This window comes from Pinus tabuliformis, chromosome J (genome assembly GCF_031772625.1).
Source record: "Pinus tabuliformis cultivar Carrire ecotype Pingquan chromosome J, CPIR1, whole genome shotgun sequence".
Lineage (NCBI taxonomy): Eukaryota > Viridiplantae > Streptophyta > Pinopsida > Pinales > Pinaceae > Pinus > Pinus tabuliformis.
The window spans coordinates 63418959-63563137 of NC_142295.1; the positions used below are offsets into that span (position 1 = coordinate 63418959).

Sequence of the window (144179 nt, forward strand, 5' to 3'; positions counted from 1 at the left end):
GTCCTGAACTTGGATGGCTCTTTCACCAAGCCCTTCAAGATGTCTCTTGAGTTTGTACTGCTGTTGGGTCTGGTGAAGGGTGTATCCATCGTGATCACCGACTGCGACAAGTGATACATCTCCTGAAATTCCTTCACCCTGAAGGTAGCAAGCTTTGTTCCAATAACACTGCTCAACACCATTGTCTCTAGATTAGTATGCGAAACAATCTAGTGGATCATGTTCGCGCACGAAAACACGAGATACCTGCATGCAATCCAGTACAAGCCAGACTTGTGAATGTTGATATAGACGTTATGGTCTTCCAGATTCTCCTCAAATATGCCCAATAAGGTGTCATTGATGTCTTGCCATTTCATTTTGATCTCCTTGTCTATGAACAACTTAGTGTCTTCATAGATAGGTAAGCTCATAGACAGTTGCTCAATTGCATTTCTAATTTCACTCTCGACGATGTCCTTTGACCCTGCTCTTTTGGAGGCCATTGTACCTACATTGCTGAGAGACAGACAACCACCTGCGATACTTGGAGACATAGCAACACTCATGGAAAGTAGTTTGTCATTTGAAACCAAAACAACTTGAGGACTGACACGCAACACACCTGGGTGACTGACTCAGAAGATTGCACAATTTTCACCGGGAGGCTGGGAGACTGACTGCCAAAACTATGCAAAGCATAGTCCGGACTGTCAGCAGATTGATTGATTGCTGAAACTATGCAATGCATAGTCCAGTTTGGCCTGATGAGGGCTAGCAAGGCACTGCCTCTCAGAATTGTGTAGAGCAAACCTAGAGGCCAGTGTTGGGCCAAATTTGCGCAATTTCTGGGAGGAAGGCAGAGCCTTCACTCTCAAAAATGCGCATTGCAAGCTGGACAAGGCAAGGTCCGAGCCAAGGTAGCCTAGACCCGCTGACGGGCGACTAAAATCATGAAAAGTCTGAATGCATGGTGAATCCGAGAGCAAACAAGAGTGAATGATCATGCATGCAAATCGTGAGTGCAGGATTCAAAAAACAGGAAAACAACAAAGTGTGTGAAGCAAGTAGCTGCAACGACAACCATCAGTGAAGAAACAATGTCATGCATACGACAATAGTGAAATGCAATGAAAAGCTTGAAACAATGCTTCTACAAGCTAACATGAATTAAAACGAGAGCATGCATTCATTGAAACCAAGCAAACAACACTCACACAAACTGAAATACAAAAAGCGACAGAAAAGTAGCAAAAGATATGAAAAGTGGACTTACCTGAAAACATCTAAATTGTGTGTGTCAAATGCTCCTAGATGTGATGTGGGATGTTAGAGCTCCAAGATCGATATGAGGAATGAGCTCTGAAGAGTCGAATAAATAAGTTTGATAAGATCGAGGCTTATGACACACATGACACAAATCTAGGAAAAGCGACACTTGGCGGGAGGTTTCTAAAACGACTTTGCATGTAACCTCCAGCTGCTAAAAATGGATCCCTAATTTTTTTTTGAACTGAAGCCCTGGCTGTGAGTCAGAATTGCACAATTTTTGAGAGCAAGCCCAGTGATGGGCTGCATTACACAATTTCCAGAGGGAAGGTTGCCTAGCTGTTCTGTACATTTCTGGAGAGCAGCAGGCAGCCCAGATGGATTACGCAATTTTTGAGAGGAAGGTTGGTTCCCCTACAGAATTGTGCAATTTTCCAGGTGAACACAACAGCCAAAAAATGACCAATGTTCTAGAATGTTAGCCTGCGGGTGGAAGGAAAACAAGTGAGCAAACACAAGCTAATAAACTATAGAAACTCAACTGAAGCATATGTACTTGGACAGTGCGATACATGCTGCTATGGATGGTTAGTAGGGAGGCTCCAAAACGAAGCTAAGGCAAAATTTTGGAGGGTGGTTGTAGCTGCTACAACAATGCATAAGAGCATCAACATTAAGTGGCCATATACTAGTCCTCCTAGATCAAACCTTGATATTAGAAGGTGTGAGAGCCCTTTTAAATGATTTACTTGCAAGATCAGCTAGCTCAAATATCTTTACTTCCACCCCTGGATTCTTTGCATTCAACAAAGCTCGCTTGACCATGAAATAGTACTTGAAAGGCCCAAACACGCTGACATCAAGGGGTTGCAATCTGTGAGTGGTATGAGTTGAAAATGTTAACAGGTCAATGCCCAAATTGTTGGCCTCCTCAATTGTCTGCACAACCATGTGGCTTCCATGTCCATCTAAAATCAGTAGGTGTTTTTTTTTAGGTGAAACACCACCTGGAAAAGATGCAACAAAGAGACAAAGCCAATTCAGGAATAGTTCCTTTGTCATCCAGGCATGGGGATGTGCAATCATGCATGCACCTAGTTCACAATTATGTATATAGTTTTTTAGTTGTGTTTTACCTTTGAATAGATAAAATCCTGGGATTGAAGAACCAATTGCATTGACACAACAAAGAATAGTGATCCACTCCCTGCTCTTAGGCAAAATCTTAGGCACATTTTTGCTCCCTCTCTTAGCAATTACCCGCATACCACAATTCCTTCCTGCCTATAAGCATGTTTCATCACAGTGCCATATATGGTCTGGGGCATATGAGTGTTGCTCAAATGTAGTAGAAAGAGTGTTGTAGGACTTGGACACAATTGTAGGGTGTAGATTTAAAGCCCTGTCTCTGTCAAGGCCCTCAGTTGTACATAGCACAAGGTATGGATGCCTTTTTTTAAACCCACTCCACCATGATTTACCAGGAAACTTGTCTTTAAAGGGGTTTTTCCTCCCCTGACAGATTTGAGCTAATGTGGATTTAAGTTGTATAAGCTCTAACCCATGTCCCAATTGGGCCATCTCCTTACACCACTCAACCACCTCGTCCTCCTCCTCTTCAGTCATAACTGTAACAGGCCCTCTACACTTTGTATTAGTCAACCCATTTATCCAATAATGTATGTTAGAGGTAACAATACCATGTTTTTTTGCAAAGTACAGATTGAATGTCCCTTAAACTCAATGTCATCAATTGCAACTAGCATGTCTTGCTTTGTCCAACCTCTGATGGCACTGATTTTCTTTGTTGAACTTGCACCTTGCACTGTGGTTGAAGGTGGCTCTATGGTTGATGGTGGGATAGCATGATCTACCACCACAGTGTCCTTTTCAACGACATTACTGGGCGCATTGGGAGCATTCACATCACCCCCCCCTTCCTCATTTGATGAACTGGATCGCAGTTGGGCCCCCCTCGCCCCTCACCTCCTCCTGTTCCTTGTATAATCTACAATAGAAACTCTTGGCATGGCTGCAACAACCTGCAGAGTTACCACAAAATTCTGATTTTAAAAAATTGTATTAGAAAACAAGGTAATTCATTGGCCTTTGCAATCAATGAGAAACAACAATCAATGCTTTATCTATATATTGTAACTGAATACATCTTGGATATGAAACTCATAATTGGAAGGGTTTTCACACATAAAATTTTCATACTACAATAGGCTTAGAAGAATTAAATTCACAGAAAGAAACAAGAAATCTAGAAAGAAACAATGAGGATTCACACATAAAATCACATAAAAATTCTTTCTAGATTTCTCTTGCAAGGTTGTGGGTTTTATTTGATTGTTTTGTCTAGGCTGTGCGGATCTTCTAAGGTTTGTTGCATGTTATTGATGATTGGAGTGTATTTTTTCAATCACTTGTAAGCTTACTTCTCCTCAACAGTGACCTATTGTAGACTGTAAAAAAATATCAGGTATGAAGCATTGCTATTATAGTAGTTTGATATTGAATTGCAGGGGTCAAATTTGAGGTTACAGTGGCATTGACCCTTTTTTGCATTTTAACTTATTTATTGATTCTTAGAAGATTTTTATGAGTTATCGGGAAGAGCCATTCCTTTTTATTTTTGTAACATCTTCGACATAACATATTTTCTTCAACCCAACTATTTTTCCAGTGTCCTCAAATCATTGTTCTTGGCATTCATTTTATTCCTAGTTGGTAAAAATATGAGTTATCAGGAAGAGCTCTTCCTTTTCTTTTTGTAAGAGATTTGACATAACACAATTTATTCAACCCAACTAGCTTTATGTGTCCTCAAATCATTGTTCTTGGCATTCATTTTGTTCTTAGCATTCATTTTATTCCTAGTTGGTAAATATATGAGTTATAAGGAAGAGCTATTCCTTTTTAGTTTTTTAACAACTTTGACATAACACAGTTTATTCAACCCAACTAGCTTTCTGTGTCCTCAAATCATTGTTCTTGGCATTCATTTTATTCCTAGTTGGTAAAAACATGAGTTATCAGGAAGAGCTATTCCTTTTTCTTTTTGTAACAACTTTGACATAACACAATTTCTTCAACACAACTAGCATTCTGTGTCCTCAAATCATTGTTCTTGGCATTCATTTTTTTCCTAGTTGGTAAAAATATAATTTATCAGGAAGAGTGTTTCCTTTCTCTTTTTGTAACAACTTTGACATAACACAATTTCTTCAACACAACTAGCTTTATGTGTCCTCAAATCATTGTTCTTGGCATTCATTTTATTCCTAGTTGGTAAAAATATGAGTTATCAGGAAGAGCTATTCCTTTTTCTTTTTGTAACAACTTTGACATAACACAATTTCTTCAACACAACTAGCTTTTTGTGTCCTCAAATCATTGTTCTTGGCATTCATTTTATTCCTAGTTGGTAAAAATATGAGTTATCAGGAAGAGCTATAGAGAGTAAGGGTTCTTAGTTGTAGTCTCTTTATGTAGTTATTCCCTTTCAAATTCTAAAAGTCTAAGGGTTTAGTTCTAGTTCTTTTTGTTCTTTCAAGTCAAAGCCTAAGTCAAAGCCTGAGTCCTACTCTATCCTAATTATTATAACTAAACTATATAAAATATATCTTGACATCTAATTCCTTCTTTCACTTATCTTATAAAAATCATACTATCTAATTATAGTTCCTCTAAATACTAACATAAATACAAGAAGATAGCTCCTTTCTATTCAGGATAAGATCTTTCCTTACAAATACATACCCTATAAACTAAAAAGCTCCTAGATTTTATATAAAGAGTAAGTAACAAATTGGTGTCGGTTATATTTGACTTTCCTTTTCAGCTTTAAACCATGACTAACTTTCACAATCTCACAAGGATCACTGGTAACTCCCCTCTGATGATACAATGATAAAATTAGTGTAGGTCACAACTTTCAACATAAACACCTTTAGCCTTATATATTTGTCTATACATATCTGTTCAGAATCTACACTTTCTTTCTCAACTCAGAACCCATACAACTTGTTACATTTAATTCATATGATATATGATTTCCAGACATTGTAAAGACAAGTTTATGCAGGACCTTGACAGACCTTAATGGAGATAATATAGCATGTTCTCACAGCTTTTACAATTTCGGTTTTCCACACCTAATGGTGCGCTATATGCCTTCAATGTTTCCCCCTTATATGCAGAAGCTCAACAAAGTCCATAAATCAATTGAATGGAACCGTGATCTGTCAGTTTCTGGTCCAAATTATCCAACCTATCCAGTTTCAATTCTTCCCTAATTGGAATAGCTAGTATTTTTAAATCATAGGCCTTTAGTGTTGCCTCTCCTCTATAAGTTTACTCTACCTCCTTAGGTGCATCCCTTCTTGCATTTCCAGGCCCCCTTGCTAGGTTCTCCCTTCTCAAATTTGGTGCATTCAATCTTTGTCATAGCTCATATTTATTTGTCACAGCCGCCATGAATTTATCAGACACCATTCTGAACTGGCTAGGGCATAGGTTAAAGGGATGGTCATCATTTAAGTACACTTCCTCCTCCTACACTTCTTCTTCCTCCCCCACCATGAGCAGACTAGTGGAATCAAGGGAAATAAAGTCATCTGTTATCTCTACGTTAACATCGTGATTAAATAGCATTTTAATGTCTATGGGCCAGTTTGTAGGCTCTTAAACACTTTGCTCATAATATAAATCATAATGAAATAAATGATTATCTGTTGCATCTCAATTGTCTAATTCCTTGTAGTTCTGCTCCTGCAATCTTGTAGTTATCTCATCTTAATTTGATATTGTAATAATTAAAAGAGAAATTCTAAATCAGTGGGTCTGTTATTCATTTAGAAATGCTTCTCTAACTAGACAGTGAATCTACCTCACATCAAAATTTACTCTTTGAATTCATAAAGTTCCAAGTCCATTCCCTTCAGGACGTCACATATCTCCTCCAAGTTGCTTCATTTCCTTCAAAGAATAAACATCATCCTGCACTCTGGGATGCATCATCTTCAGGATTATAAATTTATATGTTTCCTTCTTTAGTAAATCTCCCTAATTTCAGAACCATCATGATGTCAGAAACCAAGTCCCTTATTTCCTTGTAAGAATCAACACATTCTTGCACCCCTTAGAAGCACTATCTTCAGGATCTTATGTTTCCTTCTTTTATTTACTATTTATTACCCATCTCAAGGATCATATGTTTCCTTCTTTGCTTCATCACCCTTTCGCTACATGACTGTGAAAGGATATTCTTTGCTATTATAGTAGTATGATATTGAATTGGTTTCTAAATCATCAGGTCTATTATTCATATAGAGGTTCTTCTCTAATCAGATCTTGTGATTTGTTTAATAAGTGATATTGGCTATAATGGCTTTAATTTACCCTTGTTTCTCAACAAAAATAACATTATTCAACAAAAGCAAACTTGTATGTCTCCAACAGATGATGAAAAGGATGAATGTAACACTATGTTTGTATGTCTCCAGTAGCCGATGAATGTTTGTATGTCTCTAGCAGCTGATGAATAGAATGAATGTGACAGTGTCTGAACACTCTGATTGTATGTCTCCAACAGTTGATGACTACAATGAATGTTTGAAATCAAAATCAGTAAGAGTTGATGTTTTATAGTTTTTTGATATAGAATTTAATTGGTAAGGAAGATTGGCATGGATTTCCATCTCCCAAATTCAAATGTGTGGTCTCGATTGATTTGTACATGATTAAATGGCTGATGATTTTTCATGGTTGATCCTTGTGCTTTCCTGTGTTTAATTCCTAAATTGAAAAGACTGGTGTGTTTAGTACTTGAATTGAAAGGGTTGGTGTCATTTATTGCATCATCTGAACTAATTCCTCAATTGAATGTTGTCATTGATTGTCTTCAACAGGTTGAGAGGTTAAACACACATGTACATATGGCTGACACACATTTCACCTATTCTTGTGCAGGTATTACTGAGCAATGGGATGTGTTGCTCCAGTGGAAATCAGTGGGTGACTGTTTGATGGGATAGGTGTACTCTTGAATAGAATTCAATGGAATGTTTTGTAGTGCATTTTGACTTATTTGGTAATTCAGAGCTGGAGGTACTTGGGACATTATGTCTTGTCAACTTGTGATGTTAAGGTTTGGTGTTTGACACTTGTTGGCCCAATCAATATATGGGCCCATTTTGGACATAATTATATAACTTATATAACTTAATATAAACTATTTATGTGCATCTTTTTTTATGGTTTATGATGATTTTTTGATGGATGTGTGGGACCAATACTATAATTAGTATTGGTCCATGCTGTAGGGACCAACCCTATAATTTTTTATTTTTTATTTAAATACTAAAAATATAACCATAAGAAAATAGCATTGGGACTCAAAAATTATTAAGCATTATATAAAACTTTCCTGGATTTCACTTTATTGAACATATCATATAATTTACATGTTATTAACTAAAACCATAATGAAGTCATACAAAAGAATATTATAACAACATAGGTATCATTCACCAGGAGATGAGATTCAAACTTGACTTGCCACTATTTGCCCTCCTTTGTTGTCGGTCGCCTCCGAGTGTGAACGACGACGTGCTTAATCTGAATGCAATGACCCACTGGTTGACCTCCCCACCTACTCCTTGGGTACTCTCCTTACCCGCGGACCCCCGAGCTGCAATGGGGTTGTACAATGGAGGAATGTATTAGCTGGTAGAGGAGAGCAGTCCTTGGCTCAAGAGTCCCCTCTCTAAAGTCCTATACCTCACCAAACCCACTATAGCTCATAGTCACTACTGTGACATAGTCTAATCCATCCAACAATAGGGTAAGAAAAAGTCCCTTATCCCATGGCCTGCCCCTTATTTTATAGGAGTCCTCATAGGTGACACTTGGCATTTCATGCATAATTTATTATTTTTTATAATTCAATAGTTTGATTATTCACTCACCCGTGTGTCACTCTCTCATCAAGGGTCTCCAAAATTATTTACTTAAATTTTAATTTAAAACTAATATTTTTCCTCACCTCAACAAGATTCCTATTTATTCTCCTAGTTGTCTCTTGATCCCCCTTTTTACTCCTTCGTTTGTGTTCCTTACTAAAGTCAATTGATAAGTCAAGATTGTATCCCCTATCTACTCCCTAATTCAACTCAAGTTATCTATACCCATGTGCCACTCTCTCATCAAGGGTCTCCAAAATTATTTACTTCAATTTTAATTTAAAACTAATATTTTTCCTCACCTCAACAATATTCCTATTTCTTCTCCTAGTTGTCTCTTGATCCTCCATTTTACTCCTTAATTTGTGTTCATTACTAAAGTCAATTGATAAGTCAAGGTTTGATCCCCTATCTACTCCCTAATTTAACTCATCTCCTAGATGGATATTCTTATGTTGGTTGTTGCCAAATGGAGGTTCTCTAAATTTCTCTAAAATTTAATTTATTAACCTTATTTTAATTCACCATCCTCTTCTCTTAATTAGGTTTAACTATTTTAGGATTAATATTTATCTTTACATTTATGTCCCTCTTCCCCTTTTTACCTAATTAAACTACATTATCTACCCAATATTTTCCAACATGGGAAAGGTAGAGTTTTTAAGGTAAAATATTTTATTTCTTCCTATGATCCTCTTAACCCAAGTTTTATTCTTGATTTAATTACCTCGGTTTCTAACATCCTTTACCCTTGATGTGAATTTACCTGGTTTTCATATCTTGATTATATTTATTAATTTATTACTTTTAATGATTCCAAGGGTACCAAGTTTGGTCGTGCCTTTCAAGAACTTCCCTTGAAGTTCCAAGGGTGTCACACCTAACTATTTATTTGTAATGCCAAGGGTGCCAAGTTGGTCGTTCCCTTCAAGAAATTCCCTTGAAGTTCCAAGGGTGCCACGCCACTTGCCCTTCAAACATTCAGTGGCTACGAGGGGAAAGTATAGGTGCAACGACAGAGACCACTATCATCTCTTATGTTGTCTGCTATAGTGAGACTAATGGTGTTGGGGATCAAGGAATCTGCCTTGATGCGCACCCCCCAGTAAAATCCTCATGAGCGACCCAACTTTGGGACTTGCCCTCATGACATCGTGATCTTCAAGGTGAAGGTGTTTCAACCTTTCCAGCCCAAGTCACGACGAGAGTGCTAGTGGGTGAGATCAGGGACACTGTCCCACCCATCCCATGCAGTTCCATCCAATTGTACAAACCCATCACCCATATGTGAGTCATTCAACCAAGAAACTAATATGTTCCTGCAACCACTAACATATCATCAGAATATAGATAAACATATATAACAGGGTTTAAAATTGACTTAGAATTTCAAAGATAAAATAATATAAATTTTCATCAAACCAGGTGTCGTCAACTCGTCATATGCGAGTGCCTCTGGTGGTTTCCTGCCATACTCAATAATCATCAGTAACAAGGTTTCTCAGTTTTAGTCATTGTCATAATAGCATCATCACCATCACCTACCCATTCGCATCATTGTTCACTGTGAACCAGAACAAATGCAAGTAGGTAACATAGGAGACACACCCATCATGGCTATCATCATCATAACATCAATGGAAACATACATATCCATCAAAGCTATCAACATCGTAACATCAATAGAAACATACCTATCCATCAAAGCTATCATCATCATGATATCAATAGAGAGCATACATATCCTTTACTGCCATCATCATCATAAATTCAATAGAGACCAAACATAACCATTTATGCTACAATCATCATAATATCAATAGAGAACATGCATAACCATTAATGCTACAATCATCATAATACCAATAGATAACATACATAACCATTAATGCTATCTTCATCATAATATCAATGGAGAACATACATAAACATCACAACCACTAATAATAGATTCATGTGCCTGGATCCTCAACCTGAGGTCCTCAAAGAATAATGTGTGGCCCTTAGGGCTAAATAAATTTTAATGTCATATCACGGTCAGTCAACTAGAGCGGGGCACTTCATACTTGACACATAAGAAGATTTAAAGTGCCAAAAATATGCTCCCAAAAAAAAGGTGTATTCTGAATCTCCACTTTTCAAAATCGGGTGATTTTTTGCTACCTCAAAAAACGGGTACTAGTTAATTTTCTCATTTGATCGGTAACTATGTTTGATGTGGAAATTCAAATTTTCTCAATTTAATCAAGGCAAAATCAAATTGAGAATTTCTTGTTGCATTTTTCAACACAACATCTCTTCTAGATGAGCATTTTTTCACTATATCCTAAGCCACTCCTTGGTATGGTGACACCTCTTTGTGAACCCGAAAATTCAAGCCCTTTGACTCACATATGTAATACCCATACATATTGGCACCCCAACATTATCTTTTTCGAATTGCTTTCGAAACTAATTTGCATTCATTAAAACATATTTCCGATGATACAAAAAACCAAACGTAACATCATCATTGAAATATCTCTAAAGTCTACTGCTCCAAATACATCCAACATGCCCATAACATGCTGCAAAATACATACACAACTAGTGGGGGGCATCACTCCTCTAGATACCCAATTAGTTCCCCCCCCATAATCATCTACTAGGGGGGAATATTTCATGCTTTGGGGCATGATGGCCCCTCTAGCCGATTTACCAATTGATGACTACCGACAGTCAACCTAGGCCTTAATGGTTTAGGCAAGGTAGGTTATCCTCTCTATCATTGGGCAGTATGCCTATTTACCTCTCATATGAGCTATTTACAAATTTCATATAGTTGATGATCAGTACCATATATTGAAATATTCCAAGAAGAATTAAAACACTTATCTTTGGCCCTTTTCACCCTATTGAACTATTCTCAACTTTGATACTTCATTGGGAAGTCATTTTTTTCCATGAAACATTAAAGCCCCTTATTTTCAAATCGAATTTCTACATATTTACTTCCGTTACTTAGACACCATATTTTCCTTATACCTATTGAATTGTGTGTTGAAATTCCTTGTGAGTAAATCACTTTTACTCATGTACACGAGTTTCCCTTGGAGCTATCCTCTGTCGCATTTAGCATAGAGAAACATTTCCACGTTCATTGCATTTTCCTTCCATTCAAAGGAGCTAACCTTAGGGACCCCCACACTTGGTAGATGGACTAGCACATCGATCTCTTGAATATCCCATCTATCAAGTGTTAGAGCCTTCCTCGCATGGGCACCCCAACATCATAACCCCCATTTCATTTTGGTTCCCATGCCATTCAATCCCCTTTGGATTGGGAGTTTGGTTTGTCTTCATATCAAAGCCAACAACACATGCATTTATCATCATTATGTTGACAACACATGTCCCCTTGGACGCCCTACATTTAGTACCTCTTGGATTCATCCAAGAGGGCCTCATACTCCCATTATACTTTGTTCAATTAGTGGCAACATCATCTTGTCACTTTTGTTCAAAGAATACAAAAGATGAGTCACCATTATGTCCCATTGAGTCTATTCAGTACCACAACGAGTCCTATTATAGTATGTCAACCCCTCCGTGATTCGTACCTATCCTATATTGATAATATTTGAGCTCAAGATGTCCCATTGGTTTACTAATGTGTTTTTGAAATGTCTTTTCCTAGTAATTGATCATTCCCTATGGAATGATTTCAATCACTACTACGTCAACCTTTCATGTCATGCTCTGAACAAGGGGAGTCATAAGTCCACTCTTCATACCATTCTACCTACACTGGCTTCAGTCTCTATCAGTCACATTATACTTTCTAACGTGTGCCCTTATTGAGGATTCATCATTGCGTTGACTTTGGTGAGGATTCCTCTATTGAATTTAGCACATATATTCTAACGTATTGGTCTAAGAGGATAGTGTACCTTTGTGACAAGAGCCAACTTGTATTGGGCTTATGCTTACCATGCAACTATTTTTATTTCTTTATTTCAATTTAAAAAATTTATGGGCTGAGTGAGGGATAAAGGTTCCAAGGGACTGAGGGAGGTCAATTACTTGGGAAATTTAGCTTAATTGTTGAAGGAAGAAATTGTATTATTGGGACAACCATTGAAGGATGGTTGTTGAGATTTAATGAACTGGTATGATGTTTTTAATGGTTTAAAAACTACAAGCAAGGAACATAGCCCATACTTGTTGGAACCACATAGGACAGAACAAAGGACAAAAATTAATGACAACAAACAATGGGTAGAAGAGAAAAGAATTTGCATAGGAAGGGAGGAGATTGATTTGCACAAAACAAGAAGATAGAGAACGCAGGGGTTGAAGAGCAGCAGCAAAGCATGCAGACAAAATGCACACGCACATAGTTGTAGGAAGTTGTATTGAACAAAAAAAAGGGACACTTGTACAAAGACAAGGAGAGTTCGAGTAGGAATAACACATAGGCACAACAAATACGCATAGGAGGAATTGCTATACTTCCAACAACATACAATTCTATGAGCTACAATAGTGCAGAGAAGTAGCTAATACACCAAAAGGAAGGTAAAAAAAATGTGCATGAGCTTAACAAGCAGAGAGTGACACATGACAACAGTGTGGAGGACATTGATTTCATTCACCACTCTCATAAGACAATTATACTTTCGATTGATCAGTAAGAGAAAATAGGCTTCCTTCAGGTGAGGCTAATTCTCAGGATACCATGGGGGGCTAGGGGCCAGAGAGGGCCTCCTCTACATTCCCTTGACAACCTGGGGTAGAGGCTTAGGCCTTGGATTCATTATTAAGGAAGCTTTGGAGTCTCCATTGTTTACATCTCATTTGGCTTTGACAATGATTTATGGAGTCCCTTCATTGGGTGGAATCATTGTGTGGAATGTTGCCATGGTGGAGGTAAAGCCTTTGGATTCCCTGGAGTGTGTGAGTGGTTAATGGATAGTTGAAGGGTGGAGGCAACATACCTTTAGATTCCATGTGCATTGCTTGATTGCTAAGTAGCTGGTGGGTGGAGGTAGGAGGACCTATGGAGTCCCTATTTCAGCTGGCAATGGAGTTTATTCCCTTAAGCAAGATCATCTTAGTCCCTAGAATCTAGCTTGGGGGTGAAAGCTACTGTTATGAAACCAATTCAAGAAAAGATAGAAAAGATAGATCAACGCCTTAGAATTCAGCCTCTTCGAGGGGGCAACCTCCTTTACATTACATAAATGAACAATTCTTGGATGATACAAATGAAAAGACCTCCTTTCTATATATAGGAGTCTAAGGGGTTATAACATAATGAGAGCCGACATAACAATAATAATGTAAGGGCATAATAATAACAATAGTGGGCTTCTATGGGGCACAATAGTAACAATATGGGCACTACATGGGTACATCAATATAATAAGTGGGTTATACTAATAACAATAAGGGGTTACACTAGTAGTATAGGGGCCTAACAGCTACAAGTAGATTGGTAGTAGCTTGTCTATGTTTGGGTGGAGAGTTGTAGTATCAAACTTCGTTACCCATCTTCAACACATATCCAAGATAAGTATTCTTATGTATACAATTCTATAAATTTAGTTTCATTGTGAAAGCATGGTTGTTAAATGGTTTCTTGACAAGTCTTGGTTTACTTGTGTACATATGCTAAATTGTTGCTTATAATCCATATGAGGATTCATTTTATGTGAATGAGTGTTTTCATTAGGTTAATGGCCTTACACTAATACCTTGTTGTAGGGATTTGTTTAACTATGATAGTGTTGGAGTTCAACTACTTAAAGTGATTGTACAACAATGATTGTACATGTATGATATGCAATCTTGTTGAATGTATGTTGCATTGTTGAACAAGTTAGCATGGTGTTAGTGTGTTTATTATCTTACAGGACTAAAGGGAACGAGGCTTGTTTCCATCCCTGTGATTACGTGTGTTATGTGAATATACATTTTTATATGTGCATGAGTTGGAAATATGGTTCATTATCACCAACTGAGAGGACTAATTGAGCCTAAGAGAGAAGGTTTCTATTTTGTTTATGAGTTGTTACAACTCTCTTTGTTTTTGAGAAAGAATTGCTCTTGAAAGTGTCCTTGTTTCGACATCATTCTATTGAATAATTGTTTGCCACACCATGGATAAATGACCTTGAAATCCATTGTCAAAAGAGTGTTGGAACCAACCCTCGAAGAGCCTAAGAAAACCCAGATAAATCGTGGAAAAACAAAGTTTCTAGAATGTTGGAAAAAACTATAAAACAACTAAATTTAAGAACTCTTGACCCATAGGTTGGAGGTTGGGAGGTCGACTAGGTAGGTCGGACCTCAAAGGGTCTCTACCCATCCTGTGGTAGGCCAACCAGACTATGTTGTTGCAGAGCTCTGGAGGTCGGTTGGGTCGGTTGGGTCGGGAGGTCGTGGTCGGCCCAAAACTTTTATAGGACCCAAAGGAGGTCGAGCGTCAGGGGTCAGACCCAGGCTTGGAACACATTCATGAGTTGCAAAGCAGAACCTACCCTAACTAATTTGCTTAGCCACATGCCATGTGGGCCATTGTGTGGCTTGCCACATGGAGGCTAAGGTGATGTGGCAAGGTGAAAAGGGCTTATCTTTAAGAGGCCATAACTCTCAATCCATAAGTCAGACTGTGGGAAACTTTATATCGTTGGAATTGTCTCAATGAGATAGACGCAATGATGTTTTCTATTTGAAGTTTTAAGGAAGTTGGAAAAAGTAAAAAAATTTAGGTCTCATTCCTATAATTGTACCCTGGGAGTTGGACTTGTGTAGTGACTATCTCCTTCTAACTCTAGTTGGGTTATGGGGTTAGGAGGGTGTATTATAGTATGGTATTAGAGCATTGCAGTTCAACACTTGGACTGGATCAACTCTATTATGAGCAAGTTAACATCAAGGTTCTCGCAAGGCATTTCACGATGATTTTAGAAAATTAACGAAACTTATATTTAGGTGTTAAAAGTTGGTTTGGAATTAATTTATTGTGATTTCACATGCAACATAACTTTTATGATTAATAAGATTTTATTATTGATTAATGAACTAACTACTTGTGCTGACTGATATATATGTGTGTGTGTGGTGACTATGCATGCGAATGGGATAACATTGGTAGCTTGATTTGATTAATATTGATGTGCTAACATGGCTTGTTTTTCTACAACTAGGCTACTATGGTAGCTCCATGGGAGCAAGCTCATGGTCATGATTATGGTTATTTCATTATATTATTATGCATCTAACAGTTGTGCGTGAATGAAAACACATCACAAGCAACAAAAAATTAGAGGATGGAGATAGGAATGGTTCAGTATAATTCTGACAGGTCACAACATGGAAGAGGAAGGAATGGATGAGGAAGAAAGATCAATGGCGAATAGGGGAGGAGCCAACTCTCTTGACTGGTTGGATATCTTGAGGAGACTGAAGGTCGAGATAAGAAGCTTCAAGGGTAACAATGAGAAGTTGGTGAAGGCCCAAGAGAGGCAAATTGAGGTGAATGCAGTTATACTACAAAGCCTCTCAGACCTACAAAGGCAGAAGTAGCATGAGCTAGGGGCTAGCTATAGAGACAAGTTATCCATTTGGAATAAGAAGAGAAGACAAATGGGGTAGATGGTAGTAGGTCCAAGAAGAGGCACAGAAGGAAAAGTGAAGATATTGTGAAGGAAAATGCACCATTAAGCACCCCAAAAGGAAGAACCAACACCCATGGGCATCATTATGGTAGACATTCTAACTCAGCTACCAGGGGGCATCATTGTCATTATCATCATACTCATTGCCATCATTCTCATCATTATCATCATCAGATAAATAGGGAAAGAGACTCTAGGCCCAAAGAATTCAAGAAGACTAAGCCACCTACATTTGATGGGGAGGTGAAGGAATAAGAAGATGCAGAATCCTGGTTTCTTGGGATGAAGAAGTTCTTCAGAATTCATGATTATTCTGAGAACATGAAGGCAAATATAGCCACATATAGTCTCCTAGTTGTCTCTTGATCCTCCATTTTACTCCTTAATTTGTGTTCATTACTAAAGTCAATTGATAAGTCAAGGTTTGATCCCCTATCTACTCCCTAATTTAACTCATCTCTTAGATGGATATTCTTATGTTGGTTGTTGCCAAATGGAGGTTCTCTAAATTTCTCTAAAATTTAATTTATTAACCTTATTTTAATTCACCATCCTCTTCTCTTAATTAGGTTTAACTATTTTAGGATTAATATTTATCTTTACATTTATGTCCCTCTTCCCCTTTTTAGCTAATTAAACTACATTATCTACCCAATATTTTCCAACATGGGAAAGGTAGAAGTTTTTAAGGTAAAATATTTTATTTCTTCCTATGATCCTCTTAACCCAAGTTTTATTCTTGATTTAGTTACGTCGGTTTCTAACATCATTTACCCTTGATGTGAATTTACCTGGTTTTCATATCTTGATTATATTTATTAATTTATTACTTTTAATGATTCCAAGGGTGCCAAGTTTGGTCGTGCCCTTCAAGAACTTCCCTTGAATTTCCAAGGGTGTCACGCCTAACTATTTATTTGTGATGCCAAGGGTGCCAAGTTGGTCGTTCCCTTCAAGAAATTCCCTTGAAGTTCCAAGGGTGCCACGCCACTTGCCCTTCAAACATTCAGTGGCTATGAGGGGAAAGTATAGGTGCAACGACAGAGACCACTATAATCTCTTATGTTGTCTGCTATAGTGAGACTAATGGTGTTGGGGATCAAGGAATCTGCCTTGATGCGCACCCCCCAGTAAAATCTTCATGAGCGACCCAACTTTGGGACTTGCCCTCATGACATCGTGATCTTCAAGGTAAAGGTGTTTCAACCTTTCCAGCCCAAGCCACGACGAGAGTGCTGGTGGGTGAGATCAAGGCACTGTCCCACCCCTCCCATGCAGTTCCATCCAATTGTACAACCCCATCACCCATATGTGAGTCATTCGGCCAAGAAACTAATCTGTTCCTGCAACCACTAACATATCATCAGAATATAGATAAACATATATAACAGGGTTTAAAATTGACTTAGAATTTCAAAGATAAAATAATATAAATTTTCATCAAACTAGGTGTCGTCAACTCGTCATATGCGAGTGCCTCTGGTGGTTTCCTGCCATACTCAATAATCATCAGTAACAAGGTTTCTTAGTGTTAGTCATTGTCATAATAGCATCATCACCATCACCTACCCATTCGCATCATTGTTCATTGTGAACCAGAACAAATGCAAGTAGGTAACATAGGAGACACACCCATCATGGCTATCATCATCATAACATTAATGGAAACATACATATCCATCAAAGCTATCAACATCGTAACATCAATAGAAACATACCTATCCATCAAAGCTATCATCATCATGATATCAATAGAGAGCATACATATCCTTTACTGCCATCATCATCATAAATTCAATAGAGACCAAACATAACCATTTATGCTACAATCATCATAATATCAATAGAGAACATGCATAACCATTAATGCTACAATCATCATAATACTAGTAGATAACATACATAACCATTAATGCTATCTTCATCATAATATCAATGGGGAACATACATAAACATCACAACCACTAATAATAGATTCATGTGCCCGGATCCTCAACCTGAGGTCCTCAAAGAATAATGTGTGGCCCTTAGGGCTAAATAAATTTTAATGTCATATCATTGTCAGTCAACTAGAGCGGGGCACTACACCTGCACAACAATAGAAGTCTCTCCCCTAACATTTAAAAAAAATGTTCATACTTGACACATAAGAAAATTTAAAGTGCCAAAAATATGCTCCCAAAAAAAGGTGTATAATGAATCTCCACTTTTCAAAATCGGGTGATTTTTTGCTACCTCAAAAAAACGGGTACTAGTTAATTTTCTCATTTGATCGGTAACTATGTTTGACGTGGAAATTCAAATTTTCTCAATTTAATCAAGTCAAAATCAAATTGAGAATTTCTTGTTGCATTTTTCAACACAACATCTCTTCTAGATGAGCATTTTTTCACTATATCCTAAGCCACTCCTTGGTATGGTGACACCTCTTTGTGAACCCGAAAATTCAAGCCCTTTGACTCACATATGTAATACCCATACATATTGGCACCCCAACATTATCTTTTTCGAATTGCTTTCGAAACTAATTTGCATTCATTAAAACATATTTCCGATGATACAAAAAACCAAACTTAACATCATCATTGAAATATCTCTAAAGTCTACTACTCCAAATACATCCATCATGCCCATAACATGCTACAAAATACATACACAACTAGTGGGGGGCATCACTCCTCTAGATACCCAATTAGTTCCCCCCCATAATCATCTACTAGGGGGGAATATTTCATGCTTTGGGGCATGATGGCCCCTCTAGCCGATTTACCAATTGATGACTACCGACAGTCGACCTAGGCCTTAATGGTTTAGGCAAGGTAGGTTATCCTCTCTATCATTGGGAAATATGCCTATCTGCCTCTCAAATGAGCTATTTACACATTTCATATAGTTGATGATCAGTACCATATATTGAAATATTCCAAGAAGAATTAAAACACTTATCTTTGGCCCTTTTCGCCCTATTGAACTATTCTCAACTTTGATACTTCATTGGGAAGTCATTTTTTTCCATGAAACATTAAAGCCCCTTATTTTCAAATCAAATTTCTACATATTTATTTCCGTTACTTAGACACCATATTTTCCTTATACCTATTGAATTGTGTGTTGAAATTCCTTGTGAGTAAACCACTTTTACTCATGTACACGAGTTTACCTTGGAGCTATCCTCTGTCGCATTTAGCATAGAGAAACATTTCCACGTTCATTGCATTTTCCTTCCATTCAAAGGAGCTAACCTTAGGGACCCCCACACTTGGTAGATGGACTAGCACATCGATCTCTTGAATATGCCATCTATCAAGTGTTAGAGCCTTCCTCGCATGGGCACCCCAACATCATAACCCCTATTGCATTTTGGTTCCCATGCCATTCAATCCCCTTTGGATTGGGAGTTTGGTTTGTCTTCATATCAAAGCCAACAACACATGCATTTATCATCATTATGTTGACAACACATGTCCCCTTGGACTCCCTACGCCTCATACTCCTATTATACTTTGTTCAATTAGTGGCAACATCATCTTGTCATTTTTGTTCAAAGAATACAAAATATGAGTCACCATTATGTCCCATTGAGTCTATTCAGTACCACGACGAGTCCTATTATAGTATGTCAATCCCTCCGTGATTCGTACCTATCCTATATTGATAATATTTGAGCTCAAGATGTCCCATTGGTTTACTAATGTGTTTTTGAAATGTCTTTTCCTAGTAATTGATCGTTCCCTATGGAATGATTTCAATCACTACTACGTCAACCTTGCATGTCATGCTCTGAACAAGGGGAGTCATAAGTCCACTCTTCATACCATTCTACCTGCACTGGCTTTAGTCTCTATCAGTCACATTATACTTTCTAACTTGTGCCCTTATTGAGGATTCATCATTGCGTTGACTTTGGCGAGAATTCCTCTATTGGATTTAGCACATATATTCTAAGGTATTGGTCTAAGACGATAGTGTACCTTTGTGACAAGAGCCAACTTGTATTGGGCTTATGCTTACCATGCAACTATTTTTATTTCTTTATTTCAATTTAAAAAATTTATGGGCTGAGTGAGGGATAGAGGTTCCAAGGGACTGAGGGAGGTCAATTACTTGGGAAATTTAGCTTAATTGTTGAAGGAAGAAATTGGATTGTTGGGACAACCATTGAAGGATGGTTGTTGAGATTTAATGAAATGGTATGATGTTTTTAATGGTTTAAAAACTACAAGCAAGGAACATAGCCCATACTTGTTGGAACCACATAGGACAGAACAAAGGACAAAAATTAATGACAACAAACAATGGGTAGAAGAGAAAAGAATTTGCATAGGAAGGGAGGAGATTGATTTGCACAAAACAAGAAGATAGAGAACACAGGGGTTGAAGAGCAGCACCAAAGCATGCAGATAGAATGCACACGCACATAGTTGTAGGAAGTTGTATTGAAAAAAAAAGGGGACACTTGTACAAAGACAAGGAGAGTTCGAGTAGGAATAACACGTAGGCACGACAAATACGCATAGGAGGAATTGCTACACTTCCAACAACATACAATTCTATGAGCTACAATAGTGCAGAGAAGTAGCTAATACACCAAAAGGAAGGTAAAAAAAGTGTGCATGAGCTTAACAAGCAGAGAGTGACACATGACAACAATGTGGAGGACATTGATTTCATTCACCACTCTCATAAGACAATTATACTTTCGATTGATCAATAAGAGAAAATAGGTTTCCTTCAGGTGAGGCTGATTCTCAGGATACCATGGGGGGCTAGAGGGCAGAGAGGGCCTCCTCTACATTCCCTTGACAACCTGGGGTAGAGACTTAGTCCTTGGATTCCTTATTAAGGAAGCTTTGGAGTCTCCATTGTTTACATCTCATTTGTATTTGACAATGATTTATGGAGTCCCTTCATTGGGTGGAATCGTTGTGTGGAATGTTGCCATGATGGAGGTAAAGCCTTTGGATTCCCTGGAGTGTGTGAGTGGTTAATGGATAGTTGAAGGGTGGAGGCAACATACCTTTAGATTCCATGTGCATTGCTTGATTGCTAAGTAGCTGGTGGGTGGAGGTAGGAGGACCTATGGAGTCCCTATTTCAGCTGGCAATGGAGTTTATTCCCTTGAGCAAGACCATCTTAGTCCCTAGAATCTAGCTTGGGGGTGAAAGCTACAAGTAGCTTGTCTATGTTTGGGTGGAGAGTTGTAGTATCGAACTTCGTTGCCCATCTTCAACATATATCCAAGATAAGTATTCTTATGTATACAATTCTATAAATTTAGTTTCATTGTGAATGCATGGTTGTTAAATGGTTGCTTGACAAGTCTTGATTTACTACAGTACATATGCTAAATTGTTGCTTATAATCCATATGAGGATGCATTTTATGTGAATGAGTGTTTTCATCAGGTTAATGGCCTTACACTAATACCTTGTTGTAGGGATTTGTTTAACTATGATAGTGTTGGAGTTCAACTACTTAAAGTGATTTTATAACAATGATTGTACATGTATGATATGCAATCTTGTTGAATGTATCTTGCATTGTTGAACAAGTTAGCATGGTGTTAGTGTGTTTATTATCTTACAGGACTAAAGGGAACGAGGCTTGTTTCCATCCCTGTGATTATGTGTGTTATGTGAATATACATTTTTATATGTGCATGAGTTGGAAATGTGGTTCATTATCACCCAACTGAGAGGACTAATTGAGCCTAAGGGAGAAGGTTTCTATTTTGTTTATGAGTTGTTACAACTCTCTGTGTTTTTGAGAAAGAATTGCTCTTGAAAGTGTCCTTGTTTCGACATCATTCTATTGAATAATTGTTTGCCACACCATGCATAAATGACCTTGAAATCCATTGTCAAAAGAGTGTTGGAACCAACCCTCGAAGAGCCTAAGAAAACCTAGATAAATCGTCGAAAAACAAAGTTTCTAGAATGTTGGAAAAAACTATAAAACAACTAAATTTAAGAACTCTTGACCCATAGGTTGGAGGTTGGGAGGTCGACTAGGCAGGTCGGACCTCGAAGGGTCTCTACCCATCCTGTGGCAGGCCAACCAGACTACGTTGTTGCAGAGGTTTGGAGGTCAGTTGGGTCGGTTGGGTCGGGAGGTCATGGTCGGCCCAAAACTTTTATAGGACCCAAAGGAGGTCGAGCGTTAGGGGTCAGACCCAGGCTTGGAACACATTCATGAGTTGCAAAGTAGAACCTACCCTGACTAATTTTCTTAGCCACATGCCATGTGGGCCATTGTGTGGCTTGCCACGTGGAGGCTAAGGTGACGTGGCAAGGTGAAAAGGGCTTATCTTTAAGAGGCCATAACGCTCAATCCATAAGTCAGAATGTGGAGAACTTTATATCGTTGGAATTGTCTCAATGAGATAGACACAATGATGTTTTCTATTTGAAGTTTTAAGGAAGTTGGAAAAAGTAAAAAAAATTAGGTCTCATTCCTATAATTGTACCTTGGGAGTTGGACTTGTGTAGTGACTACCTCCTTCTAACTCTAGTTGGGTTATGGGGTTAGGAGGGTGTATTATAGTATGGTATTAGAGCATCGCAGTTCAACACTTGGACTGGATCAACTCTATTATGAGAAAGTTAACATCAAGGTTCCCGCAAGGAATTTCACGATGATTTTAGAAAATTAACGAAACTTATATTTAGGTGTTAAAAGTTGGTTTGGAATTAATTTATTGTGATTTCACATGCAACATAGCTTTTATGATTAATAAGAGTTTATTATTGATTAATGAACTAACTACTTGTGCTGACTGATATATATGTGTGTGTGTGGTGACTATGCATGCAGATGGGATAACATTGGTAGCTTGATTTGATTAATATTGATGTGCTAACATGGCTTGTTTTTCTACAACTAGGCTACTATGGTAGCTCCATGGGAGCAAGCTCATGGTCATGATTATGTTTATTTCATTATATTATTATGCATCTAACAGTTGTGTGTGAATGAAAACACATCACAAGCAACAAAAAATTAGAGGATGGAGATAGGAATGGTTCAGTACAATTCGGACAGGTCACAACATGGAAGAGGAAGGAATGGATGAGGAAGAAAGATCAGTGGGGAATATGGGAGGAGCCAACTCTCTTGACTGGTTGGATATCTTGAGGAGATTGAAGGTCGAGATAAGAAGCTTCAAGGGTAACAATGAGAAGTTGGTGAAGGCCTAAGAGAGGCAAATTGAGGTGAATGCAGTTATACTACAAAGCCTCTCAGACCTACAGAGGCAGAAGTAGCATGAGCTAGGGGCTAGCTATAGAGACAAGTTATCCCTTTGGAATAATAAGAGAAGACAAATGGGGTAGATGGTAGTAGGTCCAAGAAGAGGCACAGAAGGGAAAGTGAAGATATTGTGAAGGTAAATGCACCATTAAGCACCCCAAAAGGAAGAACCAACACTCATGGGCATCATTATGGTAGACATTCTAACTCAGCTACCAGGGGGCATCATTATCATTATCATCATACTCATTGCCATCATTCTCATCATTATCATCATCAGATAAATAGGGAAAGAGACTATAGGCCCAAATAATTCAAGAAGGCTAAGCCACCTACATTTGATTGGGAGGTGAAGGAATAAGAAGATGCAGAAGCCTGGTTTCTTGGGATGAAGAAGTTCTTCAGAATTCATGATTATTCTGAGAACATGAAGGCAAAGATAGCCACATATAGTCTCAAGGGAAGAGAAAACATATGGTGGAAGGATTTGAAGAATTCCATAGGCATCACAAAAGAAAGATGGAGCTGAAATGAGTTTGAAGACTCTTCAGAGATAATTACTTATCAGATAGATTTTATGACAACAAGGCAAAGTGTTTTTGTGAATTGAAGATGGGATAATTGTCATATGAAGAGTATATTACTAGATTCCTTGAGTTGCTAAGATATGTGCCATATCTCAAGGATAAGAAGGCAAAATTTCATTGCCTTATTAGTGGGCTACCCATGTCATTCAAAGACTACATCGAGTTTTATGAGCCTCAAAAGTTGGACAATGCAATGAAGAAATTGAAGCATTGTTATGAGCAGGCAATTGGAAATTAAAAGGCAATGAGAAATACAAGAAGAAATGGCTAAAAAAAGTTGTTGATAGAAAGGAAAATGCAACCTCAACGCATGAAGGTCGATTTCAACAAAAAATTGGTCAAGGGGAGAAAGGTCATGTGCATCTACCTACAGGAGATCAATGCAGGTTTGAATAAAAAGAACCACTAAAGTGTTGGACGTCTGGTGAGAAGCCATGAGAACCACTGGAAAAGAGATTGACTACATCAGAAAATTGTTGGACCTCAGATTTACAACACATAGGAAGCTTAGGCAACGGGTGACGTAACAAAGAGCAAGCCCATAATTTATGTAGCGGTGGATAGTCGCCAGGCAGACCACCGAGCGCTCATCATTGAGATGGAAGTTAAGTTGTGCAACAAAGTTGTTTCCATTTTAATTGATCTAGGTTCTAACTACATTTATGTAAGTCGAGAACTTGTAGAAGAGTGCCAGTTAACCAAGGAAATGCATGTAGAACCATGGTTGGTTCAGTTGGAAACATGAACCAAAAGAAGAATTAATTATTGGGTGAAGTCATGTGCATTTGAGCTCAACAACATGCCAACATTCGCACATTTAAAATTAATGTCGTTGGGTGCATACAACATGCTATTGGGTATGGATTGGTTGTACGAGCACCACACTAAAGTGGACTACTTTGATAAAAAAGTTGAGTTCTTAGATGAACAGGGAGAAAGAAGAATTTTATAGGGCAAAAGAAACCCTACCTCAGTGAGGCTGATCACGACTACGCAAGCCAAGTGCAACAACATGAATGGATGCATGTTGTTTGCAGTGCAAATATCTAGTGATGAGAAAGCTAGCAACAATATCAAGAATGAGGAAGGTGAGCTACTTAAAATATATCTAGCTCTGCAACAGTATGAAAATGTGTTTCCAACAGAGGTTCGTAGATTACCTCCTCATGGAGAGGTATATTTCTCTATTGGGTTGATGCCTGGAGCAGCACCAACATCCAAGGCACCATATAGGATGAACACTCCTGAGTTGGTTGAGTTAAAATTGCAACTAAAGGAGATGCTAGATAAGGGCTACATAAGGCCAATTGTGTCTCCATGGGGAGCACCAGTGCTATTTGTGAAGAAGAAGGATGGCACCCTTAGACTATGTATTGATTACAGACAATTAAACAAGGTGACCATAAAGAATAGGTATACATTTCCACGGATTGATGATTTATTTGACCAATTGAGGAGAGAAACAATATTCTCCAAGATCACCTTTAGTTTAGGATACCATCAAGTGCACATCAAGGAGGAAGACATCCATAAGATCGCATTCTGACCAAGATACGAGCATTATGAGTTTGTAGTGGTACCCTTTTGGCTTAATGATGCCCCAGCTACATTCACGTGCTTAATGAACAATTTGTTGCATCTTTATTTGGACAAGTTTGTCATTGTTTTTTGTGACAATGTATCGGTGTACTTTGTTGTAGCTCAATTTTGCACATTCATATTTCTAAAAAAATTCCCAAACAAGCGCTCCAGCAAGAAATTAAATCCAGGGGAAAAGGATAATGATGGTTTTCAATATATATTGAATGGTTTTCATGGCTCTAGTGATGTTAGTTTGTTTCAAGATCATTGCCTACCATGATCCATGACAAATTGAATGTAGCATATGAAGAAAATGGTGGGTAAGTGGTTAAAAAACATCTTATTCAAGGTGCTTACAGGGAGGGCAACGTTCCCATTGGAACTTATGATATCACATGTCAAAATTTATGATTTTTGTTAAAAAAATGTTATAATTTGGCCAAAAATTGGCTTTTATAATGTTATTGGTACTCTCGGACAAAGACGACAGGTTATTGGTCATTGTTCTATATTAAAAATAAGATTTTAAAAGCCTTTTCATGCTCTCAAAGTTCAAGGTTATTTTTATAAAAAGTTATTGGATTGTATGAACAAACCCAATTTCCAAGTTTATAGCCACGATTGTCACTTTATACACCATCAAAATCCACCAAACACAATGACCCAATTTCCAAGTTTATAGCCACGATTGTCACTTTATACACAATCAAAATCCACCGAACCCAACACATCGAGCACCAAAGTCAAGGAGGAGGAGTCCACATGGAAGACACCCATACTACATTGCACAATGCATTGAAAGCTTTTATGGGCAATGAGGATTATAACGAAATAGACTATATAACCCTACACAAATGTGGGATTAATTGTTTGAGTGCAAATACTAATGAAAGAACTGTTTGAAACCAAAGATTCACGTTCAGTAGAAACCGCCCAAAGTTTCTCAAGGCTGCCATATGATTGAATTAAATTGACAACAGGACAATTTATTTGTAATGGCAAGAGATCAAAGTCATGAATGCTTGAATCGAGATTTAGTATGTTGCACGAAGATTGAAGTCCCACGTTGAAACCCAAAAGCCAGCGGAAGAATATTTTCGCCATTAAAGCAAACACCTCAGGCCCTTAGAGAAAACATGCCCGTATCACGCCCATCATGAACTTCATCCTTTCAATGAACATTCGGGGGTTGGGGGCATTACAAAAATTCCTCGCCCTCAAGGAGCTTTTCCTTTTTTCATGTCCATACATCATTCTCATACAAGAAACTATGCACCCGGCTCGACAATCGATAGACTATTTCAGGCAGATGCTCCCAACCTGACATATGGTAGCCACTGATGCAGTTGGGTGGTCGAGGGGTTTGGGTTAGGATGAAGGCTTTTTTTTCTTCAGTTGGTATTCTTATGGCGGGGCACATTAGGGGCCTGCCGGGGAGGATACATATTTTAAATGTATACTCCCCTTACAGGGATTGGGACATTTTTTGGCGCAACATATGTTCTTCTGGAATATTACATCTGATTTCTCTAATATTGGTGGGATATTTGAACTGCACTATTGGGTTGGATGAAGTATGGGGGCAGACCCGAAGTATTGATAGCATGGCTGAAATGTTAATAAATTTTCTTTGATCATAACCTGATTGATATATTCCCTCCAAAGATTGTGCCTACCTGGGATAACGGTAAGGATGGACTGGAATATGTTGCAAAGAGGCTGGACCGTTTTCTAATTCACAAACAAATGGTGGAGAAACTTGCCTTTGTTCAATCCTGTATTGTTAATAACTTTACATCGAACCATCACCCCATCATCCTAACATGGCATCATGGGGATATAAGATTTGGCATGCCATTTAAATTTAATCGGGTCTGGTTAGAAGACCCTGATTTTGAGGCCCTAATAAGAGCTCACTGGAAACGGGATAGAGTGGCCAATATATCTCCCATGGTTGATATTTTGAATAGAATCCGTGCCTTGAAGGACGTGGTTAAGGTATGGGAACTAGGAAGAAGTCACAACAGAAAAAGTAGCTGAATGATATTGCCACGGCCCTGGTGTCTCTTCAACATCACATGGTCTCACATTTCCCATCTATCACTATGCAGAATGAAATACGTGCACTAGAGCTTAAAAATAAGAAAATCTTGCATCAAATGGAAATGACTTGGAGACTTAAGAGCCGGGCTATATGGATCTGGGAGGGTGATAAGAACACTAAGTTTTTTCACCGCTATGCAAACCATAGAAGGAAGGTTAATACTATTTGGGAGATATCAGATGTTGATGGTAATTGCTTTCAGTCTCAACATGAGATTACTAATCTGGTGGTTACTCATTTTGAACAAGCCTATAGGCGCAGGGATCTTGAATGCGGGGAGGAGCAAGTTTGGGGGGTAAGTGAATACCCTTTGATGTTTGATGAGGAGGAAAACTTGGCACTTTACAAGGCTGTCTCGGTCGAAGAGATACATCAGGTGCTAAAATCGCTGAAGGGGGACAAAATCCCGGGTCCAGATGGCTGGACAATCGAACTTTTTGTCCATTTTTATGATATTTTCTAGGATGATCTTCTTAACATGGTGGAGGAGACAAGACAGCGGGGGTTTATTCACTCTCACATTAATTCTACATACATTGCTCTCATCCCTAAGAAGGTACCAACATGCACATTTTCTGACTTTCGCCCTATCTCACTCTGCAATCTTATATATAAGATTATCTCAAAGACAATTGCTTCCAGGATGAAGCACATATTATCGAAGTACATTTCCTCGGAACAATATGGTTTCTTACAGAACAAACAAATTCACGATGTTGTGGCTATCACACAAGAAAGCTTACACTCCATACATGTTAAAAAAATGAATGCAGTTGTTATGAAGGTCGATCTAAAAAAGGTATATGTCTGCTTAAATTGGGGATATCTTTGGATGGTCCTTCATAAGATTGGGATACAGACCAGTGGCGCGAAGTGGATAATGGCATGCGTTACTAATGTCAGGTATGCTGTTGTTGTTAATGGATATCCATCTCGTTTTTTTAGGGCGGGTAGGGGACTTAGACAGGGATGCTCACTTTCTCCCCTTTTATTTATTCTTGCTATGGACGGTCTAAGTCTACAAATTAAAAAAGATATGGCAGAGGGCCAATTTGATGCTTTGCACATAGGTAGACAAATTTCTATATCTCACAATTTTTTTGTTGATGATATTCTGATCATGGGAATGATCGATAGATTTAAATGGCTCACATTATCACATATCTTCAACAAATTTGGTCGGGCCACGGGCCTCATTATGAATGTTCTTAAATCTACAATTTTATATGGCACATGTAATATGAATGACATTGCATATATACAGAGAATTTTTGGGGTGGGCGCAGATTCACTGGCTGTGGGCATGAAATATCTGGGATATCGCTTAAAGCCTTGGAAATATAGGAAAAACGACTGGATATGGCTGGTCGATCGATTTCACAAGAAAATTAGGGGTTGGGAATTCAGGTGCCTCTCATTGGCAAGATGTATTACTCTCACTTAGTCGATGCTCAACCAGCTGGGAGTCTATTGGGCTCATTTATATTGACTTCCTCAGCTCATTATTAACTCTATAAACCGCATTATGGCCCAATATATTTGGTCTGGGGCTGCACAAAACTTTAAATACCACTTGGTCAAATTGGAAAACATTTCTAGACCAAAAAAACTGGGTAGATGGAGCGTTATAAACCTTCAGCGCTTTGGAAGGGCGTTGTTGTTGAAGTCTCTATGGCACAATTTATTTAAAGAGGGCATATGGGATAAAGTTATAAGATTCAAATACCTTAAGGATAAAGACTTTGTATACTGGATGTGCCGGGGGTCCATTGGCCTCCCAATGGGGTCAACTATATGGCTTAGTTTTAACAAGATCAAAAATATTTTTCTTCAAAATCTATGTTGGCAATTTGATACTAGACATCGGATTATGATAGGTGGGGATCAGATCCTTGGTATGTGCAGGGGATCATACATTTATGTAGACTTATTACATATTTTCAATTGCAGAGGTATTTTCTTCTGGAACCAAGTCATCTGGGAATGGCTTGGTTGCATACCTATTTGGAAGAGGGCCAATGAGCTGGGATTGTCTGGCCAATTGGCTCTTGAATGGGAACGCATTAGAATCATGATGAAATCCATTGGTATCTGTCATGATGGAAGAGGAGATCAGGTCACATGGGCTAGTAAGAAGACGATCAGGGAGATTAAGATAGCGAACACCTATTACAACCTCTACATGCAAGAGCTACATCTCACTGAGATATGTTGGTTCTACAAATTTTGGCACACGAAATTTCCCTCCAAGATCATCATGTTCCTTTGGCTGACATGGAAAAACAAAAACCTTACCTGGGACAACCTACAAAAGAGAAAGTGATAAGGGTTGGGGATCTGCTATCTATGTTGGAATGAAGGGGAAGATAAACAATCATTTATTTTTGAATTGTCTATGCTCGGCACGCATATGGCGACACTTTTTTGTTAATATGGGCATTCCATATTTTCAATATGTTAATATTTCTGATTGTTTAAATTTGTGGAGCGTACAATGTTCCACATGGAGGATGCTCCCTCTGGTTGTCTTCTGGGAGATTTGGAGGTGGCACAACCAACTTATTTTTGAAAATGTCAAGGTAAAAGAAGACAAGGTACTGGCTTGTATTACTCAATGGATCAATGTCGATAATGATAACAACAGAGTGCCCAAGGATAAGACTGTTAAGGGGGTTGGTCCATATACAGTTTACCTCGCGGGGTTTTTTGATGGGGCATCCCAAGGTAGGATGTGCAGATGTGGTTTTTGGATTAAGTTTTCAGAAGTGCAAGAGTACTGGGTACACTGGAATGTGGGAAGGGGCTCGAACATGAAATCTGAATCCATGGCTTTATGGGGCTTACTTTGGTTTGCAAATTACATGGACATACCTCACATACACATTTTTGGGGATTCCCGGATCATTATAGATCATATCCTGGGAAAAACAAGATTCAACAGAACACACTTCATGGCTGGCTATGTCTGATTGAAAAGCAATGGGCCATTTTTCAGGATTCCACTATACAACATATTGGACGGGACCATAACTAGAATGCAGATCAAATGTCCAAAATGGGTCTTCTGGATGCACCGAACGGAATGTACATTGAAATAAAGATGGGGACACTTACTATAGATGTTGGATGTCTCCTCTTGTCGGGGTAGTGAATACATCCTATAGTCTCAAAACAAAGACGGACGCTGCCAGAAGAGATACGTATACATCATATGTTTTTTCTTTCCTTTTTTGTATATGGTACATATATAAACTGAGCTACACTGTGCTTCAGTACATAGTTGATAATGATGGATACTCTCTCTTTTTTGTATACACATTAGTGCCACATAGTGTTGATGATTTGTATGATGAATATGGGGTTTTATGTATATGTATGCCAAATATAGATTATGGACACTTGCAGAAGTTGGCTACAAAAGCCCAATTCTCTGAATTATGTATTGTTTTTATATAATACAAAACAAATGTTTTTTTCTTGCTGAAAAAAGTTTGACGTAATATGCCAGCCTCTAAGTTATTCAACTTATGGTCTTCTATAATGCATTAGGAGGAATTCGGTGATCAAAGCCAAATTGATCCATGCCCATATTTTTCAGACAAAATTCCAATGAACAAAGAATGCATATTTGTTTAAATCACATTTACTGTGATGAAGAATGAAGAATACCAATAAACCAGCAATGAAGAGGGCTTCCTTCCACTTAGCGATGAAAGAAGAAAACATAAAAACAACAGTTTAACACTTTTCACGCGACATTAGAAAATTTCCAAGAAGAAGTAAGTGATGATTGTTAAAAAAGAATTACGCAGAGAGGCAGAGGGGTGTGAATTTTCGCAAGGGGTGTGACTTTCGCGCACCGCGGAGCTCGATTTCGAGCAGCTCTATGACTCTTCGTGAAGCTGATTTTGCGGACCTGGATTTTGCGCAGCTATTACACAGACTTAAAAATACAGAATTCACTCATGGAAAAAACAGAGAGTAAAACAAAGTAAGGTTGGAGCAACACTATAAAAACTTAGGATTGAATTCTAAATCATGAAAAATACATTCACATGAGACTGCGACTCATTCACCAAGTAAAACAAAGGTTTTACACTTCAGCGAAATAACACACATTAAAACACAGTAACTGTTGTTTTCATACACCCACCAAATTTTCCTCCACCATTTTCTCCTCAGAGACTCTCGCTCTCTTTCTCTCCAACTCTCTTACTTTCTAACCACTAAAAAATGACTTTTACATTCATATTTAACTCAACATACAATTTTATATTTAATACATGACAGAGAAAAATAATTAACATGATGTTGTTGTTGAGTGTGATTAGAATCGCGCAGGTGTTTGTGGGGTGTGGTCAATAGTCATTGAATGAATGCTTGCCCATATCTATTTACCAAAATATATTAAATTCTTTAAATTCCTTGTTGCGTTTTGGGATGGTTCGCACTTGGCTTCAGTCCTTCCATCTTCAAACAAAGACGCAAATTGCAAAAATACTTCGGACAAGTATGGTTGTTGTCAAGGTGTTTATTGCAGTGGTTGAGATTATTATTTCCAACACTCAAAAACTGTTTGGGAATTGTCGCCATTGACAATTCCCAAACAGTTTCTGAGATAAACAAAACTTTCACGTGCCAATGGCTTTGTGAAGATATCAGCGAATTGATCATGTGACTTGCAGTGCTACAACACAACTTCATCATTTTTAATCAAATCTCTAATAAAATGATTTTTAGCATCAATATGCTTGGTCCTTTTGTGGAAGACAGAATTCTTTGACAATGCAATTGTTGAGGTGTTGTCACAGAAAATAGTTGTCGCTCCCTCTTGGTCATGACGAAGATCCCTCAACATCCTTCTCATCCAAACTGCCTGACACGCTGTTGTTATTGCTGCGACATATTCAGCTTCTGCTGTTGACAGTGACACTATTGGCTGCTTCTTGGAGGTCCATGAAATGGCTCTGGAACCCGAATGAAAAACATATCCTGACGTGCTCTTTATGTCATCGACACATCTTGCCCAATCACTGTCAGTGTAACCAACTAGCCTAAAATCACTTCTTGTTGTGTACAAAACGCCATATTGTTTTGTCCCATTGACATACCTTAAAATTATTTTCGCTGCTTGCCAATGTGTCTCCTTAGGTGTCCCCATGAACCTTGACACCAAACTTACTACATACAATATATCCCGCCTAGTGGCAGTCAAATACATCACGCTGCCTATCATGATTTTGTATAATGTCGGATTGACATTGCTGTTGCAATCTTCTTTACTCAACTTCAACCCCATGACAGTTGGAGTTGGTGCGGGCTTGCTGTTTTGCATTTTAAACCTCTCCAAAATGTCTGCCACATACTTCGCTTGAGAGATAAAAATGTCATTTTCTGTTTGCTTCACTTCTATGCCAAAAAAATATCTTAACAATCCCAAGTCAGTCATTTCAAATTCACTCTTCATGAATTGTTTGAAATCAGCGATGAGGAAATCATCACTGCCTGTAAAATCAAATCATCTACATATAAGACAACAATAAGAATCTTACTATCTCTCTCTTTGATGTAGAGAGTGGGTTCACCGTCACATTTGTCGAAACCATTGTCCAACAAGTAGGCATATAAACTGTTGTACCACACATGCGGTGCTTGCTTCAACCCATAAAGAGCTTTCCTCAACTGATACACTTTGTCTTCTTGGCCTTCTACCTCATAACCAAGCGGTTGCGCAACATACACTTCTTCTTTTAGCACCCCATTTAAGAATGTTGATTTTACGTCCATTTGATACACTTTCCATTTATGTTGCGCGACAATCGCCACAACTGCGTGCACTGTCTCCATTCGCGCGACTGGCACGAACGTCTCCGCGTAATCTCTTCCATGCTACTGCTTGTATCCTTTGACAACTAGCCTTGCTTTGTGCCTTTCAATCTTTCCCTCAATGTTGCTTTTGGTCTTATAGACCCACTTTACTCCAATGACATGTTTTCATTTCGAAAGGCTCACTAACTCTTATGTGTCATTCCTTTCTATTGCTTCTATTTTTTCCTCCATTGCCGCAACCCACTTTTCTTCTTTGATTGCGTCTTCAAAATGGATTGGGTCATCTACATGACAAAACAAGGCAAAAAAGGAATTCAAACTAGTGCTACTATCAACTTCATCTTGCTCATAAATTTTATTTAAATTTCTGAATTTTGATCTTTTTGTGCTTGCTGAAGATGGGCTTGACATGTCACTTGGTATTGCGCTTTGCGGTGTGCTTGGAGAAGCACTTGTTTGGCTGCGCGAAGTTGTCCTATTATTTGTTGATGGTGTTGCTTGTTGCCTGCTTTGTTGCGCTTGAATATGTGTAGAAGGAGTCATTGTTAAGGAATTACTTGTTGTTGTTAATTCCTCTTTGTACTCATGTGGTATACATTCTTTGACATTGATTGTCTTTTCTAAACTTCCATCCCATGCTTCCTCTTCTATGAACTGCACATCTCTGCTGATTATGACCTTCTTGGTTGATGGATTGTAGAGCTTGTATGCTTTGAATTCATCACTATATCAAACAAATATACATTTCTCCCCCTTGATGTCCAACTTCTTCCTTAACTCATCCGAGGCATGTGCATAAGCCACACATCCAAAAACTCTCATGTGAGTGACATTATGTTTTCTTCCACTCCATGCTTCTTCAAGAACTATGTTCTGGATGCTCTTGGTTGGACATCTGTTCAAGATATATGCTTCACAAGCAACAACTTCAGCCCAATAATCATTTGGAAAATGTTTTGCCTTCAACGTACTCCTTGCCATCTCCATAATGGTCATATTCTTCCTTTCCGCCACACCATTTTGCTGAGGTGTATACCTTGTTGTAAATCTCTTGTGAATTCCATGCTCCTTGCAAAATCGAAGGAAGTCATTTGAGATGTATTCTCCACCTCTGTTAGTCCTGAGGACTTTGATGTAGTGTCCACTTTGCTTCTCAACAAGAGCTCTGTATTGGCGAAAGCGCTCAAACACTTCACTTTTCTATTTTAGGAGAAAAATCCATGTCTTCGTTGTGCAGTCATCTATGAAGGTCAATACATAGTGGCTGCCACCAATTGATGGTGTCTGCATTGGTTCACATAAATCTGAGTGGACAATCTCCAAAGGTGTCTTTGCCCTTTTTGACTTTCCTGCTGGAAACGTCTCTCTATGTTGCTTGCCCAAGATACATCCTTCACATAGGCTGTCTGGTTTTTTTATGAGTGGTAGTCCTTTCACCATGCCTTTCCTATGCAGCAAATTCAAACCTCCAAAGTTGAGATGACCAAATCTCAAATGCCATAACCAGTTTTCATCTTTTACCTCTGTTGAAAGGTTACTTGTGTGACAGCTGCCTCTTTTCTTTCATTCTCTTGTGAGTTCATTGGAGTTGTCCTTGTGCACCTTCTTTCTGCAAATATGATTTTAATTTTAGGGGAAACATTCTATTGTTTGTCATCTGAACCTTCGCTATCAGCTGTCTACTTGGAGGCCTATCCAAAATTGTGCATACATCATTCTTGAAGAAGACATTGTAGCCCTTTTGCATGAGATGTCCAATGCTTATGAGGTTATGCTTCAGACCAGGGACAGTAAACATTTGAGATGTACTTCTTCTCCCCTTTCTTTGTTAGGATATTAACTCTACCTTTTCCATGACAGAGACTTTGCTATCAGTCCCTAATGTCACTTCAAATTTCACACTTTCATCTAGATTGGAAAACATTTCTATGTTTCCTGACATGTGGTTGCTACACCCTGAATCTAGATACCATATATCACTTTGTTTTTCTTGTGCTACATTACAAGCTAAAAACATGCTATCATGGTTCTGATTTTCTTTTGTGAAATTTACACTTGGTTTGTTACTAATGTCATATTGCTTCTTTCTACATTCATTTGCATAATGACCATACTTCTTACAGTGATGACATTGAACTTGAGATTTATCATACCTCTGACCTTGTGTTTGATTTTGGCTTGGGCCTTGACTTGAATTTTGATTGTTGCCTCTTCCACTTGAGCTTGAAGGGCTGCTTCTTCCACCTCTGTGTGGGCTTCTTCCTCTTCCTCTAGCATATGATCTTGCTCTGCCTCTACCTTGACCAAATGAAACTTGTGTCTTGAAGGCATGCTCCAATGAGGAGCTTGTTGCTCTATTCAATCTATGTTCATGAGAAACCAATGATGCATTAAGCTCATTCACTAAGAACTGAGAGATCCTTTGTCTCCTCTATGGCCACAACAATGGGATCAAACCTTGCTGGTAAACTTGTCAAAACTTTCTCAACTATTCTTCTTTCCTCAAGTGTCTCACCATGAGACCTGATTTGAGTAACCAACCCACTTATATGTGTAAAAAACGAGTCTATATTCTCATACTCTTTCATACAAAGTGTTTCAAAATCTCTTCTCAACATTGGCAACTTTGTTGTCTTGACTTTTGCCATGCCTTGGTAGGCTGTCTGGAGGGTGTCCCATGCTTTCTTGGACTTCGTTGCCGCTGCAACCCTTGGGAAAATACTTTCATGAACTGCTTGAAAAATATAAAAAAAGGCTTTTGAATCTTTCTTCCTGTTGTCCCTTAACAAATCTTTTTCTTATTGAGATAAGACATTGTATGTGGCTGCATCTGCATCTACTAGTTCTTAAAAACCATTCTCCACCAAATCCCAAATGTCTTGAGAAGAAAACAGGGCCTTCATTGTAATAGCCCATTAATCATAATTTTTCCCAATAATCATAATTTTTCCCTGAGGTATTTGAGGATTAGTCAAGCTTGTACTTGAAAACAAAAAACAAACAAACAAACAAACTTTCTACCAATTCTTACTGCTAATAAAAACACTTGGTTTTACACTAACAGAGTTTAACCCACTCCCATACCATGTTAAAAAAAAATTAAGCGAAGACGCAGAGGGGTGTGACTTCTAGTAAAAACACTTGTTTTTACAGTAGCAGAGTTTAACCCACTCTGATACCATGCTATAAAAAAATTAGGCAGAGAGGCAAAGGGGTGTGACTTTTGGGGCAGCTGGGGATTAAGCGAAGAGGCAGAGGGGTGTGACTTCTAGTAAAAACACTTGTTTTTACAGTAGCAGAGTTTAACCCACTCTGATACCATGATATAAAAAAATTAGGCAGAGAGGCAAAGGGGTGTGACTTTTGGGGCAGCTGGGGGGAGGTAGATTTGTTTTTACAGTAGCAGAGTTTAACCCACTCTGATACCATGATATAAAAAAATTAGGCAGAGAGGCAAAGGGGTGTGACTTTTGGGGCAGCTCGGGGGAGGTAGATTTCAGGCAGGCGAAGCTCGATTTGGCCCAGCAGTGCTATGACTTTTGGCTAAGCTGATTTTGGGGACTTGGATTTCACTCAGCTATTACACAGACTTAAAAAACAAAGTAAAACAGAGAGTAAAACAAAGTAAGGTTGGAGCAACACTATAAAACTTAGGATTGAATTCTAAATCATGAAAAATACATTCACATGAGACTGCAGCTCATTCACCAAGTAAAACAAAGGTTTTACACTTCACCAAGTAAAACAAAGGTTTTACACTTCACCTAGAATAACACATAGTGAAACACAATAACTGTTGTTTTCATGCCCACCAAAATTTGCTCCACCATTTTCTGCTGAGAGACACTCACTCTCTTTCTCTCCAACTCTCTTACTTTCTAACCACTACAAAATGATTTTTACGTTCATATTTAATTCAACATAAAATTTTACATTTAATTCATGACAGCAAAATAATTAATATGATGTTGTTGTTGAGTGTGATTGGAATCGGCCAAGGTGTTTGTGGAGTGTGGGCAATAATCGCTGAATGAATACTTGCCCATATCTATTTACCAAAATATATTAAATGCTTTAAATTCCTTGTTGCGTTTCGGAATGGTTCAGGCATGGCTTCAGTCCTTCCATCTTCAAACAAAGACGCAATTTGCAAAAATACTTGTGACAAGTATGGCTGTTGTCAAAGTGTTTATTACATTGATTGGGATTATTATTTCCAACCGTGATAGATGATGAAAAAGCTCTTGGAAAATTCAAAGGCAGCCAAGTGCTCCACTCACGTTGGATGAAGCATGCCATTCAACATTGGATAATGCCAGTCGGTGCTGAGATGTTGGAACTATATCTGATACCCAAAAGGGTAATAACTATCTAACCTTTTCAGATGTGGACGTCTTTTGTCTCTCCCTTGGATATGGATTAGGAAGGGATTCAATGGATTATAGTAAGAAGCCTGACTTCGGTTTCACTATTTCACTATGTACTCTTCAATGCACTGTCTGTGACTGTTGTAGAGTATGTTTTATCAACTCATTCCTTGTTGGAAGTCACGGATACTGTTGTTATGATTGACAATGAAGTCATGATATTTACAGGTCTTCTAGCAACAACGAGAAGTCATTCCAAATCAGTAAAAAGACATTGTTACTGATTCTTGGACGCACAAATTTTTAGCTGACACTCTGGTCCTATTTAAATTCAGTTACACTTCTCACAATTAAAGAATGAAGTCTGTGGACTACGCTATAGTGAACTCGGTGCAACACAGAATGGTTTGACAACAATGGAAGCCATTAGAAAGCCAGTTAATTTCTTACAGCTCCTGCAAGAATCGACGATTTAGAATGTTTTATGTCCAGATCAACAAATTCCGACAGCGTAAAACACACAAAGTTTAAAAAGGAAGCCACCCGTCGGAATCGGAGAAAGGAGAAAACAGCCGAGACGACTGATATTCACTGTGAGGGGTTAAGTGGATTTTTCAAAACCGCGAGAGAACCTGTCACAAAGCAGTTTGTGGTTTCCTGAAACCACACGTGGTTTTTACCAACGTGTGCATAGCGACCGAACCTCGGACCTGCGTCCACGCAGCCTCCAGCTCATCTCTAGTGGAATATATGACAAATACTTGAGCCCCCACGCATTATCTTTTTGTTTTGAATCCATATGTATTTTTGCTTTAATTTTTAAACCGTGACACATATATATATATCAGACTTTTAAAATTAAAGCAAATATATATGTATATATAAAATATTACATTTATGATTGTAATGTTTATTTTATAAAAAGAGACAGTTTTATAACAGTAAAAAAAAGTCAGTTTTACAATTGACCGAAACAATTACACTAGGAAAAAAATAAATGGTGGTGATTTCGAGGAGGGACACGTAGTTTAATTCTTTCGGTTTCGAATTAAATTTAGTGGTAGGGTTTTGGTATATGACTTTAATGTGGTTTATTGTACCCCTCTGTATTGGTCTCGAGCTTGCAACCATGGGTTATCACTTTTGTCGAGGGTATTTGGAATTTATTTCTTCTTTGCTATGGTTTGGCTCTGTGGGTGCTCGGTGCTTTCGCCTGGTTCTTGCAATGGTTGGTAAGTATCGTGCCTTACTTGTCCCATATGGTGGTTTGTTGTGCTTCACTGGTTAACTATGGTTTGTTGGTGCTGTCTCTGTGGTGATTCACTGCTCTGGTTTTTGGAGGGTTTCAGATCATTTTCCACCCGCAAGTCTATTTGTCTCTGTCATTGGGCTCAAGCTTCGTTTCTGCCCCTGTTTGTGGTGATTTGTATGTTTGATGTTGGGTCTAGTGATGGTTCGGCTCTGCAAACACAGGTTCTTGCCTAGCTGCTGCACGAGACGGCTCGGCGAACTCGCTCTCAGGTAATTTTCTCGTTCCAATTTCAATTTCACCCTTCATTTTTGAGGTTCTAATGATCTAGCTCCTTGGTGAGTAGGCAGAACGCGTCCATGGCACTTCTGTTGGTAGAAACCCTCTGTTGTGGGTCTCAGCTCTCGTCCTCCATCGCAGAATCGATCCTCTCCTAGGTAAAACCTCGCTCCTCTTTCGGTTTGCTATTCACTGTACCACTATCATGCTCTGTGGTGGTGTGCAGACCCTTCCAGGGGAACACTGCTCCACGGCTTCGTCCTTGGGACTGTTCGCGGGCTTAGGGAAAACCTGGGTAGGGTCTTTCCGTGGCTGTAGCGGCTTCTTGCTTGCTTTGTTGCTTGTTCTATTTGTAATTGCTATGTTGCTTGCTCTGTCTGTAATCGGTTATACCCTTGGGGTTTTGGTTCCTTCATGTATGTATGTGGTCTCCGAGGTGTTCATGCCCTCGTTGTTTGATTAGGGTCTACCCTGTGGACTGTAATGTTTTTGGTTTGCATGGGTATGGAACCCTCCACGATTTCCAGGTTATAGATTATGTACAATGAACTTTGTTGAATGAAAAACGAAAATGAAATGTGTAGGAAATGCTTAAAGTACTGAATATAATAGTACTTGGTTTTTTTGTTGTTGAGGAAACAAGGAAAAATATATGCTGGTGTACCTCTGTTTGGTTCTCGGTTTTGAAATGCTTCCTGTTACAAAATTCTTGTCGATGCTTATTCGGATCTCTTGACAAATTGTTTCATTGTCTTGCTTTCATTTTGATGCCTGAAACATCTATGCACAGGGAATATCATAAAAGTTACTCTACTTCCTTAATGACAGATTTTTGAATTGTTTACTTCTATAGAGATTCAAATAATTGTAAATTACAACTTCTGGGCTCTCTCTCCTCTTTGGATAGCAGCCCCTCCATCCTCTCTGGTTTTTCATTTTCAATGCTTTATTTGCAGTTTCTTTACAGTTGAGGAATTGTTCCTCCTGTCTCCTCATCTTTAACTGCCACTTTTGACTGACCCAAGAGAAACCGTTGGGAACCATTGGGAAAGAGGGGAAGGAGTGGGAGCTCTTTGCAAGGCCAAGAATCCACTTCTGATCGACCAAATAGAAATAGTTGGAAAAGTAGCCGAGGAGTGGGAGCTCATTGTAAAGCCCAGAATGACGTGTTGTTATTTGCTCCACTTTCACTGATAGCTTTGCATTCCTGGATTCATTCTTCTCATAATCACGTGCATATCACAAGTTGGATTCATTCTTCTCATCATCACGTGCATAGGACAAGTATATGCACACCGCCATGTATCATTGTTGAACTGTCATTATGCAGCGTGTATGATGTTGACTTGTCAGTTACTTTTCAGTTGTTTAACAGTTTCTTCAAACAAGTCCCTAACTAATCCTATCTTGATCTGCTTGTCTAATTTTAAAAACTAGCAATGGCTGAGTCAGCCTTAATTTTAAATGAAACAAAAACTCAAAGTGTTTTCCTCTCTGTCCAGCAAAATAAAATAAAATAAAAACATTTCCCAGTTGTCGTCTTTTCACTCGGATGTTCCTGCATCAATAAAAGACCAGCAGAGAGGAGAAAAAATGTTCAGAGTTTGAGATTTAAAGAAAAATGTAATGATGGATTCTCTTAGAGACTTTATTAGTAATATGTCAGTTTGATTCTAAGCGTCGGTAATATGTCTATGTATTAACTATTTCAATTATGTTATTTTTCTTTTAGGTAAGTGTATGATGCAATTAGGTTTTTAAGTTTTAGATTTTGAACTTACTCGTAGGTACTCAAGTGTTTTTAATAGGCGCTCCATTTCCAAGAATTCATGCACTATTTTTTTTCACTATTTATTTTGCAGAATTAGAGCTTAGATTATTAAATGCCTGAGCCATAAAATTCTGCTCCTCTTCATCTTTCTTCTATTCCACTTTATAATTCAAGACTCTATAGTTTTCATTGAACTCGCCATGTTGGTTTTGAAAGATGGGTTTTTGAATTAGAACAATCATTGCATCTCTCATGATATCACTCTTCGTCCATATGTTTTAAAATCTTTATCAATTTTTATAGATGTCTTAGGCATAGGTTCCCTTGCCACCAGGAACTGTCTCCATGGAGACAACATACTCAAAGACTGAAGAAGAGCACAAGAAACACTTGGTTGTCATGCTACAGTGGTTGAGAGAGTACAAGCTTTATGCAAAGATTAGCTAGGGGGGAATTCTTCTGGTCACAGATACATTACTTAGGCACATTGTCTCCAAGGATGGGATATCAATTGATACAGAGAAGGTCAAGGCCATCATGGAGTAATCACGACCGAGGAATGTTAATGAGATCAGATCCTTCATCGGGTTGGAAAGCTACTGTAGGAGGTTCAATAGAAACTTCTCCAAGATAGGCCACCCTATCACATCCTTGCAGAATAAAGGAAATAAGTTTGAGTGGACAACTAAGTGTGCAACCAATTTTGAGCAGTTGAAGCAGTTGCTCACTAATGCACCAGTGTTGACAATTGCATATTCAAACATATAGTGTGTTATGATTCCCATAAATTAAATGAGCACGAGGTGAACTATGTGAATCATGATTTAGAGCTCGCTGCCATTATTAATGCATTAAAGAGGTGTAGGCATCACCTCCTTGGCAGGGTATTCACGCTCATGACAGATCATGATGGGTTAAAGTACCTGTTTGATCAACCTAAACTAAACAATATGCAAGCTAGGTGGTTAGTTACACTTAATGAGTTTGACTTTGAGATCAAGTACATCAAGGTTAAAGAGAGCAAGGTTGTTGATGCCCTCAGTGAAATGGCTTGTTTGAATCGATTGGTAACCATAAGTTCTTATGGTGTGGACCTAGTGGAGAGGTCAGGGCAATACAATGAGAGATATCAACAAGTGAAGGAAAAGATGCAACGAGATGGTGAAGGTGGAAAAGATGCAAAGTATCATCTCACGGATGATAGCTTGATTAGATTAAAGAATAGAATCTATGTGTCGAACAATGAGGAGTTGAAGAGTCTCATCATGAGAGAGTTTCATTCAAAGGCATATTCTGACCACCAAAAGATTCTCATGGCCATAAAGAAGTTTTATTTCTGGCCTAATATGAAAAAGGAAGTGGTTGATTTTGTTGCTAAATGCATATAGTGTCAACAGGTGAAGGTCGAATGCAAGCATCCAGTCAATTTAATGCAGCCCATTCCAATTTTGGAATGGAAGTGAGAGGTGTTCTCTATGGATTTCATTACAAGTTTTCCTAGAACCTGCAAGCAACATGATGTAGTTATGGTGGTCATTAACAAGTTGAGCAAGTTGGCTCATTTTGTAGCAGTCAAGTCCACCAACTCGACTAGTGAGGTTGCACAAATCTTCATAAAGGAGATTGTGAGGTTGCATGGAGTTCCCAAGAAGATTATTTCAAATAGAGATGCCAAGTTCACTTCCAAGTTTTTGAAGGAACTATTTGCGGGCTTGGGGACGAATTTGGCCTTTAGTACAAATTATCATCCACAAATGGATGGGAAAACAGAGAGGGTAAACCAAATTCCCAAAGACATGTTGAGGATGTATGTAATGCACCAACAAAAGAAGCGGGAAGAGTATCTTCCACTTGTAGAGTTTGCACATAATAATGGGTACCAAGAGTCCTTAAAGATGAGCCCATTTGACACATTGTATGGAAGGAGTTGTAATACTCCTATCAGCTGCAGTGATTTGGTGAATACAGTCATTATTGGACCTAATATGTTGAAAGAAATGGAGCAGCAAATGCAAGTCATTAGGAAAAATTTAAAGGTCGCACAACATAGGAAAAAGAGCTATGCAGATCAACATAGGGTGCATAAGGATCCAAGTTGGGGAACATTTTTACATGAGGGTTACACCCAAGAAAATCTCCTTGAATATTGGGTCATGTGCCAAGTTGGCACCACGGTTTGTGGACCTTCTGAGATACTTGAGTGGATAGGACCAATGTCCTATATGTTGACCTTACATCCATTAGTTAAAATCCATGATGTTTTTCATGTTTCTTTACTTAAAAGATATGTATGGGTATCTAATCATGTTATTGATTGGTTTGTGCTACAAGTGGAACCAAAGGGTGAGTTTTCTAGCCATAGTCATTTTGCATTCTAGACTGGAGGAGTCTCATGCTCTGGAATCGAGCCATAGAGCAAGTCAAAGTGCAGTGTAGGCACTTTGGGCTCGAGGAAGCCACTTCCGAAATGGTTGATACCATGAAGACAACTTATCCATTTTTGTTTGTTGGTTGAGGAAAATGTATATATGTATATGTAAATATTGTAAAGAGCTATAAATATAAAGCTCCATGAACAATATGTTCTTTTTTCCTTTTAGCATGTTTTTCTGTTGTACATGGATAGAGAACACTAGGGATGGTGTTCCCCTAAAGGGGAGGGGTTTGTAACAACCCAACGTGTATTGGGCTTGTGCTTGCCATGTAACTATTTTTATTTCTGTATTTGGATTTTAAAAATTTAAATGGGTTGAGTGAGGGACACAAGTTCCAAGGAACTAAGGGATGTTAATTGCTTGGGAAATTCAACTTACTTGTTGACGAAATAAATTGATTTGTTGGGACAACCATTGAAGGTTGGTTGCTGAGATTTAATGAACTAGTACAGTGTTTTTAATGGCACTAGTGCCATATATTTAAAAATTGCAAGCAAGAGATGCAACCCATACTTGTTGGAACCACACAAGATAGAATAAAGGACAAAAATTAATGACAACAAACAGTGCGTAGAAGAGAAAAGAATGTGCATATGAAGGGAGGAGAGTGACTTGCACACAACGAGAAGATAGAGAACCCAGGGGTCAAAGAGCAACAACAGAGTGTGGAGATAGAACGCACGCACATAGGGTGATAGGAAGTTGTGTTGAACAAAAGAGAGAGAGAGAGAGAGAGAGAGACTTGTACAAAGACAAGGAGAGTGCGAGCAAGCAGAGCATGTAGGCACAACACATACACATAGGAGGAATTGTTATACTTAAATCATCATACAAGATGTCTATGAGCTAAAGTATTGCAGAAAAGTAGCTAATACACCACAAGGAAGGCAAAAGAAGTGTGTCTGAGCTTAACAAGCAAACAGTGACACCTAAATTAGTGTGGAGGACATTGATTTTGTTGACCACTCTCAGAAGACAATTATACTTTCAGTTGAACAACAGAAGCAAATAGTTTTCCTTCAAGTGCAGCTAAGTCTTAAGATACCCTGGGGGTTGGATGGTGGAGAGGACCTTCTCTACATTCCCTTGACAACCTAGGGTAGAGTTTTAGGCCTTGGATTCCTGATTAAGGAAACTTTGGAGTCTCCATTGCTTGCTTCTCATTCGGTTTTGACACTGAGTTCTGGACTCCCTTCATTGGGTGGAACCATTGTGTGGCATGCTACCAGGGTGGAGGTAAATCCTCTGGATTCCCTAGAGTGTATGAGTGGTTATTGGATAGCTGAAGGGTGGAGGCAACGGGCCTCTAGATTCCCTGTGCATTGGTTGACTACTAAGTAGCTGGTGGGTGGAGGTAGGAGGACCTTTGGAGTTCCTGTTTAACCAATAGTGGAGTTTATTCCCTTGTGCAAGACCACCTCAGTCCCTAGAATATGGCTCGGGGGTGACAACTGCAAGTAGCTTGGTTGCAGCTCGTCTATGGTTGGATGAAGAGTTGTAGTCCCGAACTTAGTTTCTCATCTTCAACACAAATCCAAGATAAGTCTTCTTATGTATAACGTTGTATAAATTGTAGTTTCATTGTGAATGCATGGTTGTTGATTAGTTGTTTGACAAGTCTTCTTTTACTTGTGTACATATGCTGAATTGTTGGTTATAATCCATATTAGGATGCATTTGATGTGAATGAATGTTTTCATGAGGTTAATGGCCTTACAGTAATATCTTGTTTCAAGGATTTATTTAACTATGATAGTGCTAGAATTGCGCTACTTGAAATGACTGTACAAGAATGATTTGCAATCTTGTTGACTATATGTTGCATTGTTGAACAAGCTAGCATGGTGTTAGTGTGTTTATTGTCTTACAGGGCTAAAGGGAATGAGGCTTGTTGCCATCCCTGTGATTACATGTGTTATGTGAATATACATTTTTATATGTGCATGAGTTGGAAATCTGATTCGTTGTTACCCAACTGAGAGTAGTAATTGAGCCTAAGAGAGAAGGTTTCTATTTTGTTTATGAGTTGTTACAACTCTCTATGCTTTTGAGAAAGAATTTCTCTTGAAAGTGTCCTCGTTTCGACAATCATTCTATTGATTAATTTTTTGCCAAACAGTGCATAAATTACCTTGAAAACTGTTGTCAAAAGAGCGTTGGAACTAACTCTTGAAGAGCCTAAGAAAACCCAAAAAAATTGTGGAAAAACCAAGTTTCTGGAATGTTGTAAAAACAATGTAAAACAATTAAATTTAAGAATTTTGGGTCCCTTGGTCATAGGTCGAGAGGTCAGTCAGGCGAGTCGAACCTCAGCGGGTCTCCGCCCAACCTATGGCGGGCCGACTAGATTGTGTGGTAGCAGAGGTTAGGAGGTCAAGGTGGTTGGGGAGATCGGCCAAGTCGAGGTCGAGTTGGCCCCAACCCAAAATTTTTGTAGGACCCAAAGGAGGTTGGGTCGACCCCTAGGTCAGGGTTCGAGGGTTAGACCCGGGCTTAGAACAAATTCACAAGTTAGAGAAAAGGGTTGACCCCAATTGATTTTCTTAGTCGCTTGCCACATGGGCCACTGTGTGGCTTGCCACGTGGAGGCCAAGATGATGTGGTGAGGTGAAATGGGCCTATCTTTAAGAGGTCGTAACTCTCAATCCGTAAGTTAAATTGTGGAAAATTTTATATCGTTGGAATCATCTTGACAAGACGAACACAATGATGTCATCTATTTGAAGTTTTAAGGAAGTTGGAAAAAAATTCGAAATTTTTAGGTCTCGTTCCCATAACTATACCTTGGGAGTTGGACCTGGGTGGTGACTACTTCCTAACTCTAGTTGGGTTCTCAGGATAGGAAGGGGTGTTATAACCTTAGACTCATTTTCCTCAATGGTGGGTGCTTTAGATCAAGCATAGGGAGACATCATCGCTCTTTGAATTGGTTGTTTCTCATGTGCTTGACCTTAACTCATCATTGCACATTCGAGAGTCACACACTTGATGGTCTAGTGCTTCAAATAATTATACTAGATTCACTGACCATGTGTGAGTTGTCTTCAAACCTCAAGAGGGAATTTCTCTTTAGGGATTCCCCTGTATGCCTGGCCTTCAACAAGTCTTCATCGAACCTTAGATGTGGTTCCTTTGATTTAACTAGCTTGGTTCCATTGTTTATAGAGCACACTTTAGTGACTTGTTAGGGTGTTTCCACCCCCTCCTCAACAAGGGGGCATTTTTTCCTATATACCTAGATCAACAACTTTCATGATATCAATCCTGGCCTCTTTGTTCCAAGCACATATAAATGGGAATCTATATTTCAGTGTACTATATATTTTCTTTTGCTCATCCCCATTTTGTTGGGCGCATCTTTGTAATTTTTTTTCTAAGCTATAATGATGGGCATATGTATGCTTTCTTTGTCTCATTGAGATCATGTACGTCCCCTTTTAAGACTCTTGATTGATGAGTGGTAACATCCCAAGCAACCTCCTCCATGAGTGGTTTAGATACTTGTACCATCTCTCTCTCTTTCTAAGTGGTTGTCTCCATTCCCTGGTGAACACACAGCTATAATGTATTCCAGTCAAACAATGTGCTCCTAACCTCAAACATTGGGGGCAATTTATTATCACATAAAAAGCGATCACCTAGCCAAAATTGCTAGGATAATGAGATACACCATGTTAGAATGCGTCTACCACGTTAAAATTCACTTTCACGTTAAAAACCCATTAAAATAGCCTAAGGAACCACTTTTCCTAAATTATTTTTACAAATTTATTTGTTTACATTAAAATAACCCATAAATTGATTAATTTTATCTTATTGTCATCATTTTACCCATTTATGTGAAAATAATTAAGTTATTTTCGCCAATTTAATTCATTCACAAAAATAATTCAATAGACCAATTACTTATGAATCATTTTCATAAACTTGAGAAATCATTATTCTTGAATTAGTTACTCATAATAAAAGTAACTAATTACCTTTTTGACATTTTCCTTTCATATTTAATCAATTAAAAACAAAATAATTAAAAAAACAAAAACAAAGAGGGGTTAGAACTTGATTTGGTCCAATAATCATTTTTTTATCATTTGGACCATATCAAATCTAACGACTACTTTCTTATAAATATAATAAGTTTTCGTCATCACTTCACATGTTTCATCATTTACATTATCATTCGTTGCATTTTGAGTTCAATGATTTTTGAGTTCTCACACCATAGTTCTTTGCCAGCCACTAGAGAGGATAGTTTTTGCTTGTAGGTATTGGATGAACAAAGAACCCTCCTAAGGAGGAGGTCACATAACCATCTTTCCAACCAACTCGCAAGTGTAAACAAGTTTACTTATCCTTGGGTAACAATATTAATAAAACTCAGGTTCATTTTAGTTATTTGCTATTTTATTTATATCATTTTCAATATTTCTAATTCAGATTTAAGACAGACAAATTAATTCTTAGACTTAACCCTTATGTTTAATTAATCCACTCTTATTTTGATGTTGGCCTAGGAACAACCACTAAGGATTAGTTCTTGCTAACCCTTGCCTAGGAATTATGTCAATAATGAGGTGGTGGAGTTGGAAAGAATGGATGAGGTATTGTTGCCTTGATTAAGCATGAGATGAAACTATTTAGAGTAGTACCATGGATTAAGTGCAAGGATGAGACTTAAATGTTTAAATTATCAAAATTGAAACATCCCTTCATAATACAACTTCACATATAACCTAAATATCATCCATTAGATATTTAATGCACCTTTCTAATTTTCCTTGCTCGTGTTAATGATGACCTACTTAATTGATTGACTTACATATTTGTACACATTATAATTAGACAGTATGTTATAGTTCATATTAATAGAAGACGTTGGAGGCATTAACGTTGAAAAAATAATTCGCATCATAATTACAATTTCAATTCATCATATCATTTCTCACTTAGGTGATCTTCCATATATTGTGTTTAATTATCTAAAATAAAAATAAAATAATGTACAAATTTGAAATTGTAACCATTCACAAGAGTCTCTTTGGAAATATTAGAGTTATAGATGTTATTTTTCATTTTTTACAAAGATAGTCGTTTACCCAATACCCATTGTTTAAGTTCATCCTATCCACAAAATAATTTTAAGATGTGGCCACACTAATCCTTTTTCAAGATTGCTTCTCAAGATTGTCCATTAATTTGTGTAAACTTTCCCCCGTCCCTAGACCCTAAACTAAACAATTGCTTGAATAAGCATGTAATTTTTTTTAGTGATTGTTAGAATGTATTAGATCTAGAATTTGAAATTTGGAAACAAAGGGATATGAAATGTTTGAGGTTAATGAAAACATATTGTGAATCAATAGTTTGGTGTAATCAGAGTTTATAAATGACAGAAAACATATTGCATATATTATATTTGTATGTTCATTCACTAACATTTGTCATTGACTGGTTAAATAATATAATCTGTGAGATCAATGTGTGACTTAGATGAAATGGTTTTGAACTCATAGTATCAAACACACCCAATGTGGTGCACCTGACCCCATCTGCAAACACAAGCATATTGCTATCAAGCTTGAACCATAATGGAGATATTGACAATGCCCCACTTTCACTAATTAGGTAAAGCCCAGTAATGTGTAAGATATATTAATCTTGTATAAGATGATGGTAGTAATCCACTCTCAATAGGCAAGCTTGTTCAACCATTATGCAACCAAAATATCAACTTCCAAGATGCACCAAGAAGCTACATATTTAGACTGCATATGATAAAGCAAACCTCCTGGATCGTGATACAAATGCATCACATTTCAAATATTGTTAAAGTTTCATTTTTGTTCCAAACTTATTATTCTTAATTTTTTAGATGTGTTAACATTATATGGCATTGAAGCACAATACACAAATTTACAGAATAAGGAAAGGATACATAAAACCAACCAAACACTATTTTACACTTGTTATCAGAACCGGATTATCCATCAAACCAGTAGAGCCCAAAAAATTGAATCAAACTAGAAACACAAAACTAAACAAGCAAAACACTCGACCAAAAAAAACATAGATATTCATATTTTGAAAGAAAAAACAAATATATTCATGTGCATCCAAATGAATCCAAACCATTATCCACAAACATGCAAAGTTGCTCACATATATAACAAGTAAGAGTGCATATAAACAAAATAGAACCAAGTGCAATCCATCTCTAAACCAAGAATACATCAACAACAAAGCTCTAGATGACCTCTAGAGTCCAAAAAAAATCATGTTACAACAAATACTTGCATATCATCAAAATCATTGTCTATATTGGGATCCTCCTCATCAATACTACTCTCTGAGCATTAAAATAATATAGAAAAATCTTAACATGTCAAATCAAGATTTTGTTCGAGTGATGGGTACATTTTTACTAGGATCATGATAAAGGAGTTCAACAACTAGTGCCACCAACATCGAGGTACATAGAGGGCTTGGTGCTCTTCATTAAATACTACCTACATACCCTCATACATGACAAACTCCAATGGAAATGTTGCAATCCCCCCATCCTAAAATCCTGAAAACTAATAAGTTTGTTGTATTTTGAATGGAATCTAAAATCATACTTGTTTCCTATAAAATTCGACGAGGTTGGGACCAATCTCAAACATCTTAAGACAGTTGATGATAATGTTAAAAATTTAAGTAAAATGATGAAAATGAAAGATAAATAAGAATTTAACAATACCATTAAATGCATAGCCTTAGTAGGGCCCTATGGTTGAATACACTCCACATATATATACATAAACTTGAAATTAATAGCAAATAAAGGATGAGATTCAAGCCATTGTGAAAAAGCGACCTTACCCACCAAGATATTGGTGCTTGAATGGTTCAACCTATTGCCATTCAAAGCTACATATAAAACTTGTCCTCATGTTACAACAAATACCTGCATATCATCAAAATCACTGCCTATATTGGGATCCTCATCATTAATATTACTCTCTAAGCATTTAAATAATATAGAAAAATCTTAACATGTCAAATCAAGATTTTGATTGACTGATGGATACATTTTTACTAGGGTCATGATAAAGGAGTTCAACAACTAGTGCCACCAACATCGAGGTACATAGAGGGCTTGGTGCTCTTCATTAAATGCTACTTCCATACCCTCGTACATGATAGACTCCAATGGAATCATTGCAATCCCCCCAATCTTAAAAATCCTGAAAACTAATAAGTTTGTTATATTTTGAATGGAATCTAAAATTCTACTTTCTTCCTATGAAATCCAATGAGGTTGGAACCACTCTCAAACACCCTAAGATAGTCGATGATAATGTTAAAGCTTTAAATAAAATGATAAAATGAAAGATAAGAAAAATTTAACATTACCATTAAATAAATAGCCTTAGTAGGGCCCTGTGGTTGAATATTAGGCCACTCCACTCATATATTATTTCTTTTTTTTAAACAATTGTGTTCCAAGGGTCCTTTGTCACATTGTATGAAACCAGCTAATTTTGTTTAGTGAAAAAGGTTGGTTTAGTACCACACTAACCTTTTCCACTAAATGAAATTGGCTGGTTTGACCCAGTTTTTGCTCAAAACGAATGGACCGACCGGTTCAATCCAATCCAGTTTGGGCCTTATAACATTGTTTTACACTAAAAATACCAATCCTCATAGCAAGGAATTCATATTTACAAGTATCATTTTTTATATATATATAGTGTCCAGAGAATTGAAATTGTGTCAATTAGTTGAGTCCCCATCGTTAAAACACCTTTCTATTAAGAGGTCACAGGTTCAGTTCTCTTGACACTCTTGGCAACAAGCTTTATGGTTGAGCTGACAGGAAGTGATCATTTTGGGTGGACCTCCCTCATACAAATATTCCATGGACGTAGCAATTACCGGTATTTAACTCTGTGAACCCCACGCATATATATAACCCAAATAAACTTGAAATTCATAACAATAAAAGGGCAAGAGATTGAAGCAACTGGGAAAAAGAACCTTAACCCCCAAGATACCGGTGCTTGAATGGTTCAACCTATCGCCATTCAAAACTACATATAAAACCCAAAATTTCGTAGTCATATCTTTTTGCATTTCATAAGGAGGTTGAGACTAGGCTTGGCACATAGTTCACCAAACAGAGTAGAAAAGAGATCATGCAATTGGTCCATGGCAAAATAAACCATGCAAGCTAAGGCATAAGATATAATATCAGTAACATGATATCACTCAACGCTCAAATCAACTATTTGCCCCAATAAAGTACTCAACCCAACATACGGCAATCTTTCGGAAGCAAGCCTTCTCTGGATCTCGTGTGGTTTCTTCAGAAGCAGGTTCTGCACTGGAAGATAAATTCCCGTATTTTTCTAAATTCCGGCATGGACATATAGCTGCAAGACATGGGATACACCTTCAAGTTTGAATATAACCAAAACCGGCTAATATTAGATAATCCTAATGCTAGACGTCATCCCCACAACAACACAAAATTTGTTGACAGCTTGCAAACAAGAAAAAATGTAGAGAGGAAAACACATAAGTTATTCAACAACAAAAAAGAAAGACAGTTCAGGTTTAGCATCTTGCAAAAATATTTCGTTACTGTAAGGCGTTCGAAGCTCCATTCTTGGTTGACTTCTAAATACCTCATGGTCAGGGTTGAATATGTCATATACAATACAAGAAAGCACAAACAATCATGTGTGCAGTGAATTTTAAACTGTATACAGCCAACACAAGCAGATATAAGATCAAGCAGTGGCAAATCATTTGCAACACTGGAGGTTGATTGCATCATGACAACCAGTTGATCACATCTTGAGAGAGTGAGCCATCCAGAGGCTGACTACAATGAACATAAAAAGGCAACCATTCAGCACAATAAACCAGTTGTATCTGTGGTGTCAAACTGGTTATACTGTCACAATGGCAGACGCATCAGTGATAGAACAAAATGCAAAAGATGACAGGATAATGTTGAGTGGAAACGCCAGCATGAAGCAATGGGTCGTCAAGATTGACGAGTGATCGAGTCGGTCAATTTGACTGATGTTTGATGATTTCAAATTTCATATCAAGATGGCATGTTTCTTGTATTGCCTACACATTCCCTTGGAGGGGGGAAGTCAATTAGCCTGCTTACTGAAAAAGTAAGCAGGCTAATTGTTAATTGTCCTGTGAAAGTATGAAAGTGTCTAGTAGATTTTGAAAGCACGCCAAAGCAAATTCATATGCAGTTGCACTCACAGCTAGCATGAAACAAATCAAAACCGACTTTGGCATTTGTAGATTGGTGTCTCAACTTGAACAGGTAAAATCGATGCAGCAAAACCAAACCTGAAATGGGACAAAGTGCTTGCATTAGCTAAGTGCTAGGGAGGGAATGGAGAACTATATTTGCATGACAGCTTTGAACTGTGCAGGGAGATTGATTCTTTTGTTTGAGAGAATTACTTTCGTTTTCAAGAGCAAGCTAGTACAAATGTGCAAGGATCAGGTTGATTGTAAAAATATGTCATGGTAATCCCAAACTACTTGGGCCTGCACGGATCCATTGAAAAGGTCGTCAGGGGTTCTTGAAGAAGTATACTGGTAATTAAGGAACCAAAGTTAATAAAAATATTAATTCCCTATTGTGTAAGCTTTCACAGTTTCTTTTAGCTTTGGGATATAAACTGTGTTCATGTTTAATTTCTCCAAGTTAAGGTTAGGCGTGATAACCTCTCACCCTAGGCAGTTGATAAATTAAATATGAACATGATTATATCCCAAAACAGATGAACAATGTCAAATCTTGACATCACGATTGGTTTTAAAATGTCTTGTTTTATATGGCAACCTAGGTTCGGAACTCAATGATAGTTGGGAGGAGACAACTAAAATCCAGCCATGTTAAGGGTTGGCGTGGCCCATGCCAGGTGTGATCACCAGGTGATTTCGATGGGTTTTAGATGCCCCTGAGCCATGGTTTCTTAGACAACAGGCGAGTCCCACAAGTCACAAGACACACTAGCAAACAAAAACCAAAAACCAGATGAACAATCTTAATTTTCCTTTTATCTGATCCCTATTACAAGTTTTAAACGATATTTTCACTTTGTAGTATGTGCCCTTTCAAGTTGTTTTGGTTATTTTCCCTCTAAAAGCATAAGCATACTCGTAATTGAACAGTTAAGAAGGGTTCGGAGTGTGAGTCAAGACCTATGGCAGGTAATTCCAATCAAGAACATAAATATTAAAATCAACAAGGTCAAGCATAGTCGCAAAGTACAGACAAATTGTAGTTGCCAAATGAAGGATACTTTTATTGTTTTATGAATTAATAGCATTCATAGTGTGAATATATAATGTGCTCAATGCAAAGTAAAGCTCCTAAAATAAACTTGGGGTCCACTAAGCAAGCCAAACAAAATTTGACTTAGGGCATTTTGTCTACATACTACTACTAGTCAATGGTCAATGGTAATGCTCACGTTGCAGCTTCCAGATGATTGTGTACTATCAAATCTTGCCAGAAACATTTGAGCACAATGATTGGATTTATCTTTTATATCACTTCAGAAAGAAATACATCCTGCATTTATTGTATAAGTTATAATAGCATAACTATAAGCTTAATATCCATTTTTTTAATTGTTTTTAATGGCCTAGATTTTTATGAGAAAAGGTAGAACAGTTATTGTAAATAATTACAATTACAAAAATCTTAACTGATGAGCATCACTCCTTAGTGGTGCAGTTAAAGATGCCAGGTTTAATAAAGCCAGTTCTTCCCCATTGTCACTGTTTCACATGATCTGCTTAGCTCAACACACAAAGGATCAACCAATGTCGGAGATGTAGAAAAGCTTTGTTCTGAACAAAACTGTCCCTTGGTATCACTCACATCTGCCTGAGGAGCCATAGGCACTGCCCACTCTGGCTGTTGTCCATGTGAAATAAGTACAACTGTTTCAGTATCATGGCTACCAGGATTCTGTTCTGGGATATTCTCCAAGCATATAGATTCATTGTTTTGGGTTACAGGCTGGGCAGTAACATAATTCCAATCTTGGCATGCAACTGTGACTTCACTTTCAGTTTGTACCCAAGATTCAGCTCCAGGATGCAATGGTGGATATTCAATATCGCTGAACCAATCACAATTGAAATTCTGAAAGTCTAAAGAATAAGGACACTGCTCCATGGGCATTGATGTGATTAAATCTGAGGTTTGATGAACAACAGGCCATGGAACAAGGTTATCAACTGCATTAGAAACCCCTGCAGAAATGCTAAGCTGTGGGAATAATTGTAATTCCTGGTTTGGAGCAACAGAAGAAGATAACTGTACAGATGCACTAGGTTGAGTTGTAATCATATTTGTTAGTTCCGGTGTGCTGGAAGGTTCCATGTTATGATTTATAGTTGGATCCCTAGAAGAATCATTTTGATTTCTATTGCTTTCATCAGAATCACTGCCAAGCAGAAAATCACAGAGTTTAGTTAGGTGTTCATCAACTAGATGGCTCTGAGCACGACTAAGATCTCTGGGTAGCATATCATTGGTGTTCATTGCATGCATCTGAGAAGTTGCAAAAGTATCTGCAGTGTTCTCTCTCGTATTAGTTGACAACAATAAGTTTATAGCATCCCTCTTGTGCTGCAAACTATCTACAGGAGCCAACCGACTTCTACTTGATCTTTGGATCGAGGTTCCTTGCCTATGGACACCTAGACTTGATGCATTTCTTTGAACAGAACTTCCAAATCTACTTCCAGTCTGGCCAAATCTTCTATTTTGGCTAGACACGTAATTTATATAACGAGATGGGATTTCTATACTTGCAGTATGGTTTCCAGTGCTTCTTGAAGACAAAGACCTGCATTGATCTGGTCTTGTAGATAATGATGATTGTCTAGCATAAATGTTGAGATTTGAAGGAACAGGCAGAAGTGCACCTGTACCTGCTTGATTGCTTCTACTGACTGGAATTGAAGACCCGCGTGTTGCTAATGAGAGTATGGCATTGAAAGAGTTTGGTATAGCCATTGAGGGGGCTTTCCGCATCTTGTGGAAATTTCTTAATTTTGTCCACTTCTCTTCTTTGTCTGAAGAATGACAGTGATCATTACTGGCAGTCCCTTTGCCCCAAAGCAAACATGGAGCAGGTTTATCACATACATAACAGTGGCACTGCATCATCCAGTCACAGTAGAGATCAATCAAGATTTGCATTAACTTCAAACACAATGCCGAAAAACTAGAGCCTACATAGGCACAAGTTTACATTGTTTCCACTAATCCAAAAGTTTGACAACTTTAAGAAAAATCATAATAGGTTTAAACATTAAATTCAGAAACTTACCAGTGTGCAGTGCTTCTCATGGGGAGTACTGTTGAAAGGAAACATTACACAAAAATGTCGTGGATGAGGAAAGTCCCTACATGCTACCTGCAAAAGATTTCAAATTTAATACACAATAAAAGGATGAGTTAAAAATTACTATTTCCAGCTCAAACATCACAACGCAGTTCCCTTGATGGTAAAATATTTGGTTAAGAGTTCCTTCCGCATCAACTATCCTTATCCCAGAAGAGAAATTAATGGCTAACCATGATGAACATATCCGAAAATTTACAAAAGTTGTTCATAGGGAATGAGATTTTCAAGAAAAGCTGCAATGTTGGTAACACTAACAAAACACTTTTAGCAATTCCAATAGCTCAAAAGGATTTAAGTACAAGTAAGACACTTCTTGATAGTAGATACACACTTTTGCAGCCCTGTGAAAGCCTTAACTCTCTTTTCTTTGTGTGGGAAGGGGGATACTTATAGAATCCCTTTGCCTAAGCTGATATGCTATAAGGGGCATATCTATTCCATCAAAATCACCCATGACTTGCACCTGGCCTCATCCACACCCACTTGGGGGGTTTTGAACCTACATCTTGGTGTTAATACAAGCGTGATCACCTCACTGATTGCCACTAGACCACAGTGCTGTGGGAGGAAGTCTTAACACTTTTGGCAATTCCAACAGCTTAAAAGGATCTAAGTACAAGTAAGACACTTCTCGATACACTTCTGCAGCTGAACAGCCCTTGTGCTAAATCCAGTAGATCGAAGCATCATCACCTCTAGCCTGCCAAGTAATATTAGACTGATGCCTACAATTCTTCAATTGAGGTAACACATAAAGGGTAACACCACCACATACTAAGAAAAATAAAAGAAAGATCTTCCATTCAAGAAAGTTGACTGTTGGATATTTACAACAAAAAGAGGGTCTACTAAGCAGCTTAAAATGATAGAGATGATAAGACCATTTTTTAGAGAAAGAAAAGATCGCAACAGTTGCACAGTTCAAGTGCTCACTGATCAACACACTGGACATGTTTTTTCAAATATTGGAAAATCAAAAGACGAAAATCTAAAACAAGAAACTATTGAATTTCAATTCATTGTAAGTAGACCCACACTCTTACAAACCCTAGGTAACATAAAACTAATTAACCTATCAAAATAGCTCGAAGGAATGTTAGATATACAAAGTTACAAACATACCCATAACCAAAAATTATTACAGCAAAACTAACATTGCAGCAACCAATCACATCTGTCTATTAGCTCAAAGCAGAAATTACAGTAGCAATCTAGCTCACAGGAAAATCTAAATAACCATCCAAGTGGTCTGCCCTATCTCTTCATTAACGACTAGGAGACAACTAGGGTTAATTGCATGTAATCATCACAAGAAAAGTGCCTAGGTCGACTGTGCCAAATCCTTGACCATAACCACCTAGTGAAGTCTGCACAGCAAACATGAGTAAGTTTTCTACTAAGTAATAGGACATGGCACCGAAGGGTGCTATGTCCATATCCCACATGTCTGACACGTATTTGGCACGTCTTATTTTGACATGCTAGGACATATGTCCTAAACACATAACACGTGCCCTAGTTGTGTCCTACTTGTTTAACTATAAAAGATAGTTTTTACTGCTATTTTCTCACTTTCAATTGTATGGAAAGAGCTCTTATGATCTCTCATTGTGCAAGTAAAGGGTGAAATCAAGATTTGAAAGGATTTTAAGTGTTTTGTACATTTTCTATTTTCTAAAAAAATTGGATCTTTATGTCTATATTTAATTTTTTGTATTTGTAATTACATATATCATATATTTAATATGCCCTCCATGTCTTGTTTCTCGGGTTGATGGGTCTCCTGTCAAACACTTATTTTTGTGCCTCTATGTTCTGTGTCCTTGTGTCATGTCACTTGGGTCTTATGGGATAGTGTGTTCACTAGATAAGGAAAATAGCATGCATGCATGCACCTTTCCATCTTGGAACAACATCTTACATTAAATCTGGAAGGCTTCTCTATCCATGCACTTCCTAAATTAAGTATTGAACTTAAACTAAAGATAAAATAGCAACTTCTTGTGGTATACCTATGGGGGTAAAATGGGGGCACCTAGGGAGGTACCCAAGGGATTAATAATAGATATGTATTGTAATAATGTGAACAAAATGTAATGTTATTAGTAGATACAAGGAGTTACTAGAAGTTTCCACCTACTAGAATGTTCCTAGGGGATAGAAAGCACTACATAAAGTAGTGTAAGCAATGTAATGAGACATGGTAAATAATATTTTAACAAGTACTGCTTGAGGACTGTTTCCTTCCTTCAGGAATGATAGATGGTGTTACTCTACCTCAAGGGTTTTCTCTACATTACTGTGTTAATTCTCTTGTGTGACTCATTTCATCTATTTCAGAATTTAAGGATTCTCTTCCAGATTATATTTCCAGATCTAAGGAACATAACATTTGGTATTACAGCACTTTCTTTGGCCAAACAAGGGGCAGAATTTTTTTCCATTTTGTAGATTTTCCCATGGACAAAAAAGAGGTCAGTGCACATCAGGTTAATATCCGCAACTTTTTGAGCAGAAATTGCAGAAACCAATAACAGTTTTGAAATCCTCTTGAAAAAACCACGCAGGCTTAAAGATAAAATCTATAATGGAGTTCAGAGAGTGAAGCTATCACTGATTTAAAATCAGCAATTTTCAGGGACAGCCGTGCAGATTGCAGATACGATATCTTTTTACAAAGTGACCATATTTCAGTCAAATCAGTGCCATTAGATGCAAAGCAGGAGTGGCATTTTATTATAGGGGTCATAATAGCAAATTAGAGAAATATATCCATCATCACACTCATTTCATATAGCTGCTTCAAGGAGCTCCATTGAAGAAGTACGTGATTTTTTTCAAAATCTTGTTCTCTGTTTGGATTATGGCAAACACGATGTATTTTACAGGAAAAGGGAATGGTCCCAATGTTGAAGAATTCATACAAAACCAAAAGTCAGTATAGAAAGAGAAGTGGGAATTTATTTTACACAAGTTTCAGTGAAGATACTGCTATATGGTAGAAACTTGAAAGCATTGGATTGTTCGAAAATGATGACACTTTCTGATGAAGAATATGAAAAAGTTTTTTTAGATAAATGGTCTCATGCTAATAAGATTAATAAAGAAAGCAACAAGGGTTTATTTTTATGTGGCAAATTTATGTTAAAAGTTCATGAATGTATTCAACAAGAGAAGGTGATTTTCTCTATAAACCCTAGCAGACAATATAATTTCATCAACACTACTTCGGCTAAAAATTTGTAAATACCAGCTAAGAATATTAAAAGCACATCGGATGGTGTAAATGTTTACATTCTTAAATATTTGAAGATTTCCATGGATGAATATGCGTTGCATTCATATTTTCATGCTATAGATATCCATGACGTGGATGTTATTCCTGGATATCCTAAGATGGAATCATTGGTACAGCTATATTAATGTTCAAAATAAGTTTATGAAGATTTGGTACAAGAAAAAGAAGATCACACAAAGGGCTACATGTAGAAGTCTCTGTAGGGAACCCAATGGCAAAGGACGAGTCCATGGTCAAATTAAAAGAAGAGTATACAGCAACACCACCAAAACAACCACAGGAAGGGCATAAACAGGAAAAAGAAGCTAAGGAACCTAAAGTCGAAGAGTCCAAGCAAGAAGAATCGAGAGCTAAGAATGTTGTATATTGCCAGCCACACCACTCGTTGAAATATTATCAGCGAAGCACGGGGGTAAGCATCAACAACCTTATTATGGACCACCATGGCACCAAAAAGACAAATAGATGACACGAAGGCATAACAACATCACATGGAGACATCACTATAGCACAATAAGAAGCAACCAAATTCCAAATCAACGTGGCAACCAAGCAATTGGACCCCATGTTCACAATGCACATGTCACTAGGATGGATGGATGCTTGTGCTTGGTGCTAGATGGCTACACTGCTTAGTCACTCATATTGTATGTTTCTTCCCATGTTTCAAGGATGAAACATGCAAAGGGGGTGTTGTTGCACAGAATGTCTAGGCACCGCGACAACGGCTCAGATCGGGGGTTGTCACCCTGATCCCCAATCTCTCCGTTTACGCTGTCTCCCTACAGCAGGCTAAGGGGGGTAGACCCTACGGAAATGGAATGAAGAAGACCTAGTTGGGAACCAACCAATTCGGGAGACACTGTGAAGCGACCAAGTACTTGATTAAGATTTAACAAGACTTATAGGATTTGATTAAATTTAAACGATTGATACCAATGCCTTATGGAGTCAACAATGTTGCAAAGGAAATTAAAACCAAGTAATTGATTAGCAACTACTGCTTGGATGAATAACTATCTTATATGAAATGCAAACCTTAAAGCTAATGTGAGATGCAGGAATCTTGGTAAATTTTAGTTAAATGCCTATCTAAGTTTAAACCCTTCAATCCTTTCTATATTGAGCCTGATTTCGTAGTAATTGGCAGAGAAAAGATAAGGTGAAGCACACTAAGGTGTGATTAACGATACCTCTCCTAAAAATCTAACATACCCGGTGCCTTTGGCGCTGCAGAGAGTTGTGGCTTTGACAACTACAAGGACAACATTTTAAGTACTATTAAAAGCAGGCTTCTCAAGCAAAGATGGGTGGGTATACCTATCTCTCTATCAACCAAGCTTATGTTTGGAAGTGAATTTTAATTATACAAAACTAATTTAATATGCAAATGCACGAGATGTTTAGAAGAAGCTAAATTCGAGGATTAGAAACGCTTATGTCACAAAAGCCCTTTAATCACCAAAATGAAATTTTCACTTCACTAAAGAAAGATTTAAAGATAAACCCCTTAAAATATCACAATTACTTCAAATCGTTTTAATACAATTATAGCTCAAAGGGAACAAAAGTTTCTTCACAATTTAATATCAAATGGTCAAAATATACTCAGCTTAAGCAACCAAAGATCACAATTCCATGACAAAGTACTTCAATAATTACTTGAAAAAATCGTAGAATATTTAACATGCAATAAACATCAAATAATTCAAGCAATTAACACCATTGTTATCACTAGGATGGAAAGGGTTGGGCTGTGTCAACCTTCAACCTAGTGTAACTATTTCAAACCAACTTTTGACTAGAAGTTAGCCCTTCCAATCTGAGAGGGCTCTCTCAATATACTTAAAAATTTGACTATGATAAGCTCAAAAATACAGATGGCTAACTCTGTGTTTCGTGTGATTTTGCAAGTGAAAGAGTGTGAGGACAACCACCATTGGGCATGGAGTCAATTAAAGAAAATCAATTACAAACAACACTGTTTTGTGGAAGCTGAGGCATTTTTTGGTTTACTAATGTGAATATGGACATTTACAGTAATCATAGCAAAATTGAAGGAAGTTGGAGCAATATAACATTGAATTCCAAGTAATCAAATAATCTATAAAAACTGATAACAACATAGGAACATGATAAGATGGAACTGAAACCAAAAATGAATCTCAGGTTAAAACAGAGTATTGCTGCAAACTGTATTTCTTATTAACTGAAAAATATACAAAAGTGGTCTTCTCACATCATCAATCCCCCCTTTTCAAAGTCAAGAAACCACCCATATATAGAGTGAAATCTCCTTTACAAAATCTGCCACCTCGACTAGATTCAATCAACAGTTAAGAGATCTAATCCTATTTGACTAATAAAACATTGAGCCTTCATAGGGATTTTTTGTTTTAACAGAGTTTGAATACAAATAGAAGTCATTTAAACAAAACCCATCTAACTGTTGCAATAATTTAGTAAAACTGCTTGAAGTGTTGGCATTGTATTTGTGGAAATTTAGAACACCTGGCCCTTAGAATCCTGATGTGTTGTTTGCTGATTAAAACATGTTGAAAGTGCCTTCACTATCCTCTGTGTCTCGCTGTCCTCTTTTCTCTGCATTTTGTTTGACGACTGTGCTGCTGGATAAATGCTGAAAAGACCCTCGTTGTCCTCTGAGTGGATGTGAAATGGAAGCTTTAATGCTCATTGACCTGGACCTGCTGATATTGCAATCGCAATATAGAAGAGCGTCCTTTTCCATGTTTCATGGTGTTCACCCACTGTCCGGACGCCAAAATTTATGTCACAAATTATCACATACAGATGAGTGGTTCGCTGTATCGCTATCGCAAAGCAGAGGAGGGGCCTTTAACACTGATTTATGGTAATTTCCCAACATGTCGGATTTGAAATTTCTCAAAATCATAAAACATAACTTATCAGGTCCATCGCAATTGCAAGTCAAAAAGGGAGCTTCAGCGGAGGAGGAACTTGTGATTTGTGTGATCCCCAACTGCGACATCGCAATCGGCGAGGGGACAGAACTTTATGCGATATCGTAATCGCAAAAGGAAAAGAGAAATGGGCGCAAATGTATTACAAAAGGGAAGGGCCAATAGCAATATGTTTTGCGAGCCCCGGGTCTTTAAAAGGACTGCGGCATGTTTTTATTAATGTTTTAAAGTATTTCAAAGGGCAATGGGGAAACACGGCTAGAGTTGAAATATTAATGCGGCTAGAATTGGAAATGGGTAACTGCAGCTAGAGTTGAAAGACAAAGGATGAGTGAAAGAAATGGGTTTTAGAGAATTTCTCCAAAATAATTCAAATTGGACATGTTCATCCTCCTTAAAACTTCAAATGCAAAGCACAGTAACCTCTTTCAGAAAAGCAGCAGATAGATGCAAAGAGTCATGGTGGAAAACTTCATCTAAAATGACTAGTCAAACTAAAAATTATTTCTAGAAGTTATCACGGATAACAACCACATTTAAAGTTATTTAACGACGAGCAATTTCAATAAATGTCATGCATAAAATGATGCTCTATACTTTAGAAAGCAAAATATTCTAGCAATTAAATTTTGAAAATTTAAATACAATGAAGAACTATGAAATTTAAATGCCAAGTAATTTTAAACAATTCTAGAATTAAAATGATAGTTCTTATGTGACCCAAATCCAGAAAAAATTTATCACTTTACTATATTCAATATTTAGAGATGATTAAATATATTTATTTCAAAATTTTTTGACTATAGAGAAATTAAAAAATAAAAATAAAATAAAATAAAAATCTTAATACCACAAAATTTTCCTTTTAAATTTTAAAGTTCAAAAAAACCCTAACACAAACAAAAACCCAACAAGGAACTTTAGATAATAAAAAATTAATTATTCCTTGGGCAATTTTTAATGTGCTAAGTCTTATGAGAAAAATTTAATGTGGCAAATGATCAATTAAATTTTTTAACGTGACAAAAATAAAAAATCAAAAGGGTTTAATAACTTAAATATTTAATGGGCCAGAGGCCACATAAAAAATAATTTTTTTTGATGTGAAAGTGTAAATTCCTCTTTTGATTTAAATCAAAGTCACATAAAATGGAAATGAAATTTTTTTAAGTTTTCGTTTTTATTTCTTTAAAAAAAAATTAAAAAGTGTTAAGTTTTTCCCTTTTTTAATTTAAACAAAAGAAAATATCAAAACAAAAATAAATAGATAAATGAAAAGCTAAAATAAAATCGAATTTAGAAAACTAACCCTAAGAAATAAAACATACGTAAAATAAACAAACAAAGGAAATTGAAATGTTGAGTTTGCTTGTAGGTTAAAGGAACAAGAGCATGTCGACGGGGGAGCTTGCAGGTTAAATGAACGAGAGCATGTCGACAGGGAGCTTGCAGGTTAAAGGAATGAGAGCATGTCGACGGTGAAGCTTGTAGGTCGAGGGAGAATATCGACTGAAGAGAATGGCAGCGCGTGGGTTTGCAGATAGCACACAGCGGAAGGAGAAATGGAGCTACGTGGAGGGATAAGGGAGCTCGAGCAACGATGAGGGAGCTACGCAAAGCAAGCAGCAAGGAATGATGGAAAAAAATGCAGCGAAGGGAGGAAGCAAGGGTCGTGGGCAGGAGCGAGGAAGGATGTTGCAGATCAAAGGGAAATAACGCAGAGAAGGGGAATGAAGAACCTCACGCAGAGGGACAAGAGCCAACAGGTAAAGGAGGAGATGAAAACGCTGCGGGAGAGAGGTCCTTTTGCAAGTTGAAGGACTATTACTTGGCATTTAAATTTCATAGATGGCAGTGATGAAGTAAAACGAGCAGCGTTGCAGGTCTGTGAGGAGGAGCTGCGACAGTGCAATAGAGGCAAAGAAATCGAAAATTTTCCAAAAAGGAGAAAAACGCAGCAGAAAAGAGAGGTTCAATAAGGCAACAGACAGGAGAGAAAATGGGAGCCCAAGAACCCCAAAATAAACCCACAAATTTATATTTTTTAAATGATATATTCCTGCTTGAAGAGCACCAAGCACTCGGAAGCGACTGGTTCCGCAGAGGGTTCTAGGGTTTCTCTAAGAGAGTGACAAAGGGTAACAGGTACCCATGGAGGCACAGGGAGGAGGGAGCTCCACTCCCTCCTACAGTAATGTGGTTTCAAACAGAGGAAGAGGAGGGAATAAGAACAAACCTCCACAACCCTTGGAGGTCAAGACAAAAAACGCTGAAACTCAGAAGGCGGAAGGCAGCAAAACCCCTGCAGAACAAGGGGCCCACGAAGAAGACCGACAGGAGGAGAAAGCGGAAGATAGAGGTCAGGGAATAGAGAACCCCCTCGACCCGTATCCGTTAGTCATTCTTGAGATATTGAATGACGCTCATTATATATGTCATTACATCATTACGCTTTCACGAAAAATGTTGCTATGGGCATATTTCATTATGCATGAATGAGATATGTGTCATACCAGATTCGATCGATAGAGAGTGAATGCATATATGTCATTAGAACAGAGCCAAGATGGGGCCCTGTAAACCCAAGACCATAACTAAACCTCGGGTTATTCTGAATGATCCAGCTCTGCAAGCGCACAGGGATCACCTATGGCAAACCATGCCATCATATGCAAATTTATGGGAATCTGGCCGTCAGAAAAAGCGTTGTACACCTAGATAAAATACAGTTGGAGATAACAAAACATAATAGGAAGGATGGACCGTTCGCGCAAGGGTTTGGGCTAGGTTAACCGGCGTACAATCGACCTAGGGCACGATACCTGCCTGGTTAGCCTACTCCCCGTCGCGGTCACTCATCTGGAACCTGCTGCAGCAATCCCGTAGCTACCTTGCCTGTCTCTGTCGGTGCGGTTTCGTGTCAGTTATGGATGCCCCTGAGCTGGATGCGGTGGATTATTCGGCGGACCCATCGCCGGATAAGGTTATCTTTGGTCAGCCCTATTTTGGTCCCCGTTCACAGTTTTTTCCATCTTCCTCGTCAGCTGGTCCTGGTTATCATCTCTCATCTGAAGTGCCCTTTGTATTCCGGAACTGCCCTACCTCTGCCGGAGTTTATCCGTCTGCGCCGCTGCCTTTCGAGGTTCCGCCACTCTCGCCTGGGTCCTTACAATTTTTGGCCTCTAACACTCCTCCATCCCCCTCTTTCGAACCATCCGCTCCGCCTCTACTCTCGGTTCCTACATCCCTGCCGTCTGTTGCCCCTTCATCTCTCCCAGCTGCATCTGGGTCGCGCCGTTCAGGATGTTTTGAAACCCCCGCGGTCTCTTCGCGACCTGCTCCGCCCCCTGCGAGAGAGGGTATCACTAACCCTCTGGTTGATCATCCATCGGCCCCTCGAACTGGTAAGAGGAAAGTTCACTGTGTGCGTGCGACATCTAGGGCTATTTCAATTAAATTTGACGAATCGAAGCCGTTGGGGGAATATATGGACATCGCGAACACGGTCCTGGTTGGACACGTCAGGGGCAGAACGTATTCGCGTCAGAGGCTCATATCATGGGTCAAGGAGATTTGGGGCGGTGTATTGTTTGATCTTCCTGAGGTCCACGTCCTTCCCAGAGGCTGGTTTTCTCTCAAATTTTCCAAGGAAAGTCAGACTGATTTGGTTCTGGGGCGGTATTGGCATATTGAAATGGCCCCTGTTCTTCTTAAGCGCTGGAACCCTCTATTCGAACCAGAAAAGGAACAGCTTGGTGCGGGGCCGATTTGGGTTCGACTTCCGGGTCTCCCCCTTCCCTTCTGGGCTGAAGAAGTGTTTATCCAGGTCGGCAATGCTCTCGGGACTTATTTAGACTATGATCGCACATTTGTGGAATCTGGAAGCCGATCACTGGCTCGGATTTTGGTTCACCTGGATACCCGAGAAGGCCTTGAGGAGCAAGTTACGCTGCAATGGGGCAGATGCATCAGGGTACAGCTCTTGGACTACGAAGGAGTCCCCTTTCGCTGCAGAAGATGTCATAAGGTTGGACATCTTGCCAAAGACTGCCCCCTCAACAAGAAAGCGGACGATACTCCGAGGCACACCCCGACCTCTTCCAGGATGGCTTCACCAAATCCTTCGAGGCCTCCTTCTGCTGGCCCCTCCCCCGTGGCTTCAGCTTCCTTGGAAGCTTCCGGCATCGAGCGTACATCGCCTCCTATCACTCGTGCTCGTTCGGCGGCTGAAGCGGGTATGTCATCCGAGATCCCTGCTTCTCATGTTCTTTCATCGATTGATGTGATTGAACCCTCATCTCCTGTATCAATGATTCAATGCCCCCTCAGTTCTGCTCCCTCTACCTCTGTGGATCCTATCACCACCACTCATCCCCTCTCGGATTGCCCTACCCCGTCTCCTTCCTCCCCTCCGCACCCATACTTCCTTCGTCCTCGGCAATCTGCTAAGGATCCCCCTATTAAGTTATCCGGGTTGGGCATTGTTGATTCTGAAGGGGGGGGGACGTGTACCAGGGGGAGGAAATCTCACCTATCTAAAGCCATTAAGATTGCTGGGGCCGAGGTAGTCTCTGGCAGACAATCGACCATCGATGGGGTCCTTAGAGCAGGGCACACCCCGAGAGGTGTTCCCCCATGAAGTGCCTCTCATTTAATTGTAGAGGATTGGCTAGTTCCTCCAAGAAACTAGCCTTGAAGAGGCTCATCGAATCAGAGCCCTGTGACATTATCATGCTTCAAGAAACGCTCTGTTCAGCTGATCAATGTTCTCTTATTCTGTCGTCTCTGATCCCTGGATGGATTATCTCTGCTAATGATGCCATTGGTCGATCTGGGGGCATAGCCATTGGCATAAACCCCCGTACCATTAATGTATCTGCTAGCTGGGGGGGGGTTGGCTTTATTGGACTGGACATCTTCTCGGCCGACCTTGGCTTGGACCTTAGAATTGTCAATATATATGCTCCGTGTTCCCAGCGAGAAGCTTTCTGGCAGAACCTTCTTCATCTCCCCATGTTGAGCGAAGATCATATCATATTGGGAGGTGACCTAAATTTCTCGTTAGGCTTCAGGGAATCATGGGGTTCGGATGGCCATATCGACCCCATCACTGATTTCATGTTCAACCTACTTGAGCAGTCTAACTATATAGATGTCCCTATGCAGCGTCCCCTCCCCACCTGGAGGAATAGAAGAATAGGGGAAGCTGCTCTGGCTCGTAGACTTGACAGATTCCTTCTTAAAGGGTCTCTCATCCAGCGTGTCCATTTGTATCGTCAATGGGTTGGATCGGGGGGGCAATCGGACCATAACCCCATTTATCTTGAGATTCAGGGGCCTTCTAAGAAGCCCAAAGCTCCTTTCAAATTCAATCATACCTGGCTGAAGGATCCCTCGTATATCAAGCTGGTGCAGGATTACTGGACAGCCCACCCCATCAATGATAATGAATCTTTTGCTAGGAGTTTCTGCAGAAATCTTACAGAGCTAAAGCATCTCTCCATCCTGTGGGCCAAGGAAAAGCTCGAAAGGGAAAATTTGCAGCTTACCCAAATAGAAGCCGAGATCTGTAACCTTACAGATGATCGGGGTTTGGGTTTCACCTCATTGGCTGAAAAGAGTAGACTTATTAACCTGGAAGGACAAAAAGCCAGGATACTCAAAGAGAGGGAGGAGTCTATCCGGCTGAGAAGCAGAGCTCTATGGATTCAAGCGGGGGATGATAACACAAAGTTTTTCCATAGCTATGCCAAGAGCAGGAAGGTGTCTAATACTATATGGAAACTTCCCTTCCCTAATGGTGAGTCTGCAGACAACTTTCATAAGCTTGCACACCTCGGCACCACCCACTTCAGGAATTTATACAAGAGTCCAAGGGATGTCGGACTCCTGGACATCATACATGTAGCTAACCACTTCCCTAGATTTGTGGAGGATGATGATGTGGCGGATCTCACTGGGCCGGTAACAGCTGATGAACTTGAAGGGGTTATGAAGTGGTTCAAGAAAGACAAAAGCCCTGGGCCAGATGGATGGACTATTGAATTCTATCTTGCTTTCTTTGAGGTGCTGGGACAGGATCTGCTAAGGGTGGTGGAGGAGAGTCGTACATCTGGATCTATTTATCATGCTATTAATTCCACATTCATCGCCCTCATCCCCAAATCTGATTCCCCTGCATCCTTTGATGATTACCGACCCATATCGCTTTGCAACTGCTTGTATAAAATCATCTCCAAGACCATTGCAAATCGACTCAGACCTATCCTCTCCAGGGCTATTGCTCCCCAGCAATTTGCGTTCTTGGACTCTCGTCAGATACATGAGGCCATTGGTCTCGCCCAAGAGGCACTTCATTCCATTTGGTCCAAAAATCTGAAAGCCATCCTTCTCAAAATTGACCTCTCCAAAGCTTTCGATCGGGTCAGTTGGCTCTATCTTAAGATGATCCTGATCCATTTGGGGTTTCCACACTCCTATATTACATGGATAATGGCTTGTATCACTTCTCCCACGTTCAGTGTTCTCATCAATGGCTCGGCATCCTCTTTTTTTCACTCTGAGAGAGGACTGCGACAGGGATGCCCTCTATCACCTCTACTATTTCTCTTAGTTATGGAAGGACTCAGTCGTCTCATGGAAGCTGCAAAGAGGAATGGGGATATTGGTGGGCTTGGGATATCAGATTTGTGCTATCTTACTCATCTACTATTTGTAGATGATGTTCTTATTCTGCTTGATGGAAGTGTCAGAGACTCCCGGAACTTCTTGAAAATCTTGCAAAGATTTACTGCGGCCACAGGAATGATGCCTAACCAATTGAAATCCGCCATCACTTGTGCTCGCACCACGGTCCAAGAGACCAGGATTGCACTTCAGGCCTTTCCCTTCTTGGTATACTCTTTGGATAGAGGCCTAAAATACCTCGGTTTCAATCTGAAACCCACATGCCAAAGGATTGCTGATTGGGCCTGGTTGATTGCCAAACTTGAAAAGAGGCTACTGGGTTGGAGCCACAGATATCTATCTAGAGCTGGCAGACTGGTGCTCATTAAATCAGTGCTAGAAGCTACCCCAGTCTTCTGGATGGCACTAGCATGGATTCCTAGGACTATCCTGGGGAGGATACAGCAGCTATGTAACCGTTTTCTTTGGAATGGGAATCAGGAGAAACGTACATTTGCTTGGATCAGCTGGAAGAAAATATCATTACCTAAGAAATGGGGTGGATGGGGCCTCAAGGAGCTCCCTGTATTCGCTAAAGCACTTGCTGCCAAGATGGGATGGACCTTGCTCACTAGTCAAAACCTATGGACTCATGTCACATACCACAAATACATCTGGCCTCAAAATATGATGGACTGGGCACGCCTTCCTTCCTGGTCTTCGAAGGGGGGCTCATCTGTTTGGAAGGCCTTGATTGACTCCCTCCCTCTCATTAGGGATAACTTGGCATGGCGAATCAATGATGGCATGACAAGCAGGATTGGTCTGGACCCTTGGAGCAACAGTGGAGGCAGACATATTTTAAACCAGGAGATTATAGATTATTTATATGGCCGGGGGATACTACATTTTGCACAGATTGCTGATCCACTACATACTGATATTTTTTCACAGGCATGGAGAACCGCCCACTCTTTGGATCTACCTATCCAATGGCACCAGGAATGGGACCAATACATCATGGCACTATCTGAATCCCATATTCGTATTAAGCAAGGACCTGATGAATTGATCTGGTGCCCGGCCGACCATGGTATATATGTCCCTAATCAAGGATACTGTACCCTCATTGCTCACAGATCTCCGGAACAGGTCCACCCTTGGTGGCACTCCATTTGGAAGTTAAGGGCCACTCCTCGATCTAAGCTCTTTTTCTGGTGTGCGCTTCATGGTATAGTTCCTACCGGTGAACAGTTAACCCGCAGAGCCATCCAGGGACCCTCATGGTGCATATTCTGCAAAAATGCATCTGAAAGTTCAGACCACATATTCTTGTTTTGCCCGTCTTTTCAAAGCATTTGGAGGAATATCTGTCAACAGTTGGGAATTACGGGCGATTGGAGCGGCGCTGACCTACTGGAGGCTTGGTGCTCATGGGCCCGTAGCCACCCGGATTCCAAACTATTAAACCTCCCCCCTGTGGCCATATGGTATGCATGGCTTGCTCGAAACAGAGCCATCTTCGATGATAAACCTTTCTCGGGAAGCCTCATTGAAATAGCAGTCATAGCTGCATACCAGGAACTCCCAGAACCGACCCCAACCAGAACCCGTGTTATTCAGCCAATGCCTGAGATTGACAGAACAATCCCTTGGGCTTTTTTCGATGGTGCATCAAATCAAACAGGGTGTGGCGGTGGTTTTGTCTTGCACATTAACGGAAATCATAGATATCTAGCAAAATTAGGTTTTGGTATTGGATCGAACAATTTTGCCGAGCTCTCTGCATTATATAATCTACTTCATTTTGCTTTATCTCATCATTTTACACAGCTCAACATATTCGGGGACTCAATGGTGGTTGTAAATTGGATTAATAATGTGACAAATTGCCATGTACACATGCTCAGCAATTTATTTCAAAATACACTTACTCTCAAAGCAGCTTTTGAACATTTTACATGTGTGCATATTTACAGAGAACACAATAGCGAGGCTGACAAACTATCCAAAGAGGCCTCGTCACTTCCCCGAGGCAATGGACAAATAGTGGAGCAGAATGGGTCGGAGGAACATCAGTTTTACCACCGGCCATATATAGATCAGAGGATGCAGCGGGACAACAGTCCCAACAGCTAAATAGTGAACAGAGAACAATATGAACTGCTGATATATATGAACAGAAATTTTTTGTAATAGCAAATAGGCTGTAAAGCACAGATCATGGATGTAACTAGAACTTTTTGTTATGACTCAGAAAACGACCTGAAAAGGTGAATATTGTATTGAACTATGACAGTAATGCTGCGGCATCTGCTTATGTAATTTTCAAAATATTAATGAAAGTTACTGATTTTCCCAGGGGAAAAAAAAAAATACAGTTGGAAACCAAAGGGGGAGTTAAATATACATCTTGGATCCAAAGATTTTTTTACAGTGGTGTTCACGAAAATGGAAGATAGAGACAGGATTTTTGAAGGGGGACTATACTTCTTTGCAGCTGTTGGTCTCTATATGCAGCCATGGACGATGAACTTTGTGCCAGAACGAGAAACCTTCACTTCGGTACCTATATGGATTAGACTCTACTCCTTACCTTTAGATTACTGGATGCCCGAGTCTTTAAAAGCTATAGGCAATAAATTAGGTCATTTCTTAAAAATTTCAGAGGCAACTGTACAGGGAAAATATACCTCCTATGCCCGTTATGTGTGGAGATGGACCTATCAGGAGCCCTTCCAGATGAGGTCATTCCAGAAATCTATGATGAGGAATGGATTCAAACAGTTGACTATGAACATATCCCGTTCAGATGTCACAAATGTCATGAGCATGGGCACCTATCTACAGATTGTCCTCTTAATAGAAGGGAGGAAAACCTAAACACCAGCAAAGGGAAAGACCAAACAGGTTTCACCAAAGCAGGAGAAAAAGGAAAAGGAGGGGGAAGGAAGAAACAAAAGAGCCCTATTACAAATGATAACAAAACAAAAAGTCACAACAGTTTTGAGATTTTAGGAGAAAAAGAAGTAGATGGAGGTGATCAAGAGAGTACAAAGAATCAGTCAGCAAGGGGGAAAGGAAAAGAGACCAGCATGGAGTTCACTCAAGATTAGAATGAACACACGGCAGACCCTTTGAGTACCATGGAAAAAGACCAGGAAATGATTCAAAGTGAAAGTGGTACATAGGACCAAGACTTACAGGAGATCCTAGAAAGGGAGAACCTAGAGCTGGAAAAGTTTCTAGAACAAGGAGGAAACCTAGGAATAAACTCCATCCCTACAGAGGATGTGGACAAGATACAACAAATATTCCTTAACAAGTCACATCAAACAGTTGCAGGAGTCAAAAGAGGACATGATAACCAGAAAAATAAAGGGACTTCCTCAATAGGATCAGTAACAGGAAAACTAACAAAAAATCCACGCAAAAGGAGGGGAAGAAAAAGACAGAAAGAACTACTGTTGGAGTGTGGCAAACTCATGATTGACTCAGGAAGGATGAAAGACCTTTCCAGTTACTCCTTTAAAACCCCACCTCCATGAAAATCACAACCTGGAACATTAGAGGACTAGGGAGCAAAAGAAAATAGAGGAATCTAGGTAACAGGATCAGAGAGGAAAAACCTAACATAGTATTCATACAGGAAACAAAATGCTCTGTGGAAAAGATCCACGAAAAACATAGCAAATGGTTAAATAGATATGAATACCTTGAAGTTAAGGCAAATAAATATGTTGGTGGCATTCTCACTCTATGGGATCCACAGAAATTTGGTGTGATTGATGCGAAGGCATCCAGACATCACCTTTCTTTGATTTTCCAACTGGTGGGAGACAGACAATGTTACATGATCACCAATGTCTATGGTCCGCAGCCAATGGAGGACAAACTTTGACTCCTCACAACACTGGAGGATATGAAGAAGAGATACCCAGCTCTACCCTGGATTCGTGGAAGTGATTTTAACAGGACAAAATCACTTGTGGAGAAGAAAGGAGGAACTAGAACACTTGGTAGAGATTCAGTTGCCTTCCAAAACTTCATCACCAATATGAAATTGGTTGATATGGAAACAAGGAATGGAATCTTCACTTGAAATAACAAAAGAGGGAGCCCTACCCAAGTAGCCTCAAAATTGGACATATTTATTGTTTCAAAGGAACTTCTTCTCATGGGAAGCAGCATTACTGCGCTCATCCTACCTTTTGGAGGTTCAAATCACTGGCCTATCCAATTGGAAGCTTCTCTTTTTGGTAAACCAAGGAACTCCCCCTTCAGGTTTGAGAACGCTTGGCTCATACACTCAGATTTCCTCACAAACATCGAAAAATGGTGGAAGGAAGAGCTACACCCTCAAGGTACAAAGATGTTCCTTCTACACTGCAGGCTCAAAGAGTGGAATAAAAAGGAATTTGGTAATATCTTCAAAGCTAAAGGAGATGTGGAAAAGAAACTAAAGGAAATAAACCATATTCTTATCACAGAAGGCTATACAGATGAAAGGAAAGAGATGGCAGAGTCACTCCAGCAGGAATGGAACAACAGATGTCTTCAAGAGGAAATACTCTTGAGATAGAAATCTAGAGTACAATGGATTAAAAAAGGGGAGAGAAACACCAAATTCTTTCACAGATCCACCATAGCTCACAGAAACAACAATAGAAAATTGCTGAGGAAACCTCGGAAGACAAATACCAGTGTACGAAAAAATTTACTCAGTACATTCCTAAATTGGTTACTAGAGAAGATAATTATAATCTCAACAGACTAGTAACAGAGGACGAAATTGGGGAAGCCGTTAAAGAGATGCACAATGGGAAAGCACTAGACTCGGATGGCTTCAATGTGGACTTTTTCAAAGCTTGTTGGAGGATAGTAAAGCAGGACATCCTGGAGGTAGTGGAAGACTCTCGACGTTTTAAGACAGTCCTAAAGGCGCTCAATGAATCTTTCATAGCTTTAATCCCCAAACAGGAAAAGGCCACCTCTCCAGACAGATTTAGACCTATAGCATTATGCAATGTGGTATACAAAATAATATCCAAAGTACTTGCCAACCGTCTCAAACTACTCCTCCCAACCCTAGTATCAGAGGAGCAAATGGGCTATGTGGAAGAAACACAAATTCTAGATAACATAATTCAAGCACATGAAATGGTTCATTCACTCATTACCAATAAACAAGCAGGAATGATAATTCAGGCCTATGACAAACTTAGTTGGTCGTACATAAGAGCAATATTAAAAGCCTATGGATTTGGTTACAATTGGATTAAATGGGTTATGGTGCTAGTTACCACCGCCAGTTGTTCAATTCTTCTCAATGGCTCTCCCTCCAAAACCTTCAAGCCTTCTAGAGGTCTCAAGCAAGGCGATCCTCTTTCTCCTTTCCTTTTCATTCTAATGATGGAAGGGTTAGGGAGAGCAATCAGAGCTACTAAGGAGGAAGGGAGAATTCAAGGTCTGAGACTCACTCAAGGCGGGGACACAGTGACACATCAGCAATTTGTGGATGATACTATGCTTCAAGGCACACCCATTGTCAAGGAAGCCAAAGCATTCAAGCAGATTCTGAGTGAGTTTGCTAGGGCAGCAGGCACAGAGGTAAGTCTTACTAAATCAAAGATTTTCTTTTTCAATACAGATATTTCAATACAAAGAAATCTTTCTAGAATTTTGGGCTTTCAAAGGGAGTCACTGCCTGTGAAGTACCTGGGAGTTCCCCTCACCGACAAACCGCTACACAAGGATATCTGGGAACCTGTTCTTAATAAGCTAAAAGATAAGATTAGCAAATGGACAAATAGAGCACTAAATCTAGCAGGGAGATTAATTCTAACTAAGGCTATCCTCCAAAGTATCCCTATCTATATGCTATCAACCATTCCGGCACCAACTGGTGTAATTACTAACATAAGAAACATTCAGAGAGACTTTCTCTGGGGGAAAGGTGAAGAAAAGAAGAAATGGGCCCTTGTGGCATGGGACAAGGTATGCAAACCTAAGTCCCATGGTGGCTTGGGTCTTCATGACCTAGGAATTCTTAACAGAGTTCTTGGTGCCAAAATCTGGTGGAGATGGCTAAAGGAAATACAAGCCCCCTGGGCAAAACTTTGGAAGCAAAAATATGCAAGAGAGTGGCAGGAGAAGAACCTCATCAGAATGACAGGACAAGTAAAAGGTTCTGCAATTTGGAATAGGGCATGGGAGAACAGGGCCCTAGTCCAAAATCACAGTTTCTGGGAGATCAGAAATGGAAAATTGGCCTGGTTCTGGGAGAATAATTGGCAGCAGGAGGGCAATCTCCGAAGTGAAGAATTAGCAGACATTCACACCGATACCATCAACAAAGGATTAAGGTGGGTAAGTGACTATTAGGACCAATCAAGGAACAATGGGAAATGGAGAACATGGAAACTTCCAGATTACAGTGGAATGGGTATGTTGCATACCCAAGCTATAGCCCTTAAAGGTCTTTTAGACAAGAGACAAATCTTAAACCCAGCCTTGGATGATCAACTAAGATGGGGAAAGAACAAGGCAGGTCTCTTCAACCTTAAGGAGGCCAAAAGGATAGATTCAAGGCTTAACCTTCCAAACATTGATAAGACGTGGAAAGAACTCTGGGATAATCCTCATTGGATGAAAGTCAAACTGTTCAAGTGGCTGGTTCAACAGGGCAAGATTCTGACATGGGATAACTCAAGAAAAAGAGGCTTTGTTGGCCCCTCAAGATGTCACTTATGCAAACAACAGGAAGAAACTACAAATCATCTCTTGAATAGATGCACTTTCACTTCAATACTTTGGAATTGGGTTGGAGAAGTCTTCGAGCAAACAGACAGAAATGTAAATGACATCATTGCTACTTTGAAAAAATGGCGGAAATTTTTTTCGGATAATGAGATCATTAACTCCACCTAGATGCTGACCCCAAGATTCATAATTTGAAATGTTTAGAAGGAGCGCAACAACAGGATTTTCAAGGATAAAGCGAGTCTGGTGAGCAGCATCCTTAAGCTAATCCTTAAACAACTCAAAGAGACTGTTCATATCCTGGGAGGTGTAGCTACTGGCAAACCCATCGGACAAAGAGAGGCCAGAATACTGGAGAAGTTAGAGCTCAAGGTTCATCCCCCTCAAGGTTCTATGCAGATCAACAAGAATACCTCAGCAGAAAAGGCTTCATGGCAACCCCCTTCACATGGCTTTTTAAAATTTAACATAGATGGGGCCTCAAAAGGGAATCCTGGAGAAGTAGGATATGGAGGGGTCATGAGGGATGAGGAAGGAAACATACAAGTCATCTTCCACAGTTATCTAGGAAAAACAACCAACAATATGGTTGAGCTCATGGCGATGGAATTATGCCTAGAAATACTACTCAAGTACAACATTCACAATGTCATCATTGAGGCTGACTCAGAATTAGTCATTAACTCAGTGAAGAGGATAAATGTTGGCGCTGCACTAGAGAAAATCTTAGGACACTGGCGGCTTCTGCAAGTCTACCAAAGAATCCAAGCACACCTAAGAATGTTGAGAACTCTTAGGTTGGTGCATGTCCGCAGGGAAGCCAACAAAGTTGCAGACTGGCTGGCCAATGAGGGGGTACAAAACAAGCATATCAACTTGTGCTGCTGGTGGGAGGAGGTAATGGATGACAGGTTGAAGGAGGAATGCTCATCCCGAGCCCTCAGCGACAGACAGCAGTATCAGGAAAAATCAAGAGAAAGAATTTTACTTCATGAAAACGATGGATAAGTTCACTTCAGAAGGCCTATCAACAGAGATGTACTGTCGGTTTTTTAAGGGAGCTTCTAGAAACAGAGGCAGTAATCAAGATAGAAGATATCTATTCACAAGAGGAATGATTCCATGGAAGACGAAGGCGTCAAAGGAAGAGATTACTAGGGCCAAAAACTGCTCGAGACATACCACCTGCTTTGGGCAACCTCTGACCCGGGAGAAGTTTTCCCGAAAGACAAGCGATGCCATTCAGCAAGCGACGCGTGGAGGTGGATGGAAAATGATTACCGCCTTCATCGCTGGGTATTTCGTGAGCAGTTGTGTGGTCCGATTTGGTCTGTGGCCGTCAGATCTGGAGAGGGAAGATCAACGACCACCTTTTGGTGTGCAAGTTGGTGGGGCCGAAAGGATAAAACCACTAATGGTTTACCACCTTCATCGGGCGCCTTCCAAACCAAAGACGGTTTTAATGAAAAGCCAACGATTCCACTCAAGAAGCAACACGTGGCAAAGGACCGAAAAAGCAAACTGCCTTCATCGCGCAGTATTCAGCGAGCTTTTTAAGCTGCGCAATATGGACTCCAGCCGTTGGATCAGAAGGAAAAGATCAACGGTCAGCGTTGATCATGCAACTTTAGGGTTTTTCGTGAGCAGTTGTGTGGTCCAATATGGTCTGTGGCCGTCAGATCTGGAGAGGGAAGATCAATGGCCACCTTTTGGTGTGCATGTTGGTGGGGCCGAAAGGATAAAACCACTAATGGTTTACCACCTTCATCGGGCGCCTTCCAAACCAAAGACGGTATTAAGGAAAAGCCAGCGATTCCACTCAGGAAGCAACACGTGGTGGAGGACCGACAAAGCAAACCGCCTTCATCATGCGGTATTCAGCGGGCTTTTTAAGCTGCGCGATATGGACTACAGCCGTTGGATTAGAAGGAGAAGATCAACGGTCAGCATTGATTGGGCAACTTTAGGGTTTTTGGGGGCTTCACCCCTGCGCGGGTTGAATCTTGACCATCAGATTGTTAGAAGACAGATCTTCGATCGGTTTTGGGGAGCAGACTTCGGATCCACTTGCCTGCTCTTGGTTCCAGGGCAGTCCAGGCCTTGTCTCTGTCTGATTTTTGGAGGATTTTTTTGGGTACTTAGGGTATTTTTACTCCCCTTTGTGGGATTTTGTGCCTCTGAGCATATGTTGTAACATGTGTAAAATATTTTTTTACCTAAGTTAATAGAAGGACCGTCTCTTGCTTAAGCAAAAATGATATATTCCTACTTCAAATACTCTCAGGAAAACTCATGAAATCCCCAGACCTAAATTTTGAACCCTCAGACTGTTTAAAAACTTTGAATAATGTCCCTGCAAAATGGTATTAAGGCCAGATCTTACCCTCCAGGGTCTAGATCTGGCTTCAAATAAAAATTCTCTTTCAGATCTACCCCTGCAAAAACGAAAACAAAGCACCTAGAACCCAGATAAACAAAAAGAAATAAAACCCCAGCAACCCAAGTCAGAAAACTTTAAAAAAATTACAGATCTATGCACAAAGATGGTAGATCTATCGGATCTGAATAGTATGAGTCTAACTTTGCTCCCAGATATGATAATCTAAGGCTCTCAGTAGCCAGATCTATCAATTTTCCACAAAATATTTAAAAAATAAGTTTTGAAAATTTTGGAGAGGTACTAGCCCAAAAACACCCTGCAGGAAAAATAATTTAATCTTAAGATAAGTCCCGGAGCTTATGTGAAGTAGGCTCTTCAGAAAATATACGCTAAGAGTTGGTTAGTTCAACCAAGAACTATCCCCAAACGCTCAATGAAAACTTGAAAAATCTCCTACAAACACTAGATCAACCATCAAACCAAGTAGAGAAATAGAACAACAATGAAATTCTGAAGAAATAGAGATACATGCTACTTCGATCAAAATTAAAAATGTTACCCTAGATCCAACAAACTAAATAAGATACATGTATTCAGATTTGTTGTCGCACAAAGTGTCTAGGCACCGTGACAACGCTCAGAGTAAGGGTTGTTGCTCTAATCCTTACTCCATTTAGACTCTCTCCTAGACAAGTCAAGGGGGGTAGTCCCTGGGGTGAATGAATGACGATACCCTGTGAAACACATGCTCTACGAGACTTAAAAATGGACAACTTGATGAATGTAAACAAGTCCTGGTTAACCGAAATGGATAAATCTTAATAAAATAAGACACAACCACAAGATATACATTATTATAGACCAGTGTCTTTATACTCATAGACTAAATAAAAAACAAGTTATCCAAGGCAATTTATAAATGTGACGAATAGTGACAATCATGAACGATTAAATGCGAATGCTTAAAACTTTATCATGCAAGAGATTCTAGCAATTAAATCATGTGACGAATTATGAAATTTAAATGCTAAGCAATGATTCCAGATTTAAAATGATTTCATTAATAACCCAGATCTAGAATTAATTATCTTTCTCCTACAGTCAATGATTTTAAAACATTAATCGCACTTGACAATAGAGAAATTACTACCACAAAATCTAAAATCTTACACTTAACACAAAAGACACCAAGGAACTTTAGATTAGAAATTTAATTATCCCTTAGGTAATTTCTAATGTGCTAAAAGCTCATGAAGCAAATTTAATGTGGCAAATGAAATTTTTAATGTGACCAAAAAAATAAGAAAATCAAAAGTACTTAATTAAAATTTTAAAAAAAATATACGGGCCATAGGCCACATAAAAATTAAAAATTTTCAAATGTGAAAGCGAAAAGTCCTATTTTGATTTTAATTCATCTAGAAATTGCAAAGTCACATACAATGAATTTTTTTATTTTTTATTTTTTAAGATTTTTGTTTTAAATAAAATCAAAATAAAAGAAAAAGTAAAAAATAAAAATAAATCAAAACATAAATAAAACAAAGTCATAAACTAATATAAAAAAATCAAAACCAAAAAAGAAAAGAAAAAGTGAAAAGCAACTTCAAAGAAAGATTTAAAAAAATATAAAATATAAAATATAAAATATAAATATAAAATATAAATATAAAAATATAAAAAAAATCAATCAAAGACACTAAAAAGAATTTAAAATCAAAATGTTAAGTTTTCCCCTTTTGTTTTTAAAAAAACCAAAACAAAAATAAATAAATAAAAATCCAAAACAAAATTGAAATGAAAGGTTAAAAAAAAAATCGAAGTATGTTGAATAATAAATATAAACCTAACACATACAAAACAAAGGCAATCGAAATGTTTTTACAGGTTTGGGGGCGGTAAGGAAAAACTTCGAAGGGACTTATAGCAGGCAGAGAGGGATGAAAGGAGAACGCGTGAACTTGAGGGAGGACCCAAGTCAGTAGGGGATGAGGGACGCAAGGAAAATGGAGCTCACGCAGAGGAGAAACAATGATGCAAGTCGAAGGGGACGCTGGAATAGAAACAAGGGTTAGCTCAATGAGAAGGGTGAAAAGGAGACTGCGGGTTGTGATGGACACAAAGGGAGGTTGAAGACGAAAAATGAGGGTTGGTTCCTTTTGTAGGTCGAAAAAGGAGCGAAGGAGGGAATTGCAGCTTTGATGGATGAAGCTCTTAGAATAGTAAATGGACAAGAAGGGAGATCCGCAGTGATGGGGAAGGATAGAGTTGTGACAGGAAGAATGAATGCAGCAATCCACAAAGAAAAGAAGGGAAACTCGGGCAGGAAGGATGGAAAGGAAAAACGCAGGAATGAGGAGAAACCCTAGGCAGCAGATGAATTCGAAATTTTGAGGAGCAGAAGGAGGAACTGAAAAACGATTTTGAATTCTTTTAGAGGGAAAAAATGCAGTAGACAAAAAAGAAAATGGCAGCCCAATAAACCCTTAAAAAAATTCCCAAAAATTTCTGAATAAAATGATATATTCTTCTGCTTAAAATTTCTTTTCACAAAACTTATGAATTCCTCAGAAAATTTGAAAACCTTCAGGCTATAAAATCTTTTGAAGAATTTCTCTGCAAAATGGTATTGAGGATAGATCTTACCCTCCAGGGCCTAGATCTGGCTTCAAATCAAACTTCTCTTTTAGATCTGCAATATGTACTTGCAAAAACGAAAACAAAAAACACCCGGAACCCAGATATACAAAAATAAATAAAACCTCAGAAACCCAAGTCAGAAAACCAAGAAAAATTACAGATCTATGTACAAAAATGAAATGGTAGATCTATCAGATCTAAGGAGTATGAATCCAACTCCGCTCCCAGATCTAATAACCTAAGGTTCTCAACAGCTATATCTATCAATTTTCCACACAAAAAAAAGAGTAAAGGAGGTGCTAACTCGAAACCCTTCATGCATCACCAACAAAAAATCTTATGATAAGCCTAGAGATAATTTAGCTAGGCTCTTCATGAAACACAGATAGAGAGCTCGTTGGTCCAACTGAAAACTTCCTCTAACACCTGAGGATCTAAAATCAAGATTTCCTTGCAAAACTCGATCCAGCGATTAAAAATAGAGCGAGAAAATAATAATAAAACTCAAACAAATAGAGATACTTGCTATTACGTTCAAAATTTAGATTATTATTCAAACCCCAGCGACTAGGCAAGATACCTATACTCAAATCACTCTTTAGAAGCTATCCTCAATGGCTTTAGAAAAAATTATGCATGAAAACAACACATCTTACAGTATTCCCATGAAGAGTAACACCAACGAAACTTAAGGTCGGATGAATCAACTGATAAATGACTTCCTATTTAAAGATATATCCTCCAACGGTTAGTTCGAGAGATCCTCGTCAAAACAATATCGACCGTTGATGAAAATTAAAATTTCTTTTGATCTCATCTGTCGAAATATTTAAATATTTGGGGAAATTCGAAATTTTTAATGAAATGCATTTTAATTAACTCGAAAATAAAATTTTTGAGTTAATCTTCCCAAAAATTTGACTTTGACTTAACCCCATGGATCAAAGGTTTAAAATTTAGCAAAATAATTAATTTACATTAGTCTCGGGACCTTTTAAAATTTTATTTTTAAGGACCAACGAATTTTGCCTTTGGAGAATTTAAATTTACCTAGGACCTAGAATTAATTAAATTTCTAGCTTAGGATTTTAATTAATTTTTGGCCAGTAATTAATTAACCTATGAGGGGATAAATTATTTTTCCAACCCTCAAGACACTTTACATCATGATTTTCATATTTTTTACATCATAAGGGGGAAAACCCATTTGTAATAGACCCTCACAGACTACCCATTTCTGCGACACAAATATAATCCAGCAGACCAAGTAATTTGTAATAAAATAACCTAACCAAATAGTTATGATTATTCCCAAATCACTTTTACATAGACTCGATCTAGAACACTAGGACTCGCCTAAGATCATAGCGACAAAATCCATTCCAACTTTGGGGTAAGACTGAAAGAAAACTCTGCCGACCATCCGAGAATGGATCGGTGAGACAAAAAACCTCCCAGAATGGAGATCGTCACTAAAAAAGTTGGTTTACCTAGGTCGTTACATACATGACAAGGATCTGTTGAGATTATTTACATTATACACATGCAAAAAGGGTTTACTTAACATCTTGGAAGTTGAGCTTATGATGATAGTTGTATGGCACGAACACATTAATTAGGCGCTATCCCTTTTGCGAAAAAATGGGTGTAATGCTATGGATCGTTGACACGTAGTGGTCAACAAGATTATTCTAAAAGAGCTATTGATTGATAGTTTTCACATAACATTAAGCATAAATTAAAACAGTGTTACCATAAGTTCATGAAGAGAAACACCACAACGCGTTGAAACCCCAAAGAGTTTTGCATTTATTCCAAAAAGTATACAGGATAGCTTGAGAGCTTAATACACGATTCAAAGATCGGATGAAAAGACAGACTAAAACTGACCTCTAATTTATAGGTAAAATCTCCAACGGCTAGTTGGTTTGATCCCTGTCAAATTAATCTCGACCGTTCATAAAGATTTAACTAATCTTTAATCATCACCGTCGAAATTATTTAATTTTTGAGGAAAAATCGAATTTATCATTTAATTGATTTTTAATTAACTCAAAATTAATTATTTTGAGTTAATTTCCTCAAAAATTTGACTTTGACTTAACCACCAAGGCCCAAGGGTCCAAAATTTTTTGATTTCCTCAATATTCCCTTGGTCGGGGACTTCCACAAATTAGCTTCTTGAAAACCAATTTCACCTTTGGAGAAATTAATTTTACCTAGGACACAAAATTAATTAAATTTCTGACTTAAGATTAATTTTAATTTTGCCAGAAAATTTAATTAATTGACTGATGAGGGAATTAATAATTTTTTCCAACCCTCTAATATTTAGCCATGGTGTCTAACTATGAAAGACCATGCACTAAATATTTTTTTCATCAAGATTTTACAATTTAATACATGAGGGGGGAACACCCATTCGTTATAGACCCTCAACATTTACCCATTTCTGCGACACAAAATATGATCTAGTAAACCAAGTAATTTGTAATAAAATAATCTAGCCAATTAGCTAGGGTTATTCCCAAACTACTTTTACAAAGACTCGATGAAAAACATTAGGCCTCACTTAATATCTTGTCGACAAAATCCACCCTAGCTTTGGGGTGAGATTGGAGGGAAAAACTCTGTCAATAATGTGTCTAGAAACATAGATGAATCAGTGAGACAAAAAACCTCCTAAGGTACAAATCATCGTCAAAATATTATGCTTACCTAGGTTGTTATATACATGATGGTCTTACTAAGATCATTTACATTATAACCATGCAAAATGGGTTTACATCTTTAACAAAATTGTCCATTCATGATGAAATCTGAAAGGCGCGACCACTCGAACATGATAGATTCCTTTTGTGAAAAAAAAGGGGTGTACTGCTATGGGGTCATTGACAAAGAGTGGTCAACAGGGGGATTGAATGTAGTGCACCTATGGCAGGTAATATGGGGGATTGAATGTAGTGCACCTATGGGGTAATATGACTAAGAGAATAATAATAGGCATGTATTGTAATAATGTGATCAAAATGTTCCTTCTTTAGATTGTTCTTATGAAGTAGTGTAAGCAAGGTAATGAGACATGGTGAAGAATATATAACAAGCAAGTATTGCTTGAGAAGTGTTGCCTTCCTTCAAGAATAGTAGATGGCATTACCCTACCTCAAGGGCTCTTTCTACATTATTGTGTTAATTCTTTTGTGTGAATGATTTCATTTATTTCTGAATTCAAGGCTTCTCTTCTAGATTATATTTTAGATCTAAGGAACATAACACTTCTAATTCTAGAAAAGTATGCTAAAAGTGGAAACTACATCCTCTAACATTGTCTACATAATTGCGCCCTCTTTATTGGTGTATCTCAACTCATAACCATCCTCTAACATTGTCTACATAATTGGGCCCTCTTTACTGGTGTATCTTGACTCACAACCATCACTATTATGCACGGGGAACAAGGTGAATGAGGACTTGCCATAACCATTGTGATGATGACAGAGAATGGTGATCGAGCCAACAAGTAATACCCTTGTACTGTCTCTTTGTGTGGAGAGTGTTCTCCCCCAGGACAAGTCTCTCCCTCAACATCTCGAACATTCCCTTAGCTAGGGGCTTGGTCAAAATCTCTGCCACTTGCAAGTTTAAAGGAACATGCTCAAGAACCATTGTTCTCTTCTGAATTCTATCCACAAGGAAATGGTATCGAATATCTATGTACTTGGAGTGATTTTGAAATACATAATTCTCAATGGAATCTTGTTGATATGAATCTGATTTTTCCTTCTCCTTCCACATAAAACTTGGGACAGCAAGCTTTTCTCCCTCCTCAACCTTCATAGGAGGCTCCTAAGCCTTACAAGACCATGAATCATCATCAAATTTCACATCTTACTCACCACAACTTCTGTTGTTATGGAAGATAAATACTATATGCCTTAGAGGGCTATCATAACCAACAACTCTCCTTCAACATAAAATTCGGGATAGCAATCTTTTCTCCCTCCTCAACCTTCGTAGGAGGCTCTTAAGCCTTACAATATCATGCACCCCTCATCAAATTTCACATCTTGCTCACCATAGCTTTCATTATTATGGAAGATAAATCTTGTACATCTTGGAAGACTCATTGTAACCAACAAATATACCCTTCATCAAAAAATGTTCAAGTTTAGATCTCTTCTCATTAGGCATATAAATATACATAGAACAACCAAATGCATGGAAGTGTTAAACCTAAGATTTCTCACTAGTAAAAGCTTCTTCTAGTGTCGTGTCCTTCAATACCCTATGAGGACATTAGTGAGAATGTAGAGAGTTGTCTTGCAAAAGCACATGAGTAGATCTAGATCATGAGTCATACTCATGGTTGTCTCCATGATGGACATGTTCTTCCTATATGCAACCCCATCCTATGAAGGGTTGTAAGGTAATGTTGGCTCCCTCTTGAACCTTGCTTCCCTACAAAAGGTATTCGAGGGGTATTCTCCTCTATTCTAAGACATTGACATTGTAATCTACTTACCCATTTAATTCTCCACGAGAAATTTAAACTCTTGAAACTTACCAAAGACTTTACCCTTGGTCTTCATAAAGTAATCCAAGTTTTTCTATAGGAGTCATTAATGAAAGAAACATTTCAAGAAATTCAAGAATTGGTCCACACACTTTTCCACGAGATCAAAGTAGGAATCCCTCTTGATCTCTTGGTTAGACAACTAGTTTATAGTTCTCAACTCTAAGTTACTCATTTTTTTTATTCTTACTCGGATATTGATCTAGGAGCCATTTTTACACTCCCACATTGAATTTACACTAGATTGCACCTCTTAGTCCCATTGACATACTTTTGTGGTCATTTGTTTGGCATTAATAACATTATCTTACCTTATCTTATTATCTTGATATGTGCTCATTGCTTAGTAAAGCAACGTTGGCATGAATATTGAGTACATAGCCCTTGCACACCCATGTCTTCTCAATCTAAGTTCGACAATCTATGTACCACTTCCTTCAAGATAGATAATAATCCATAGTGTGGGTGATCAAATCTCTTGTACCAAAGGTTACATAATTTGTCAATTATGATGAACTAGAGCTCCATTTTTTATCTAATCGAAACCTATAAAGACCACCTTCCCACATACCCTTTTGCAAAACTCGAATATGGTCCTCACCGTGATCTCTGATAATAACTTGGTAATCATCAAACTCCACCATGAACATGAGCTCTATCAAGGTTGAAACTAAAAGAAGATTCTTTGTTAAACTAGCAACAAACAAAACATCTAAATGAATAACATTCCTTGATGATATGTTGAATGAGACAAAACCCATTCTTATAACTAGATAAAGTGGCACCATCCCCAAACTCCACTTGTATGTTAGCAGCCTTGTTCCCGCAATGTGCTAAAAGTCTTCTTGTTAAAGGTCATGTGTTTGGATGCTCCACTATCCACACACAACTTTACCCTGGAGTTAATGTTAGTGGAAAACCACAAAAACTTGGAGAACAGTGTCTCAAGCTCGGATGCTAACTCATCAACTTCAACAAAAGCTTCTATGCTCCCTACCATTTGCTTCGGCTTATGTTACTTGTCCTTCTCCTTTCTTCTTACATTGAGATGCAGAGCGGCCAATCTTATTGTGCTTGAAACATTTCATGTGACTCAAGTTTTTCTTCCCGTGGTTCAAAGAGCCTTTCCTTTTGATGCATCTTGGGTCCTCCATTCTTACCTTCACTCCTCGCCTTTTTAATGAGGACTAGATTTTGGAACTCCTCCACTCTTGCCCAAACTATCTTTAGGCTTGTATCCTCATAGATGAAATCATCCAAAAGCTTCTCAAAGATGGGCAATGTCTCACAAACATATACACCTTGCACAAAGTATCCATGAGATGAAGAGAATCTGTTTAGTGCTATGGGCACCAACTCCTTATCTGTGATCTTTAACCCTATAACAAGAAGTCAATCTCTCAATGTAGCTCGTCGTTGTGTCTATATCACTGATGTGCACATTGGTGAGCTTGTTCTTTTGAATCATTCACACTCGGATATAGAGTAATCAAGGCATCATACACATCCTTAGATTAATTTTTCATGATGTGAGGCAAAAAATGGTCCTTTGCATAATCAAGGATGATTCTTTTCGTTTTGGATGCCTTCTTGTTGTGTTCAACCAACTGCGTGGGATCTGTAGGCAACTTAGCCTCCACAACTCCAAAGATCAACCTCCTCGAACATCATTTGCACTATGTGAAACTAAGATAAGACTTTCTCGCAACCTCTAAAACACACCTCAAACCAACACATCCATGTTGTAGGAACCCCCCCCCCAAGTTCAAAGATCGAAACCTCACTCTAAATGAAGCCATTGCCAAAGCACCACATAATCCCCAATCCAAAAAATCATGATTGTGCTTCCTATTTTTTGCGCTTCCTGCCACTGTAGAACCATGACAGTTCCATACATGGTCAAACACACAGTTTCGGCATGCTTCTCACAGCCTGGCACATGGTTCTAGCCAAGGTTGCGCAGGATTTTGTCATGTACTAGAAGGTTGGCATATGGTCCATTGGATTTTGTCATGTACTAGAATATGGAACTCGTATTTAATCAAGAGCACCAATCCCTCTATTTACCTTGATGTTAGTGACATTGGTTGTCGAACTCCTCTATCATGACCCTACTAAAAATGTACCCATCACTCAAACAAAATCTTGACTCGACATGCTATGTTTTTTCTATCTTATGTTAATTCTTAGAGGGTGATATTCATGAAAAATGTCAGGCCAGGAGTAACTCCAGTTTGGCAGAAAACTAATACGATTTATTTCATTAGGTAGCTATTGTTATATACAAAGAATGTGACTGCTCAGTCCATCTTCTGATGAATGTTCACATTCCAAATTCACCCAATCGCAGAGGATTAGGTGTCAACATTCCCCCCTTAATCTGAAGGGATGTTGGTGAGTCCAAGCATCGTTTTGAATCTTTCAAGCTTTTCTCTTCCAAGCGCTTTGGTGAAGATGTCTGCAATTTGCTCATTTGTGGAACAATGAGGGAGATGGATTGTTTTGGCCTCAACATGATGTCGAATCAGATGATATTTAGTATTGATGTGCTTCGTACGATCATGGAACTTTGGGTTCTTGGCCAACTTTGTTGCAGAGGTGTTATCAATCATGAGTGGAGTTGATTGTACTTGTTTTACCTGCAAATCTTCAAGAATTTTCCTGAGCCACACAATTTCTTTCGTTGCTTCAACTGCTGCCACGTATTCTGCTTCTGTTGTGGAATCTGCTAGAACTGATTGTTTGCGTGATCTCCAAGAGACAGCTCCTGATCCAAGACTCATAGCATATCCTGAAGTAGATACCCCAGTTTCTTTGTCTCCATCGAAGTCTGAATCAGAGTATCCAATCAAGCTGAAGTTGTCCACCTGTGTATACTTGATTCCAAGGTCTTGAGTTCCCTTCAAGTAGCTTAGAACTCTTTTTGCAGCAGACCAATGTCCCTCACAAGGCTTTTGCATAAACCTGGAGAGGATTCCAACAGCAAATGAAATGTCTGGTCTGGTAGTAGTGAGGTAGATGAGACTTCCTACAAGCTATCTATACTTTGTTGCATCCTCGAATTCCTTTCCTTCAATAGATGTGAGCTTTAAGTTTTGTTCCATTGGAGTAGAAAGAGGATTGCACTCTGTCATGCCAAATCTGTTTAACAAATCTTCAATGTATTTCTTTTGAGAAAGAAATATGGATTTTGGATGTTGGGTTACTTCAATGCCAAGATAGTAATGAACATAGCCCAAATCAGTCATTTCAAAACTTTTCCCCAATTCCTTCTTTATGGATGAAATGTATCTTTCATTGTTCCCTGTCATTAAAAGATCATCTACATATACCACAAGATATACAACTGTTTTTCCAACTTTCTTGACAAATAAAGTTGCATCATCAAGATCAAAATGATTGAAGTTAAGTTTCAGAAGATGCTCAGTTAGTTTTTCATACCAGGCTCGCGGTGCTTGTTTGAGGCCATACAAGGACTTCACAAGTTTGCATACTTTTTGTTCATGTCCTTTCACAACAAATCCTTCAGGCTGGGACATAAAAACATTCTCTTTTAGATCTCCATTCAAGAAGGCAGTTTTTACATCCATTTGATGGACTTTCCAACCATTCTGAGCTGCTAGTGCAAAGAGTATCTGGATGGTGGCCCATTTTGCTGTGGGGGCAAAAGTTTCCTCATAATCGACCCCTCCCTTCTGTGCAAAACCCTTTGCCACAAGCCTAGCTTTGTGCTTGTCAAGTGAGCCGTCAGCTTTGTACTTGTTCTTGTAGACCCACTTGAAGCCAATTGGTTTGGTTCCAAATGGAGGATCAACCAGCTTCCAAGTGTCGTTCTTTATGAGGACATCATACTCCTTTTGCATCGCTTCTTTCCATTCATCATGAGAAGCAGCTTTTTGAAGGAAGTTGGTTCAAAATCTGTAGACAAGTTCAATTCACAATCATAAGAAACATCCATATCAACAGGTGAATTAGAGACATCTACATCACCTCCATTTTGTCGGTTTGAATTTCTGGTTCCTGTTTTTCCAATTCCATCAAGATGAACACTTTCAAGTGTCTTTGTCAGCCACTTTGGGGGACCTTTCTGAGATGGTCCAGGCTGCTCTGTTGATTGAGTTGGAACTGAATCAAGATTGAGTCTCCCAATTCTATCAATTATATCACTTAAAGCATCATTCGTTGTTGGAGTTTCATGCAGGGGAGATTGTTCTTCAGAAGAAGATTCCACATGTTGATCTAGTATAGGAACCCCCCCTTCAAGATGTGGAATCTGATTATCAAATTCTTGAAATGATTTCGTTTTTGCGAATCTATCCAAGCGACCAAGTTGCCGCTCAACAACATTGTCAGATTTGGATGATTCAAGAAAAATGGCATCTCTAGATACAACAAACTTTTTATTTGCTTCATCATAGAGGCGATATGCTTTGGAGGTGTTTGAATACCCCAGGAAGATACACTTACGACTTCTAGCACCAAGTTTGTTTCTATGTACGTTTGGTATCAAAGCATAACAGGTGGAACCAAAGATCCTGAAATGTTTTATCGAAGGAACATGTCCATACCACAATTCATAAGGAGTCTTGTTTCTTATAGCATTAGATGGACATCTATATATGCAGCACATAGAACAACATTAGCCCAAAACATTATCTTTACATTTTTGAAGAAAAGCATGGATCGTACCATATTCAAGATTGTTCTATTCATTCTTTCAGCTACACCATTCTATTGGGGATTATAAGGCACGGTTGTTTGATGTTTGATCCCATGTTGGCGAAGATATATTTCAAATTCATTTGATGTATATTATTTTCCATTATCAGTGCGAATAGACCCAATATGAGATTGTGCATCATTTTCAATCCATTTATGAAAATTCTTGAATGTTTGAAAAGCATCAGATTTGTTCTTCAATAAATAAACCCCAACACATTCTGGTGTAATCATCAATAAATGTCATGATATATTTATTTCCATTTGCAGAAGGAACAGGCATTGGACCACATAAATCTGAATGAATGAGTTCAAGCTTCCTATGTGCTCTTGAATGTGAATCATGAAAAGACTGTTTGCTATGCTTTCCTAGAATGCAAGCATCACATTGCTTATGTTTTCTTGGAATTGTAGGCAAACCAGCAACACCATTTTTCTTCAATAAGCGGAGACTGTCATAGTTTAAATGTCCAAATCTAGCATGCCATAATAAACTTGATGGAAGTGTACCTTCTTCATGATGAGAAATATATGAGAAATGTTGTGCATGAGCAGAGGTTCCTTGCAGTTTGAGAAGCCTTTCTTCTTCTATTCCCCTCATGACAAGTGAGTGGTCAGATGCTTTTCTTACCTCAAGCTTGCCATCAAACATATGAATGGAGTGACCTTGCTGGCGGATGTGGACCAACGACAGCAAGTTTCTCTTGAGCTGTGGGAGATATAGAACATGATCCAGAAGAAAGTCTGGAAGACCAGGCAGTTTAAGCCTGATTGTGCCAAGCCCTGATGGCTTGATTTTTGACTGATCTGCAAAGTATACTGCTCCATCAACATTGTTAGTGAAATCTTCAAAAAATCTTTTCTATGAGTCATGTGACAGGTTGCTCCTGAATCAAGCAACCAATCATTTTTCGAAGAAGCAAGTGAAGCATTAAACAAATCTTCATTTACTCCAATGTTACATTGTGCCTCAATATAGTGAGCGGATTCAGGTGCTTTACCTTTGTCTGTATCATCAGTTTTACCTTTCTGTTGGTTTCTTTTCTGCTCAATTTTGTCCCATGGTAGCTTGCATGTAGAGGCATCATGTGATCCATTTCTTTTGCAGCAAATGCAGTGTAAGTCTGTATTTTCTCCTTGAGAATGTATGCCCCCCCTGCCTCTGAAATATCTTCCTCTTCCTCTTCGTCCACCTCTTCCTCTTGTAGAATCTTGAGCAGGATGCTTTTCTTTATGGGCAAGGCACACAGTCTCTTTAGAAGATTCAGGGGCTGTCTTCTTTCCAAAGGCTTTCTCTCTTTCAGCAAACTTTTTCACAAGAGAGTCAAAGGTTATATCTTTAAGATTTCCATTTGCTTGTAAAGACTCAAGATAATTGGAGTAGGTAGGATAGAGTGCCTTGAGAAAAGCAATAAGAGGGATATCCAGCTCAACCTTAGTGGAATTGATATCATGTATTATAGACTTTACTTCAGATGCAAGAGCAAGAGGATCATTATTTTTCAATTCAAGAGTGAAGAGTTTAATCATGAGCTGAACAACTTCAAGTGCAGAATGTGAGTCATAGAGTTCTTTCAGCTTTTGTAAGGCTTCAAAGGCAGTTGAATATGACGAAATATTGCAACTCACCTCTTCATTTACAGATGTTGTGATTAATGCATAAGCTTTGTTGTTCTTGTTTTCTCAAATGACGAGCTCTTTGTCTGAGGTAGGCTGTACTGGGTCTTTGTCTCCTTCTCCGACACACACTCCTTTCCACAACTCATTGAAGATGAGGGTGTGTTTTATCATCCGGGACCATTCGGGATAGTTCTCCTTGCCAGTGAGAACTATCCCTACCATGGAGATGATTGAATGCATTCTGTAAGAGGAAAAAAAAACTTCTGCTGATAGAAAAACAATATATATGTTATACCTTCCACTTCTCAACCATATAACATATCGCCATAAAAATAAAATTTCATTCCACGCTCACTGCACCAATGTTTTCATGTAAAAAAAATATCGGACCAATGCTTTTCATGAATTCATCCCAAATTCAACACGCCATTGCATAGACTATTTAATGCACATAATAAACCCTTCGCATTCCTTGATCAGTGTAAACTACACAGAACTCAATGTGGTGCACATATAGTTCAGGGATAAATTCACTGTTTAATATGCAATGCACAAAGTGGGCAGCGTTCACTATATATATGCAACTTTCCAACAAAGATAAGTTTACATCTTCTTACAATAAAAAAACGCAGCAACATCGTAGTACCATGAGCGCACGGCGCATTTGACATTCTTCAACAAAACCTCTCCTTTCCAGAGGCCTGAACCCTCGAATATATCTTAATTCTGTCTAAATCCATTTCTTTTGCAGCGAGTCATTGTCGAGCCGTGTCTCGTTCTGAACCACAATCTTCTCCAACTTTAGGGGAACTTCAATACGTGGGCCGGTGGATTCGAACCGGCGACCGAGATGGCAAGCATTTGAGACAAAAACGTTTATATCTTACCGCGTCAGGGGGAATCTGTAAACATTTTGGCCCAGATATTATTTGTCATAGGTTTTTGCATTCAAGACGTTACGGTAGGTCGCGGTGTTGAGCCCCACGGTGGGCGCCAAAGCTCCAGGCAAACAAAACTATGATAAAAAGAGACGAGAGGTGTTGAAGCTCCAGGCGAACAAAACTATGAGAAAAACGTTGCTAGTGCAGTCTATCTCCCAGGATTATTCACCATTAAGAACAAGAACAAAACAGTTTCTGAGGAAGTCGAACACAGCAACCGCAGAGGTGAAGTGATCAAACAGAAAAGCTTCATGGAGAAGCAGCAAAGGATGCTGGAGTGGCACCGATACAATTACCGACCTCCATCGCATTCCATACCATTGTCAGAAACGTAAAGACAGGCTCAGGCTCATTCGGATGGCGGAGGTGGGGAATTGCAGCAGCATGATAGCTGTGTAAACAGTGAACAATTTGAACCTAGGCTGCAAACTGACAACGAAAATATATCTACAGCGAAAATGTCAGAACCTGAATTATATGGACAGCGAATTATAGTCAAGCGTACAGGCACTGCGTGGAGCAGGTCATTCAGGCGTACAGGCACTGCATGGAGCAAGTCATTCAGGCGTACAGGCACTGCGTGGAGCAAGTCATTCAGGCGTACAGGTGTTCAAGCTACACAAGTAGCAATTGGGAAAATGGCAGTATGGACAGCGCTTTTGAATGGAGAGAAGAGGAGCAGAATAGGGAGTTACAAGGCACAATAGCTAAAAAAGGAGCTGGCTCTGATACCATGTCAGGCCAGGAGTAACTCCAGTTTGGCAGAAAACTGATACGATTTATTTCATTAGGTAGCTATTGTTATATACAAAAAATGTGACTGTTCAGTTCATCTTCTGATGACTGTTCACATTCCAAATTCACCCAATCGCAGAGGATTAGGTGTCAACAACAAAGATCCCAAGATAGGCAATGATTTTGATGATGTGTAGGGATTTGTTGTAGCATGATTTTTTGGATGCTAGAAGCCATCTAGAGCATGTTTGTTTATGTATTTTTGGTTCAGAGATGGATTGCACTCGATGCTATTTTGGTTATGTGCACCCTTACATGTTATATAAATGAAAACTTGTAACTTGTGTACCTGTGGTTGATGAAGATTGTAACTACTAGATGATTGATGGTATATGGTTTAATCCACATTTTTATGCTTTTTATAACTATTTCATCATTCTACATGCTTTTGTTGACATATATGCATCAAAATACATATTATATAAAATTCGCTCCCAACCCGAGAGCTTTTGAAAATGTTGCTCCCTGCTCTCGCTCCCAAGAAACCTTGGTTCTAGCATGCTTCCCGTCATGGTGGTGTAAGGAGAAGAGAACAACAGATAGATTCACTACTTTATTTGTCATAGACTAGTGTTTTGAATTTGGACTTTTCAATCATCCTAATTAAGTGTGTAGATGGCCTATTTTGTAAACATTACTATTTGGTCATGTTGACAGTTGCTAGATAAGCTATTTCAATAACTTACTGGTTCTATTATATGCTTAAAATTTTGATGTTTGTTTGTAATTGCTAGAATCTAGATGGTTGATGCTCGAATAATTAATGATTAATGTCGATGGATGCCATTTCTATCTTGATTTATGTACAAATATGCATTTTTTCATATATGCAACTAATTTGCCATTCTGGATGTTTTTCTTGAATATAAATGCAATATATATATATATATATATATATATAGTTCTCAAAAGCATCTATTTTTTACATACATATATAAAATAGATGCTTCCAAGGATTTTTGGAAAATCATGCTCCCAATGCTTCACTTCTCAAAAACGCTCCTGCTTGATGCAACCTTGAAACACATCAACTGGAAAATCGGATCAGCAACCTATCACAGGTGCAGATCACCTTTCTCAAACACAAGCAACACTCCAATCATTGGTCTGGACATCTCACCAAACAACCTATCACAAGTCTTTGTGCTTATTTCAGGCATGGATCAGCTTCAATCACTAATGCTAGTGCACCACACCTGCTGAAATCCTCTGACAACTCACTTTCAGAGGAAGCATCCCACTCCATACAAAGATCTTGGAAGATTTTCAGATGCACAGCTGTAATACCATGTTGAATTTCAATTCATGATAAGAAGCTCTGCTTCATACAAACCCCTAGGTAACAAAAACTAATTAACCTCTCAAAATAGATGGAAGGAATGCCAGATCTACGAACACAATAACAATTGAAAATTATTATAGCACGTAAATATTCCAGCAACCAATCTCATCACTATCTATTAACTTGGAGCAGACATTATAGTAGCAATCTAGCTCACAGGAAATCAAGTAGTTATCCCAATGGTCTGCCCTATCTCTTCTCTATAGGCAAGGAGACAACTAAAGTTACAATGCAGGTAGACATCACAAGTAAAGTTCACTGGTTGACCGTGTGAAATTCCTAACCTGGTCACCTAGAGAAGTTAGCCTGCATGAGTAAGTTTCCTAGGATAGCATGCCCACTAGAGAAAGCAAACAGCATGCATGCATGCATGCACCTTTACATCTTGGAAACAATGCCTTACCCTAAATCTGGAAAACCTCTTCTATCCGTGCATTTTCCATTTTAGAACTGAATTTAACCCAAGGATAAACAACTTCTAACTCTGGAAATGCAGGATGAAAGTGGAAACTATGTAAGGCTTATGCATACACACTGTTGGCATGCACGTACCCTCTAAACCTGTCTGCATAACTGCACCCTCATTTATGCGCTTCATACCCATCACTGCTGTGCACATGGACTGACGTGAATGAGGATCTGCTGTGAACACTGCACTGCTGCTGAAGGAGAACATTGACTGAGGCAACAGCTAAACTCTAACAGAAAATACCCTTCTAACAATTACATAGAAATTAGAGATCTTATCTGGAAGGGAAAAAATGAAGATCGGCAAGATAAGAAATACTTCACATAAACTCCAATTTTCAACAGTACAATGAACATGCATAAAACCCCATGTGATAAGCAATTATACAGCAAAAAAGGCAAGTTAAGGCAAAGAGCATACACTCCAATTAATGTTTTATCTCCAATTAATACATTATATATACAGCAGTTCAATAGAGAGTATTAAAGTGAAACAAAATCCCAATCATGGATATGCCCCTGTAGTTGTAAGACTTGCAAACATAGATAATCACCGCAAGGCCAAAAGAGCCTGCAAGGCAAGAAATTTAAATCAGTGGGAAAAACTACTCTTCACAGATGAAAACACAAACTATGAAATCTAATCATAGAAATGTGGGAAGCAGAAGAGAATGGCAGTGATAAAAAACTGATAAATATGTACACTTTATGTTGAAAATATAACCAATATTGAGAGGGGGGTTAAATCACTATTGGACACTTTTAACAATTGTTTAAAACTTGAAAGACGAAATGCAAATAATACTTATCAACAACACATTAATTTATGCACGAAACTTATCTTAAATTAGTTTCATTGTTTACAAGTACCAACTTGAAGAAGGCTACAACCCCCTACTTTACCAAAACCTACTGTAGTTGTAAGACTTGCAAACATAGATAACCACTGCAAGGCCAAGAGGGCCTGCAAGGCAAGACATTGAAATCAGTGGGAAAAACTACTCTTCACAGAAGAAAACACAAACTATGAAATCTAATCATAGAAATGTGGGAAGCAGAAGAGAACAGCAGTGATAACAAACTGACAAATATGTACACTTTCTGTTGAAAATATAACCAATATTAAGAGGGGGGGTGAATCACTATTGGACACTTCTAACAATTGTTTAAAACTTCAAAGACGACATACAAATAATACTTATCAACAACACAAAAATTTATGCACGAAACTTATCTTAAATTAGTTTCATTGTTTACAAGTACCAACTTGAAGAAGGCTACAACCCCCTACTTTACCAACACCTAGTGGAAGGAGGCACCAACCTCCTAATTTACAGGCTACAACCCCGTACTTTACCAGCACCCACTGGAAGGATGCACCAACCTCCTAATTTACGGGCTTCAACCTAAAGGAAGCTACAACTCCCTTGCCTTGCACCACCTTGCCACCCTTGCTTTAATAAAGAGAAATAAAGACTCCCGTACCAGGGATATTGGCCCTCTCACATACACTTCAATATGGATCTGCCTTGCTCCTAAAAGTTGTGCCCTTCAAGAGAAACAACTCAACCTGCAATGTAGTGATGTCAGACTCAATTCCAAGCTGCTCTAAGGCTGCTCCAAGAAATCAGCTCCACAAGACAGTCCTCAAAGCACTCTAAAACATGCCTAAAAACCTTTAAACATGCGCCAAAAATGTTCCCCAGGAAAATCACTTCAAATCAACTCTTCTTGACTTCTGGTTCATGAGCTATGAACCTTACAAACCCTTCTTTCCCACGCTTCCTTGAACAGATCCGAATTTGCTTGACCGAATTAGTTGAAATGCTCCTTCTCGCACCTATTTGTTGAAAAGTAGCGAAGGAATGGATTCCTTGATTTGTGCCTTAATTCAAGGAATCAATTTAGTGATCTTCTTAATCATGCACGAGTTCCAGTGATGTGGACGAGTTCAAGAAGCAGTTTGACTAGTGTGAGTTTGTGGAGGACCGAGTTATCTGTCCTCTAGTGTGAGTTAAATTGGGAACTGAATGTTCAAGTGGAGTTAGCCTCCTAAATTTTAGGAGGATCCAGTTAACTAAGTGTGTTGACTTTTGTTAACTAGAAAGGCTTCAGTTAAGCTTCTTAATTTAGAAACTCACTAACAATAGCCAAATTGAATTGCTTATAAGAAGATCGAAGGCACACTTTGTATTCATAATTTCTTGAGCACGAGTTTGTGAGCAAGTGAGCTTGTGAGAGGAACGAGCCAAGAAGTTTTCTCTTGTGCGAGTTGGAGAAGGAAGGCAACCTTGAGAAGTGCATTGAAAAATAGGAGGAAATTCCTATTTTTTAGGAGTTGGGAATGCGCTAGGAAATAGGGGCATATTTCCTAAGGAATGCACATAGATTTAGAGCTCAGGTTTGCACAGTTTTCGAGGAGCAGATCAGTATTCTAGCAGGTGTTTCAAGCCTAGTTTAAGGCAGACAGAATATTGTATTTTCTGATTGAGACAAGCTGGTTGTAAGAGATCTGTAGCTTATTCTTCTTCAATAAAATTCTGAAGCAAGCGAGGGCTTTCCCTGTTGGATTCCCTAGAAAAATTGTGTTGTTTTCTTGTGTGAATTTGTGCAATTATTTCTATTCTATTCCACTGCTATTTGCTAGAGAAATTGTGTCTATGGGAAAAGAAAATTTGTTTTCAGATTGTTCATACTAGCAGATCAGAATTTTGTGGAAATTCTACATGGTATCAAAGCTGTGAACAGGAATCGATCAGCACAAGGTCTTCAAGATGACAACTCACACAGGACTAGGATTGCGAGAGCAGGATAGACTGGATGGCTCTTCAAATTTTGGTGTTTGGACGGTTATCAAAGCTGTGAACAGGAATCGATCAGCACAAAGTCTTCAAGATGACAACTCATACAGGACTAGGATTGCGAGAGCAAGATAGACTGGATGACTCTTCAAATTTTGGTGTTTGGAAGGTCCGCATTTTGTTTTTCTTGGACGAATTTGGGCTGAAAGAATGTTGAGCAAGGTGTTGCAGAGCCTTCAGATCCAGACAAGTTGAGGCTCTTCCAAAGGCAGATGGCCAAGGCCAAAAGGATGATCTTGGATGGAATTCGGGATCATGTAGTTCCTCATGTTGCAAGTAAAGATATAACTAAGGACATGTGGGATGCCTTAGTCAAGCTGTTAAAATTGGCAACTAGGGCCAAATTCCACCTTCGGACAGCCCATATGATGGAGATGATTATTGCGTTGGATTCCCCTTTTTGAGAGGTCGAAGTTTGATATAAAGATCATCTCATTCAGACAAGCAGAAGTGTGATTTTGAATTTATTCTCTCACATATACAAATTGTTCAGGTCAGCCTCAGCTTAATGTAGGCTCAAGAAGCCCAATAAATGTGTCTTCACCTACAACAAAGTGTATAAATAGAAGAGACCTCTCTCCTCATTTGGACATCATTCACTCAACCATTCTTTTTTCTCTTCAACAGATTGGTTTGTACAGCTTAGGCATCATCTCTCTCTCTCTCACACATGCAGCTAGGAGGACTGTTTTTCTGGGCTGAAACAGAACCAAAAATTTCAGACTGTTGACCAGCGTTGACCACTGCTGATTTGACCGAATTTGACTGTGTTTTTGGAGGCAGAATTTCACTCTCTTGAGGCCGCATTGGTTCGCACAAAAATCAAGGTGTTTGGGACTGTTTGATCTGCGTTGACCACAGGGCTGACAATACTGTTTGACCAAGTTTCGCCAGTATTTGTGGGACTGTTTTGGGTTGACTTTGACCCTTGATGGAGGCCGAATTGATCTGCCTTTGACCGAGCTTCAAAGGGGGTGATTTGCTGCTGATTGGACCAGCATTGACTTTCTAGTTAGGGCTGGAGTTTGACTGCAGTTGACTGCAGAATTTGACAGGGCTGATTTGACTTTGTATTGGGCTAGTCTATTTGTATTTTGTACTCTCTCTCTCTCCACTGAACTATTGAATAATAATAAGAAGATTTGATCAAAGGGCTTTCTCCACATTGGGGTTTTTCCCTGGCATCCGCCACATCTGGTGTCCTCTTGTCTTGGCTTGTCTTCTACATATGTTTTTATGTTTTATTTACATTTATTGTCAAAGTGATTAATGGTTGATATGATTGCTACTGAAAATTGTTGTTGCGCTGGTAAAGAACATTGAAGTAAATTGTGCTAAGCATAGAACATACCATTGTTATCTAAAATTAACATGGTATCAAAGCTTAGGTGAAGACAAAGCCCAAGCAAGAGTGAGAAAAGCAATCACTAAGGAAAGTTGTTGGACAAGAATTTGGAGCTAGCCTCAATGACAACTACATCTTACTTCAAATCTGAGGACAAACTTAAGGACAAATCCGACTATCATGCATGGAAGATGTCTCTGGATTTGACTTTGGAAGAGAATGATGCTATGGACTATGTCAAAGGAAGAGTAGCAGAGCCTCCTTCAAATGCACCCACTGCTGCAAAAACAAAGTACAAGAAAGGTGAGGTCAAAGCTAAGAAAATTATTGTTGATTCTATTCACAAGCCTTTGGTTGCCTATATTTCTGATTTGGAAACATCGAAGGAGATGTATGACAAGCTAGTTGGGATGTTCAAAGTAAATAATGCAAATCAAGTTCTCTTTCTCAAGAACAAGTTGAAAGACATCAAGATGGATAGGGGAGAATCCATCCAATCCTACTTCACGAGGATTACCGAAACCAAGAATGATCTCCTATCTATTGGAGAAAGTGTTGGTGACAGGGAGCTCACTCTTATTGCACTTGGAGGTCTTACAAGAGAATGGGATGTGTTTAACACTACCATCCTCAACAATGACAGAATTTCGAGATTTTATGAATTATTGGCTAGATGCACTTAAGAAGAAATAAGGGTGATGGAAAGAGATAAGCCCTCAAATGGAAATAATCCTACCACTTTCTCCGCTCATGCTAAAAGAAAGAGCAATGTTGGCCCAAGAAGACACGGTGAAGGGTTTAAGTCGGGATTCAAAGAAGGAATAAAAGGAAGATGCTTCAATTGCAACAGGTTTGGCCACTTTGCTAGAGAGTGTCCTCACAAGAAGGATACTCCAAGGGATGATGACAACAACAACCACAACAACTACAAAGGCAATGGCAATCAAAGGAACAACAGGTTCAACAACAAATGAAAGAGGAATGTTCCCGCTACTCGATATGGAAATGGTCGTCCTCCCAATAAGTCTAGAAACTCCAAGTATGAAGAAATTAATGTTGTAGATAAGCAAAAAGAATTTTATCTTATTTCTGCCCTCACCACTGCCTCTCCTCCAGATACATTGGATCATTAGTTGATTGATAGTGGAGCCTCAAAGCACTTCATTGGGTACAAGGAGGCCCTCTCAAACTTGGTTGAAAAGAAGACAAATATGGAGATCATACTCAGTGATAATGCCACCTATCCTGTGAACAGGATTGGGACTGTCACTCTTCACTTAAATCAAGGTCAAACCCTTCATTCACAAGAAGTGTTGTATGTTCCTGATTTGAAAAAGAACCTGGTCTATATTATTGCGATGGAAGATAAAGGTTTCAAGGTGACCTTCGTTGATGGGAAAGTATGTGTTTGGTAAAACAACCCGAAAGATGAATTTATACTTGGATTTAGGGTTGAAAGTCTCTATCAGGTTGGAGGAAGTCCTTTGGGAGCAATGACTTGCGATACTTCTCTTCAATCTAAATTATGGCACCGAAGATTTGCTCACCTTCATTACAAAGCCTTACCTGATGTAAGGAAGATAGTCACTGGTATGCCCGAATCAACATAGATCATGAAGGAGTTTGTCAAGGTTGTGTAGCTAGAAAACATACAAGGAGGCCATTCCCTTCAAGTGAAAGTCAAACTACAGACATTCTACAATTGGTCCATTCTAATCTATCAGGTATGTTGTCTGTAACATCTTTGGGAGGATACCTGTACTATGCAATTTTTGTGGATTAATTCCCTCACAAAACATGGATCTATTTCTTAAAGAAGAAGGATGAAGTGTTCAAATGGTTCCACTCTTTCAAAGCATTGGTCAAGAATCAAACAAGGAAGAATCTCAAAATATTAAGGACCGATAATGGTACCGAATATGAGTCAAATGAATTCAATGACTATTGTAGAGAAACTGGCATTAAGAGAGAGACCACTACTGCATATACTCCTAGGCAAAATGGTGTTGCCAAAAGGAAGAATCGAACTATCATAGAAGCCACCCATGCCATGCTTCATGACCAAGGCCTACTGATATTCTTATGAGGAGAAACTACCAACACCGCTATGTATGTTCAAAATAGATGCCCGCATCAAACATTGGACTTCAAGACACCCGAAGAAGTTTTCCCCGGTAAGAAACATGATGTTTCTAATTTTAGAATTTTTGGTTGTCCTGTATATTTTCATGTTTCGAAAGAGAAAAGAAACAAGCTAGATGCATCTGGGAAGAAAGGAACGTTTGTGGGCTACAGTGAAACTTCTAACGAATATAAAATCTATGTGCCTGGCTAAAGAGAAGTGGAAATAAGTCATGATGTCACTTTCGATGAAGATTCTACCCTTGGGAAAGTCCAAGATCCTATCCCTAGGAAGGACAATGATGATGATGCAGGAAAGAAGGGTGAATTTCTGACAGATGATCTGATGCTTGATGTTGAAGATCTTGTGGATCCCATTGATCCACCTCCTAGTGAGACCTCTACTTCAAGAAAAAGATTGTTGTGGCTCAAAGATACTCTCGAAGATGCTGAGAGACATGTTGCACCAAGGGGGCCATTTCATGAAAACAAGAAGCCGAACAGGTACCAAGGGTGCTTGGTTGCTATGAGTACCATAGTTCAACCTGAGCCATGTGTTGAAGAAAGTGTAACTAGGTTCGGTTTTCATAATGACATGATCTTTGTAAACGATGTAATAAAAGGAAATAAATTATTTGTGTATGCCTTGCTACATGGGTTTCATGAGCAAGAAGTGTCTTTAGGTGAAAGACTTCTTCTTGATGTCTTTAGGATTTATTATTATGTCAAAGAGTCATGTCATGTGTAAAAACTCTTTAAGAGCCTATGTAAATGTATACAAATCTTCAATTGAATGTAACAGCCCTCCAAAACCAAGAACGATCCTCCTAATGCAAGCACACCTAAGTCTACAAGCAGAATAATGAAGAGATCTTCATGTCGGCTCAAAAATGAATTAAATTAAATAAATGGAAGTAACGTCGGCTCAATAGAATAGTCACAACGGTCCATGAGTTCATGTCGGTTGGCATTTGAGCATAACCACTATAAATACCCATCTAGGATCAACGAAAATACACCAAGAAAAAATTTGTTTGCCTCTGAAATTTCGCATATAGGAGCAGAGCTGCGGTAGGGTTTGATTGCACCTTGTTTGGGTTTTAGGTGCAGTTATGATCTCGGTTGTATGGAGCAATAATGACTCGATGAGGACGCAACAGTGAGACAAGTTCTGGGCTAAATACATTCTCATATTGCAGGTGCAAATCTCAGATCGATGAAGCAGAGAAGATCTCATATGAGGATGCAGTTTTGTCATGCGTTCCTTAGATCTGAGATCATACATATTGCCATGAGACTAGCGTCCTCTTGTCATGCGTTCCTTAGATCTGAGATCATACATATTGCCATGAGACTAGCCCGGGTTCTTCTGCTCCTTATGCCCATCCAAGGTAGCAGTCAAACCATAAATAGATGCCTGTGGTGCGGATTTGGGTCTCCTTTTTGCTGCATTTGAGGGTCTCTTGTGACAGCAAGTTAAGGTCCTTTCATGACCTGCGGCCAGGGCATTTAGGACAGCGTAAGAGAGCTTCTCCTTCAGTTGTGAATAGGCCTCCTTTACTATGGCTAGGTCTCCTTTGATCTGTGTTGAAGCTCCCTTAGACAGTATATAGAAAGCCTTCTCTTGCCAGCGTTTAGGGCTTGCACTTCACTGCTAATTAGGCCTCCTCCTTGACTGCGGCTAAAGCACATTTAACTGCAGCTAGGTCACCTCCAAGACTACGACTATGTCTCCTCTTTTAGGACTGCGTATAGAGCTATCCTTTAGACCTCACCTTCCACCAAAACCCAAACAAGTGGATAGTGAGATCACAAGAGATGAGTGTCAAAATGACTTGAAGACCTCTTCTATTTATAATAAAACGTTGAGGATAGGTTGGGGTAATTTGGTTGTTGGCCGACCTTGACGAATTGTCACATAACACAAACAAATTCATATCTCCATGAATACATGTCAGAAGCGGATCATATTTAGATCAATCCTACACCTCGACGAGAGGAATCCAAGAAAAATATCAGCGGCCATAAATAAGAAGACCCACATGGAGTTTGGCCCTAGTTGCCAATTTTAACACTCCCTCTCAACTAGGGAGAACTCTATCTGCTAATCCATCTACCAGACCGTACTATCTCTGCCATCAACGCAATTCCCTGCACTGCTCTGCTCTGTTGAACTATGAAGAAGAAGAAGTGATCGAGAATGTATCATACCGTTCTCTATTGACCCGAAGTTAGTCCCATATAAAGACAGTATCTCATACCACTCTTATTGATCCGAAATCAACTCCAAATAAAGAGATTGTCTCATACCACTCTTACTGACCCAAAGTCAGTTCCAATTGATCCCAGATCAATATCATCCTAGCACAGGGAGTACGGTAGTACACGATGCATCCATTGGTAGTTCTATGGTCCCTATCCTCATTTCCTTGCTCATTGGCCAGATGAGAGGTACTTCCCATGAGTCCTACACTGCATGGGTAAGATGTCTCAGCAGGAGAAGGATGAACCACTCATCCTGCCTACATAGCAAATCATTAGGGGGAAGGCCGAACCACTCACCCTATGGTTGCTCATCGCTCCAAGAACTACCCCAAGCCCCCCGAAGCTCCCAGAGCTCAATGTCCATATCATACAGGACACTCAAGAGAGAGTCTCTCCACGACTCCTAGTCGTTCTCAAAAAGTCAAGAATTTGACCTTTCCCAGGGGCTTCATCTGAATATCGGCGACTTGCACATCAGACCCAATGTGATGGAGCCTTATTGCTCCTCATTGTACCATATCCCGGATAAAGTGGTACCTAATGTCTATATGCTTGGAGCGATCATAGAACACGGGATTCCTCAACAATCGAATCCCACTCTGGTTGTCACAGAAAATCACGGTGGTATCCAGCACATATCCAAACAACTCACTAAAGAGCTTCCACAACCAGACAGCTTCACACGAGATCATACTCGCAGCTATGTATTCGGCCTCAGCAGTGCTCATTCAGGATATCGAAACAGAACCCAAAGAAAAACAACACTTAGAAATGCTTTTGCGGTCCTCCAGAGTCCACACTGCTTGCCCAATCAGCATCAGAATAACAATGCAGTCTCACAGCTCCGGAAGTGTATATTAGACCACGAGTAATTATGCCCCAAAGATATCTCAGAAGATTCTTGGCACCAATCCATTGTGAGAAATGAGGCTTAGCCATATGTTGGCTCAACATGCTAACTGCAAAACATATATCCGGACGGGAGTTCACCAAGATCATCAATGCTACTATGAGTTGACGAAACTCGGAGGCATTTCCCAATTCAGGTCTGGCAGCACTACCGCATAACTTCTTAAAGTTAAGCTCCATCGGGGTAGTCACGGGCTTGTAGTCCACCATTCCAAATTCAGAATCCAACTCCCTCTTACTTTTGCAAATGAGAGGGTCTGTATCTGCCAAAAATAGGTCATCCATATAAAGCACCAGTATGAGAGGTCTATCATCCACAACCTTAAAGCAATGGTTTGGATCGACTTCACTCCTAGTGAATCTCAGCTTCATCAAATAGCTATCAATCCTCTCATTCCAAGCCCAGGGTGCTTGCTTTAAATCATAGAGAGCTTTCTTCAACCTGCATACATGAGATTCTCGATCATGAATCTCAAACCCCTTGGGATGTTCCATATCCGTGGTCTTGCTATTACATGAGGGCAATGGTCCCCTTGTAAGTTTTCCTTCAGTACATCTCAGACAAGTACCTTCATGCTCTTCTTTGAATTCAAGCATCCTTGTCACCATCTGTCTTACATCAAGTAGGACCTTACATTGAAGATGGGCAGACCTTCCGTGCCATTGAAGAGATGTGTCACAAGACATGATCCCTAATGGACTTTCTACGACTTGATACAAAGTGCCAACCCTGAACCCAAGAGTAAAAGCATCTTTAAAATTCCTTTTCCAAACACGTACCTTTCCATCAATGAATGGCACCTTGTAACCTTTGTCTTTCATTGCCGAAATGGACACCAGGTTCTTCTTGAGATCAGGTACATATAGAACTTCTTGTAAATGAATCGTGTTACCCTGATTCAATTGAAGGGCAACATTCCCTACACCCTTTACGAGATAGGTAGCATCGTCTCCAAAAATAATCTCCAAGATTGTTTCCTTCTCTATCAAATTAGAGAGCGCTTCCTTGTATCCAGTGAAGTGCCTTGAAGCACCACTATCAATAAGCCAATTTCCCAATGAGTCCAGAGGAGAGGCAGAGGAGAGGGTTGATATAAGATAATACTCCTTTTACTTATTAGAAACAACATTTGATTCTTCATACCTGGATTTCCTTGCTTTCTTGGAGGGTCGACCATTTCCTTGATGTCTTGTATTCCTTTTTCCTTTGCTATTGTACCTGTCATTCCTTTGATCATTGAAGTTGCCCCTGGAATGATTGTGATCATCATTATGTGATGTGTCCCTTCTATTTGGACACTCCCTCGCATAATGGCCAAACTTATTGCAAGCAAGGCATCTGCCCTTCCTTCTACCCTTAGATGCAGACTTTCCATTGAAGTGACATTCCGGTAGTCCACCAAACTATTGTTGACAGAATCTCTGATAATCTTCTTCGTTTCGACTTCACCCTTGGTGTACTTGTTCTTTGGAGCAGTCGGTGCATTTGATGGAGGCTCAGAGATTTTACCCTTCACGTAGTCCAACACTTCTTGCTCTTCCAATGTCAGATCCAGAGACATTTTCCATCCGTGATAGTCAGACTTTTCACGGAGTTTGTCTTCAGTCGGGAAGTGGGATGAGGAACCCATTGAGCCTTTGACCTTTCCAACTGTCTTCTGTGATTGCTCTTTCACTCTAGCTTGGGCTTTGTCTTCACCTCAGCTCTAATAGCATGTTAAATTTAGGTATGTTCTATGCTTAGATCAATTTACTTCAATTTTTCATATTAGTTCAATGACAATATTCAGATTAGTAACCACATTAGCATGATAGTAAAGTGCAGATAGAACAAAATAGTAGAAGACAAGCCAAGACAGGAGGACACAAGATGTGGCACTAGCCAGGGACAAACCCCAATGTGAGGAAACCCTTGATCAATTTTTCTTATATTCTTCAATAGCTCAACAGAGAGAGAGATAGTACAAATACATAAATCTGAGATTTTATGACAGCAGTAGAAGGTACTTCATTATGACAGTCTTCAATCATGTTGAAGCATATCCTGATGCAACATTCCTCAAATTGCTAGCTGCTCCAGCAAATCTAATTGCAGCCCCAAACTCCCTTGACTGTGATGAATGGTTGATCTGAACAATCTCCAAACAGTCCTAAGATAGCAGCCCCAAGGTAACCCTTGTTATGGTGCTATGGCCTGTGGCCTAGCACATAGCAACACTGAAGAGAATGTCTTCAAAACATCACCAACGCAGTAACACTAGCAATCATCTTAACTGAGTAAGAATATTGATCTATGGCGCAGACTGTGATACTGCTCCCTCTCATTGCACTGAGATTGTGATGGTCAATGACATTAGGACTGCGACTTTACTTCCATTAGTATTGTAACCAAGAAGGAGCACAGATACACACACACACACACATATATATAACGAGACTATTAGCAGAGCTGTTGCGATATCACTTATATACATATCAAGATTGCAAGGAGGCAAATTCGTATACTGTGAGACTAACTGTGCCAAGATGGTAAGACTCCATTCACAGAAATACCAAGACTAACATCACAAGAATTATGACTATGCTGAGAATGAATCTAGCCCATAATTCATATTAATACAGCGTCCACATCTGAAGTCTTTTCTGCTCCATCCATCTGAGATCTATCTTGACTGCACCTTTAATTTACAGGTATGTCGAGAATGATACTAGCACAGAATTCCTTGTGTCCTCTTATCATGTGTTCCTTAGATCTGAGATCATACATATTGCCATGAGACTAGCCCGAGTTCTTCTACTCCTTATACCCATCCGAGGTAGCAGTCAAACCCTAAATAGATGCCTCTCTGTGGTGCGGATCTAGGTCTCCTTTTTGTTGGGTTTGAGGGTCTCTTGTGACAATGAGTTAAGGTCTTTTCATGACCTACGGCTAGGGCATTTAGGAGAACATAAGAGAGCTTCTCCTTCATGATCCGAATTTAAACAGGAACGCAACAAATTACAGAGATAACCATAAACACAAAGATGCAGTGGAAATAATACTTCATTTCATTAATGTAAAATATTGAAATATGCTTACAAACAGAAATGGAAATAAACCAGCTAGGGCGATGGTAGCTTATCTCTGAGAAGAGATGTGGCAGCTACATGCCTCTGAACTGTGTTACAATGAGGCTCGAAGGCCTATTTATTGTTGGGAAACAATGGAAAACCCTAAACATCCAAAAAACTAACCCTAGAAGATGAAACGCCAAACTGTGGGACCCGTTTGGGTAAATTGGTACATCAACTTCCCGGGGTCGTAACTTTGGCTTGCGATCTCCGTTTGACGCGCGCAATATCTCGTTAGAAAGATCTATCCGAAAACCACAATTTTGGGAAGAGCAACATAGGTCCATGGACCCATGTTGCTCCCAATATTCCCAAAAAACGTTGTTTAGGGTCTCAAAATAGCTCCAAAAGTTCCGGGCCCGAAAAATTGCTAAAAATAGTAAACTATGCTACAATTAAGGAAACTGAAAAGCTGAAAGAAACAATGGTGGGGGTCCAAGTGGACTTGGCGAGTGGCCACCAACATCCACCTGGATCATTCCTCCCCCCTTAGGAAGCAATGGTCCCCATTGCGTTGAGTTCCTCCATGAGATGAGGAAACTTCTGTTGAACTTGGTCCCTGGTGAGCCACTTGCCCTGGTGAAGGAGTTAGCCTGCTTTGACAACTTGATACAGTTGGATATTCTACTAGCGAGTGTGCTTGATCTATGTGTCCATGATCCGATCAGTTGCAGCTTGTTCCATGCAATCTGGATTTAACTCTGTGGGTGTGAGTTGTTCTGCAATGTTGGATGTGTCTAGTAATGGTGGAAAGTATGGCCGAAGGCGATCCACATTGAACAATGGGTGCAAGCCAAGGAATGGGGGAATGTTGAGCTCAAATGCATTGTCTCCCACAGCCTTGGTAATGGTGTAAGGACCATATCGGAGTGGTCTGAGTTTCCGATAGGCTCCGGTAAGGCGTTCCTTTTGCAAATGCAACCAGACTTTGTCGCCCACCTGAAACTTGTGTGGCACCCGATGTTGATCATGTCGTTGCTTGTACTTGGCATTTGATTTCTCCAGAATGTCATGGACCTGCTGGCGAATATATTGGATGTGCTCAATGAAGTTGTTTGCCTTATATGTTTCGAACTGGACATGAGCCGAATCTGCGTGAGTAGCTACAAATGGCATGGCCACATCAATGGGACATAGTGGCTGCAATCCCAAGCCCACCTTAAAAGGGTTGTGGCCAGTCGAGCTGTGGAGAGCCCGGTTATAGCTGTGCTGAACATAGGGGAGGCTCTCGTCCCATGTGCGTGGATGCTTTGAGTTGTACATGCGCAGAATGTGTACGATCATCATGTTGACAACCTCTGTTTGGCCATCAGTTTGAGGATGGAAGGTTGTAGACTTAGTGAGTTTGGTGTCCAGCATCGACCAGAGACTGGACCAAAATGTACTGAGGAACCTGCTGTCCCGATCTGAGATGATAGACTATGGGATCCCAAAGTGTACCCACACTCGTTCAAAGAAGAGTTTAGCAGTGGCTTCTGTTGTGATATTCTTCTTGCAGGCCACCATAATGGCTATCTTCGAGAACCTATTGACGACCACAAAAACACAGTGGTTTCCATGCTTAGTGGAAGGAAGGCCTGACATGTAATCCATGGAGATGGATTCCCAAGGTCAACTCGGGGCAGGCAGCGGGGTATAGAGGCCTTGCTTCTTGATGGTCGGTTTGGCAATGGCACAGGCAGTGCATGGTCTGATGTACTTCCCGACATCTTGTCGAAGATTTAGCCAGTAGAAATACTTCTGCAGTACTGCCACCGTTTTCTCAACCCCGAAATGCCCAGCAGCCCAACTGTAGTGTGCTTCCCAAATCATCTTGGCACACTCGCTTGAAGAAACACAAAGGTGACCCAGGTGGCATAACAGGGCATCCTAGAGGTGAAAATCTGGAATATGTTGACCCTCCAAGAGTGTCTGGTATGTGTGGCCGAATTCTGGGTCGCTTTTGTAGAGAAGCGGCCAATCAGAAGTCTCGTGCCCACAAGAGTTGAGCACAGTGGTCAATGCCATGATCAGTGGTCGACTGAGGCAATCTGCAACATTATTGGTGCTGCCCTTCTTATACTTGATATTCAAATGGAACTGTCGCAGGTATGTGGACCACTTCTGATGGTGATCATTCTGCAATTTCCCTTGGGTCTATATGAACTGCAGGGGTCGGTGGTCTATGTGGATGACTGTTTCCTTCCCCAAAATGTAATGCTTCCCTTGTCAGCAGGCCTGCACAATGGAGTTCATCTCTTTGTCATAAGTGGGATACTTCCGGACTGTGTCTGAAAGTGTCTCACTATGATATGCCACTGGATGCCCGTGTTGAGTAAGGACTGCCCCAATAGCATAGTCAGAGGCATCTGTCTCGACCTCAAATGGTTGTTGCAAGTCTGGTAATGCGAGCACTAGTGCCGAGCAAAGGCGATCTTTCAACTCTGTGAATGCCTTCTGTTGAGATTCAGACCAAAAGAATTTTGCTTTCGCTCCTCCCTTGGTGACTTGACTCAAGGGCCAAGTGATATGAGAAAATCCCAACACGAACCTGCGGTAGAAGTTGGCAAGACCTAGAAAGCTGCGGAGCTCTGTCAGAGAGGTTGGAGATGGCCAATCCCGAATGACTTGGACCTTGGTTGGATCCACGTGCACCCCCTGTTCATCAATAATGTATCCCAGATACTAAACTTGGGTCATACCAAAAGTGCATTTCTCCAAATTGGCACATAACTTGTGTTGTCGTAGTCTTTGGAGAACCTGTCGGATGTGGTGGAGGTGCTCTTCCCAACTCTGGCTGAAAATCAGGATGTCATCCAAGTATACCACTACAAATGAGTTGGTGAATGGGCTGCAAGATGTCATCCATTAGCCTCATGAAGGTTGCAGGAGCATTCGTTAATCTAAAAGGCATAACCAACCATTCAAAAAGGCCCTCCTTGGCTTTGAAGGCAGTGTTCCACAGATCGGAGGGTTCGATTAGTACCTGGTGATATCCTGACTTCAAATCAATCTTGTTGAAATATTTTGCCCCCTTCAGTTGGTCCAGGAGGTCATCAATTCATGGGATCAGGTACCTATTACGAAGAGTGATCTTGTTCAGCGCCCGATAGTCAAAACAGAGTCTCCAAGTCCCATCCTTCTTCTGTACCAACACGATCGGGCGATGAACTCGGACGGATGTGACCTTTCTGCAACAGCTCCTGAATCTGCCTCTCGATTTCATCGTTCTCAAAAACGGAGCGTCGATAGATTGGCCCATTGGGCAGTGACGCACCTAAGGTCAAATCGATGGAGTGCTTGACCTGACAGTGCAGAGGAACCCCTGCGGGGGAGGTGAAGATGTCCTCATACTCCTTCACGACCTTGTCCATCTGTAGTTGTCTTGCAGAAAGGCCCTGTCTAGAGGTCGTGGCCACAGTCTTCTTCTTTCCTTGAGGGCGTATTATCAGGAAAACAAATTTCCTGATTTTGGAAATGAGCTTACTGCATTGTTTTGCAGTAACCAAAGAGATGGCGGTAAGCGGTGCTACCTCCTGTACAACTTATTTCCCAAAGTAACAATAACAGCACGGGGCCTTGATTCATACACAGCATGTCGCTTCCACAAGTATGGTTGTCCTAATAATACATCACAAACTTCAAGGGCTTGATGTTGTATGGAAGGCGACACTGCTAGCTCACGCGAAGATCCCATCCTTGGTGAAGCAACCCGATGGTGTACGGTTGTGGATGTGTTGTGGTCGGTAAGCCCAGTCCCTTCATAACCTCTGTCGAAATGAGGTTCTTTTGGCTCCCGCTATCGACAATGAACTGTAGCGAGGATCCCTTTACCCACATCTGGAAGTGGACGAGACGCTCCTCCTCCTCTGGATCTTCGGGTTCCTCCTTCTAGATCTTCGTGGTGGCCACGGTGGCGTTGGGCTCCAAACCGATACTCTGCTTCCCTTTGTCCCTTGTCGAGTTCTGACTCCGAGTCCGAACATGCATCTAATTCTGAAACCTGTGACTGCTTGGCCCGACACTCACTTGTGTTGTGAGTGGAGCTCCACTTTCCTATGTCCTTTTTCAGCTTCGCGGCACTGTTCTCTGCTTGCAGCTTTGGCGGGTTGTCTTGGGCCGCCCCGCCTTGGCTTTGTCCTTTGTTCTGCGGTTTGGGGGCACCTTTCCCTTGCTTCGAATTCGCGGATCCAAAGTCTCGCTTCTTTTCTTTAAACTTTTACTCGACCTTGATGGCATATCGGTATGCCGTGCCGAACAAGGAGATGTTCAGGAATTCTATTTCTTCCTGGATGTACTTGTGTTGGTAGTCGCGGTATTTGAGTATCAAATGCTGCTATGAATCATTGATACCCAACTTTGTGGGAAGTGTATGGAAAATATTGGTAAACTCCAGCACGTCTTGGTCCCTTCCCTACCACAGCGTGGTCCACTTTATGTATTGATCCTCATAGCTTCCGACGGGGTAGTACTACTCCTTGATGGCATCCTGAAATGAATTCCAAGTGGGTGCGGCTGAAAATAGTGAGCATGTACTTTCATCCTTCTGCTCGCAGTAGGTTTCCCACCAGTCCTTGACGTGGGGGGCTGCTTTGAGAAGAGCGAAAATAATCTTTTCCCGACTGGAAAAATCATGAACAGAAAAATAACCCTCTAGCAGATTTAACCATTTATCGACGGCATCTACGTCTATCTGACCCTCGAATATGGGGATTTCAAAATTAACTTGTACCTTAAACGGTGTGGCGTTTCCAGAGTAGCTGTTGGAAGCCGATGCGTCGCCCTTGGGTAGCCGCTAAAGGATCTGGGCAAAGTTGTCCATCATCGCGTTCCTTTGTCGCTCGAGGGCTTCTTCGAGCAATATTTTGATAGGATCTCCTGCCCCCTCGTCTTTCTTTCATCCACCATGGGAGGCTGTCGGGATTTGCAAGGCTGATCTTGCAAAAGTTCGACCAATTCAAGCCCTAACTCCTTATATCCCGACCTCGTTGGGGACATGCAAATAAAAACAGAGAAGAAGCAAACCGCTCTGATACCACTGATCCGGATTAAACTGAAACGCAACAAATTACAGAGATAACCATAAACACAAAGATGCAGTGGAAATAATACTTCATTTCATTAATGTAAAATACTGAAATATGCTTACAAACAAAAATGGAAATAAACCAACTAGGGCACTGGTAGTTTATCTCTGAGAAGAGATGTGGTGGCTACATGCCTCTGAACTGTGTTACAATAAGGCTCGAAGGCCTATTTATTGTTGAGAAATAATGGAAAACCCTAAACATCCAAAAACCTAACCCTAGAAGATGAAACGCCAAATTGTGGGCCCCGTTTGGGTAAATTGGTACATCAACTTCCCAGGGTTGTAACTTTGGCATATGATCTTCGTTTGACGCGCACAATATCTTATTAGAAAGATCTATCCAGGAACTACAACTTTGGGAAGAGCGACATGGGTACATGGACCCGGACCCATGTCGCTCCTAGATTTCCCAAAAAACGTCGTTTAGGGCCTCAAAACAGCTCCGGAAATCCAGGACCCAAAAAACTGCTAAAAATAGTAAATTGTGCTACAATTAAGGAAATTGAAAAGCTGAAAGAAATAACAGTGGGGGTCCAAGTGGACTTGGCGGGTGGCCACCAACATCCACCTAGATCACTTCAACTGTGAATAGGCCTCCTTTACTGCGGCTAGGTCTCCTTTGATCTGTGTTGAAGCTCCCTTAGACAGCGTATAGAATGCCTTCTCTTGAGAGTGTTTACGGCTTGCACTTCACTACTAATTAGGCCTCCTCCTTGACTGTGGCTAGGGCACGTTTAACTGCAGCTAGGGCACCTCCAAGACTGTGGCTATGTCTCCTCCTTTAGGACTGCGTATAGGGCTACAGCCAACCTTGCTCCATCAAAAATATCATCCTATGCCACACCAGGATAGCAAACAGGAATACAGTGGCCGTTTCTCAAAGAATGGCGGACGAATGAGTAGCTTATATAAGATCGGCGAATTATCCTTTAGACTTCACCTTCCACCAAAACCCAAACGAGTGGAGAGTGAGATCACAAGAGATGAGTGTCAAAATGACTTGAAGACCTCTTCTATTTATAATAAAACATTTCCTCTCGACGAGAGGAATCCAAGAAAAATATCAGCTGCCTTAAATAAGAAAACCCACATGGAGTTTGGCCCTAGTTGCCAATTTTAACACTATCTCACCAAACTCCAAGAGGTCTGTGATGAGCTAGCAGTTGTTGGAGAGAAGCCCATGGACACAGAGCTAGTGTGTGTCTCTGAATGGGTTTACCAAAGATTAGCATACTTTTGTTCAAAGCATTAATGGACGAGATAAGTTGTCGAATTGGGAATGCCTATGGAGTGACTCCATCCAGGAGGAGCTAAGGCTCAGACTATTTGATACTTCTAGCAGCAGTGGCAAGGGTTCAAAGGTTGAGACAAATGCAGCCTTGAGCAGTAAGGCAGGATGTGTAGATGTAGGTGATCTTTAGCAAAAGCGCATGGGACACTTGCATCACAAGTCACTGAAGATTCTTCAACAGATTGCCATAGGATTACTAGCAAGAGATCTTAACAAAAGTGGAGTGTGCAAGGGATGCACGCTTGGAAAGTATGCCAAGTCTTCCTTCCATGGTCAGGATAGTCGAGCCAAAGGTATTTTGGAGATGGTGCATTCAGATGTGTGTGGGCCCTTCTCTTCTCCATCACTGATTTGGCACAAGTATTATGTTACTTTCATTGATAATTTTTCTCGAAAAACTTTGATTTATTTTATGAAAAAGAAAGATGATGTTGTAGACAAGTTCATGGAGTTTAAGGCCTTAGTATAGAAGCAAACCGGAAAGAAAATCAAGGTAGTCAAAAGTGACAGTGGTGGAGAATATATCTCCAATGTCTTCAAGGAGTTTTGTGCAAAGGAAGGCATATTGTTGGAGTGGCTAGGGATATGTTGCATGATCAGGATCTGCCTAGGTTCTTGTGGGCGAAGCATGCAACACTGTTGTTTTTCTAAAGAACAAGAGTCCACATAGGGTGCTTGGATGAGTCACATCAGAGGAGATCCGCACAGGAAAGAAGCATGATGTTTCACACTTCCGGATCTTTGGCACAAAGGTCTACTATCATGTGTCCAAAGATAACAGGAAGTAGTTGGAATCTGGATGCCACAATAGAGAAGGGTATCTTTGTGGGGTATAGTGAGACATCTCAAGCATACAACGTGTATCTTCTAGGACTTAGGAAGACACTTCTCAAGTGAGATGTGAGATTCCAAGAGGATCAAACTCTGAGAGTTTCCTTAGAGCATGAGCAAATTGCAGTACATGAGGAGGAGCTACTTGCTCCCAAACAGGAGTCACAGCCAGCACCTCAAATTCAACCACAACCACAATCTAATGGCAAGAGGGTAGCGTAGCAGGATGAGAAGGACAAGTCAAGCCGAGAGCAGACAAATCAACTAAAGTCACCCACCACAGGGAGGAAGAAGGCCAAGTGGGCTGAGAGGTTGATCCAAGAGGCTCAGAAGCAGGTTGAGGCTCAGAAGCACCTTGTTTAGGCAAAGTAAACAACCACAGAGGTACACAGGTTATATGGCACTGATGACAGAGTTGGTGGACACTGAACCTTCTTCTTACAAGGAGGCAGCGCCTCAGCAGGTTTGGCAGGATGCCATGGTGGAGAAGTATTCCTTTATCATGAAGAATGATGTTTGGGAGGTTGTTCCACAACTTGAAGGGAAATCAATACCGGGATCCAAATGGGTGTACAAGCTAAAGAATGGAGCATATGAGAGCATGGAGAAGTTCAAGGCCCAAGTTTGTGGCCAAGGGCTTCTCACAGATTGAGAGCATAGATTATGAGGAGCCTTTTGCCCCAATAGTATGGTATTCATCCATCAAGACTATTTTGGCACTTGCAGCACAGATGGGGTGGAAGATCCACCAAATGGACATGAAGACAACCTTCCTCAATGGAGTTGTTGAGGAGGAGATGTATATAGAGCAGTCAGAGGGGTTCGAGCAATTCAGCAGAGACACACATGTGTGCAAGCTTAAGAGAGCTCTTGATGGTCTCAAGTAGGCTCCGAGAGCATGGTACACTCAAATTGATAGCTACCTTCGAAGATTGGGCTCACTTCACTAAAAGTGAGGCGGATGCAAACCTATACTACATCATGGTTGGAGGGCTTCCGCTCATTCTAGTTCTCTATGTCGACAACCTTTTAATGACTGAGGATGAGAGCTTGATCTAGGATTACAAGGAGGACCTTGCAAGGGAGTTTAAGATGAAGGATATGGGGCTTATGCATTATTTCCTTGGCTTGGAGGTTTGGCAGGGTGATGATGGTGAGATCTTCGTGGGACAGGGCAAGTACACAGCAGAGATTCTTCGGAGATTTCATATGCATGAATGCGGGCCCATGGCCACACCTCTAGTCACAAACTAGAGGAAGGTGGATGTTGGCAGAGGAGAGCGAATGGATCCTACAGTATACAGGCAACTCATTGGGTCATTGATGTACTTGGTTAACACACAACTTAATATTTGTTTTGCAATCAACCAACTGAATCAATTCATGGTTGCTACAAAGCAAAGTGCATTGGGTTGCTGCAAAGCATGTGTTGAGATACCTCAAAAGCACAGCTGACTGTGGATTGTGGTACAAACAGGTTGATGGAGTGAGGCTTGAGGGCTTCAAAGATGCAAATTGGGTAGGGAACTCCACAGACAAGAAGAATACTTCAAGCAAAATCTTCAGCATTTGGTCAACTGTAGTTTCTTGGTACAGCAGGAAGCAGAGATTAGTGGCACTCAGTTCAACAGAGATCGAGTACATGGTTGTTAGTGAATTAGGTTGCGAGGCTATTTGGATGAGGAAGTTACTAGTGGGACTTTTTAGACAGAGGTTGAAGCCTACCATGATACATTGTGATAAACAGAGTTGCATCAAATTCTCTGAGAATCCAATGTTTGATGATTGCTCAGAGCATATCGAGATCCAGTATCACCATCTTAGAGATTGTATGTAGAAGGGGATAGCCAAAGCTACCATGCATTCCAACAGGGGAGCAACAATAGACATCTTGACCAAAGCATTGGCAAGAAGCAAGTTTGTTCATCACAAAGATAAATTGGGAGTTTTACAGAATCCCTTCCTCGCCAAGAGGGAGTGTTGAAAAGTAGCAAAGGAATGGATTCCTTGATTTGTGCCTTAATTCAAGGAATCGATTTGGTGATCTTCTTAATCAGACACGAGTTCCACTGATGCGGACGAGTTCAAGGAGCAGTTTGACTAGTGCGAGTTTGTGCAGGACCGAATTATCTGTCCTCTAGTGTGAGTTAAATTGGGAACTGAATGTTCAAGTGGAGTTAAGGAGGATCCAGTTAATTAAGTGTGTTGACTTTTGTTAACTAGAAAAGCTCCAATTCAACTTCTTAATTTAGAAACTCACTAACAATAGCCAAATCGAATTGTTTGTAGAAGATCGAAGGCACACTTTGTATTCATAATTTCTTGAGCATGAGTTTGTGAGCAAGTGAGCTTGTGAGAGGAACGAGCTAAGAAGTTTTCTCTTGTATGAGTTGGAGAAGGAAGGCAGCCTTCAGAAGTGCACTGAAAAATAGGAGGAAATTCCTATTTTTTAGGAGTTGGGAATGTGCTAGGAAATAGGGACATATTTCCTAAAGAATGTGCATGGATTTGGAGCTCATGTTTGCACAATTTTCGAGGAGCATATCAGTGTTCTAGCAGGTGTTTCAAGCCTATTTAAACTTTAAAGGTAGACAGAATATAGTATTTTTTCTGATTGAGACAAGTTGGTTGTAAGATATCTGTAGCTTATTCTTCTTCAATAAAATTCTGAAGCAAGCGAGGGTTTTCCCTGTTGGGTTCCCTAGAAAAATTGTGTTGTTTTCTTGTGTGAATTTGTGCAATTATTTCTGTTCTATTCCACTGCTATTTGGTAGAGAAATTCTGTGTCTATGTGAAAAGAAAATTTGTTTTCAGATTGTTCATACAAGCAGATCAGAATTTCGAGGAGATTCTACACTATTTATAGTGCATTCAAGGTCTGGGTCGACTTGTCCACTGGCTAGACTAGCGTGTGTAACTGGCAGAATGTATAGTGAATATTTGAAAATCATTTCTCCTCAAACATGAGGAGTTAGAGGGAGTGCCATATACCGTTGGAAAGGTCTCGAAATAAGCTTTCCAAGTTCCAACCATATATGCTATTCTTTCATTTGAACTAGTTAAATGGAGTGAAAATGCATTCACAGATACGGTATACAAATGGGGCATCAAAAATCCAAAAATCATTCCTCTTCAACTGTGAGGAGTTAGAGGAAGTGCCATATACCGTTGGAAAGGTCTCGGAATAAGCTTTCCAACCATCTATGTCATGCTTCCATGTAAATTAGGTGAGTGAAGTAAAAATGCATTCTCTTTTTCTTGGACAACCTTTGACATCAATGACTTCTTTCAACACTTTACACATAACATGGATTTATCAAAGGAAGTAAAAGAATGGAAAAACTTTCCTCAAATTAAGATAAGAATAAAAAATTTCAGCTAGAACAATAGATGTATATGGACAAAATAGGTTATATTGACAAAACCGCTTCTTGGGAATAGCACTTATTCAACAAAACCAAAAAAACACACACTTGTGCAAAGGCTTGACTACTATCCAGTCAATTGAGTCCAGCTCGAGTGGTTCAGAGGAGATATTGTTATCCTCCCTACCTGGGTTCAAATCCCACTTATGACATGTTCACTCTTTGCCAGCCAATTCTTGATTAGGATTGGCAAGGTACCAGCAATGTCATTCTTGCTTACGAGCTCGAGGATAGGCAAGAAGTTCAATGTTAAGAAAAAAATTGACTACTATCTAGCATGAAAACCTGAAATAATTAATAATATTATAGTAGCATACATGGATAACTAATAGAAAGTATCATTCTTCAGCAACTAGTTTCATGAGATAAAATCCCCAAAGTGAGCAAGTATTCTAGCAAAAATCTTGTTACAACCATAGCCTATCATTGATAACAAATTAACTGACAATTGAAAAAGTCCCGATTGCAATGGATATGCAGGAGTGCTAAATGCTAATTAAGGACTGCACTATCTATTTTTTAGGTGATAAAGGCGATGATCCTGGTTGTTATATCTAGTTTGATTTTATGTAATGGAGATATATGCTTTATTGTTTCAAGCTGTTAAAAGCTATTTCTTTGACTGTTAAGAACTAGATCCTTCATTTATCTTGTTATCAACATATCCTTTTAAAGTTATGCAGCGAGAAAAGGATTTCGAGGTCTCACAGAGATTCACTTGACTTCAGAGGGATTTATCTTTTTCTTGGGGCAGGATATGGCTAAGATTAAATTTTGGAATAATCTGTTTAGTGCCAGTAGCTGAATCTCAAAAAGGTGTGTTCATTGTCCCAACTCCCACCATAACTGAAATACTGTTGGGCAAAGGTTAGAGGCAAGGTAAGTAACACATGATTTTGGCGGAATAAATATACCTAGAACACGGCTCCTAAGCCTAACCCATTCTTATTGAATGACCGACTGAGTTACCGATAACCATTATAAGAAAACATTGGCAGTGGTGAATCCAAAGTTGGCTACTGTTCAAATTTCATAAGAATGTGCAAGAACCCTTCAGGTACCAGTGCCTTTGGGCATCTAAGCATTGGACAAAGGTCTCCGATATAATAATCTGAATTAAGTCTGATATAACGTATATATTCTATTGATTTTTGTGATAGGCGTCCAAAAAATTATTAAATTCATGGACAAAAATTAGAAACGTGCATAAACTCTGTCGAAGGTACGTTGAATCCCAGATGAGGCCAAGTGTAAAACCATCCAACATTCCCGCCATGGTCTGCCCCATCCCAATGGCAGAAACATTAAGAACAATGAGACTGGGTGCAAGACTCAGAAAACAAAATCTAACATAATAAACTGATTCAATCTCACATAAAATTCTACCGATTCCTATAACCCCGAAAGTAATGGTTTTAGGAACAAAGTTCAAAACAAGCATATAAATTAAACCCCTTATGCCAAGGGGCATTGGCTCATCGGTGAGGTCAACGGAGTGTTAAGCTATCCAACATTCTCCACCATGATCTACTCCACCCCAAAGACGACAGTACCAAAATTTATGAGGCCAGGTGCGAATCTGAGGCAATTCCAGGTGCAAGTCTCTGGCATTTTTGGTAAAAATAGCCAATCCAACAACAACAAAAACTTTTGAAGGAATAAACGCAGGGTCCTAGTATTCTGGAAATTTTAGTGGAAAAGGTACCTGTCAATTGAGGATGAGACCTGGTCCAAGCCTCTGGCAATTTTGGTGGAATAGATAACCTAAAGAAGATAACCTTCCAAAGGACAAGACAGGTCCAAGTATGGCAATTTTGGTAGAATAAATATCCCTCAAAGTTTGCAACTAAGCCTTCATTTACGGCGCAGCCTTCAGGAGATGTTTGTTAAATTTCACTGAAAAAACAAAAGCTTTAACTCTAATGAATTCAGCTATAGCTTTGGAACAAAATCAGAGAACATACAGGTCCTTTTTCTGCAGTGACCACCAAATCCTCTTTCTCGTCAACGCATGAACCTGGATCAGGATCGACTTTATCAGGATCTCCATCCAATACGCAGCAGTCATTCTGATCCGATTCTTCAATCTGCCGTCTATTCTTAGTTCGCTTAGAATGCCGATTCTGGTTTTCAAACCAATAAGGCTTATCAATCACAACAACTTCTTCATCATCATCATTTGGTACAGATGCCAGTGATCTTTTGAAGGAGGGGGACCTTACAACTTCTCCTTCATCATCCGAGGAACTTATGTCTAATACCGCAGCCTGCATATTTTATGATACCAGACTGCGACCCAGCAATCAGATTATGTTATTCTGATTCTTTTCAGATCCTTCTGATCAACTCTCTGCAGAAACCTATGTTGTGCAGCATACCCACATTGCTTAGAGAAGAAAAACAAGGGTTTGAGTAAAAACCCAGAGAGTCAATCATCATATTCAATGACCCAATGACTACCTGGGTATAATATGAGCTTGGCCAGGCAGAATTTGGAGCTTAAAATGCGAGTCAAGGAAACCCTGATCACTCCGAGCATATAATCCAGTCCCGTTTGGCGAAATAACAAGCATTTTGATCTTTACCGCATCAGGTTAGTGGGACGGTTTTCATGCGACAGAAACAATCTCAACACGAGTCGTTAGACGCTCTTTCGCAACACGAGCTTTTTCACATTTGCTGCTGGGTCTTTCATTGTTTTGCTGCTATGTATTTTTATCTTTGAATAATTTTTCATATTTATTAAAAATATATATATATATATATATATATATATAATAATTTTAAGGTTATACGTTTAGAAAATTCGTTTGAATTTTTATTTTATTTTTATAAGATTATAATGATAAATTTTTTGTTTGTAAATTTATTTGGAAACAGGGTAGAAAATAAAATCAATAAGTGGGTGGAAGAAAGAGATAAACTTGCTAAAGGGTAAGTAGGTTTTAGACCTAAACATTTCGCAATTGATTATGGTATAACATTAAGGAACATCATTGAAAAAGTTTGGGAAAAAAAGGAAGAAGCATTTTGTTGCTTTGTTGATTTCAGAATAGCCTTTGACACGGTTCCTAAGGATAAGCTTTGACACAAAATGGAGGAACTTCGGGTTCCTAAGCATTTGAGAGCAGTTGTGCATACCTTGTATGAAGAGGTGAAAGTGAAAATTAAAACTTCAACAGGATTTTTTGAAAGTTTTAGAAGTGATATCGAGGTCAAGCAAAGTTGCTCATTATCTCCTACCATTTTTGGTTTATATATTGACAAGCTTGAAGAGTGACTAAATTTGCAAGGGGGTAAGGATATCCATTTAGGCGAGTTTGTTATAAGACTTCTTTTGTATGCGGATGACCTTATTTTGATTGCTAGATCCGCTTTTGGTTTGCAAGAGCACTTACTTTCCCTTGAGCATTTTTGTACAAGGGTGGGGATGCAAGTCAATGTTAGCAAAATGAAAGTAGTGGTTTTCTCTAACAAAAGAAAACATAACCAACATAAGTTCTACTTTGAAGGCATCACTTTGGAAGAAATTGCGGATTACAAATACCTCAGAATTTACTTCAATAGAAATCTAAGTTGGGACAATTATAGAAAGAAAATAACTTATGGGGGGTGGAAAGCATTTTATGCTTTTCAAAATAGGTGTAGAGAGGTAGAGTTTTGGGACTCGAAGACCACTCAAACTCTTTTTGGGCTTCTAGTGATTCTGGTGATTCTCTACGGTTGTGAACTGCGGGCCAGCAGTGCATCCGACATGTAGTGAAAACAAATTGAGAAAATTTACAAGCGCTTGATTACAAACATTGTAAAAATTAAAAGCACAGTTGCTTATGACACCTTGTTAAGTGAAATGGGGGTTACTCCTATTGAAGCAATCGTTATGGTGTGAGTCATAAGATATTTTTTAAAAAGTGAGCAAATAGAAGAGGGTAGATGGCATAAGATTGTTTTTAATGACATATTGTGCAAAAGAAAGAAGACTTGGATGCGGCAAAATAACAAATGGTTTAGTAAATGGGGCATTTGCTTGAACATGTGTTCTACAAACAACAAAGAGATAAAAACTTTTGTTATGAATAAGTTACACAAGCGTACTTGGGAAAAGGAACTAGGAAGAAAGGAAAGGTATTATATTAAAGAGTTTAATCTCACTCATAATTCTCAACAAAAAACATAGAGGTCAATATTTCTTAGAGAGCCAAAATTCTCATTGTGCAGTTAAGGATTAATTCTCATCAACTCTGTTGTGAAACAGGGCACTGGAAAAGGCTAAAAGAAGTGTGGGAAGAAAGAGTATATATTTTTTGCTCTTCGAGAAAAGTGGAATAAAAGAAGCATTTCATTTTAGAATGTGAGGCCTTTAAAGACAACAAGGAAAGTTACGCGAATATTCTGGCAGCTGGCTCTTGGGATAATTTCTTCAGTGAAGGGTTTGTCAAGAAGTTGGGAGAATTTATTGTGAGGCTTTGCAAGAAAAGGGTTTAATATAGGAATCAGATGGCGAAGCAATCTATCCCATAGGCTATCTTTAGCCTCGTGGACATTAAAATAATTTATTTCTTCCCTTCTATGGTTAATCGTGCCAAGTGGTGTTCCAATTGTTTGTGTCAAGTGGTGCTCTCCAACATAGTATGTTAGAGATGTTGCAATTTAATGTAATAAAATGTATTGTAAACATTTTAACCTGGTCAAAATAAAATAAAATAAAAACAAAAATAAATTATTATTTTTATTAGTTCTTATAAGTTGTTACATGTGTTTTTTGAGCTCTAGGTTTATGAGAACCCATGGTATTGACATATGGTATTCACATGAAATATAGCCTATTTAAAGGGGGAAATTAAACAAGCCTAGATTCATCTTAACTCTGGATCTACCAAGCTTCGAAAGAGATCAAATCTCTTAAAATGCAAACCTCTTTTAGAGTGAAAAGAGACTTGATTCTTCTTGGCACTTGGTAGATTGGGAGTTAAGATGGATCTAGGTTGGTTAATAATAAAGTGGGAAGCTATTATAAGTTCGTTATAAGTTTAACATGTCATTTGTGGAAAGGGGTGGTAGGAGGAGGAGGGATTTTTATATATCCCTGTTGAAAATAACAACAAGAAAGAAAAAAAATCCTAATTTAATTTGTCCTTGAATTAAATTGGGAATCAAATTGTAATTCAACATCTCATGACAACTTGTAATAGTTAGCTAAATTAATTTGACTTAATTAGCTCAGTTAATTCGAGTTGAGGGTCTAACTAAAGTCATGTAGAGTGTCTCCTACAATTATGAGCACTAGTTGAGATTATTTTGAGTTGTAATTATGTAATTCAGTCTAACTGAGTTAAAATCAGTTAAACTAATTCTAACTATTGGATAAATTAGTGGGAGGTCCAATAGTGGGGTGTAACCTACAGTAGTGGAGTGTTGCCTACAGCAGTGGGTGTTGCCTAAAGTGCAGTGTGGTGCTTCCTGCAGTGATCAACCAGTAAATTGAAGAATCACTCATAATTAACTCATGCATGTCAGATTAGAGAAATACCTAGTTGAGATTGGAGTGCAGAGACAATGTACTATCAGTTGCAAAATCATCTGAATTAAACAGATGGTGCATTGAATCAGAGGAAGGGCTATGAGGATTACACAATTCATAGTTGAGGAATTTTGTTACAAATACCAATGGAAGAAATGAATCCATAGATGATGAAGGGGATGATGAGGAAGATATGAATTCACATAGTAAAAAAAAAAAAAAATCATTATTATAAATAATAATAATAATAATAATAATAAAACAGGGAAATAAAATAAACCCTAGTTTCAAGAAATCATTACGAGAGAATTATACATGCTAAGGTACCAGTGACGAATTCCATATGCCGAGATGACAACTGCAAGATGAAGACAATTGTCACCAATATAGCTTTAAGGACAAAGCTTTTGAAGGAATGGGCAATGTTACGAATATAAATTACATAAAATAAAATGAATATGAATAATGTAAATAATAAATAATCAAATATTGATTATGTTAAATAGTCATTAAGTTAAGTGAAAAGGCATGTCTAAAATACATGCTTAGCCATGAAAGGACACATGCTTAGGTATATATGCAGGTCCTCATTGAAACAATATATATATATATATATATATATATATATATATCTTTTGCGTATTTTAACATTTAAAGTCAACAAGCTATAAGTTTTGTTGCTTCAGTGGTATTGGAGCCATGCGAGTCTTTGAACATTATCTACCGCACAATATAAATATGCGAGTCCTTGAACGCCATCTGCCGCACAATATGTCATTACGTTTACGTCTTGAAGTTATTGAGTAGTTAAATAAAATTCAAGAAAAGCTTCAGCAATGAGAAAATTCATATGCAGAAGTTACAGCTCGTTTAAAGGAAATCGATAAATAAGGAAGATAATAGAGATGACGAAGAAGATGAAGTAGTAGATGATTATAATGTTGAAGATGAAGATGTTGCAAAAAATTATCAAGATGATGATCCAGATGAAGTTGATCTTGATGTGGATGAGGATGATCTAGATCAAGATGATGATTATGATGAGGATGACATAGATCAAGATGATGATCCAGATAATGGTGATGAAGATGAAAATGAAATGAACGAAGAGATAAGAAGTGGAGGAAATGAATTTAAGGTTGTAAATGCAGTTGTTGATGATGAAGATGTGAAGATTACTCATTTTGATGATGAAAAGGATGTGAAAATGGTTGATTCTGATAATGAAGAGAAAGATGTGGATGTAGAGAGTACCAATGGAAGAAATTAATCCATAGATGATGAAGGGGATGATGAGGAAGATATGAATTCACGTAGTAAAAGTGGAGAAAACAATGCCATTGATGGTGAAGGGTGTTGGCTTGTTGGGGCCTGACTCAGGTTCGGAAGTGTTTTAGCCAAAAAAATCCCGCACTACCAGCCCTTTCGGCAACAGTCCATGGAGCGCGGATTGAAGTCTCACTTGAGGTAGTAGGGGAGGGTGCTGGAACCAGGTTTCCGCACCCTAGGGATGTCTAGATGGGGACTAGAGGGGTCACGATCCAATTTGTGCACTCGCTCTGCTCTGCGTGGCTGTCTGTCCTTCGCGTAGATCCGTGATGGGTGCTTCCTTGATTATTATTATTATATGTGTTTATTATAGATTTAATATACTTCTCACGGTCTTTAAGCAAACATTTAATAGTAATAACCAGTGCACGCAAACATAAACATGCATAAATTTAAAACATAGGCAACATTTAGATCCACGATAAAACACACAAAGATTCAGAAACTCTTAACTTTATTTATCTCCTGTTCAGTACAACCAGATCCGCTCTATGCACTCAGCTGCAGGGGTCCGCGCACACAATTGCGGACTCTACCAGGCCTTTGTGCACACAACTGCAGAGCCTCTATCTATCTATTAACACCCTTGACTCTGTTGGAGCAAACAATGCGCAGCGGAAATTTAACAGGCATACACAGCACATAAAAAAATCATAAAAAAATAACACAAAGATTTAACGTGGTTCACCCAACCAATCTGGGCTACATCCACCAAACAGAGGCATCGACAATCTTATTATTCAACAGGAGATTACAACAATTTAATTCTTCACACATACTCTTAGCTCACCCTATTTTCTACATACATCTCCTCTACGGGCTTACATTTCCTTTATAGCTGGAGTATAAAACTGAATCATAAATTCTCTCACAACAAATATAGGGTGAATTAACTCCTCCTCAAGAATAATGGAGCTAATATAACAACTAATCCTATTGTTGTCACCTACATGAGATTTTTGCCAAATTTAATAAAACAGAAAATCTCAACAATCTCTACCTTGACAACAATTAGCCTGATACCATGTTCATTTATTATTTTATCTTTTCTGCAAGCCAAGAGAAGCCAGACACCAACGTAGCTTCTCTAACAAAATTGGTTTCGTGAACATGTCTACACAGTTTTCCTTCGTATGCACTTTTTCAAGAGAGACTCCCCTTTCAGTGATAACCTGTCTTACAAAATGGTACTTGATAGGTATATGCTTTGATTTACTATGATAGGCCAGATTCTTAGCTAAATGAATTGCACTTTGACTATCACAAAATAACTTGATGTTGTCCTGCAACCTACCAAACTCACCAAACAAACCTTTCAACCAAACCGCTTCTTTGCAAGCATGTGAAGCAGCTATGTATTCTGCTTCAGTAGTGGATAAAGCAACAATGTTCTGTAGCTTTGATATCCAGCTAATAGCTCCACCTGCAAGAGTAAAGACATATCCTGAAGTTGAGCTTCTCTTATCCAAATCACCTAAAAAATCGAATCAACATATCCGCAAACAAATTCACTACTCTTGTTATAAGTAATACAATAATCACTTGTGCCTCTCAAATACCGAAGCACCCATTTCACTGCTAACCAGTGTTCTTTTCCTGGATTTGCCATATACCTGCTGACAACTCCAACTGCATGTGAAATATCTGGTCGAGTACAAACCATCGCATACATCAAACAGCCTACTACATTGGCATATGGAATTCGAGACATATATTCCTTTTCTTCATTTGTATTAGGACATAAACTAGAAGAAAGTTTAAAATGGGAAGCTAAAGGGACTGAAATAGGCTTCACATTGTTCATACCAAACCTCAAGAGTATTTTCTCAATATACTTTTGTTGTGATAGCCACAACTTACCATTGCTTCTATCTCTGGAAATCTCCATGCCCAAAATTTGTCTTGCTGCTCCTAGATCTTTCATATCAAATGTCCTAGCCATCTGAGCCTTTAACCTGTTGATCTCTACTATGCTTTTGCTTGCTAAAAGCATATTGTCAACATACAACACTAAGATAAGGAACATGCCATTACTTAATTTCTTAAAGTAAACACAATGATCATATTCACTTCTTATATAATTTTGACTCATCATGAAAGAATAAAATTTCTTGTACCATTGTCGAGGTGACTGCTTCAGACCATACAATGATTTCTTGAGCCTGCAGACAAATTTCTTGTTGCGATTTTGAACAGACCCTTCCAGTTGTTCCATGTAAATTTCCTCATCTAAATCTCCATGTAAAAATGCAGTTTTAACATCTAGTTGTTGTAATTCTAAATCAAGTAAAGCAACTAATGCTAATACAATTCGAATTGAAACAATTTTTACAACTGGTGAAAAGATCTCATGAAAATCAATGTCTGCTTTCTGAGAAAAACCTTTTGCAACCAGCCTTGCTTTGTACCTGTCCTCTGTATCATCAACGCCCCTTTTCAATTTGTAAATCCATTTACATCCCACGGTTTTTCTGTCTTTAGGAAGTTCTACCAGATCCCATGTGCCACTCTTGTCTAATGCCATCATCTCGTCCTTCATAGCTTCTTTCCACTTTTAGAACCTTCTACAGCTTCCTGATAGCAAAAAGGTTCATCATCATTAGAGATTAAAGCAACTGAAGTAACATAATCATCATACCTTTCAGGAGGACGTTTGATTCTCGTGGACCTCCTTAAAGATGTTTCTGGTACTTCCACAATTTGTTGATTATTATCTGTAGGAACTTCTGCATGATCTACATGTGAAACATGTTCATGATCTACATCTGAAACTTGTTCATGATCTGCATCTGAAACCTGTTCATGACTTACATCTGAACCATGTTCATCTTGACTATCATCAGTATTTGAACTAGTTTCAAACTGAATGTGTTGAAGCTAGATAGGTTATCATGTTTCAATTTATCATCTACATCTGGATTTTCAAGTGAGGATTCATTAAAATTAACATCTATGTTAATGATGATACCTATCACGAGTATACCTATTGTTTCCGCGCCAATTGGGATCCTAGCGCACTGGCGCGAGTATTACACTCGGAACTGCGTCAATTGGCGCGCCTGTTCCAAAATAAATCGCGCCAACCCTTTCACTGTCAAAAATTTGGCGCGACTGTTTCTGACGAAACCGCGCCAACGGAAAAGCTCCCCCTTCCACAGCTCTGCCACACGTACCATCTCCACAATATGCTCTGATACCAATTGTTGGAGCAAACAATGCGCAGCGGAAATTTAACAGGCATACACAGCACATAAAAAATCATAAAAAATAACACAAAGATTTAACGTGGTTCACCCAACCAATCTGGGCTACATCCACCAAACAGAGGCATCGGCAATATTATTATTCAACAAGAGATTACAACAATTTAATTCTTCACACATACTCTCAGCTCACCCTATTTTCTACATACGTCTCCTCTACGGGCTTACATTTCCTTTATAGCTGGAGTATAAAACTGAATCATAAATTCTCTCACAACAAATATAGGATGCATTAACTCCTCCTCAAGAATAATGGAGCTAATATAACAACTAATCTTATTGTTGTCACCTCCATGAGATTTTTCCCAAATTTAATAAAACAGAAAATCTCAACAGACTCGGACTTGTCAACGCAAAGAGAATATCGCTTTCAGAAACCCATGATATTCAAAAACCAAAACCAAAAACTGACTTCTATCCTTAGAGCGTTGCTCTATTTATACATTCCCATGGTCCGCGGACCAAGGGAAGCCGACTCACTTTCTATTTTCTTACATTATTTTCGGGCGAACAACCTTTTGACTTACTCATTACAATTCGCGCACCGCGCACTTCACGGAGCTTTTACCACACTTTTACCCAAAATTGCGGGCTTTAAGCCCCAAACCCGTTACGCGGGGCCTCCTCTACCCAACAGGCCCCCAACACAATCATCGTGACTCGTCCCAAGTCACTCGGCTGGTGCGGCAATCTTCCCGCAGAGGTCATTTAGCAACTTCTGTGCTTCGCTTATGCTCGCAACAAATTCTTCCGCCATCTGCTGTACTCGTTGGACGCGAGCCACCGACTCATCAGTATTAGTTTCAGTTGCTTGTCCGGGTTCATATATTGCCTGCATATGTGCTAATTTTCCCTCGATGTTGGTGGAGACCATAAAGGCCTCCTCAAGCCATGGCTGGAGGCGTTCCTTAAGCACTACTTCCTTCTGCCGAGTAGCGTCGACTTGTGTTTTGAGAACCTGGGCCTCCCTCATCTTAGCTAATCGTTGTGTAATAGCAACCGTCTGTGCGGTCCCCCTGACATTATCATAGGCTTGTTGTAACTCCCGTGCTTCTATCTCCAACCACTATAAGGTTGGGTCTTCCTGGAGTGAAGTAACCGTGATTAGTGACTGATCCAACAAGCGGCACACTCCTCCATGGCACATGCTATTGCTTCCCGCCTGGATTGAATGATGCCTTTCCGCTGCTCTGTGACCTCCGGTGGTGTAGAGGGCTGCGATTTCAGTTTCAGTTCTGCAATCTGCAAGTTGAGGGCCAACTGGATCCTTGTTGCTTCTTCCTTCGCTTCGTGGAACCCACTGGCCAACTTGTGGATCTGTATGCCGACAGGTAAATCTGCCGCAATCTCAAGCTCAAGGGCACGACAACATGCTTCCTCCATAATTTGCTCCAACTACCAATTATGTGCTACTGCTTCATCACGTTGGAGGCTCAACTGCTCAATGTTAATTCGTTGCTCACTGAGTATTTGTACCGCACGTCCTTCCCTAACAGAGAGCTCCATCGTTGCGCCATCCTAGAGCTAGTATAAGCTCTCGCGTGGGAGGGCAGCCAAATTTAATCCAAGTCCGTAAGTCGGCCTACCACAGCTCTGTCCGCCATGTTGTCTGTTGTCAATGCTCCTGCTGGGAGTGCGATAGTATTAGCAATTTTAGCCTGTAGCAGCTGCTCAGTTGCGGACATACCCGTAGCTCCATGGGTAGCGACTATTCCTGGCTATGGAGCTTGTGCTCCGAGTTCCTGCAGTTGCGCACTGAGTGCCCCCAACACAGTCTGTTGCTCTGTCATGGCCTCGTCGAGTGCCTCCCTGGTGACCTCGCGAACTGTATCCCTGATGTCACAGAGTTCACCCTCGATCAATGTGATAAGTTCCTCGTCCAACTTGGACACCTTGGTCTTCTTCCGTGACCTTGACCGTTCTGTCGCGCATGGTCGTTTTAAGGGCGAACAGGTGGTGGTTGGTGTCGCACCTTCCATCACAGTATCTGGCTCTGTGGTCACATTCGGGCCACTTTCGTCCTCGGTTGTAGCAGACCCTCCTACTGGTGCCTTGCCTATGGACGCCCGCGCTGCCTCTCGAGCCGCTCATACTTCCGTGGCGAGTTGTTCGTTCCACTTCATTTGTGCTAAGAACTTGGCCTCGACCTTCTGTTTTTGGATAGCTGTCTCATTGTGTCCTACTGCATCTGGTCCACGCCACTCCAGTGGCTAGGTATCGAGCACCGCGAAAACAACATCGTCGATGGCAATGAAAGGAAGCGTGGTCCACGTTTGATCGGGGTCCTTACGCGCCCGAATGTATACATGGTGCATATCCGTCTTAAAGTCAGCCACGTTCTTCACACTATCATATACCTCATTAGATAAATGGGGCTGTTGATTGATCCATTGTCTATGTTCGCGTCCATCAATATCCAGAAAATCTTAACTTCTCGGATCCTTGTGGCATCCTTTGTCGCCCATAGTGACGCATATTTTGCAGCCTCTGGCCAATCCTAGTCCAGGGAAGGAAATTGACTGTCTTCGGGTAATTCACCTGTAACCAATAGGATGGATAAGAGCAACCACGCATAGTGGAAGGTCTTACCCTGCTCCTGGACCTCTCTGTAGTTGGTCAGGAATTCATCGCAGAGGCATTGCGCCCAATTGAACCGTTCCCCTTCTGCGTATTGCTCAGCTAACACAACGACAGTTGCTGGGACCTCACTACCTCAGAATTTTCTCATCACATTTCTGGCCAGCAACTGGGTAGCAATGCGGACCCCTTTGTCCTGAATACTAGCAATACCATACCCTATCTGCTTTTTCTCCAACTTGTATTTATTTTTCATGGCTTTCGCAATTGTCAAGTCGCCACTCATGCTAACTATTTCTGCGGGGTCCCTTCCCTCGCAAGGAAGCTGAGAGATCCTATGGATGAGCTCCACCGTGATGGGAATGGGTTTGTTTAGCCATAAGTACCCATCGTGCACCAGACATAGCAGTTGCCTGATGACTAATATTGTAATGGGGGCTTGATGAAAAATGTGGAATTGACAGGAGGTGGAGTAGCCCGGCCTCCTTCACCTTTCGCAACCATGTCTGCTACTATAGTGTTGTAACAACCTCCTCCGTGCTTTGTTCCATCAACTCACTAGTTTCCAAATGGGGAAATTTCTCAGTGTCCGCAAGGTCCCAGTCTTCAAATTTTATAGTGGATATGCGGACAGTCGTCGTTCCTTCGTACGGAACCCCTTTAGAGAGGGACGGGGTTATAAGTATGTTCTTGACAACATCCAAATCTTTAGGTACCTTGACCTTCCCTTTCCGTGGAGGGACATACTTAGGTCATTTTGCTGGAGCCTGTACTGGTTGGATATCTTCTTCCATCTCTTCTTTTGGTTCTATTTCTTCGACAAAGGTTGGAGAGTCCTCTTCCTCTTCATCATTTTCAATGGTAATCGTTTTGGCTTTTTCCTACATCAACAATATGCCGAATCGCAGATTTTGTGGAGACATCTGGACCGGTCCTGCTACCTGTGGGTCCCTCTTGGTCCATGGCGTCCGGGGTAATTTAGGGATCTCGGTTGTCCCTCCTCCCTGTGGGGTGTAGGGTTATGTGTAACATCCTTGGTAGAGTACATCATCCGAATTAGGGACTCTTGCATCTCTTTCTGCAATGCCTGAAACCACGGACTTCCTCGCAGTAGTGCCTAACTCGTCATGCTCCTGTCTACTGGATAACAGGGCGACTCAATATGCAAGGTGCCAAGGGTTGGTTGGTAGCAGGCCGCCTGTGCTTTATATGTCTCTTTGAATTTAAATTCGACCGTTCCCCCCTCTTGTGGCTCATTAATGCGATTTTGGCGGTATATCTGTTCAATCCAGTGTCTTAATTCCCATCGTCCGCTCCTCGATGTCTTAAATGGGACATCTTGTCATGAATAGTATCAGTAATGGTCACCTTCCATCCTTTCCACGCAGCAACGCAGTCCTTTGTACACGGACGCGTTCTATGCTTCGCACTGGTTTTGCTCACCGCGTCTAATCCCCTTACAGAATCCTTTATAGTCCCGCGCCCTCTTCCAACTACATGGAGTGTTGAGATTGGGTCCCCTACGGATAGTTAGGTGGTCGCACCCCTAGTGCGAAACTTCAATTTTCCTGCTAGCCCGAGCTGTGGGCACCTTTCGAGTACTTTTGTATATTGTATCCCATTGCGTTCTGATGTATGTGGTACACGCCCTCGTTGGTGCAGTCACAGCCATGATAGCAGGATCACAGCTTGTTCTGGTACTGTAGTAGGATCAGCCAGGTCTGGTCCTCTTATTCTCAGATTCACACGGCCCGCTTGCATGACTCTGATTTTTAGTTTACGGATTTCTTCGTCCAACATTGCGCTTTGCCTCCTCAGTCGTACCCATTCTTCATCGAGCTCACGAAGTCTCAAGCTGCCGCGCCAAATGGCTTCCTGCAACCGCCGAATTCCTTCGCCCAGGTCCTCGCGTTCAGTCCGAATGGTAGGGGCGGTGGATGAGGACATTCTCTCCACCTTCTTGGTTCCGTCATGCCCGATCGCAGATAGGGCCATCCTCGCACGCCTCATTTTGTTTATGGTCCTACAGGCCGGTCGAACCCTTAGTACCCACAAATTTAGTTGGGGCGGTAGTTGCATGGCATACGTCTACCTTCCTCGTCGCGGATGGGTGCCCAAACTGCATTGTCCTGGCTGCGTTCACCGTGGAGGGCCTTCAACCCGTACACGTATCCGCCTTCTACCTTCGCGCCCGTTCCTCCTAATCTTCCCAGGTGTACACCACCCTGGTGTAGTTGTCGCATGCAACGCTCCTTTTAACGCATTGTGCTGCTTCTGCTCTACGATTGAAGTTCCACAGTCGTTAACGAAGTCCTCCCCATTTGTTGCACCGTCATCTGCCTGTAGTGTCCTTACCTTGGTTGTCACGCGTCGCAGTGATCTAATCATCATATTACAATTTAGCGTTGTTACTTCATGCAATCGGTTCTGCCATCGTTCTATCTTTTCATTTGAGTCTAACGTGTAGGAAATATCGCGCTCCCACGAGATTCTCCTGTCCACTGCAGGATTCACCCGATCCTGGTCTTGCGCCATTATCTGGTAGATACAGTCTAGTTCATCGTCATTGTCCTCGTCGTGCACAGGTTCAGTGTAGCGCGCTCCTTTGGCTGGGTCCAGCGAAACTATTACACGGAGTGACTTTTTCTCGAATATCATCTTTCGTCGATTAGGTTGATGACCCCATTCATGTTTGTGGCCCAATCTATTCCCAGCAACGCAGGGTATGGACTACTGTCATCCACAATTTCTATTACTTCAAAGTCTGTTTGTGTACTTACGCCTTCAATGTCCACGGTCACTCCTTGTAACCTTCCCATTGGTAGGAACTTTTGTTGGTTGGCCATCCGTAATTGAATAGGAGACCATTGTAGTGCATGCCTGCCCATGCATTCCCATGTCTATTTTGGTAATACATTCGCATCTGACCCCAAATCCAGGATGACCTAGTCCATCTCATACTCACCAATTTGAGTTGTCAATCACATTTCTCGTCTAGTGCGCAAAGCATGCTTTCCCAATTTCCAAACCACGTGTGGCTCTCTTGACCCTGCGCACCTAGTGATCAGCTCTTGTAGTCCCTTAATTGCCTTATTATCGCACAACAGCTTCATACATGTCTCTGGAAAGGTATTAAGCATAGAGGGATCCATTCTTGGCTCAAGTGGATCCCTACTACCTGGAGTAGAGGCTTCCGGGAAGCTCTTCTTAGCTTCCTTAGATTTTCCCTTCCCTTGTTCCATCTCACAGTCAGGTTCCTTTGCAGGAGCATCGCAAACCTTCACATCTTCTCTGGGCTATTTCCTCGCATCTTCTCCTGTAATTGCATTGCTCCTAAGTACCATGTTTACGCTGGGGTCCTCTTCGCGTGGCTCATACCTCATCATTTGGATATTTTGATTTGGAGTAGGCTATAGTACCCCCTTTTCGCGCATTTGGGCAATCAACGTTGGAAAATCGACCATTTCATGGTCAAACTGCTCACCGTACGGACAAGAAATTCTCGTCAAGTTAGTACAATTGTGAGCGTAGTGCCCCGACCCTCTGCAATTATAACAGATTAGCTGTCCGCGCCCTCGTCTAGGTCCCATTCCTCCTCTCCCTCGTCCACGTCCTTGGAATCCACTTTGCGGCCCCACGGCTGGATCGAACCCTCGTGTTTCAGTCTGCATTCGATAAGCCAAGGTCCTCTCCATCATTAGCTCATAGCTCCGACATGTTCGCTCGTCGTGACCCACTGCTCTACAGAAGTTGCAATATAGTTGCTGTGGAATCTGGGTATACTTCTGCAACAGGTGACAGTTGTCTGTTGTGTGCTTTCCCCCTACTTGACAAATCGTGCACCAGAGTGCAGGCGCCGCACTTGGCCTTGCTTGTACCTCCAGTATTAATGGCATCGGTCCTCCTCCCACCAAATAGTTTGTGAATACAGGGCAGTGATCCTTGTTGTGACCTTGGCCCTTGCATTTGATACACCACACTTCTTCACACGCCTCTGGTCGGGGCGCCCTATCCTACTTCAGGCTTTGCATCTCCAAGCATAGGTTTTGTAGTTGCGCGTGGATTTGTTGAACTCCCAACCCAAGGTCTTGTATTGGAGTTTCAAGCAACCTCATTGCTATCCCTAATGCTTCAGCCTGGGTTGAGATATTTTGTTGTGACAGCGCCGTCCTCAGGTGCGGTGTCAGAGAGGCCACAAACCAGGCGCGGCGTTGTGCATCCGTCAGTGTCATGTTAGCCTCGCGAATCGTGCTCTTCAAGCTCTGATCCAAATCCCAAGGGGTTTCACCCAACAACATCATAATTTCCTTGAACCCGATGATCGACTGTGTCTCTGATTTTAGCCGGCTAAATTCTTTGTTCAATGCATCCTGGATCTCCGCTATTCCCGCATTCGGATGATCACTAGAGTGCTTTATATACCACGTCAATGCGCAGTCCTGCAGTGCGCTTACCAAAGTAGCCTTTTTGATTTTATCGTCCGTAATGCCTTGGGATTCCCATATTGCCTCTACCACGAACCAGAACTGATCTGGTTCCTCACTTCCTACGCCTTTGAACACGGGTAACTTGATCGCACTCGCCATTCCAACCCTTGGTGGTGGCGGAGGTGGGGTAGGCGAAGATGGGGTTGATGTAGGTGAAGTGGGTGAGGGTGTGGATGGTGGCGATAATAGTGGAATGCGCTACTTTATCAACCAGACCGCGCTTCTTGGAGAGAACCCTGTGAGCTCCTCCTTGCTTTCTCGTGAAATTGAAATCAGGGGACTGTTCTCTAACCCTTCGATCCCTTGGTAGCCTCTTCCGCTCTGCATTACCCCAGACATCAATGGATTCTCATAACCCATTTTTTGCATAACAACATTTTAATCCAGGTATTCAATGATTTGATATACTTACCCCGCGGCCCCTTAAGAAAGCGCCTTTCCGCTTCGCTGTAGCTCATGGTTGTATCTATCACGAACTCAGTGATAAACCCTCTTATCACCCGATCCAACCAGTGATCTATCGCCCGTACGATTTTATCTTCAGACGCCTCTAGCCTTCGTACCAACTCTGGAGTCCAAACGATGGGCTGATCAAGTATGCACCTTCCCTGACTGTCAGCTAGCCTCGCAATCCACTCATACAGTTCTGTCAAGAAAGACACGAAGAAGATCTCGTGGATTTCTGTGTATAAATAGCAATCCAACCACCTCACTTTAGATATCTGTGGAGTTTTGTTTTCCTGTACCACAAAATCGTGAAGCTTTTGATCCAACCAATCTTCAAGTTCTTTCTTCGTAGGGTTCCAATGTTCCAACATCAGACATCCCTTAGGTAGATCTCGATCCTGACAACGAAACCATTTGTTGGCTTGTTGGGGCCTAACCTAGATTCGGAAGTGTTTTAGCCAAACAAATCCCACACTACCGGCCCTTTCGGCAACAGCCCGCGGAGCGCGGACAAAAGTCTCACCAAAGGTATTAGGGGAGGGTGTTGGAACCAGGTTTCTGCACCCTAGGGATGGCTAGATGGGGACTGAAGGGGTCGCGATCCGATTTGTGCACTCACTTTGCTCTGCGCAGCTATCCGTCCTTCGCGTAGATTCGCTACGGGTGCTTCCTTGATTATTATTATTAAATGTGTTTATTATAGATCTGATATACTTCTCACTGTCTTTAAGCAAACATTTAACAATAATAACCAATGCACGCAAACATAAACATGCATAAATTCAAAACATAGGCAATAGATAGATCTGCGATAAAACACACAAAGATTCTGAAACTCTTATCTTTATTTATCTCCTGTTCAGTACAAGTAGATCCGCCCTGCGCACTCAGCTGCAGGGGTCCGCGCACACAGTTGTAGACTCTACCAAGCCTCTGCGCACACAACTGCAGAGCCTCTATCTTTCTATTAACATCCTTGAATCGAACTTGCTGACACAGAGAGAATATTGCTTTCAGAAACCCATGATATTCGAAAACCAAAACCAAAAACTGACTTCTACCCTTAGAGCCTTGCTCTATGGCCGACTCTCTTTCTATTTTCTTACATTATTTTTGGGCGGACAACCCTTTGACTTGACTCATTACAATTAGCCCACCACACACCTCGCAGAGATTTTACCACAATTTTACCCAAAATTGCGGGCTTTAAGCCCCAAACCCGTTACACAGGGCCTCCGCTACCCAACAAAGGGGAAGATATCAAAATTGTTGATTTGGAGGGAGACAAAGAATCTGTGAATATTAATGATATGAACATTGATAGTGAGAATGAGGAAGCTGGAAATGATATGGAAATCGAAATTAATGATGAAGTTCCTATGAAGACGGTTTTTGATGAAAGTAAGAAAAAGGAACAATATCATAATAATGAGGAATCTCAAGTAGAGATGATAGAGTACTCATTAGCGAAATTCGTAGAACCAGGGAAACACCTATTGGTTTCTCGTGAAGGAGATGGAGGACGAGGAAATATTGCCATGGCAAGGGATCCGAGGATCCATAGAACTAAACTTAGTGATGAACATGATTCTACTGATGACCTGGAAGATATAGATATCGAATTTGATGGGAAAAGCTAGAAGAATTTACAAATATGTGAGCATGATCGTGGTCAACCTGGTACAAAAGCAGTTTTGATATTAGAGCTCTAAATTATTGAAGATAAGGACTTGTTGGGGCACTGAATGTGGGAAAGAGTACTCTTATAAGAGCCATATCATGAGTTAAACCTAGTGTTGGACATTATGCATTTACAACTTTGAGACCCAATATAGGCAAGCTTGAATATGAAGACTTTTTCTGTGTCACAGTTACTAATATTCCTGGAATTATAAAGGCATCTCATGAAAATCAGGGTTTGGGCATGCTTTTCTGAGGCATAATGAGTGGACTCAGAACTTAGCATATGTAGTAGACTTATCATCGACTCTAGGAGATAGAAAGGGACCTCATCTTTGGCATCAACTACGAGATCTAACATTTGAGCTTGAGCAACATCAACCAGGGTTGTCTAATCGATGCTCATTAATAGTGGCAAATAAGATAGATAAAAATGGTGTCGAGAAGGTGTTTAAGGAACTCAAACAAAGGATGCCTTCTATGCCTATTTTTCTTATCTTTCATGCGTTGGAAGAAGGAATACCAAAGCTAAAAGTTGGCCTTCGAGAACTCATTGATGGACAAAAAAAAACAGCCTTGAACTCTATGAAATTAGATCCTCTCATACCAATTCAGACATTTAAAAAAAAAACTTTTGCATTGTTGCCACCCCGCTGCGTCCCTCCACAAACATTATGATCTGCCACATAATTCTCTGCCCTCAACTGTTGCATACATATATTCTGCACTTACTCCATCGTTGTATTATTGGATCTCATTACCCCTGCATGTACCCTATCCTCGAATTGTTGTGTCCACACATTCCTCAACTACTCGACATCAGTCTCAACCACTATTCCAATGTGATTCCACGTCGTCACGCCCTACTTCCAGTCAACAATTATCATGTGTTGTTCTGTCATGCCCTGACAACCGACAATAATTCACACACAACCAGGTTAAAACGAGACTGATGTACCGTTGTCAATTTTCGACTTCGCCGTTCCTACTGGACCCACATGTCCCTATTTGCTTGCCATACATATTGTCTGTGTGCCAACCCGCATGTCCCTGTCTGCTCGATTCCACCTTCCTTGACAGTCTTCTATTCGGCCACCTTCTTGTGTCTCTACCAATCATTGCATCGTTTCAATCACATACCATCACATTATTTGTTGACCACAGCAATATTATGCTAATTGTGGTAATAATAATACATTTTCATATATATATATATATATATATATATATATATATATATATATATATATATAATCATTATTAAAAAAAAGGGAAAAAAAATAAACCATAGTTTCAAGACAGCATTACCAGAGAATTATACATGCTAAGGTACCAATGACAAATTCCATATGTAACAATGTAAACTTTGAAATGGGAACTATAAACTCAAAACGGGAACTTTGGCCAAAAAAACCCCGAAAAAACATCAAAAACAGTGCTAAAAACGAAAAGTGTTGATGATGGAATAACACCTTTTTTTTTTCCAAGCTAAATTTTCAACATGTTTTAAAAATGACGGTGAAAACCAATTTTTGGTGCAAAAATTGTCCAAAAAACGCCCTCAAAACGAAGTGTTGATGTTTGAATAACATTTTTTTTTCCTCAATGGTAAATTTTGTACAAAAAACACCCTCAAAACGAAAAGTGTTGATGCTGGGATAACAATTTTTTTTTTGAATGGTGAAATTTCAACATTTCAAAATAATAGCATAAAATATTTTATCATGACCCCAAAAAACATTAAAATTAAAAAAAAAAAAAAAAATTAAAACTAAAATTAAAATTAAAATTAAAACAATGAAAAAACACAAAACAAAAAAATAAAAAATAAAAATAACAAAACATAAATAAAAATATATACTAAAAACAAAACATAAAATAAAAAACACAAAACAAAAAAAAATCAAACATCAAAAATAAAATCAATCATAAAAATGTAAAATGTTAAAAAAAAAAACAAAAACAAAACAAAATTAACCTATAAAAAATAAGAATTAAAAAACTAGAAAAAAAATTACAAATTATAAACAAATAAATAGTGGAAAAAAACATATCAAAAAAAATTGGGGAAAAAACAAATATGTAAACCATAAAAAAATTTGGGAAAAGAAGAAAAAACACATTTAAAAAACTATAAAATTAAGTAGGTAACAATAGAAAAATTAAAAAAAACATTAACAAAAAACTAAAAAATTAAAATTAAAAACAAACTAGATTTGATAAAAAAAATTGGAAAATTAATTAAAAATAAAAAATAAAAATTAGTGAAATTAAGATTAAAATGATGATTACTTAAAAAATAAATGTAAAAATACATATATATGAGACAAAATATAAATAAAAAATATTAAAAAAAATTGTTTAATCATAAAAGAATTTGGAAAAATAAAATAAAAAATTTATATATATAAATTTAAGTAAGTAAAAATATAAAGATTAAAAAAATCATTAACAAAAACTAGCAAAAAAAAAAACAAACAAACTAGATTAAACAAAAATAGAAAATTAACAAAAAGAATAAAATTAAAAACTAGTAAAATTAATATTAAAAACATTTAGAAAAAACTAAAAAGACAAAAATAAGCTCAAATTATTAAAAAAAAAAACTAAAAAATATCGAAATTTTAAAATATAGGTATTTTCCAATAAAAAAAAATACAATAAAAAAATTAAAGAACATTTTCAACTTAAAAAAAAAGTCTTTTTGATTTAAGAATAAATAAATAAATAATTTTTTTTATTAAATTTTCATTATTTATTTAAAAACAAACAAAAAAAATTAAAGATATATATTTTTTTAAAACGTAATTTTATTTTTTTTGGCTAAAAAACTAATCTATTATATACAGTAACAGAAAAGACATAGTAATAAAAATTATTAAATTTTAATTTATTAAAAAAAATTAATAAAAAAATCTGTTAAAAAATTAATAAAAATTAAATTTTAATTTTTTTTTTATAATTTTTGTTTTTAAACAATTAGTTATTTATTTCGAAATATAATCATTAAAAAAAAAATTTCTTAAAACAAATTTTAATTTTTTAATTTAAAATTTATTTATTTTTTATTTTTTTAAATTAATATATCAAAAAAATTAATTATAATTATGTTTGTTAAAAAAAATTTAAAAAATATTATTAAACATTTTTTTATTTTTTATTTTTTAAAATAAATTTTTAAAAACATATTAAATTTTTTTAATGCATATATTATTGTTTTATTTAAAAAATAATAATAAAAAAAAACGGCCCCCGGCCACGCCACCACCGGGCGGCGGGAGGGCCGTGGGTCAATTCCCGGAATCGACCCACGGCCCTCCCGCCGCCCGGTGGTGGCGCGGCCGGGGGCCCAGGGCCTGGTTTTGGAAGTATCATCAATGGTCTGTGTAGCCATAGAAACTATTTTATTGGTTGAGATTTGTTAACTTTGTTATTATATGGTAAACATACCATGATATTGGGATGACCTAATAATGGAAACTGCAACCTTAGTCACCATCTCCATATCTTGTTTATTTGTAAGCTTTACTGGTTATGCCCTATACACCGCCTTTGGGCAACCCTCTAAACAACTTAGGGATTCTTTTGAGGATCACGAGGACTAATTGAAAGAATGACCTTCCCTATAGGGAAGGTCATTCTTTCTTTGATGAGAGAGAAATAATGATGATTTGGAGAAGCAAAATTATTTCCCCCCTTGTTACACTGTAATTTGTCACCATTGGTCACCGTCCCTGTTACCCCTTTCCCGCACTTTGGAGGACTCATTCCGGGACCTGTGAACAGTGACATAACTTAAAAACACTTGCATTATGTTCCCCTAAGTATGGACTTCATGTGCCTTGAAGACATCTCCTGCAAAATATCCCTGAAAAGTGCCCTTTTTCCATTAGCGCGGGTCCACAATGTACTACTCGCGCCAATGAGGGAAATCCTCAAAAGAGGGCGCGCTAGTTGGCACTCTGTCTTAGAGTTACACCCGCGCCAACCGAGTTTGGAAAAGATTTTTAACAAATGCGCGCCCGAATGTTTTTTCCCTTCAAATCATGAAGTTTTTGAGGATAATGCTAATCTCTTGGATGTCGAGATTCATCATCTATCCCTTACATCTATCCACAATGGCTTTTTGGGGATAATGCCAATCCATAATGGGTGTCTTGATTCATTGTATCTTCTTCCCCTCCTCCATCTATAAAAGCCTGTCCTCATGCATTTGACAAGCTAGTGATAGTGCTAGTTTTTGAGTGATAGTAAGAGTTTTGGAGCATAGGGAGATTATACTGTCAGAAGTCTGAGCTTTGCATTCATAATCAAAGAGAGAGAAAGGCTTGTTGCAAGACATATGTAGTTGTTCGCCCAGTCAGAGGAGGGATTCAACGTCAGAACCTTGGTTGTACTTTTCTCTGTTGATTACCATTAATAAACGACTATCATTATGGTTCCGATCTGATTGTTCATTATGATAATGTTTGATCTATATCTTTTCTGATCGATATATGGTTGTATTTAGTGGATTTTATGCTTGTATTCGCTTCGTTCTTTGCATGTGCAGGTATCCATTCGCGAAGATCGTGAGGATCGTGACCTGCTGGAGCAAGGGAATGGGAGTATCAACTCTTCCACGACACTAGCGTTGGACTTCAGGTTGGTTCTCATAATCCACTTTCAATTTTCAACTAGGAACTTGCATGGTAGCGTTGATTGATTGTTGCTAGACCCATTTTGGGCTAGTGGGATCACCTCTGTCCGCAGAGGGGATTTACCTCTCCAACAATTTGGCGACTCCGCTGGGGAAGCTATTTGTTGTTTGATTTGTAAAATTTGGACGGAGCCTGAAGTACAGCCAGGTAGCCTTCGAAACGTTATTGCTTTGCATTAGCGAAGTAGATCAACGCCACTTCAGTCAATCTCTGATTTGGTTTACGAACTAAACAACTTGGAGTTTGTCTTGTCTCCTTGGTTTTCTCTTGTTTTGATTGCTTAGGTAGCTTTCTAGATTGGATTCTTTGCTGTCTCTTGCTACCTGGTCTGTCTGGATACTGCTGGCCTAGTCTTGGATTGCTTGTTTTTTATTTTAGCATAGAAAACTTGATTGGCGCTCTTTTTTGCATGACAGTCGCGCCAATTGGCGCTACTTTTAGCCTGAAAGTCGCGCCAGCCCAGGGAAACTTTTAGAGTTTGCTTGTTTTGAGCCTTCCAAGCTTGGTTTTTGTGTCTGGATACTATTTTTCAATCACTTGAATGTGTTAGAGTCTTGCTTGATTGGTTTTTGGCCTTTACCCTTTGGATGTTTGCTTTTTTCCACCGATTTCACATTTTCAGCCCTAGGGCATCTAGTGGCTTTGTGCATCGAGCCTTCCTTAGGAGTTTTGGTCTTCTGTTGGTCCAGTCAACTTTTTGGTTACTCTCTTGCACTTGTTCAATGATTGTTAAGCTTTTTGTCGTGTTATTCAAGCAATTTACTTCTTTTCCGCTTGGATTTCGCTTGGCTTCGTTTGGGCTTATATCACATAGCTCATTGAGGTCTTTGTGATTTTCTTGGTTTGAAAGATTCCCTTGGTGTTTCAGGGATTTGATTGTGTTTTCATTGAGTGAAATTTGTCTGTTTTACTCTTTGTTATTATCTCTCAAAATTTGTTTAGTGCACTGTTGCCATTGAAAAGAAAACAAACAATCTCTTTTGCTTTGCATTAGTTAATGGAAATTAGAGTTTTTCGTTGTTATTAGCGATTAGTAACTTTAGAGAAAAGTTTTCTTAATTGCCATTAGCTGCATTAGAGTTATTGTTGATTGTTTTATGGTCATTTTGTTTGTGTGAAAGCTCTCAACTCTTCCGTAGCTAGCATTCATCGAATAAAATGATACATTTTGGCATATAGCTTGCATTGAGGAAATTGTAAGAAATTACATAGGGTAAGGCCTGAAAATCGAAACCTAATCAAAGATCAACCGTAAAATGAACTGAATAAACTTAACAACGCATTGGAACATAATGCACACATTTAGAGGTCTAGGCTAGAGACGTGCTCTAGCGTCGTTAAACCTAGTCACTTTTGTTTCACTCAAGGTTGGGTGATTCCTCCTTTCGTGACGCAATAGTGGTCTAGCACGGATTTTAGCTCCCATGTACCGTCGAGTATATGGGGAGACCCCACTAGGTTATCATCCTTTATCCATAGGAAGTTGTGTCTGCCGCCTTACAAGCCGTAACGCACCGAACACAGCATTCAGGAAGATTGACTGCCGTATGGAAAGTCCTTGGCTTTCATACGATTGCCAAGGTGTATAAGCAGTTTTACGGATTGTCTGGTAAACCTTTTGCCTGGTTTCTCCAGAGTAGTCACTTACGTTCCTTTTCAGACTCCCTAAAAGAAAAGGTCCATCTGAGCACTTGTCACTTCAGGCTCATTAAACATTCGAAGGCGACTAGAGTCATCTTTTTGTCCTTTTCTTGACTCTTAAAAAATGAAAAGGTCAAGTTATGTCCTCACGTCTTAAAATTTATTCGGCCACAATTCACATTTACCCAATTAGATCTTGTTTGCGTTAGCTTGAGTAGGGTTCTTTCTCGTTGTCAATGGCAACCTTCCCCGAGTCTACCGGCCAAGGTGTTCCCCCGGATGGAAACCCTAGTCCATTTCCTTCTTTTGGAAATGTCGGTGCTCCGTATATGGCAACTTTGTCTTTGCCTGGGTTAACCATCGGTTTGCCCGTATGGTTGTTTTC

At 39.5% G+C, this 144179-nt stretch overlaps 1 protein-coding gene across 1 annotated transcript; it reads right to left on the minus strand.

The window, feature by feature from the left end:
• Window positions 1–53870: 53870 nt before the first annotated feature.
• LOC149225518 (uncharacterized) lies at window positions 53871–120842 on the minus strand. The gene is made up of 3 exons (XM_089377116.1): window positions 120114–120842; window positions 55699–55785; window positions 53871–55526 (listed from the first exon to the last, which is right to left on the minus strand). Exons 1-3 carry the CDS (start codon window positions 120420–120422, stop codon window positions 54105–54107), a joined length of 1818 nt encoding a protein of 605 aa, XP_089233242.1. The 5' UTR covers window positions 120423–120842; the 3' UTR covers window positions 53871–54104.
• Between the last annotated feature and the right edge of the window lie 23337 nt (window positions 120843–144179).

Excerpts from the sequence above, each read along its gene's own strand:
- LOC149225518 (XM_089377116.1), bottom strand. The coding sequence starts at position 120,422 with ATGCAGGCTGCGGTATTAGACATAAGTTCCTCGGATGATGAAGGAGAA. Across the intron at positions 55,786-120,113 it reads TCACTGCAGAAAAAGGACCT|GTAGCATGTAGGGACTTTCC; the intron begins GTATGTTCTCTG and ends AATCTTTTGCAG. Across the intron at positions 55,527-55,698 it reads ATGAGAAGCACTGCACACTG|TGCCACTGTTATGTATGTGA; the intron begins GTAAGTTTCTGA and ends TGGATGATGCAG.